Consider the following 116,788-nt stretch of genomic DNA (forward strand, 5'->3'; position numbering starts at 1 on the left):
CCCGGTCTCCCCCTGTCCTGTCCCATATCCCCGGTACCGATCCCGCTGTCCCCCTGTCCCGTTCTGTTTTCCCCGGTACCAATCCCGGTCTCCCCCAGTTCCTTCCCATATCCCCGGTACCAATCCCGATCTCTCCCGGCCCTGCTCCGTTTTCCCCGGTACCGATCCTGGTCTCCCCTGGTCCCATCCCATACCCCCAGCCCCGTTCCATATCCCAGTACCAATCCTGGTCTCCCCCAGCCCTGTTCTGTTTTCCCTGGTACCGATCGCAGTCTCCCCCTGTCCCGTTCCATTTTCCTTGGTACTGATCCCGGTCTCCCCCTGTCCTGTCCCATATCCCTGGTACTGATCCTGGTCTCCCCTGGTCCCATCCCATACCCCCAGACCCGTTCCATATCCCAGTACCGATCCCAGTCTCCCCCTGTCCTGTCCCATATCCCTGGTACTGATCCCCTGGGGTGGCCGAGGCACAGAGACACAGCCCTGTCCCCTTGCAGTGGCCCTGCCTGGGGCATTCCAGCCTGGGAATGCTGCAGGAGGATCTGGCTCACCCTGTGCTGCTCCTACAAACCCATCCCTCTCCTCTCACAGCACTCCCAGACTTGCATGAACTTTGTTTTTTAGGATTTTAAGTGTTTCCTGTGCCTGATGACCTCCACAGGGACACACTGGGTGACACCAGCATCCAGGTTCTGCTCCTTCCCTGCCTACCAAGCCCCCAAATCCCCTTTCTCTTCACTTTCAGGGATCTCCTGCATCCAGGGCCTGGCTCATTCCCCCAGGAATGGCAGAGTCTCCTTCACCCCTCATCTCTGTGTCGCTTTCCTCCCCCATCAGGATCATCCCAGGATGTTTTCCTCCTTCTCCCTTATTGCAAAACCCACATGCAGCAATTCTTTCCTCCTCAAAGCAGATAAATAAACCCTGGAAAAGCAGGCTGGCTGTGTCCCCACTCTGCCCCTCAGGTCAGTCAGCTCATCCCAGGGACGGGAATTTGGGGAGCAACCTCTGGATTGCACTCCAGCCTGGATCCCATCTCCCAAGAAAACAAACAAACTTTTGGAATCCTTTTTGTTTTCATCCTGTGCTGGGGCTGGGGAGGATGTTTGGAGTCCCTGGATGATGTCAATCCATGATGTCAGGATCCAGCCGTGGCTGTCCAGCCTGAGATCTCCCCTTTCTCACGGAGCGCTCCGGGGAGCCCGGCCTGGCCCAGGAGCTTTTCCCACGCCAAAACATTCCCCCAAAATCCAGCTGCAGGCTGGGCTCATGGCACCCTGCAGGACACTGGCCACCAGCACTGCAAGCTGGAGCCCTACCTGGAACAGGAGCCTGGGCATCAGGATGGCAATGTCCCCATGCCAGGATCCTTGGGGATGTCACCTGAGGATCAGGATGGGAATGTCCCCATCACAAGAGCCCTGGGGATGTCACCTGAGGATCAGGATGGGAATGTCCCTATCACAGGAGCCCTGGTGGAGGATGTCACCTGGAAGGACCTGAGCATCAGGATGGGAATGTCCTCATGCCAGGAACCCTGAGGGAATGTCACCTGGCATCAGGATGGGAATGTCCCCATGCCAGGGGCCCTGGTTGAGGATGTCACCTGGCATCAGGATGGGAATGTCCCCATGCCAGGAGCCCTGGGGAGATGTCACCTGGAAGGACCTGAGCGTCAGGATGGGAATGTCTTCATCCCAGAAGCCCTGAGGGAATGTCATCTGGAATCAGGATGGGAATATCCCCATCCCAGGAGCCCCAGGGATGTCACCTGGCACAAATGTCACCATCCCAGGAGCCCTGGGGGGATGTTGGGCCTGAGGATCAGGACAGGAATGTCCCCATCACAAGAGCCCTGGGGATGTCACCTGGCATCAGGATGGGAATGTCCCCATGCCAGGAGCCCTGGGGAGATGTCACCTGGAAGGACTTGAGCATCAGGATGGGAATGTCCCCATCCCAGAATCCTTGGGGGAATGTCACCTGGCACAAATGTCCCCATCCCAGGATCCTTGGGGGGATGTCACCTGGCACAAATGTCCTCATCTCAGGAGCTGTGGGGAGGATGGGGACTGACCATCAGGATGGGAATGTCCCCATCCCAGGAACCCTGGGGAGATGTCACCTGAGGATCAGGATGGGAATGTCCTCATCCCAGGAACCCTGGGGAGATGTCACCTGAGGATCAGGATAGGAATGTCCCCATCCCAGGATCCTTGGGGGGATGTCACCTGGCACAAATGTCCTCATCTCAGGAGCTCTGGGGATGTCACCTGGCACAAATGTCCTCATCTCAGGAGCTCTGGGGATGTCACCTGGCACAAATGTCCTCATCTCAGGAGCTATGGGGGCCTGAGCATCAGGATGGGAATGTCCTCACCCCAGGAGCCCTGGGGAGATGTCACCTGGCACAGACACACGGATTCCAGAGCTCCTACCTCACCCTGCCCACCCTGCAGGGCTTCCTTGGCACCCTGGAACGTCAGGTGGGCGATGCCGAGGCCTGGCACCGGCGCAGCCGTGAGGGTGGGGGACGCCAGGAGCTGCCAGGAGCATTCCTGGATCCCATCCTCAGCTCGTCCATGCCCACAACCTGCACACAAGGAGCAGCCCGGGGTGTTCCCAGCACCTTTTCCCCACAGAACCAGGACTGGTGACCCCGGGAGGTGCCCGTGCAGTGAGAGCCTGGCACTGGGTTGTGCCCTGTGGCCACTGTCACACAGCCCAGGGGGGCTGCAGGGTGGCAGCTCCTCCTCCCAGGGATGGGACCCCTCACTCCCATCATCTGCAGGGGGGTTTTACTCTGATTTCCCCTGCCAGGACCCCCGAGGTCCCCGCTGTGCCGCAAACCTCCGGAAATGGGAATTATTGCACAAGGACCTGGCCCTGCCAACTTTCTGTCACCTCCTCCATCTGCTCCAGCCTTGGGGGGGTCTGGGGGTCAGGGAGGGTTTGGGAGGGGACGCCCTGGAGCTGCAGGAGGCCCTGGATGGGTGCCCCAGGTCCCAGCTGGCTGCAGGAGCAGCTGCCCTGGTGCCAGGGGGGGAAAGGGGCTGGGGGCAGTGTGGGGCAGTGGGGGCTGGTGGTCCTCACTTGGGGCTGGTGGGCTCCCATTGCTGGGATGGGATGGGCTGCTCTGTGTTCCTCATCTCAGCCGCCAGTTCAGTGTCCTGATCCCAATAACTCCTGGTCCTATTAATGCCAGAATCCCATCCTAATAAAGCCTGATCCTAATAAAATTGTGGTCCTGATCCTTATTATAAAATTATAACTCCTGATCCTTGTAGAACCAGCATCTCAGTCCTGATAGTGTCTGATCCCAATACACCTGATCCCAATGGCACCAATATCCCAGTCCCAACAACTCCCGATCCTAACAACACCAACATCCTGATCCCAATAATTCCTGATCCTAACAGCATTCCTGTCCTAATAACACCTGAGCTGAATATTGCCTGATCCCAACACCAGCTCTGTCATCCTAAAACCCCAATAATTCCCAATTCTTATAGTGCCTGATCCTAATAACACCAACATCCTTGGTGTTGAATTATTGATCCCAATAATTCCTGATCCTAACCGTACCAGCATTCCTGTCCTAACAACACCTGAGCTGAATAATGATCCCAGCACCAGCTCCCTCATCTTAAAAACCCCAATAATTCCCAATTCTTCCAACGCCTGATCCTGACGGCTCCTGATCCCAGCGGCCTGTCCTAAATCACCCGGTGCTAACGATCCCTGTCCTCGGGCAGCGTCTGGTGGCCGCTGCTTTCGGCACAGGCTGTCTCCAGGAATAGCTCCCAGACCTGATTCTGGTTCCTTTATTCCAGCCCGGCACAGCACAAACCCATTTTTCCCCCCGGGTCAGCTCAGGTCAGGCAGCCACGCCCGGGGGGGAGCCCTCAGTGAGCCCCCAGGCTGTGGCAGCGACAGAAATTCCCCCAAAATCCAAGCCCGGAGCCCCTCAAGGCGTTTTTGAGGCAGGGGGAAGGCGGGAGCTGGCGGGGAGCGAAGAACTGGAACGGAGAATTGTGTTTTTCTTTAAATGTCATGTTGTTTTAAGCTCATTTTTGCACTTGGGTTTGGCGAAGCGGAGAAGACTTAAGTGACAAACCAGCTGTCCCCCGGCCCAGCGCAGACACCCCCGCCCCGCCCCCGGCCCAGCGCCGACCCCCGGCCCCCTCCTCACCCCCCGCACCCCAAAATTCGGGTGGGCACGGCGGCGGCGGCCCCGATGCTCCCAGCGGGGCTGTGCCCGTCGGGGGCGCTGCCAGGCAAAGCTGGCGCTGTGGGGGCGCTGCAGGGTGGGCGGGGGTCCCGCAGCCCCCCCTGCTAAGCCCAGTACACCGGGAGGAGGCTGCACAGGATGCCCGCCGTGGTGCCCAGCAGGGAGCGGTCAGCCAGGGGCACCGAGATCTTGTCTTCAGCCTGGGTAGGGGGGGAACAAGGCACATCCTTCATCATCATCTTCATCATTCCTCCCCTCAGGGAGGGGCTGCACAAGGCACTGAGCCCCCCAGCTCCCCCAGACCCAGCCAGGTCCTCACCTGCCGGCGCTGGAAGGTCTCGACCACGCTGTCCAGCCCCGGGATGTTGTCCTTGTCCACTCGGGTCACGTAGCAGGCGCGGTGCAGCCGGGCTCTGTAGCTCACCAGCAGCTGTTGGAAGCCAAAGCGGGCTCAGCCTCATCCCATTTCCCCCTGCCCGTGTCCCCAGAGCCCCCCACTCACATTCCTGTAGTCATAGATGACCGTGGCCGCGTTGCCGTCCCCGCTGTCCAGGTAGAAAGTGGCCGCGTCCTCTTCCCACAAAGGGCCCCGCAGCACCTGGAGGGGACCCAGGGGCATCTCAGAGCCTGCAGCAGCCCCTTCCCCTGGCATGGGGGTGCTGCTGATGGCACTGGGGGTGGCACTCACGGTGTCGGCGTGGCGCTGCTCCACGCTCAGCCACATCAGCAGCGCGCCGGCGATGATGACCACGAGCAGGACCAGCAGCACCACCACGATGAGCAGGCAGCGCAGGCGGCCGCAGCTCAGCAGCTTGCGGGGCAGGTAGCACAGCAGCCGAGGGACGAAGCACAGCGACTTCTTGAGGCAGCCGGAGCAGCTGGCGCAGCCGGGACACTTGGGACACTTGGGACACTTGGGGCACTGGCAGCACTTGGGCAGGCAGCAGCATTTGGCGCAGCACCAGCTGCATTTGGTGCAGCATTTGGCGCAGCACCAGCTGCATTTGGTGCAGCATTTGGCGCAGCACGTGGCGCAGGGCAAGCAGCAGCCTGGGCAGCAGCAGCCGTTCCCCGAGTCCTGGGGTGCAGGAAAATGGGGGGATTTGGGGTCAGCTGGGGGATGCAGGAGGTTGAGGGTGGGATTGCAGCTCTGATCCCGCTGCCCCTGGGCGCTGGGAATGCAGCATCCCACGGTCCAACACCTCACCCTGGGCACTGGTGCCTTGCTGGGATAACCTGGGCAAAGCCCTGTGCCCAGCTGGCTGCAGGGACACCCCGGGGTGGCAGTGCCACCCTGCAGGGACTCACCTCCTCTTCAAGCACCACTTGCTTCATGCTGCTCTCCATGGCTGCTGCCTCCTCCTCCTCCTCCTCCTCCTCCTCTTCCTCCCATTCCCAGCCCAGTCTGACTGCAGGGACTGGGAACTTTATACTGGGGCACTGGGGTGGGGACCCTGTGGAGGGTTTGGTGGCCCTGGGGTGCAGCCAGGCCCTGGCATGTGACCACTCCACCGGTGTTTGCTGAGCGCCCACTCCCAGCTGCATCCCCCTGGGAACCTGCAGCTCAAGAGGCTCCGAGGGCACTGGGTCAAGGACCCTTGTCCCCAGGCACGGGGACTTCTCTGCTGCCCAGGAGTGAGGTGGCAGGGCCAAAACAAACCCTCCAGGGTGGAGCATCCGGCTGTGGCTGTGCCCAGGGTGGGAGCTGGCTCGTGTCCCTTTGCCAGCTCGGGCACCTGCAGCTGCTTGATGTGGCAAGGAGCAAACAGGACGTGAAATATTTCCTGTAATCCACAGGGATGGGGTGGGAGCAGGGTCACTGTGGCGTGGGGAGTGTCCCTGACCCTCATTCCTGCTCCTGAGGCTGCTCAGGCACTGCTGGTGGCTGTTGGGGCTGCCAGAGGCGCCCACAGTGGGGATTTTTTGGGGTTAGGGGGTCCCAGCTCCGCCATGTCCCCCTCAGGTGGCAGGGGGACACTGCTGGACCTTGGTTCTGCCCATCCACGAGCTCCTCCTGCAACTGGGACCCCTCCAGCCCTCCCTGAGACCCCCAACACCCCCAATACTGATGAGGGAGTGAACACTGCCTCTTTTCCCAGGGTGTCAAGGGCCACGAGAGTCCCTTGAGTGGCTCCTGGCTGTTTGTTCTGTCCCCATGGGAGCCCTTATCACCTTTCCTGGCCCATGGCACCCCCTTGACCCAGCTCCTTATCACGGTCAGGGTTTTTTGGGAAGCAGAGCTGCTGGCTCTGAGTCAGCACATGCAGTGTCCCTCCTGTTCCCTGTCACCCCCCAGAGCTCTGACCCTGCTCTCTGCCTGTGCTGATGATTTTGGGGACAACACCGAGTTTGCAGCTCTGGAAAGACCAAATCAACTTCCAGGGGTCTCTTTTTCCCCTCCCAGCCTTGCTGCTCCTCTGTTTTTCAGTGCAGCACTTGGGAGTGGCCCCAAAGGCTGCTCCCAGCTGATGAAGGGGCAAGAGGAGCTGGAATGGGTGGGAAAAGGGAGAGGAGGAGCAGGAGCTGGAGCTGGAGCAAGTGGATCGTGGTGTCTGTGGGTAACGCTTGGTTCCCACTGGGGACATGGCACTGTCCCTCTGTCCCCAGCTGCACCAGGAGGGGACGGGGTTGGGAGCTGTTCCTGAAGGGCTGGAAGGGCAGGGGCTGCTCCTCTGTCCTCACCCTCCATCCCCCAGACTGAGGGGGCACAGCTGGGGACAATGGGAGGGCACAGGAGGGGACAATGAGAGGGAACAGGAGGGGACACTGGGAGGACACAGTTGGGGACAATGGGAGGGCACAGCTGGGGACAATGAGAGGGCACAGGTGGGGCAATGAGAGGACACAGGAGGGGACCCGGGGGGAACACAGGTGGGGACAATGGGAGGGCACAGGTGGGGACACTGGGGGGACACAGTTGGGAACAGTGGGAGGACACAGGTGGGGACAATGGGAGGGCACAGTTGGGGACATTGGGGGGACACAGTTGGGGACAATGGGAGGGCACAGCTGGGGACAATGAGAGGATGGAGTTGGGGACAATGAGAGGACACAGTTGGGGACATTGCAGGGACACAGTTGGGGACACTTGGAGGCCCCAGGTGGGGACATTGGGAGGACACAGTTGGGGACATTGCGGGGACATAGTTGGGGACACTGGGAGGGCACAGCTGGGGGACACTGAGAGGGCATAGATGGGGACATTGGGAGGGCACAGCTGGGGACATTGGGAGGGCCCAGCTGGGGACATTGGGACCGTCGTGTGCCGTTGTGCTGCTGCCCCCCGGTGTTTGCTCCCTCCCAACACGAGGGATTCCCTTCCCCACCCTGCACCCCACAAGGGGACACCCCTGGGACGCCTTGTCCCTGTCCCCAGCACCCAGGAAGGGCAAGAGCACACTTGGAGGTGGGAACACAGGCTTTACTTTGTAGACAGAAGCAAATCCCGAAGCAAATCCCGCTTTTTTTTATGGCGAGAGCAGCGGGAAAGCCGCGGTGCCGAGCGACAGTGGGCGGGGTGGCTGTCCCCGGGGTGGGGATGAGGAGGAGGAGGAGGAGGAGAGATTCCCGCCTGGAAGGGGACAGTGGGGGACAGTGCCACTCCCATGTCGCTGTCCCATCCCGCTGGGAGCTGCTGCTACGCCCAGAACACGGGGACGGCGCTGCAGAGGATGTTGATGGTGGTGCCCAGGATGGAGCGGTCAGCCAGGGGCACGGCCTTGTCCCCAGCGTCCTCATCCTGCAGGACACAGAATGGAGCAGAGCAGCCACAGAGGGACAAAGCCCAGCCCCACATTCCCCAGGCTGTGCTCCACCCTCGTGGCAGCGGGGTTGTGAGACAGAGGAGAAATTCTCCAGAGTAGAAATTCTCCAGAGCAGAAATCCATTTTGATTTAGGTGAAATCCATTTAGTAGAAATCCATTGATTTAGTAGTTGATTTAGTAGAAATCCATTTTGATTTAGGTGAAATGTACATCTTTGAGTCTGTGGTTGGAAAACATGGCTATGTAGCCTGACTGCAGAACCTAGGCTCAGAGAAACTGCTTCAGTGAAGGACAGAGATAAGGGGGAGGAGACAAAAAGTGATAAAGAGAGACAGAGACTGCTGTGAGAGCAGGTCAACCTGACCCAGGAATTTTTTCAGATAAAGAAGAACTAGCGGCAGATATCACGCGAAATTCATAAAAATGAATATGTATGAACCTATTGTGACGTTGTGTGCATATGTATTTGAGAGGGGGATAAAAAGAGACCTGAAGTTCCCAGAGGTCCCCTTGTCTTTTAAGGAGAGTAATCTCCACATGCTGTAATAAACATACCGGCTTTACAACTTTCACGAAGTTGTAGAGTTTTTAGTTATCTCCACAAAACAGTTGTCACCTCACCTGCCGGCGCTGGAAGGTCTCGGTGACAGCGTCCAGCCCCGGGAAGTTGTCCTTGTCCACCCGGGTGATGTAGCAGGCTCGGTGACGCCAGGACCTGTAGCCGACCAGCAGCTGGTGGCAGACAGAGCCGGCTCAGCCGCACGGTGCTGCGGTGCCACGCAGGTCCCCATGTCCCCGTGTCCCCACGCACCTTGCTGTAGTCGTAGACCACCGCGGCCGAGCCGTTGAGCCCATCCCGCACCGCGAACGTGCCGCTCCTCTCCCTCCTGCTCACGGCGAGCTTCTGGGGGCTCCCCTCGCCATCCAGCCCCTGGATGCTCATCCGCAGCACCTGCCGGGGGGAGAGGGCTCAGAGGGATCTGCGGGGGCTGAACCTGTCCCTACAAACGGCGGTGCCACCCCAGAGCCCCTCCCGGAGCCGGTGGCACCGCGGGCAGCGCCGCCCTCACCGTCTCGGCGTGGGACTCGCTGAGGTGCAGCCCCAGCAGCAGGAAGGTGACGTTGACCACCACGAGGGCCACCAGCACCAGCGCCACCATCAGCAGGAGGCTCTTGAGCTCGTGGGGGATGCAGGGCAGGCGCGGGGACTCCGTGTACCTCTGCGTTGGGGACACACGGGAGCACCCGGCTGAGCCAGCGCCGGGGGTGGCAGCGGGGGCTCGGCCCCTCGGCCAGGGCGGGTGCTGGGTGCTCCTTACCGGAGGTGCCTCCTCCATCAGCGCCTCTTTAGAGCTGTCCTCCATCTCTCCGTGCGCTCCTGTCCCTTTGCCAGCCCGGGCCCGGGGGCATTTATAGGATCCCGGGTGGGCCGGGGAGGGCTGGGACCATTCCAGCTGCCGAGTGCCACTTGTGCTGTTTGCTGAGCCCGCAAAGAGCCAGGGAGGGGACAGAAAACCACCGAGGGCCCTTCCGCGGCGTTTGTCCGGCAGCGGTGCCAAGGCAAACAGCGGGCAGTGCCCACCCTCCCCACCCGGCCCGGGGCTGTGGCAGGAGGGGCCCAGCACGTCCCGGGGGGGCTGCACCCCTGGTTCTGCACGGGCAGCTGTGCGAGCCCCCCCCGGGGCGGGCAAGGAGCTGGCTGCACTCATTGTTCCCGAGGGCACCGTGCCAGGGACGGCGCAGATGGACGCCTGGCATGGGAGAGATGGGTGCCAGGGACGGACGGGTGCCCGGCGCGGCGTGGGTGGGTGCCCGGTGTGCCCAGGGCGAGGAGCTGGGGGGGCAGCGCTGCAGCGCCGAGCTGGGGGAGCCGCTCCGGGGGGCCTCACCCCTGGCGTGTCCCCCCAAGTTCTGCGCACCCCAAGAGCAGCCGGGGCCGCCACCCCGGCGGGGAACCCCGAGTTTGGGACACGCGCGCACGGACACGCGTGCCCGGGGATGCTGGCGCTGTCACTCAGCCGCATCCTTCATCCCTCCCTCCTTCCCTCCCTCCTTCTCTCCGTCCCTCCCTCCCGCAGCAGCTCCCGGGCATGGTGTGCTGCAGAGCCGCGGGTCAGGCGCCCGCAGCCTCCGCCGCTTCTCCTCCACCCTGAGATCCCCGGGGGAATAAAAAAAAAACAAGAGAGAGAAAAAATTAAAAGGTTTTTCCACAGCTGCCGGGCACAGCGGCGTTGGGAGCAGCTGCAGGGATCAAGCAGGGATCGGGCCAGGGCGTGATGGAGCTGCGGCGCGGCAGGAGGATGCCGAGGGAGCAGCTCCCCGCTCGCCTCCTCCTCCTCCTCCTCCTCGCCGTGGCCTGGCTCTGGCTGCCGGCGGAGGGGCGGCGGCCCCCCCGGCCTCCCCCTTGCCCCCCGAGCTGCTCCTGCACCCGGGACACGGCTTTTTGCGTGGACTCCAAGGCCGTGCCCAAAAACCTGCCCCCCGAGGTCATCTCGCTGTGAGTACCGGGGTTGGGGACGGCGATGGGGACAGCGTCACATCCCAGGAGAGCAGGGCTGGCAGGGGCTGCTGGCGGTCCTGGAGGGGCAGGGACACCCCTGCTGTGCTGCACAGGGGGACAAAGGGGTGACAGGGCGGGGTCCGGGGGAACGAGGAGGCTGGGGACAGCCCGGGACACGTCCCTGAGTCCTGCGGTGCTGGCACGCACAGCCATCCATCGGTGCCAAGCAGGGCAGGGCTGCAGCCTGTCCCCGCCGCGACCTTGGGGACAGGAACCCGAGGGGACACGGCGGTGACCTTGGGGTGCAGAACCCCCAGGGGACACGGCGGTGACCTTGGGGAGCACAGCCCCGGGGGGACACGGCTGGGGAGGGGGGGTGATGATGGAGGGTCCCTGGGGACAGGGCTGTGCCCCGCAGCCTGGCACGGGGAGATGCGGCACTGGGGGTGTTTACAGCTGGTGAGTGTGGTTACACACCCGTTGGTGTATATTTACACGTGTGTGTGCTACACGTCTGTGTGTGTGTGCTTACACACCTGTTTGTGTGTGTTACACCTGGCTGTCAGTGTGTTTACACACCCGTTTTTGTCTTACACCTGTCTCTGTGTGTTTACAGGTGTTGTTACACACCTGTGTGTGTGTTACACCTGTCTGTGTGTGCTTGCACAGCCGTTTACATGTGTTACACGTGTGTGTGCTTACACACCTGTTTGTGTGTGTTACACCTGTGTGTGTGCTTACACACCCATTCATGTGTGTTTACACATGTATATATGCTTACATACCCATTTGTGTGTGGTTACACACCTGTTTGTGTGTTACACCTGTGTGTGTGCTTACACACCCATTCGTGTGTGTTTACACATGTATATGTGCTTACATACCCATTTGTGTGTGGTTACACACCTGTTTGTGTGTGTTACACCTGTGTGTGTGTTTACACACCCATTCATGTGTGTTTACACATGTATATGTGCTTACATATCCATTTGTGTGTGCTTACACACCTGTTCGTTTGTGTTACCCCTGTGTGTGTGCTTGCACACTTGTTTGTGTGTGTTACACCTGTTTGTGTGTGTTAAACCTGTGTCTGTGTGTGTGTTACACACCTATTTGTGTGTGTTTACACACTTGTTTGTGTGTGTTACACCTGTGTGTGTTACACACCTGTTTGTGTTACACCTCTGTGTGTGTTACACACCTGTTTGTGTGTGTTACACCTGTGTGTGTTACACACGCATTTGTGTGTGTTTACACACCTGTCTGTGTGTGTTACACCAGTCTGTGTGTGCTTGCACACCCATTTCTCTGTGTTCACACACATGTGCAAGCACGTGGCCCCAGGCCAGGGGCTGCCGCAGGCCGTGGGCAGCCTGGGGTTGGTGCCAGCCCTGTCCCCTCCGTGTCCCCACACCGGGCAGGGTGGCTGCAGGGGTCCCTGTGCCCATGCCAGCAGCCCTCATGGGCTGCCCTGGCAGGCAGCAGGTGACACCGAGCCCATGCTGGGGGACACGGGGGTGGCAGTGCCAGGCTGCTGCCATCCCCTGCCCTGCAGCTCCGTCTCTCTCCCGCAGGACCATGGTGAACGCGGCTTTCACGGAGATCCGGGAGGCGGCTTTCGCCCACATCCCCTCCCTGCAGTTCCTGTAGGTGCCCCCCTGGTGCCCCCCTCGGTGCCCACCTGGTGCCCACCCTGCCCAGCCCGGCGCTGACGCCTCCCCCCTCTCTTTGCAGCCTCCTCAACTCCAACAAGTTCACGCTGATCGGGGACAACGCCTTTGCCGGGCTCTCGCACCTGCAGTACCTGTGTGTGACACTGGGACAGGGAGGGGACAGGGAGGGGACACGGGGGAGCCTCGGGATGGCCCCGTCACTGTCTGCTCCCGTTCCAGGTTCATTGAGAACAACGACATCCAGGCGCTCTCAAAGGCCACTTTCCGCGGGCTCAAGTCCCTGACACACCTGTGAGCACCTGGGGGACACTGTGGGGGTGGCCCTGTCCCTTCATCACTGTCAGGGATGTGTCACCCCCACAACCCTTCTTGTCCCCAGCTCCTTGGCCAACAACAACCTGCAGACGCTGCCACGGGACCTCTTCAAGCCGCTGGACATCCTGAGTGACCTGTGAGGCTGCCACAGCACCGGGGACCCCGGGCTGGGAGGGGGTGACAGCTCAGGGGCTGGCACTGGGGCAGGGTGTGGTGTGCTGGGGGTGACTCGGGGCCATCCCTGGCAGGGACCTCCAGGACACTGAGCTGGGGAGAGGGTGACACACCAGTGGGTGCTGGGGGTGATGGTGCCATCCTTGGCAGGGATACCCAGCACACTGAGCTGGGGAGAGGTGACATCCTGGTGGGTGTTGGGGGTGGCTTGGGGCCATCCCTGGCATGAGGCCTGGGACACTGAGTAGGAAGAGGGTGACACAGCAGTGAGTTCTGGGCGTGACTCGGTGCCATGCCTGGCAGGGACCTCCAGCACACTGAGCTGGGGAGAGGTGACATCCTGGTGGGTACTGGTGCCATCCTTGGGATGGGACATTGAGCTGGGGTGAGGTGACATCCTGGTGGGTACTGGTGCCATCCCTGGCAGGGACCCTAGGGACACTGAGCTGGGGTGAGGTGACATCCTGGTGGGTGCTGGGTGTGACTCGGTGCCATCCCTGGCAGGGACCTCCGTGGCAACTCGCTGGCCTGTGACTGCAAGATCAAGTGGCTGGTGGAGTGGCTGGAGAGCACCAACACCACGGTCCCCGCCGTCTTCTGCAGCAGCCCCGGGCAGTTCGAGGGACAGCGGATCCGGGACCTGGCGCTCGGTGACTTCCAGTGCATCACCACGGGTGAGGCACCACCGCTGTGAGGGTGCTCGCTGTGAGGGGGTCCGAGGATGAGGGAAGAGATGAGGGTCTGACTCTATGTTTCAGGAGGTAGATTTATTATTTTATGATATATATTACATGAAAACTATACTAAAAGAAGAGAAGAAAGGATTTCATCAGAAGGATAGCTAAGAATAGAAAAAGAAGGAATTGTGGCTTGTGGCTTGGATAGAGAGTCTGAGCCAGCTGGGCTGTGATTGGCCATTGATTAGAAACAACCACATGAGCCCAATCCCAGATGCACCTGTTGCATTCCACTGCAGCAGATAACCATTGGTTACATTTTGTTCCTGAGGCCTCTCAGCTTCTCAGGAGGAAAAATCCTAAGGAAAGGATTTTTCATAAAACATGTCTGTGACACACCGCCACCTGCCACCTGCCACCTGTCACTTGTCACCTCACTCTGGGTGTTCAGACCTTCACTGCCACCTCTCCCTGCTCCAGATTTCGTGATGCACCAGGTCCTGCCCTTCCAGGCGGTGTCGGCCGAGCCCTTCACCTACGCCAGTGACCTGTACGTGGCCCTGGCACAGCCCAGCGCCAGCAGCTGCTCCATCCTCAAGTGGGACTACGTGGAGCGCAAACTCCGCGACTTCGACCGCATCCCCGGTGAGGAATCGGGCTGGGGGTCCCCTCCTGGGCCAGGACCCTCTTTGGGGTGCCCTGGCACGGTGTGACTCTGTGTTCTGTCACCAGCTCACTCGGCGGTGCACTGCAAGCCCATCGTGGCGCAGGAGCAGCTCTACGTGGTGGTGGCGCAGCTCTTTGGCGGCTCCTACATCTACCGCTGGGACACGGCCGTGGACAAGTTCATCAAGATCCAGGACATCGACAGCCAGAAGATCCGCAAGCCCAACGACATCGAGGCCTTCCAGATCGAGGGCGACTGGTACTTCGTCATCGCCGACAGCTCCAAGGCGGGCTCCACCAGCCTCTACCGCCTCAACCAGAACGGCTTCTACTCCCACCAAGCCCTGCACGCCTGGCACCGCGACACCGACGTGGAGTACGTGGAGAACGACGGCAAACCCCGGCTGATCATCTCCAGCAGCTCCCAGGCGCCCGTCATCTACCAGTGGAGCCGGGCTCAGAAGCAGTTCGTGCCTCAGGGCGAGGTGGGCGAGATGCTGGACGTGCAGATGGTCAAACACTTCAGGGCCAAGCGGGAGCAGTTCCTGTGCCTCAGCCGCTACATCGGCGACTCCAAGGTGGTGCGCTGGGAAGGGCAGCGCTTCGTGGAGGTGCAGACGCTGCCGTCCCGCGGCTCCATGGTGATGCAGCCCTTCGCCGTGGGCCAGCGGCAGTACCTGGCGCTGGGCAGCGACTTCTCCTTCACCCACGTCTACCTGTGGGAAGAGGAGAAGCAGAAATTCGCCAAGTTCCAGGAGCTGTCGGTGCAGGCGCCGCGGGCGTTCCGGGCCGTGCCGGCGGCCGACGTGCAGCTGCTGCTGGCGCCCAGCTTCAAGGCCAACACGCTGGTGTACCGGCACGTGGTGGTGGACCTCAGCCTGTAGCTGGCACCCGGAGAGCCACCGGACATGCATGAGCCCACCACCCTTTGTCCCACCCCCTGTGATGGCCCTCCACCTTCACCCAGACCCACGGTGCCTCAGTTTCCCCACGGTGCTCCCGGGTTCACGCTGTGGGACACCCCTTGTGCTGCAGAGCTGCACCCCTGGGGGGGTGGACAGGGTTTGGGGGGGGTCTTGGGTTTGGGAGCTGGGGGTAGGAAAGGAGGGGGGACAGCAAGCAGGGATGTGGCAGGAGGGGTGGGGGGTTCCCAGGACGCTGAGGGGCTTTGGGATGGTCCAAAGTGGGTGGGATGGGCAAGGTGGATGTGGTGGGATGGCCTAGGGAGGATGGGGTGCTCTGAGATGGATGCAGATGGGATGCTGGGGATGATGATGGGATGCTGGGGATGATGATGGGTTGCTCCAAGGCCAGCGGGATGCCCTGAGGATGATGATGGGATGCTCCAGGATGCTCTGAGGATGATGCTGGGATGCCCCGAGGATGATGATGGGATGCTCCAGGATGCTCTGAGGTGGATGAAGCAGTGGACAGAGGAATGCTCCAGGCCAGCAGCTCCTGTCCCTCTCCATGCATGCCCAGCAGCTCCCCGTGCCCACGGCCCAGCTGCCAGGCAGGACCCAGCGTGCCAGCGGCGTGTCCGTGCCCACCAACCCCCCAATAAATGCACTGCGCCCCCCAGCCCTGCCCGTGTGTCCTTCGGGTGGTGCCACCACCTCCACCCGACATTCTGTTCCCTCAGGGAGAGGAAATTCCTCCTTTTAGGGTGCACATGGGGTTTTTTTCCAGCAGAAACCTCAGCTCACCTCGGTGCCCACTCCATCCCACAGTCTGCTGTCCCAGGGAGAGGAAATTCCTCATTTTTGGATGCCCCTGGCCCTGCACTTGGTGTTTCTTCCGGCAGAAACCTCATCCCACCTTGGTTCCTGCTCCATCTGACATTCTGCTCCCCCAGGGAGAAGGAATTCCTTATCTTGTGTGCTCCTGGCCCCACATGTGGGGTTTTTTCTGGCAGAAACCTCGTCCTACCTTAGTGCCACATTCTGCTCCCCAGGGAGAGGGAATTCCACATTTTTAGGGCGCCCATGGGGTTTTTACCAGCAGAAACCTCATCCCACCTCATTGCTTGCTCCACCCAACATTCTGCTATCCCAGGGAGAGGGAATTCCTCATTTTTGGGTGCTCCTGACCCATATATGGGGTTTTTTCCAGCAGAAACCTCAGCCCACCTCAGTGCTTGCTCCATCCAACATTCTGCTCCACCAGGGAGAGGGAATTCCTCATTTTGGGGTTCTCCTGACCCTACAGATGGGTTTTTTTCCAACAAAAAACCTTGGCCCACCTTGGTGCGTGACATTCTGCTTCCCCAGAGAGAAGGAATTCCTCATTTTAGGGTGCACATGGGGTTTTTTCCAGCAGAAACCTCCTCCCACCTCAGTGCCTGACATTCTACTGCCCCAGGGAGAGGGGATTCCTCCTTTTAGGGTGAACATGGGGTTTTTTCCAGCAGAAACCCCATCCCACCTTGGTACCTGCTTCATCCCACATTCTGCTCCCCCAGGGAGAGGGAATTCCTCATTTTTGGGTGCTTCTGACCCCACATGTGGAGTTTTTTCCTGAGCCCACCGCAGTGCCCGCTCCATCTGATATTCTGCTCTCCCAGGGGGAGGGAATTCCTCATTTTTGGGTGCTCCAGGCCCTGCACTTGGTGTTTTATTCCAGCAGAAACCCTGGCCCGCCTCAGTGCCCACTCTATCCAACATTCTGCAACCCCAGGGAGAGGGAATTTCCTCATTTTTGGGTGCCTGTGGGGTTTTTTCCAGCAGAAACCTCCTCCCACCTCGGTGCCGGCTCAGTCCAACATTCTGCTGCCCCAAGGAGAGGGAAATCCTCATTTTGGGATGCTCCAGGCCCTCCACGTGGGTTTTGGGGTTTTTCTCAGCAGAAACCTCGGCCCAGGGCACGGGTGGGAAGCAGGAGGTGCTTCCCCAGGGAGGGGAGTTCCTGCTGGACTGGTTTTCCAGGGGAGCCTTTCCCTGGCTGCCGGGTGGATAAATATGCATGTGAAAAACCAGCAATTAAGAGCACAAATAAAGATCCTCTGCAGGTAACCTGCAGCCCCGGGGGCACGGATGGGTTTGGGCAGCGGGGATGGCTTCTCCAGGGCATTGCCACCTGGCCCTGCCTCAGTTTCCCTGGCAGGAAAAAGCAGATTTGAACGCACGGGGAGCAGTGCAGGAGGGTTCTGGCACTTCCATGGTGGTGGCTGTGACTGGGATGGGGAATTTGGGGAACCCTGGGTCAGTCTTGGGGCTGCAGGGCTCGGAGAGGTGAATCAAGCAGATTTTAGTTTTTTGGGAGCATCTTTCAGGGCTCCACTCTTACACTCATCGTCCTTTAGGGCACCAAAAAGCATCACATCCCCTCCAGACCCAAAAAAACCCCTTAAACACCAATCAGAGTGGCTCTGCCCTCCTTTCCCTACCAGTTTCTTGATTTAAAAATGGTGTGTTTTAATATATAAAAATATAGGTATTAGGGAATTAATTTTTATGCTTTAAAGAGCATTTAATGTAGTGATATTCAATATATATGGGGAATTTTAAACACGACATTTTTATGTATGTTTAGCATATTTATTGAAATGTAATATGTACATATATAATTAAAATATTGATATAAAATATCAATATATATTATATATATTGATAAACCATATATGAGACATAATCAAGGTATACTATATTGATATTATATATAAAATATAATATACTATATAATTATTATAATATATATGTGAATGATTACAATATTGTTATATTAATATATTATATAAATTATATATTATGTTATATATTACATATTACATATTATAGTATATATTATACATATTATGTATGTATAATATAAATATATAGATATATCGATATATATTGATATAATACATATTTATATAATATGTATTATATAAATAGGTTGATATTTAATATATTTAGGCAATTTATAAAATGTTTTTATTTTATAAAGCTGCGGCTCACCGCTTCACCCGTGGGTCACTTTTAAGGGGCCCTGTTGCCCTTTTAAAAGGCTTTGTTGCCCTTTTAAGGGCATTGCCCTTTTAAGAAGCTCTGTTGCCCTTTTAAGTCCATTGCCCTTTTAAGAGCGGCCGGTGGGGCCCGGACCGCGCCTGCGCGGCTCGGTTGCTGCAACTTTCAACTTTTGGGATTCGCTCCCTCGGGGTTCGGGGGAAATTTGGGGGGATTTGGGAGCTCCCGGGGGCCGCAGCACCGCCCCTCCCGCCCAGCACCCCCCGGCCCTTCAGCCCCGGCCGCGCCATGGTGTCCTGGATCCTCAGCCGGGTGATTGAGTGAGTGGGGTCCGGGCGGTGTAACGGGAGGGCGGAGGGGGGCGGGGGGGGGGTCAAAGGGATCCCCCATTCCCGGCCCCCCATTCCCGGTCCCTCATTCCCCCCGTTCATTAACGGGGATCCCCGTGCTGGGCCCGCAGCGGGGACTCCTCGGAGAGGCCCCCGGCGGGGTGACCCCAAATTTCCCTATGGGGGTAACCAACACCGCCCCCCCAACCATGCCACCCCCCAAAATGGGTCCCTGAGCTGCTGCTGGGCCTCCCTGCCCGGCCTGGGCAGGGTGGGCACGGCTGGGGTGCCCTGCACCGTCCATGGGTGGGGGTCCCCTGAAGAGGCCCTGCCCCAACCGGGGGGGTCCCTGCTCTGAGTGTGCCCCCATTTCCTGACGGGGTCTCTGCTCTGAGGGTTCTCCTGTTTCCTGGCCGGGTCTCTGTTGTGAGACTCCCCCCATTCCCTGGCGGGGTCTCTGCTCAGGGGGTCCCCCCATTTCCTGGCGAGGTCTGCTCAGAGGGTCCCTGCCCAGAGACCCCCCCCGCCATTTCCTGTCGGAGTCTCTGCTCTGAGGGTTCCTCCGTTTCCTAGCGGGGTCTTTGCCCACAGGGTTCCCCCATTTCCTGGCAGGGTCCCTGCTCTGAGGATGCCCCCATTCCCTGGCAGGATCCCTGCCCAGAGGGTGCCCCCCATTTCCCCATTCCCTGGCGGGGTCCCTGCTGAGAGGATCCCCCCATTTCTTGGTGGGGTCCCTGCTCAGAGGGTCCCTGCCCACAGGGTTCCCCCATTTCCTGACGGGGTCCCTGCTCTGAGGATGCCCCATTCCCTGGCAGGATCCCTGCCCAGAGGGTCCCCCCATTTCCCAATTCCCTGGCAGGAATTCCCCAGAGCAGGGCCACCAGGTGGGTGTTTGGGCTGCTGGCACCTCCCTCAGCCCCGGCACCGAGCCTGACACCGGGGACGGAGCCCGCGGGGCGCAGCCCGGGCCCTGCCCTGCCCGGACAGGTCGGGCCGGTCCCGGGGCCCTGGGAGCTGCACGGTGCTCATGGCCGAGCCTCCCCGGAGCCTCCCGGGCCGCTGTCCCGGGCTCGGCTCGGTGCTGGAGGGGCTCCAGGCCGGGCTGCAGCGCCGGGCCCGGCGGCTCTGCTGGGCCGGGCTGCTGCTGCTCTATGCGGGCTGGCCGAGCTGCCTCACCCCCGCCCTGCGCTACAGGCTGCTCTTCGGGATGCTCTACCCGGCCTACGCCTCCTACAAGGCTGTGAAGGCAAAAAACATCCGGGAATACGTGAGTCAAGTGCTTGGGGAGCCCTTTTCCTTGGGCTCCTGTCCCCCCTTTTCTTGGGGCTCCTGTTCCCTCTTTTCCTGGGGTTCCAGGGCTCCAATCCCCCTGCCTTTTCCTTGGGGCTCTCATCACCCCCCTTTTCCTTGGGGCTCCTGTTCCCTCTTTTCCTGGGGTTCCAGGGCTCCAATCCCCCTGCCTTTTCCTTGGGGCTCTCATCACCCCCCTTTTCCTTGGGGCTCCTGTCCCCACTTTTCCTGGGGTTCCAGGGCTCCAATCCCCCTGCCTTTTCCTTGGGGCTCTCATCACCCCCCTTTTCCTTGGGGCTCCAGTCCCCCCCTTTCTGGGGCTCCAATCCCCCTTTCCAGTCCCCAGTTACCATTTCTGGGGTTCACCCCTCCTTTTCCCAGGCTCCAAGTCCCCCCTTTTCCCCAGACTCCAGTGTCCCATTTCCAGAGTTCAGCCACCCTTTCCCAGGGCTCCAGTACCCTCTCCTTTTCTGGGCCTCCATTCCCCCCCTTTCCAGTCCCCCCTTTCCAGGCTCCAGTCCCCCCTTTCCAGGCTCCAGTCCCCCCCTTTTCCCTGAGCTCCAGTCTCCTTTTCCCAGGCTCCAGTGGCCCTTTCTGGGGTTCAGCCCCTTTTCCCAGTCTCCAGTCCCTCTTTCCAGTCTCCAGTTCCTCTTTCTGGGCCCCAGCCCCTCTTTCTCAGTCTCCAGTGCCCCTTTCTGGGCTCCAGCCCCCCCTTTTCCCAGCCCCCAGTGTCCCTGATGTGCTCCCTGTGGCTCCCCAGGTCCGATGGATGATGTACTGGATCGTCTTCGCTCTCTTCATGACCACAGAGACCTTCACCGACCTCCTCATCTCCTGGTGAGCCTGGGGAGGGACTCTGCCTGTCCCCAAACCCCCCCAGATGTTGGAGGGGACCATGAGGTGCCTTTGGACCCCCCCATCACCTGCCTTTTTGCCCAGGCTCCCCTTCTACTACGAGGTGAAGATGGCTTTTGTCATCTGGCTGCTGTCCCCGTACACGCGCGGGGCCAGCCTGCTCTACCGCCGCTTCGTGCACCCCACGCTGGCCCGCAGGGAGAAGGTAAAACCCCAAAATCCGGGGGTTCTGGGGGTCCCCCTGCCCAGCCTGGGGGGGGTCAGCCCCTCCTCGAGTTGGGGTGGTGGCAGCCCGGGGATGTGGCATTGCTCCAGGTCGTGGGAGGTGATAATGCACAGGGATGTGGCGTGCACTGGGGGGTGACAATGCTCAGGGAACGCTCCAGGTGATGGCATTGCCCTGAGAGGTGACCATGCTCAGGGACATGGTGATGAACTGGGGGGTGACAATGCTCAGGGAACTCAGGGAACGCTCCAGGTGATGGCATTGCCCTGAGAGGTGACAATGCCCTGGGAGGTGACAGTGCTCAGAGACATGGCATTGCCCTGGGAGTGGACAATGCCCTGGGACATGGTGATGCCCTGGAAGGTGGCAGTGCCCTGGGACATGGGGATGCACTGGGAGGTGGCAGTGCCTAGGGACATGGGGATGCCCTGGAAGTGACAGTGTCCTGGGAGGTGACAATGCTCAGGGGCATGGTGATGCCCTGGGAGGTGACAATGCTCAGGGACATGGGGATGCCCTGGGGGATGACAATGCTCAGAGAATGCTTCAGGACATGGCATTGCCCTGGGAGGGGACAGTGCCCTGGGACACGGGGATGCACTGGGGAGTGACAGTGCCTAGGGAGGTGACAATACCCAGTGACACGGGGATGCCCTGGGAAGTGACAATGCCCAGGGACCTGACCATGCCCCAGAGGTGGCAGTGCCCAGGCCACCACCCTGCCCTGCCAGCACGTCCCCGTTTGTCTCTCAGGACATCGACGCGTTCCTGGTGCGCGCCCGTGAGCGCGGCTACGAGACCGCGCTGAGCTTTGGCAAGAGGGGCCTCAACCTGGCGGCCACTGCCGCTGTCCAGGCAGCCACCAAGGTACCCAGCAGGGTGACAGGGAGGGTGACATGCCCTGGGCTGGGGTCTGATCTGTCCTCTCCATGTCCCCCGTGCAGAGCCAGGGCGCGCTGGCCGGGCGGCTCCGCAGCTTCAGCATGCACGACCTGCGCTCCCTGCCCGAGCAGGCCCCCGTGCACTTCCAGGACCCGCTGTACCTGGAGGAGCAGGGGAGCCTCCAGCAGCCCTTGGGTGAGCAGCTGAGGGGTCACAGAGAGGGGGGACCCAGCAAAGCCCACGGTGGCCGTGCTGGAGGTGGCATGTCCCCTCTGTCCCCAGGCCTCCGCTATGAGAGCGAGTCGGACGAGGAGGAGCTGTGGTCGGACTCGCAGGTGTCCCCCTCGGTGTCCCCATGCCGGGGTGCCAGACCCCTGTCCCGCTGGCAGAGCCTGAGAACCCTGAGGAAGAACCCAGGAAAAGAGGTGACCTGGGAGGGGGACACACACTGGGGATGTGGGGCTGTGTCAGGGGGTCCTGACTGTCCTTGTCCCTGTCCCTTTCCCTGCCCAGGGCTCTTGCCGGCTCCTGCGCAGCCGGACCAGGAGGAGAGCGGCTCTGTCAGAGCAGGAGAGCTGAAAATGCCAGGAAACTGCCAGGAGGCTGGAGAGGAATTTGCTGCTGCGGCATCAGGAGGGACCTGTGGCTCCTGGCACCCCCTGGGGATGCTCATTGTGTTCCCTAGGGAGGCTCCTTGTGTTCCCTAGGGAGGCTCCTGCACCCCTGGGGAGGCTCCTTGTGTTCCCTAGGGAGGCTCCTGCACCCCTGGGGAGGCTCCTTGTGTTCCCTAGGGAGGCTCCTGCACCCCTAGGGAGGCTCCTTGTGTCCCCAGGGTGGCTCCTGGCACCCCCTGGGGAGGCTCCTGCACCCCTGAGGAGGCTCCTTGTGTTCCCCAGGGTGGCTCCTGCACCCCTAGGGACGCTCCTGGTGTTCCCAGGGTGGCTCCTGGCACCCCCTGGGGAGGCTCCTGCACCCCTGGGGAGGCTCCTGCACCCCTGGGGAGGCTCCTGCACCCCTGGGGAGGCTCCTTGTTTCCCCAGGGTGGCTCCTGCACCCCTGGGATCCTCACACTGTAAATCCCTTCCCCGTGGCCCCTGGAGGAGGGGGGAGCAGCTCATCCCCAGACCCCCCAGCTCGGTGCTGGCGCCTCTCCTGTGGGGTCTGGCCCTCCTTTTCCCCCATGCCATGAACACTACGGGCTCCCCCCTCCCTCCTCCTGCCATGGTGCCTTATTCACCACATTCCCGTTCCCCTGGGAGCCAGGAGTGGATGTGCCTTTTCCCTCTGAAGCCAAAGCCCTGCCTGGGGCCCCCCCCAGACACAGACTGACACCCCCATACTTGAGCCCAGAGCGCTGGGCAGCGCACAGCTTTTAACATTCCCCTCTCCCAAAAAGAGGGTTTTGTACCTGGAAAAATAAATGCTTGTTTCAGACTTTGGGGAGCAGGAGTTGTCCCCAGTGCTGTCCCCTTCCGCAGGAAGCATCCTGAGATTGGTTTTTCTCTTTGAGGAAGCTCTGGAATCCATCTGAGACTCCTCCAGGGCCTCTCCCTGAGTGTTTCCATCCATGTTCCAGAATCCCAGCTACAGTCCCAGACTCTTCCAGGGAAGTTTCCTGAGATTTTTTTTCCTTTGGATGAAGCCGTACCCTCAGGATCCTCCAGGCATGTCCCAGAGCCTTTCCCCCACATTTCAGCTTCCAGAATCCCTGATAGCATCCCATGTCTCCTCCAGGGAAGTTTCCTGAGATTTTTTCCTTTGGAGGAAGCTGTACCCTCAGGGATCCATCCAAGATCCCTCCAGGCATCTCCCAGAGCCTTTCCCCACATTTCATATTCCAGAATCCCCCATAGCACCCCCCAACTCCTCCAAGAAAGTTTCCTGAGATTTTTTTTCCTTTGGAGGAAGCTGTACCCTCAGGGATCCATCCAAGACTCTTTCCAGGCATCTCCCTGAGCCTTTCCCCACATTTCAGGTTCCAGAATCCCCAATAGCATCCCCTGAATCCTCCAGGGAAGCTGCCTGAGATTTTTTTTCCTTTTGAGGAACTGTACTCTCAGGTATCCATCCAAGATCCCTCCAGGCATCTCCCAGAGCCTTTCTCCATATTTCAGGTTCCAGAATCCCTGACAGCATCCCCTGAATCCTCCAGGGAAGCTTCCTTCTTTTTCCTTTGGATGAAGCTGTACCCTCAGGGATTCTCCAGGCATCTCCCAGAGCCTTTCCCTCACATTTCATGTTCCAGAATCCCCCATAGCACCCCCCAACTCCTCCAAGAAAGTTTCCTGAGATTTTTTTCCTTTGGAGGAAGCTGTACCCTCAGGGATCCATCCAAGACTCCCTCCAGGCATCTCCCTGAGCCTTTCCTCACATTTCATATTCCAGAGTCCCCCATAGCACCCCCAAGCACTCCTCCAAGAAAATTTCCTGAGATTTTTTTCCCTTGGAGGAACTGTACTCTTAAGGATCCATCCAAGACTCTTTCCAGACATCTCCCAGAGCCTTTCCCCATATTTCAGGTTCCAGAATCCCTGACAGCATCCCCTGACTCCTCCAGGGAATCTTCCTGTGGAAGTCCTCCAGGGAAGCTTCCTTCTTTTTCCTTTGGAGGAAGCTGTACCCTCAGGGATCCCCCCAGCCATCTCCCAGAGCTTTTCCCCCACATTTCAGCTTCCAGAAGCATCCCCCAGCTCCTCCAGGGATGCTTCCCGAGATCATTTTCTCATTTGGAAGGAACTCTCCCTCCTCGGGACTCCCACCCCCGAGTCTTTTGTGTCCCTGCGGCCGCCGCCGGTGACATTCCCGAATTCCCGGGGCTCCCTGCAGTAGCCGCGTCCCCCACGGCGTGGCAGCAGCAGCGGGGACACCGGCACTGTCCCGGCCGTCCCCGGATTGTCCCCGCTCCCTGCCCCGTCCTCGGCGGGGAGGGAGGGGGTGGCACAAGGTGACTCTGCGGCTGTCCCGCGGTGCCCCTGCTCGCTGGCATCAATCCCCTCGCTCCCAATCCCGCCTGCCCTCACCCCGGGGCCAGCTGTATTTTGTATTTTTAGCCTTTGGCTGCTGCCCGATTTCGGGGGTCTCCCCAGGGCTCTGGGGGGTGTTGGAGCAGATTAGGTGGAGGTGGCTGGATTAGCTCTGTCCAACTGATTACTGAGAGCAGCCGAGGAGCAAGGCTGGGTGGGGACAGCGAGGGCCAGGGGCTGCCTGTAATCCCCTAAAGCCGCTTAGGGAGCGCGGTTCCTCCAAGGATACGGCCCGGGGAGGCCGCCCGGGGGTCAAACGGGGGGTTCCTGCATGGCGGGGGCCTCCCAGGTGGGCTCACAGCAGCGTTGGAGCCTCGGTGTTGCATCCCCGGGGTGTGGGGTCGGGGATTCCCAGCTTGGGGAAACTGAGGCACGAAACTGAGCAGCGCCTTCCCAGGAGGGACAAGGGAATGGACACGACACCAGCGCCTTCCTGGCAAGGGACAGGGAGTTTTGGTGTCCTGCTTTGCTAAACCCGCGTGTCCCCCGGGGGCTGAAACCCAAGGAGGGCATAGGAGGCGGGCGGGGTGGCACTGCCCGTCCCCCCGGGGCTCGGCAGCTGCGGCGGTGCCAGCGCTGATCGCAGCTGTGTCAGCGCCCGGGCCAGTGCCAGGCTGCATCAGCAGAGCCCTAATCCCCCGCGGCTCGCCTGGCACCGCCCCAGCACAGCAGGTTAAGCGCCTGACCTGAGCTCGCCCGCTGCCACTGTCCCCTCCGGGGAGGGGCTGCCAGGCTGAGCCCGGCTGGCACCGCTGTGGGGACCCCCTGTGCCAACCTGTGCCACCCCAAACCCCTGGGCAGGAGTGGGGGGACAGCGGGGCTGGGGGCGTGTGGGAGGTGACACAACCGAGGGGGCTCAGGGAAGGGATTGTCCCCCTCTGCTCCGCTCAGGTGAGACCCCACCTGCAGCTCGGGGGTCCCCGATATCAGAGGGAGGTGGAGCTGCTGGAGCCAGTCCAGAGGAGGCCACGGAGATGCTCCAGAACTGGAGCCCCTCTGGAGCCAGGTTAGGAGAGCTGGGGGTGCTCACCTGGAGAGGAGAAGGCTCCAGGGACACCTCAGAGCCCCTTGCAGGTCCTGAAGAGCTGGAGAGGGGCTGGGGCTGAGGCAGGGAGGGACAGGACACAGGGAATGGCTCCCTGCCTGCATCCCTGGGAGCTGGCAGGGGACCCGGTGACGCAGGGCTGCTCTGTGCCAGCTGACAGGGACACGGCTGATGCTGCGCTGCCAACCCCGGGCCGTGGTTGCTGCAGGGCCGGGCACTGCGGGGGTGTCACCCACCCCTGTCTCTCTCAGGCTCAGGGAAATTTGGGGTCATGGCTCCCAAATGGGATTTACCTCCCCAGGGAGCTGCTGGGTGCTTGGGGTGCCACCCCCAGCTTCCTCCTCGGCCTCCCATCCCCGGGAGCGGCCTGAGCCCCCCCAAACCCACCCTGGTGACACCGAGTGACATCACACTCCTCATCCATCCCCCCCTCCTTCCCTGCCCCATGCCCAGCTCATTTCACCCCTTTGCTCTGGGGTGCTCCTGCCATCCCCGGGCTGCCCTTCTCCCCCCAGCCCGGCCGTTTGGGGGTCCCAGGTGAGGGTGGGACCCCCCGAATCCCCACGGGGGTCCCCCCGCGCTGTCCCCTGCCGGTGGCCGCTGTCTGAGTCAGCTGTTGGGGCCGCAGCCATGTGAGGCCGCGCACACATGGCTCCCCGCGCGGCACCGCGCTGTATTTTTAGCAGACGGTATCAAAAGCATAATTATGTCTGTTGTTTAAACGCAGCCTCTTTTCTGGCAGCCCCGGGAGCTCTCAGCTGCCTCCCGCCGCAGAGGGCAGCGAGGGCGGGCTGAGGAGCCGCGGGAGAGGCGGGGGGGATGATGAGACCCCCCCCTCCATCCCTCCCTCCATCCCTCCCCAGCGCTGCCGCGCAGGTAAAACCTCCCCTCCTCATTCTGGGGGGGCTCCCACTGCGCCCCCACACCGTGTCTGAAGCGCGCTCATGCCCCCAAGGCTGCCGGTGAGCCGCTGGTGAGGATGAGGAGGAGGAGGATGAGGATGGCGAGGAAGAGGATGACGGGTGGGAAGCGCGGCGGTGGCGGGAGGGGTCGGGAAAAGGGCGTTCGAGGTGACGGGAGTGTGGGAGGACACGGCTGAAGGAGCTGCTGCATCCCCCCCGCCTCCCCGCAGCCGCCTGTGCCCCCGGGGACGCGTCTGTCCCCAGCCAGCCCGCGCTGGCACCGAGCGCCGCTCCGGCTCCGCGTCCCCGCCGTGACACCGCGGGCGCTGGGCTGAGCGCGTTTTGGGAACCGTAATCTCCAGGGCATCACCTCCAGGGCGAGCTGGGCACCCCAGGTGGAGCGGGGAAACTGAGGCAGAACATTTCCGGCCGCCAAGGGAAACTGAGGCAGCGAGCTCGGGCTGCCCATCGCTCTGTCCCGTGTCCCCGGGAGCACCGTGGGGACGCCGGAGGGGCCCGCACTGAGGGCAGGAGCCCCCGGGCACTGCCAGGTAGGTGCTGCCAGGGCCGCCGGGGTGGCACGCAGGTGGCAGCGGGCTGCCCGTGTCCCTGGCTGCCGTCCTAAGCCCTTGGCCCCGGGGTGAGCTTTTAATTACATCAAGGTATTTGAAGCGGGTTCCTGGCGCTGGGTAAACAGGAGTCCCGGGCACGTGGAGGGGGGCACGGGGTGGCACAGGACGGGCACGGTGCCCCCGCACCGGCGCTTGCCCGGGGAGGGAAGGAGCGATGCGGGGACGGCAGCATCGGGCAGCGCCCATCACCTGCGGCCGCTCCGGCACCCCCGGGCTGGCACAGCGGCATGGGGGGCACCCCTGGCACAGGTGGGTCGGCTGCCACATCCCGCCGTGCCCTCTGACGCTGCTTCTCCTCTCTCCGTCCATCTCAAGCTTCGCCTTGAGGGAAGCGGCGCCGGGGAAGGGGCGAGCGGGGCCGGGCCGGGCCGGGCCGGTGTCGGGAGCGGCCCCAGCCCGGGGGGAGCGGCTCGTCCGTCCCCGGCAGCGCAGCGAGCTGCGGGATTAGCGATGCTTACTCACCTCCCCGGGGAAAAGCGGCAGATTAGGGCCGGGAGAAGTGTCCGACCCTGCGGCGGCGGGGCCGGACGGGGCCGCTGGGGCTGTCCGGAACCGGCACCGGCACCGGGGAGGTGCCCGGGCCCCGCCGTACCGGCAGCCAGGGCTGGAGGGGAGCGCAGGCTGCCAGAGCAGTTGGGCTGCGGCCCTAATTCCCAGAAAGCTGCTCGTGTGGGAGTGAGTGTCCTCCCGTGCCCTCCGCTCCGCCGCAGCCTCCAGACTCCTGAAGGTTTGACGTGGGGTTTTTTTCTTTTTTTTTTTTTTCCCTTTTTCTTTTTTTTTTTTTTTTGCTTTTTTTTTTAATTTAAGCGCCGGGTGCAGATTAACAAAAGCTCTCGCGGCCACAGCGCCCGGTGCTGGGCACGGGGAGGGATCGGGGCTGCTTCCTCTGCCTGCGCCCTCAGCTTCCTCACCTGCGCCGCGCTGCAGGCAGGTAGGTGCGTGCCGGGCTCTGTGCCGGGGCTGCGAGGAGGAGGAGGAGGAAGGAGGAGGAGGAAGAGGAAGGGCTGGGGTTCTGTGTGCGCACTCCGGGCAAGCAGGAACGGGGATCCATTTTGCATGAGGAAAAAGCTGGATTTTGGGGTCTTCCCCGGTGGATTTTGGGGTCTTCCCCGGTGGATTTTGGGGTCTTCCCCGCTGGATTTTGGGTTCTTCCCCGCTGGATTTTGGGTTCTTCCCGGGGCAGAAGCGGTTTGTGGGGCTGGAGGTGCCCTGCTCCAGTCGGGGGCTGTGGGCACCGGGCTGGGGCTGGCAGGACCCTGCTGGGACATCAGGAGAGGGGTTTGGGGGACCAGGACCCTCATCCATCCCTCCCCCGGCGCTGGATCGTTCTGGGGATCCCCTGTCCCGCACACATCCCCCATGGGGACACCGTGGGGACAGTGTCCCCTCCGTCCCCCCATGATCCCAGGGGCCACCATGGGGGCAGCGTCCCACATGATCCCAGGGGACACCGTGGGGACAGTGCACCTCCATCCCATGTCCCCACTGTGTCCTCCATGATCCCAGGGGACATTGTGGGGACGATGTCCCGCTGCCCCATGTCCCCACAGTGTCCCCCCATGATCCCAAGGGACACCATGGGGACAGTGTCCCTCTGCCTCACCCCCTCACAGGATCCTCCATGATCCCAGGGATTGCCATGGGGACAGTGTCCCTCTGCCCCATGTCCCCACAGCGTCCTCCATGATCCCAGGGGACACCATGGGGACAGTGTCCCTCCACCCCGATGTCCCCACAATGTCCCCCCGATGCCGGAGCAGGGCAGGGGTGCCGAGGTCTCTCATTCGGGAGTTTCCAGCCTCCTGTGGTGGCGCTCTGGCCGGCACTCGGCTCCTGGGTGTTGCCGTCCCTCTGTTTTGGGGGAAAACCAAGGATTTTGGAGCTCTGTGCCAAGCCACCAAGGCAGAACCCCCTCGGGCGCTATTCCCAGCTGGCAGAACTCAAACCCAGCCTGGACCCCCCCGCTTCACCCTGGGGACCCTCTGGGGGTCGTGCTGGGCCGGGCAGGGCGCGGAGGGACCCGGGCAGGGGCTGGGGCTGTGAGAGCAGGCACGGAGCCGTTCCTGGGCTTGGGGAGCGGTGGCTGAGCCCCAGCAGAGCCTCCCACAGCGTGGCCGCCCCGTGGGGACTGCACCGGCCCTGGGAAGGCTCCACCAGGCTCCCTGGCACGCCGAGGGCAGCGTGGCGTGGGGAGGGGACAGTGCCCAGCGATGCTGCCCCAGTGCATGGTGGGAAATTCCCCGCTGTCCCTCCATCATCGCCCTGCTCCCGCTCCTTGCCCCATCGACCCTCCTTGGTGTTTCCAGCGTGGTGCGTCCATCCCTGTCCCCACCTGTCCCCTCCTTGGGGACATTCCCGGCACCCCGGGCAGGCCGGGACGCTGCAGAGCCTTCCCGGGGTCCCTCCCGCTGCCAGCTCCGTCCCAGCCCTTCCGGATCCATCATTCCTGAGCGAGGGAGGGAGGCAACGGCAAGAGTTCGTCTTTCAGCACCTTCTCATCGCAGGCAGGCGCGGGCTCTCCCTCGCCCCGAGCCCTGTCTGGGTCCCCTCCCTGTTCCCTGGCACCCACTGGGTGCAGCCAGCAGCGCCCCAAACCCCCTGGGCGAGCAGGGCTGGGGGGTCCCGCTATGCCCGGCCATGGGATGGGACAGCCTGGAGCCCGGCCCAGCAAGGGTTAACCCCCGCTGCCCGCTCCCAGCGGGACCAAACCGCGAGGGAGCCGCTGAGCTGGAGCTGCCCTGGCACTGCTGGGCTCCTGAGAGCCCTGACCCCTTCTCCCGTGCCCCCAGCCCCGTGCCGGGCCGCCGTGCCCAGGTTTATGTAAGGCGGGCACAGCCTGGGCACACGCGGGTTACATAAACCCGCACGGCGCTGCTGGCAGCGGTGCCAGCCCCCCCTGGCAGCCCAGGAACGGGGGGTCCGCCTGGGAGACCCCCCCAGGTGCGCCCCACAGTGGCTGGGGTGGGGTGGGGGTCGGGGTGTCCTCGTGCTGGGGGTCCTGGGGCTTGGGGACAGTGGGGGGGCACCCACAAGGTGCCAACTTTGGCTGGTGGGACGCAGAGCATGGCAGGGATGGGTGTGAGCCTGGTGGGCATGGGAGGGGTCGGTGAGATCCTGGTGGGCACAGCTGGGATGGGATCTGTGAGACCCTGGTGGGCACAGCTGGGATAGGATCTGTGTGACCCTGGTGGGCACAGCTGGGATGGGTGTGATCTTGGTGGGCATTGGTGGGATCTGTGAGACCCTGGTGGGCACAGCTGGATGGGATCTGTGTGACCCTGGTGGGCACAGCTGGGATGGGTGTGAGCCTGATGGGCATTGGTGGGATCTGTGTGACCCTGGTGGGCACAGGTGGGGTCTGTGTGAGCCTGGTGGGCATTGGTGGGGTCTGTGTGACCCTGGTGGGCACAGCTGGCATGGGTGTGATCCCAGTGGGCACGGCTTAGATTTGTGTGACCCTGCTGGGCTGCAGAGCAGGGATGAGAGGCCCCAGGCTCTCCCTCTTCATCCCTGGTGAGGGTGGCACTGCCAGGATGCTGTCACAGCACCCCTGTGCTGCCCAGGGCCCTCTGCACCCCTCGGAGCACGCCCTGCTCTGCTCAGCCGGCTGCTGGGGGGTCTGCAGGGGGTGCAGGAGCTCTGTCTGTCCCCCAGGATCTCTGTCTGTCCCCCAGGAGCTCTCTCTGTCCCTCAGGAGCACTGTCTGTCCCCCAGGAGCTCTGTCTGCCCCCCAGGAGCTCTGTCTGTCCCCCAGGAGTTCTGTCTGTCCCCCCAGGAGCTCTCTCTGCCCCCCAGGAGCTCTCTCTGCCCCCCCCAGGAGCTCTGTCTGTCCCCCCAGGAGCTCTCTCTGTCCCTCAGGTGCTCTGCCTGTCCCCCAGGAGCTCTCTCTGCCCCCCAGGATCTCTGTCTGTCCCCCAGGATCTCTGTCTGTCCCCCAGGAGCTCTCTCTGCCCCCCCCAGGAGCTCTGTCTGTCCCCCAGGAGCTCTGTCTGCTCCCCAGGCAGGGGCAGCAGGGATGGACCCGGCTCTGGAGCACACTCGAGGCCACATCTGTGACCTTTGGCCAAAGCCGAAGGGGTTTGGGGTCCTGGGGACTCCCGTGCCGTGGTCTGGCCACCTGCTCCGTGCTGGCCACGTCCCCAGCACCAGTTCAGGGACTCGTGGCCCATCCCGGTGTTTGTCCCGTTCCAGTCTGGCCCGGAGCGGGCGGCTGGAGCCTTTCCTTGGTGCCGGGGCGGCCTTGGCGAACAAAGGGCGCTTTCTTCAGCCGCACGGGGCAGAGCACACCTGCCCGCCTTGGCACCGCCGCCGGTGCCCCCGGGGCTGGGCGGCACCGCCGGCACCGCGCCGGTTCCCGGTTCCCGGGCGTCAGCAGCCCCAGCATCCATCCCTCCCTCCCTCCCTCCCTCCCTCCTCCTGCCCAGTCCTGCCGGAGCCGGCGGAGGCTGCACGCTCGTGGGGAGCAGAGCCGCTGCCACCTCCTTGTCAGCGCTCAGGATGCTCAGGGCTGCCTAGAGCCGGGGGAAGGTCCCGCTCGTGCTGCCGCTGCTCCCTGGGTACCCCAACCCCCGAATCCCAGCCCGCCGCGACCCCCAGCTCGTAGGAGCACAGACAGGAGGAGCACGGAGCCTCCCAAGCCAATGGATCGAAAACTTCAGCTCCAGCACGAGGAGAAGAACATCCCCAGGGCCGCCCGGGCGGCTTTCTGCCTCCTCCAGATCCCGGAGCCGGACCCCTTCAGCCTGTGGGTTTAGGTGCTCCCGCCCGCCCGGTTTCGCCTCTCCCGGACCCGGTGGCACCGGCGGAGACCCCGCTCGTCCTCGGCGCTGGGGTCCCTGATGGACCCTCCAGGTAGCTGCGGGCCACAGGGGGTGCTCGCCCGCCGAGCAGAGGGAGCGGCTTCCTGTGCTGGCATGAGGGACAGGGGACAGTGTGACCCTGCGGCAATGCCACCCCCGGGGTGACCGCGAGGATGGGGCAGCCTCGGGCCACTGGGGGCTGCGCTGGGAGAGCTCCCTGAGGTGCGGCTGGGTGGGACAGCCCGGCCCCGGAGGGATGGCGTGGCTGTCCCCAGGGTGTCCCTGTGCCCCAGGGTGCCCCGGGACGCTTCCCGAGCACCGTGGGAATGGCGGCTTTGCCCTCTCTGCGGGGAGGATGTGACAGGAACAAGCGGCTCTGGGGACACACGGTGCTGTCCCCACCCCGCTCCTGTCCCCATGCCGGCCCTCGGGGCGGCTCTGTCCCCCCCCGCAGCAGGGCTGGGAGCTGGCTGAGCTCGGCTCTGTCCCCCTCGGCCTCTCCGGGCACAGGGACACGGGGACACGGGGACACGGGGACACGGGGACGGGATGCGGGGTCCGGCTCGGCAGCCGCGCCTGCGTGTGGCCCGGGTCCCGGCGGAGCGTTAATCCTACAAATCCCCCCCGGCATTTCTCCCAGGAGGGGCCCCTGCGAGCGTGGAGCTCCCCCCTGGCTGGGAGCCCTCTTGGGAAGCGCACCCAGCCCTGGCCGGGGGCGAATACCTGCGCGGGGCACGGCCTCCCCACGCTGGGTGCCAGCGGCCGGGCGCGGGGCCAGCCTGGGTGCGGAGGGACTGGGGGTGGGCGCGAGGTGCCGCCAGCCCCGCCGGGATGGGCGCAGGAGGGACGCGATGCGACGGCGACACCCGGCCCGGACACGTGTCCGCCCTCACCGTGCGGGAGGGGAGCCGGGATCGCCGCGCCGTGCCGGGCTCTGCAATGCCCGGTGCTCAATGCCCGGTGCCCAATGCCCGGTGCCCAATGCCCGGTGCCTGGTGCCCAATGCCCGGTGCCCAATGCCTGGTGCTCAATGCCTGGTGCCCAGTGCCTGCTGCCCAATGCCTGGTGCTCAATGCCCGGTGCCCAATGCCCGGTGCCCAATGCCTGGTGCTCGATGCCTGGTGCCCAATTCCTGATGCTCAATGCCCGGTGCTCAATGCCCGGTGCTCAATGCCTGGTGCCCAATGCCCGGTGCTCAATGCCCGGTGCCCAATGCCTGGTGCCCAATGCCCGGTGCCCAATGCCCGGTGCTCAATGCCTGGTGCCCAATGCCTGGTGCCCAATGCCTGGTGCTCAATGCCCGGTGCCCAATGCCCGGTGCCCAATGCCCGGTGCCCAATTCCTGGTGCTCAATGCCCAGTGCTCAGTGCCCGGTGCCCAATGCCCGGTGCCCAATGCCCGGTGCCCAATGCCTGGTGCCCAGTGCCTGGTGCTCAGTGCCTGGTGCCCAATGCCTGGTGCTCAGTGCCCGGTGCTCAATGCCCGGTGCTCAATGCCTGGTGCTCAATGCCCGGTGCCCAATGCCTGGTGCTCAATGCCCGGTGCTCAATGCCTGGTGCCCGATGCCTGGTGCCCAATTCCTGGTGCCCAATGCCTGGTGCCCAATTCCTGGTGCTCAATGCCCGGTGCCCAATGCCTGGTGCTCAATGCCTGGTGCCCAATGCCTGGTGCTCAATTCCTGGTGCTCAATGCCCGGTGCCCAATGCCTGGTGCCCAATGCCTGATGCCCAATGCCCGGTGCTCAATGCCCGGTGCCCAATGCCTGGTGCTCAATTCCTGGTGCTCAATGCCTGGTGCCCAATGCCTGGTGCTCAATGCCTGGTGCCCAATGCCTGGTGCCCAATTCCTGGTGCCCAATTCCTGGTGCCCAGTGCCTGGTGCTCAATGCCTGGTGGGCCAAGGACAGGACGCTGTTGTTCCCCCTCTGATTTCCCCTTGCAGCTTCTGATTAAACTGGTGCTGAGCTCTGTTTGCAGAGCCAATAGCCCTGGGCAGGACTTCTGGTCATGAAGCACCTACTGGAAATGGAGACAATCTCAGTGTTTGAGAGCATCTCTGCTTCTGGCATCTGTTACATAGAAAACAAAACTGATTTTCTCCTCACTTTGCATAGATCTGGGGTAGATCCAAGCTGTGGCAGCCTTATGAAATGGGAGTGCTCCGTCCACCCGTGCCCCAAACGCGGGAGGATGGAGCTGGGGGGTTGAAGGCAGAGCCCCAGCAACACCCCCAAGCATCCCCGTGCCTCAGTTTCCCCGCTGATGTCGCTCTCCCTGCCCGCAGGGACGGCGCTGAGCACCACATGAGCGTGGGAGCAGCATGGCCAGCGACGCGAGGATGGGGGAGAGCCCGGCGCGGTGGAGAAGAGCCCCGGAGGCGGCGCAGGACTCCCGGGGCACGGAGAGCAGCGCGATGCTTTTATCCCGGAGCGCCGCTGCCGAGCTGGGACTCCCGAGCTACCCGGAGCCCGGCAAGCTGAGCTACCCCGTGGAGAAAGGATGTCCCTGTCCCTGGAGGGGCTCCGAGGGATGTTTGGGACCCGGCCGGGAGCTCGCCGGGGGCCGCCTGGGCTGCCCCTACCCCAGGGGCCCCAAGGACGGAGCGGAGCTGCCCCCGCTGCTGCCGCCCCGGAACGGGCAGCCCAAGGGGGGCTGGGGGGAGCCCTGCAAGGAGCCCCCGGGGCCGCGCTGGGCCGAGGCCGTGCTGGCCCCGCTGGCCCTTTACAGCCACGCGTACCAGCGCTACCCCCTGGCCGTGCCCGGCGCCGCCGGCAAGCCCCGGGACGCGGCCGGAGAGTGCCCGGCCTCCTTCCAGCACTGCCCCTTCCTCCTGGAGGCCAAGCACAGCCCCTTCCTCCTGTCCTCGCTGCTGCCCAGCGCGCCCCCGGCCGAGCCCCCGTTCGGGGCCGCGGGGCCCGAGGGGCCGGGGCCGGTGCGGGACGGGCGCTTCGCCGGCCCCGAGTGGAGTTTGGGCTCCTACGGGCCCGCCTGGGGCCAGCCCCTCTACCTGGGGGTCCCGCCGAGGTGCAAGGCGGCTCTGCCCCCCTTCGACGGCTGCTCCAGCTCAGGGAACAAGGTAGGACCCCTCGGAGAGGCTGCGGAGCGAGGATGCTCGGCTGTGACAGCGGCTCCAGCCCCGCCTGCACCCCGGGCAGGGCCTGGCAGCGCCCCCGAGGGTGGTGGGCAGGGGGCTCGCAGCCCCCCGAGGGTGACGCTGCGCTATCCCCGCGGGTGCTGCCACCCCCGGGCTGAGTCACGGCGGCGGAGCCGCGGCACGGGGGCGGCGGGAGGCAGCGCTGCCAGCCCTGGGCGCGCCCCGTGCCGCTGCTGCGGCTCCCCATTCCTTTCCCACGCTGGCAGCGGGGCACACGGGCACCCCGGGAGCCGGCCCCGGGCACCGGGAAGCACCGGGCGGCTGCCCAGCCTGGCAGGGGTGTGGGGAAACTGAGGCACGGGAACGGAATGCTCCCCATCGCCCCCTCGCAGGGATGCGGGTGACAGAAGCGGGACGAGGACCCCCCCCACATGTGGGGTGACACCGCCCCTCTGCTCCCTTCCAGGAGTTTTACGCCAAGAAAGGCCCCGGGTTCCTCCCCTCGAGCAAGAACCACGCGGCGCCGCAGCTGCTGGGCAGGAGCCAAGCAGGGCAGGACCGAGCCGGGCAGGGGGAGCCGGCGGTGCCGGAGCTGCCGGGAGCCCCGTGGAGGGATGGCCGGGCGGGGGGCAGCTCGGCGGTGCCCGCTCCCCATCCCCGCACGCCTCCCCCCGGCTGCAGCCGCCCCCTGTTCCTCCTGCAGCCCGGCCCGGGGGGCTCCGGGGGGCCCTGGGTGGGCTCACGGCCCCACGGCGCCGATTTTTCCATGGACGCGGGGCCGGGACGACCCTCGGAGCCCAAAGATGAGCGCCTGGGCTACCGGAGCGCCCAGCCCCGCTCGCCCCCTCCATGCGGGGACCCCAATCCGTCCCCTCTGCTGGCGGACGGGCACTACCCAGCGGCTGTGGCCAAGCCGGAGCCCCCCCCGGGCTGTCTGTGCCCCAGCCCGGGCTGCGATGGGTGCTCGGGGGTGTCCAACCCCTTCGAGCCCACCGTGGCCGTGGCCGGGGGGCGTTTTCCGTGCCCCCCCAGCAACCACACCAAGCTGAAGAAGACGTGGCTGACGCGGCACTCGGAGCAGTCGCTGCCTCGCTCCAAAGCTCCTCGGTGGGACGGGGGTCCCGAGCCCCCCGGGGAGGGCAAGCGCTCGGCCAAACGCCCCCACGGCACCGCCGAGGGTCCCCGCCCTGCTGGCGAGGGCGCCGGGGCGGCCAAAAGGGGCACCAAGGCCACGGAGAGCGCGGGGGACGCCGAGGAGAGGAGGATGGAGCTGGGAGAGGAAGGTGAGGATGCGCGGGATGCGCAGCGGGGCCGCGGAGAGGGCGGGGGCAGCGCCCGATCCCGAGGGAATTTTGCATCCCTGGCGCCCGGAACACGAGCTGGGAACACGTGTGGGCCGCGGAGCTGCTGCGCTGGGGCTTTTCCCGGCTCTGGCAGCGATTGCCGGGGTGGCCACGGACAGAAATGTCCCTCTGGGGCAGCGTGACACCCTCGGGTGGGATTCCCGGGGCTTGGGAGCGCTGCGGCTGGGGCAGGGACTCCTCGGGGAGGTGTTGGCATCCCAGGCCTGACCTCTGAGCAGCTCCAGCCCTAATTTCCAGCCCTACTTTCTGGCCCAGTTTCCAGCCCCCGCCACAGCGTGCCTGTCATAGGATCCCAGCATCCCGGAATGCTTTGGGTTGGAAGAAACCCTAAAAGAGACCTAAAAACCCCATCCAGTCCCAACCCCTTGCCATGCCCAGGGACACCTTGCACCCTCCCAGGTTGCTCCAAGCCCCGTCCAAGCTGCCCTCGGGCACTTCCAGTCCCTCGCAGCTGGTGCGGACGGGGCCCCACGGTGTCCCCAAGCGCTGCCCGTGTCCCCAGAGCCGCCGAGCCGGTGGTGCCTGCAGAGCCTGCCCTGCACGGCGCTGCCCCCCAGCATCCCCCGCTGCTGTGCCTGCGCCCCCCGCGCCGGCCGCGACCCCGAGGCCGAGGAGGAGGAGGAGGAGGAGGAGGAGGAGCCCCCCGAGAGCAGCTGCAGGCTGCTGCACTTCCGCAGGTGAGCCCGGGGGGAGCCCGCAGGGCCGGGCAGGGGGCAGGGGAGCCGCCCCTTCTTTGGAATTGCCCTTTTGGTCAGCCCGCTTTGGAATGTCCCCTTCTGTCACCCCGGTTCAGAGGATTTCCTTCCTGTCACCCCACTCTCAGAGCGTCCCCTCCTGAAGGAGCATCCCTTCCTGTCACCCCTCTTTGGGACATCCCTTCCTGTCACCCCTCTTTGGGACATCCTCTCTGTCACTCCTCTTTGGGACACCCTTTCCTGTCACCCTGCTTCACAACAGCATCTCCTGTCACTCCTCTTTGGGACACTCTCTGTCACCCCACTTTGGAGCATCCTCTCTGTCACCCTGCTTCACAACACCCTCTCCTGTCACTCCTCTTTGGGACACCCTCTCTGTCACCCCCCTTTAGAGAATCCCCCCCTCTCCCCCCACTTTTCCAGCATCCTCTCCTTGTCCTGCCCTTTTCCAGCATCCTCTCCTTGTCCTGCCCTTTTCCCTCTCCCACCACCCCAAATTTTCCCCTCTGGTCTCCTCCCCCCATTTCGAGCCCCCCCAACTCTGTCCCCTCTCCCTGCAGGTTGGCCCTTGGGGACACCGGCGAGCTGAGCGTCGATGGCCTCTGCAGCCTGGGGGAGGCCCAGGGGGACGTGGCCAACCCTGATCTGGGTCTCAGGAATGTGGGGAGCAGGAGCGTGGGGAGCGGCCTCTGCCTGGCCAAGTACCTGCTGGGGGTCCTGGGGGACCCTTTCTGTGCCGCCGTGCGCAGGGACAGGGACACGTGGCCAGGAGGGCCCGAGGGTGAGCGGGGAGCAGGGAGGGGGTGGCACTGGGGACACGGGGACACGGGGAGCAGGGAGGAGGTGGCACTGAGGACATGAGGACATGGGGAGCAGGGAGGAGGTGGCACTGGGGACACGGGGACATGGGGAGCAGGGAGGGGGTGGCACTGGGGACACGGGGACACGGGGAGCAGAGAGGGGGTGGCACTGGGGACAAAGGGAACAGGGAGGGGGTGGCACTGGGGACACGGGGAGCAGGGTGGAGGTGACACTGGGGAAACGGGGACATGGGGAGCAGGGAGGAGGTGGCACTGGGGACATGGGGACACGGGGAGCAGGGAGGGGGTGGCACTGGGGATATTGGGAGCAGGGAGGGGGTGGCACTGGGGACAATGGGAGCAGGGTGGGGATGGCACTGAGGATATTGGGAGCAGGGTGGGGGTGGCACTGGGGACACGGGGAGCAGGGTGGGGATGGCACTGGGGACATGGGGAGCAGGGTGGGGATGGTACTGGGGACACGGGGAGCAGGGTGGGGGTGGCACTGAGGATATTGGGAGCAGGGTGGGGATGGCACTGGGGACACGGGGAGCAGGGAGGGGGTGGCACTGGGGACACGGGGACAAAGGGAGGCTGAGGATGTGTTTCCCGCAGGGGTGACGGGCTGGAGGCGGGGGGAAGGAGCCCCCCAGCTCTGTGACTCCTGCCAGCGTGGCTTCTTCAACTCCCACTGGAGCTGCGCCAGATGTGGCTTCCAGCTGTGCCCCGAGTGCCACCGCAGCAGGCGGGAGGAGAGTGGCGCTGGTATGGGGATGGGGAGGGGTGGGAAAGGGGGTGACAGCCCCGTGGGGGCTCGCTGGGGACAAACAAAGCCTCTCTCTGTCACAGAGGGTCCGGCGCTGCCACCCCCGTGCACCCCCGGGCGGGGCCACCACGTGTCATCCCTGGTCCCCACACAGTTCGTCCCCACCTGTGGTGAGTGTGTCCCCCAAAAACCCCAAAAATCCCTGCTGGTCATTGCTGGGGGGTTGACACCCCTGTCCCCATCATCCCCCAGTCCTGACCCGGCTCTGGAAGCTCCTGCACGAGGTCAGGGCCAAGTTTGGCATCGAGTCCCGCTGTCCCTGCGGGGAGGGGGCCGCGGAGCAGAGCCTGGCGGAGCCCCCGGGCAGGCAGGTACGGGGAGGGGGGCTCTGGGTGCTGGGGTGCAGGGCGCAGGGCAGCAGCGTGCAGGGTGCAGGGGTGCAGGGTGCTGGGGTGCAGGGCACAGGGGTGCAGGGTGCTGGGGTTCAGGGGTGCTGGGGTGCAGGGGTGCTGGGGTGCAGGGTGCAGGGGTGCAGGGGCACAGGGGCGCAGGGGTGCAGGGGTGCAGGGTGCTGTAGTGCAGGGGTGCAGGGGTGCAGGGGTGCGGGGGTGCAGGCTGCAGGGGTGCAGGGGTGCAGGGGTGCAGGGGTGCAGGGTAGCAGGGTGCAGGGTTCAGGGGTGCAGGGGTGCTGGGGCACAGGGGTGCAGGGCGCAGGGGTGCAGGGGTGCAGGGCGCAGGGGTGCAGGGGTGCAGGGGTTCAGGGGTGCAGGGTGCAGGGCGCAGGGGCGCAGGGTGCAGGGGTGCAGGGGTGCAGGGGCACAGGGGTGCAGGGTGCTGGGGTGCAGGGGTGCTGGGGTGCAGGGCGCAGGGGTGCAGGGGTGCAGGGGCACAGGGGTGCAGGGGTGCAGGGGTGCAGGGGCACAGGGGTGCAGGGGTGCAGGGGTGCAGGGGTGCTGGGGCACAGGGGTGCAGGGCGCAGGGGTGCAGGGGTGCTGGGGCACAGGGGTGCTGGGGTGCAGGGGTGCAGGGTGCAGGGATGCAGGGGCGCAGGGTGCAGGGGTGCAGGGCGCGGGATGCGGCTCCCAGCCGCACCCCCACAGCCCCGCGGTGTTCCAGGAGCCGCCGGTGCCCACCCTGCCCCCCCGCAGCAGCCACGGCCCCGCAGAGCCCGCCCGGCCCATCAAGGAAGGTAGGGCCGGCTGCGACCCCCCCGCGCTCCGGGGGGGTCAGGGATGCCGCACCCCGTCCCCTTTGTGGGGTGCCGGCTATGGGGGGACGTGCGGAGGACGGCGTGGGACACCCTGACCGTGTTGTCCCCCGAGCAGAGAGCCCCGAGGAGGGGGCGCCGTCCCCGGGGCAGCCCCCGGTGCGGGGGGGGACCGTGCAGAGCGCGACCCTCTGCGACCTCCTGGCCTCCACCGCCGTCAAACTGTGCCTGGGGCAGGACGGGGTGCGCATGGCCTTCGCTCCCGTGGCACCGGCACTGCCCAGCGTGAGTCCCGCGGCCCCCGGGCCACCCTCTGCCCACCCTGTGGCCCTGATGCCCACCCTGTGCCCCTCTGCCCACCCCGTGCCCCCCTGCCCACCCTGCGCCCATCTGCCCACCCCTGCCCCTCTGCCCACCCCGTGCCCTGCTCCCCACCCCCGTGCCCTCCTGCCCACCCCGTGCCCATCTGCCCACCCTCTGTCCCTCTGCCCCTCTGCCCACCCCTGCCACCCACCCCATACCCTGCTGCCCACCCCTGCCCTGCTCCCCACCCCGTGCCCCTCTGCCCACCCTTGTCCCGCTGCCCACCCCGTGCCCTCCTGCCCACCCTAGGCCCCTGATGCCCACCCTGTGCCCCTCTGCCCACCCCCCTCTGCTGGGGCTGGGGGGGTCCCCGTGCCCTTAGGGGCTCCCCAATCTTTTCCCCCGCCCTTTCCCCAGGACAATCGCCTGACCAGCATCCTGGACAGCATCATCGCCCGCGTGGTGGAGAGGAAGATCCAGGAGAGGCAGGCGGGGGTCGAGCTGAGCCCCCCCGGCTCCCCGGAGCCCCCCGTGTCCCCCTGCGTGCTGACCCCCAGCGGGCTGCTCTGGCTGCACGAGCCCGGCCACGGCAGCGCCTACGAACTGTTCCAGGAGCACTGGAGGCACGGCCAGGTCAGTGGGGGACACCTGCAGCCCCCCTGTCCCTCCGTGTGGGATGACACCCCGAGCCCCCCATCCCTGTAAGCTGGGTGACACCGGAGCCCCCCGTCCGTGAGTGTGGGGTGACACCGGGTGGGTGACAGCACTGGGCGGCATCACCCCGGGAGCCCCACGTCCCCGAGTGTGGGGTGGCACCCGGAGCCCCCATCCCTGCCTGTGGGGGGACACCCAGAGCCCCCCGTCCTTGAGTGTGAGGGGACACCCGGAGCCCCCCATCCCTGCCTCTGGGGTGACAACCGGACCCCCCCGTCCTTGAGTGTGAAGTGACACCCAGAGCCCCCCGTCCTTGACTGTGGGGTGACACTCGGAACCCTCGTCCCTGAGTGTGAGGGGACACCCAGAGCCCTCATCCCTGTGTATGGGGGGACACCTGGAGCCCCCATCACTGTGTGTGGGGTGACACCCGGAGCCCCCCGTCCTTGCCTGTGGGATGACACCCAGAGCCCCCCAGTTTCCCCACTGACCCCCAGCTCCCCCCGCAGCCCGTACTGGTGTCAGGGCTGCAGAAGCGGCTGGAGCCGCGGCTGTGGGCGCCCGAATCCTTCCAGCCCTCGGGGCAGGAGGAGCAGGAGGAGGAGGTGGAGGCCGTGAACCTGCGGGCACCGCGGAGCCGAGTCCGGATGAGCAGCCGGAGGTTTTGGGATGGATTTGCCGCCAGCACAGGTTGGGGGACGAGGAGTCTGTGGGGTCCCCGGTGTGATTTTGGGGCGAGGTGTGAGGGGAGCCAGGCTCCATCCCTGATGTGGCACCGGGGTCCCTCCACAGCATCCCCCGAGCAGGAGCAGAGCAGCGGGGACCTGCTGAAGCTGGAGCGTGGCTTTGGGGACACGGAGCTGAGCCGGTGGGTGACAGCACAGGGTGGCATCACCCCGATGTCCCCTCCCCAGGCCAGCGGGGCTCAGTGGGGCTGGGGGGGGGTTCCTGAGTGTCACCGCGCCCCCCCCTGTGTCACAGGGCCACCAACCTGCGGGCCAGCCTGCCCCTGCCCGAGTACTGCGGGGCCAGCGGCCGCCTCAACCTGGCCTCCGACCGGCGGGGCCAGCGGGGCCGGCGCTGGCTGCGCCCGCGACTCTGCGTGTCCTACGGTGAGAGCGGCACCGGGCATTCGGGGGCACCGGGGTTTGGGGGGCACCAGGGCTTTGGGGGGCAGCCAGGCTTTGAGAGGCACTCGGGCTTTGGGGGTTCCGGGCCTTTGGGTGGTCCCCGGGCTTTGCAGGGCACTGGGGCTTTGGGGGACACCGGGATTTGGGAGGCACTGGGGTTTGGGGGGCTCTGGGGATTTGGAGGGCACCAGGGCTTTGTGGGGCAGCTGGGCTTTGGGGGGCAGCCAGGCTTTGGGGGTTCCCGGGCTTTAGGGGCTCCAGAGCTCTGGGAGGCACCGGGGCTTTGGGGGCAGCCGGGCTTTGAGGAGCTCTGGGGCTTTTTGGAGCATCGGGGCTTTGGGGGACACCCCGGCTTTGGGGGACACCGGAGCTTTGGGGGGCTCCAGGACTTTGGGTGGTACCCGGGACTCTGGGGGGGGCAGCCGGGCTTTGGAGGTCACTGGGGTTTGGGGGGCATCGTGGCTTTGGGGGACACCAGGGCTTTGGGTGGTACCCGGGCTTTGGGGGGCTCTGGGGCTTTGGGGGGGACCGGGACTTTGGGGGTTCCGGGGTTTTGTGGGGCACCAGGGCTTTTTGGAGCTCCGGGGTTTTGGGGGGAACTCGGGCTTTGGGGGCCTCCTGGGCTTTGGGGGACGCCGGGGCTTTGGAGGGCACTGGGGCTTTGGGGGGCATTGGGGTTTTGGGGAGCTCCAGGACTCTGGGAGCCACTCGGGCTTTGGGGGGCAGCCGTGCTTTGATGGTTCCTGGGCTTTGAGGGTTCCCAGTGATTGTGGGGCAGCCGGGCTCGCCCCGCCCGCTCCAATCCCAAATCCCTTCCAGCTGTGCCTGCTCAGGAGCGGAACTTTGGGACCAAACCCCTGACGGTGGAAGCGGCCGATTCCATCAGCGTCCTGGCACACGCAGCACGGGCACCGCGGGGTAGGGGCAAAGTGCGGGACCCCCCCATACCCACCCTGACCCCTGGCAGCCCCCTGAGGGTCCCCCCACGCCCACCCTGAGCCCCCTGTGCCCGCAGAGCCGCTCCTGCCCGCCGAGCTGGACGAGCTGGAGGCGCCGCTGCGGGAGCGGCTCGGGGCCGGCGCGGTGCCCGGTGCCCTGTGGCACATCTTCCGTGCCGAGGATGCCCCGCGGATCCGGGATTTCCTGCGCAAGGTGGGTGCCTGATAAGACCCAGATCTTTAGATTGGGCTTAACCCCGAGCGAGGCAGAACCACCCAGATAACTCAGTCCCAAGCAAGCTTAGTGGATTTCAGCTCTTCAGTGATTCTCAGCTCTCTTAGGATTCCAGCTCTTTGCTTGCTTGCTAGGGCACCATAGGGCCAGGGGTAGAGGCAGACGAGAGAGAGGAGGAGAGTCCTGGAGTTCCACAGCAATGGTTTTATTGTGGGGTCTGTGAAGGGTTCCAGTGTTGGCTCTTCTTCTCCCGAATGGGCTAAACCAGCCCCTTTTTATAGGGTAAAGGGGGATCCAAACTTGTCCAATAGCAGGGGTTAGGGGAAAGGGAGCTATGGGGTTACAGAGATAAGCTATGGGGCGAGAGGCAGAAGACAGGAGCTTATTTTGTGTCTCATCATGACTCAGCAGCTCCTGCTGTTAAGTCTCAATCCTCCATGGAGCTCTGGCCAGCTCCAGGTGCCACCACCCCCGGCCCCTTCCAGCGCCCCGGCCCCGCTCACCCCTGGCACCAGAGCCGGGGCAGGACGGGGCTAAGGTGTCTGCTAATACCAGATGGTCTCGGTGCCAAACTCTAGCCCAATCAACCTGGAATAACAAAGCTACTCCTCACACCCAACTAAAGCATTTACTGGTCCCAGTACAGGCAATAGAAAAGACACCAAAAGATGAAATAATAATGAACAAACGCAGCTAGAAACAGCAAAGATCAACCCTTGTACCTTTTGCATCATGATCTAGCAAGAAAAACCAAAATGAATTTAGGTTTGCCAATCCCTAAACCCAAGTGAGCTACTTAGGAGCAGCTGTTACTGAGCAAACCCGGCCCCGCTCACCCCTGGCATCCCACAGGCGGCGCAGGAGCCGGGGCAGGACGCAGTGGAGCCCCCCGGGTTCTCCCTGGAGCCCCCCGGGTTCTCCCTGGACCCCCCCGGGTTGTACCTGGACCCCACCTTGCGGCGGCGGCTGCGGGACGAGTGCGGGGTGAGCGGCTGGAGCCTCCTGCAGCTCCCCGGGGACGCCGTGCTGGTCCCCGCCGGGGCTCCCCACCAGGTAGGCGCCCCCCATCCCCTCCCTGAGAGGCCGTGCCGAGCCTCAGGGGAAACTGAGGCACGGCAAACACGGGCAGGTGCGGAGCCTGAGCGGCACCATCAGCGTGGAGCAGCAATTCCTGTCCCCAGAGAGCGCCGTGCGCCTCCGGAACCTCGGCACCGGGACCCCGCGCCGCCTCCGCGCCCAGGTGAGGGCTCGGGAGGGGAAATCTGGGGGTGTGGGGTAGGGTGAGCGGGGCTGAGCCCCCTCTTTGCGCCCTCGCAGCTGGACGGGATGATCATCGCCGCCGTGCGGGAGGCGCTGGGCGTCCTGCGGGGCTGCCAGTGAGGGCACGGAGCGACGGGAGGACACCGGGAGCCTCGGGCATGGCCGGGACACCGGGAGCCTCGGGCACAGCCATGGCCGAGACACCGGGAGCCTCGGGCAAAACCATGGCTGGGACACCGGGAGCCTTGGGCACAACCACGGCCGGGACACCGGGAACCTCGGGCACAGCCATGGCTGAGACACCGGGAGCCTCGGTCATGGGCACGGCCGGGACACCGCGGGGAGCCGGGACCGGGCGCCTTTTGCTCGGTGCTTTGCTCCCAGAGCTGCCCGCGGGGCTCGGGGCGGGAGGAATAAAGTGTCCAGAGTGTGCCAGGGCCGCTGGCAGCACCAGCACCCACCTCGGTGTGTCCCTTTGTGCCCCTCCAGCGGTGCCATCGGGGCCAGGGGGCTCTGGTGGCGGTAGCAGCGCACACCTCGGTGTGTCCCTTCATCACAGCAGCGCCAGGGGGCTCTCCCTTCATCCCCTCTTCATCCCATTTGGGTCAGGAGTGCTTTCCCTCCATCCCATCATGGTCAGAGCTGCTCTCCCTTCACCCCCCTCGATCCCAGTGGGGTCAGGGATGGTCTCCCTCCATCCCATTGGGGTCAGAACTGCTCTCCCTCCATCCCATTGGGGTCAGGAATGCTCTCCCTTCATCCCCCTCCACCACATTAGGGTGAGGGCTGCTCTCCCTACACCCTCTTTTCATCCCATTGGGGTCAGGGATGCTCCAGTGGCACCACCAGCATCTGGCTGAGGGTCTCACTTCACCCACCCTCCATCCCACTGGGATCAGGGCTGCTCACCCTACACCCTCCCCACCATCCCATTGGGGTCAGGGCTGCTCTCCCTTCATCCACCCCAATCCCCTCAGCTCCGAGGATGCTCCACCATCCCCACCCCCCCATCCCACGGGGGTCAGGGACGCTCAGGTGTCCCGGGATGTGGGGAGGTGCCAGAGCCGGGGCTGGCAGAGGGCATCGCTGCCATGAGTTTTGCCTGGGCTCAGCCCCACACACAGCTGGGAACAGCTGGATGGCGCTGCCCAGAGGCTGCGGGACCCAGGGCGCTGCTCCGTCCTGTCCGATGGAGGAAAATGACTGAACACCGGCGAGCAATTAGCACGGGACAATTAATTAACATCGGGCAATGTGCACGGGGCAATTAATTAACGCCCGGCAATAGGCACTGGGTAATTAATTTACACCGGGAATTGGGCACGGGGCAATTAATTAACATCGGGAAATGAGCACGGGGTAATTAATTAACACCAGGCAATGGGCACAGGACAATTAATTAACACCGGGCATTGGGCACGGGACAATTAATTAACACCAGCAACGGGCACTGGGCAATTAATTAACACCGGGCACTGGGCAATTAATTGACACCGGGCAATGGGCACAGAGTAATTAATTAACACCAGCCAACGAGCACTGGGCAAAGGGCACTGGGCCATGAACAAGAGGCGATGGGCACCAAGGGATGACCCTCGCGGGATCAGCCCCGCCTAATTAACTCTGCGCCACGCTCCCACGCGGCCCCTTTAAGGCCAAGTCCCGCCTGATCTGAGTGGCAGCAGGCTCAACCAATGAGCGGCGAGCTGCGCCGGCGCGCTGCCCAATAGGCGTTGAGCAGGGGGGCGGTGCCGGCGCGGCGGAGCCCCGGCGCGGTGAGTGCGCGGCGCATGCGCGATGCGGGGGGGGCGGGGGTCCCGGACCCCGCCCGCGACCCCCGGAGCCGCCGCTGCCCCCCCCCAAGCTCCGCCGCGGGCCCCCCGGGCTCACCGCAGCCCCCCGGCCCCCATCGCACCCTCCCGGCAGCCCCTCCGTCCTCCCTGCATCCTCCCGATGCTGCTCGCAGCCCGCCGCCCGCCCCTTCCCGCAGCCCCCCGACTCTTCCTGCATCCCACCCATCCTTGGGGCAGCCCCCCGAGCCCTGCTGCACCCGCCGAGCCTTGCTGGAACAGCCCCAAAACCGTGCCCGCATTGCAGAGCCCCGAATCTTTATTGCAGCCTCCTTAGAGCACCCCAAATCCTCCCCTGTAGCTCCCCCAAACGCTTCCTTTACTGCACCCTGTAACCCCCCCAAATCCTTCCTTATAGGCACCAAACCCTTCCTTTACTGCAGCCCCCAAATCCTGATTGCAGCGCCCCCAAGCCCTTCCTTGTAGCCCCCCCAACCCATTCCCTCCCTGCACCCTGCAGCCCCCCAAACCTTTATTGAACCCCCCCACCCATTCCCTTCCTGCACCCTGCAGCCCCCCAAACCTTTACTGCAGCCCCCAAACCTTTATTGAACCCCCCACCCATTCCCTTCCTGCACCCTGTAGCCCCCCAAACTCTGCCCTTACCGCACCCCCAAACCCTCACTGAGGGCCCCCAAACCTTCCCTTAATTGCACCCAATAGCCCCCCCAAACCCTCCCCTGTAGCCCCCCGAAACCCTTCCTTTACTGCAGCCCCCAAACCCTCATTGCAGACCTCCTACCCATTTTCTTCCTGCACCCTGTAGCCCCCCAAACCCTCCCATAATTGCACCCCAGAGCTCCCCCAAATCCTCCCTTGTAGCCCCCCAAACCCTCCCATAACTGCACCCCATAGCTCCCCCAAATCCTCCCCTGTAGTCCCCCAAATCCTCCCTTAACTGCACACTGTAGCCCCCCCAAACCTTTCCTTGTTGCCCCCCCAAACCCTCTCTTAATTGCACCCAATAGCTTCCCCCTAAATCCTCCCCTATAGCCCCCAAATCCTGCAGCCCCCCCAAATCCTCCCCTATAGACCCCAAACCCTCATTGCAGCCCCCCAACCCCTCCCCGTACCCCCCAAGCCCTGGTGCGCCCCCAGCCCCCCCTGCACCCTGCAGCCCAGCTCGCCCCCGTGCCCCCCAGGCTGGGAGCAGCCCCTCCCCCAGCTCGCCCTGCAGCCCTTCCCCCCCTGGGACCCCCGGGACCCCCCCAGCTCCAGCTCCAGCTCCAGCCCCCCCGGCACCCCCCAGCCCAGCGAGCTCTTCTACCCCAGCGCGGGCATCGCCCAGTCCAGCCGCCCGTACCCTCCCAGTGCCGCCCAGTCCGGCCATCCCATTCCTCCCAGTACCGCCCAGTCCGGCCAGCTCATTCCTCCCAGTGCCGGCTATCCCATTCCTCCCAGTACCGCCCAGTCCCGCCAGCCTTTCCCTTCCAGTATCCCCCAGTCCAGCCATCCCATTCCTCCCAGTACGCCCCAGTCTGGCCTCCCCTTTTCCCGCTACCTCTTCCAGTCCAGCCAGCCTTTCCCTCCCAGTATCTTCCAGTCCAGCCAGCCTTTCCCTCCCAGTATCCTCCAGTCCGGTCAGCCTTTCCCTCCCAGTATCTTCCAGTCCGGCCAGCCTTTCCCTCCCAGTAACCACCAGTCCAGCTACCCCTTTCCTCCCAGTATCCTCCAGTCCGGCCATCCTTTCCCTCCCAGTACCCTCCAGTCCAGCCAGCCCTTCACCTCCTTCATCTTCCCGTGCATCCTTCAGTCCAGCCAGCCCTTCTCGTACCGCAGCCCCCCCCGGCTCCCCAAATCCTGCCAGCTCTTCCCGTGCCCCCCACCCCAGTCCAGCCAGCCCTTCCCGTCCTGCGCCCCCCCGGGGGTCCCCCAGTCCAGCCAGCCCCTGTCCTACCGCAGCCCCCCCCGCCTGCCCCCCAAACCCCTCCCCGACCCCTTCCCCGCTTACCCCCCCCCGGGGGTCCCCCAATCCAGCCGCCCCTTCCCCTTCTGCGCCCCCCCCTGCATCGCCAAACCCACCGAGCTCTTCCCGTGCTCCGCCCCCCCCCAGCCCAGCCGCCCCCTCCCCATTTACCCCCCCCTGCCCATCCCCCAGTCCAGCAGACCCTTCCCCCCCTCCCCCCAATCTCCGGAGCCCCTCCCTGCCCCCCCCCGCCGCCGCGGCTCTTTGTCCCCCCGCCTGCACGTCTGGGGGGTCCCCTCGCCCCCCCAGGACCCCGCCACGCCCTGAGCGGCCCCGCCACGCCCGCAGGGACCCCCGCCCCCATGGGGGACGCGCCGGTGCCGGAGCTGGAGGCGGTGCTGGATGGAGGCGCCTGGGAACTGGGGGAGACTCTCGAGGGGTGCCCCGGGCCCGTCCGCCTGGGCAGGAACGTTTGCTACGTCGTGCTGGCCGTGCTCTTCAACCAGGAGGTGAGGCAGCCCTGCTCCCAGTGCCCCCCAGTCCATTCCCCCAGCGCTCCCAGTGCAGCCTGGCCATCGCCCAGTGCCCCCCAGTGCCCCTAGTCCATTTTCCCAGTGCTCCCAGTGCAGTCAGGACATCCCCCAGTGCTCCCAGTGCAGTCAGAACATCCCCAGTGCCCCCAGTCCAGCTCCCCTTTCCCCCCAGTACTCCCATTCCAGCCCCCAGTATCCCCAGTACCCCATTCCAGCCCCCTTTCCCCCCGTACCCCGCTCCATCCCCGCTGTCCCCTGTCCCCAGGACTCGCTGCTGCTGGTGCAGGAGGCCAAGCCCGAGTGCCGCGGTCTCTGGTACCTGCCCGCGGGCCGGGTGGAGCGGGGCGAGCCCATCGTGGCCGCGCTGCGCCGGGAGGTGCGCGAGGAGTCGGGGCTGCACTGCGAGCCCGTAACGCTGCTGGCGCTGGAGGAGCGCGGCCCGGCCTGGATCCGCTTCTCCTTCCTGGCACGGGCCACAGGTTTGTGCTGGCACGGGGGGCACGGGGGGAGCGTCCCCAGGTGGTCCTGTGGTGGGTGTCAGGGTCCTCAGCTGGCTCCATGATGGAAAGTGGCGCTCCCATGGTGGGTATCCCTGTCCTTTGGCACCCCCCATGATGGATATCTGTGTGTCCTTGTCCCCTGCCAGCCCTGTGATGCCAAGTGCCACCCCCATGGTGGGTATCCGTGTCCCTTGCCAGCCCCATGATGGCAAGTGGCACCCCTGTGATGGGTAGCAGTGTCCCCTGCCACCCTCATGATGGGTGCCCCAGTGCCCTGTGAGCCCCAGGATGGCAAGTGGCACCCCAGTGATGTTTATCCCTGTCCCCTGCCAGCCCTATGATGGGTATGCCAGTCCCCTGCCAGTGCCCTAATGGCAAGTGGCATCCCTGTGATGGGTATCCCTGTCCCCTGCCAGCCCAGTGATGGGTGCCCCTGTCCCCTGCCAGCCCCATGGTGGCTATCAGTGTCCCCTGCCAGCCCAGTGATGTTTATCCCTGTCCCCCTGCCAGTGTCATGATGGCAAGTGGCACCCCCATGGTGTGTATCCCTGTCCTCTGGCACCCCCATGATGGGTATCCCTGTCCCCTGACAGTTCCATGGTGGGTGTCCCCGTCACCAGCTGGCATCCCTGTGATGGGTGTCCCTGTCCCCTGCCAGCCCCATTATGGGTGTCCCTGTCCCCTGCCAGTGTCATGATGGCAAGTGGCATCCCTGTGATGGGTATCTGTGTCCCCTGCCAGCCCCACAGTGGGTATCAGTGTCCCCACCCCTCCTGTGCCCAAGCATCAGTGTCCCCTGCCACCTTTGTGCCAGCTCACTGGTGTCCCCTGCAAACCCCATGATGGATTTTAGCACCTTTGTGCCAGGCCACTGCAGTCCCCTGCCACCACCCCCAAACCCCCACACAGGGCCAGCAGTGTCCCCTCTGAGGCCACCTCGGGGGTCTCAATGTCCCACCAGTGTCCCCTCTGAACCATGGAAATGGGGAGTGGGTTTGGGGGTGTTTGGGGGAAATGGGGAGTGGGGTGTTTGGGGGAAAATAGGGGAAATGGCGAGTAGGTTTGGGAGTGTTTGGGGGAAAATGCAGAATGGGGTTTGGGGGTGTTTGGGGAAAAATGCAGAATGGGGTTTGGGAGTGTTTGGGAAAATTAGGGAGTGGGGTTAGGGGGAAAATAGGGAGTGGGGTTTGGGGGTGATTGAGGGAAAATAGGGAGTGGGGTTTGGGGGTGATTGAGGGAAAATAGGGAGTGGGGTTTGGGGGTGTTAGGGGGAAAATAGGGAGTGAGGTTTGGGGGTGATTGAGGGAAAATAGGGAGTGGGGTTTGGGGGTGATTGAGGGAAAATAGGGAGTGGGGTTTGGGGGTGTTAGGGGGAAAATAGGGAGTGGGGTTTGGGGGTGATTGAGGGAAAATAGGGAGTGGGGTTTGGGGGTGTTTGGGGAAAGTAGGGAGTGGGGTTTGGGGGTGTTTGAGGGAAAATAGGGAGTGGGGTTTGGGGGTGTTTGAGACCCTCGGGGATCTCAGTGTCCCCCCCAGCCCCTTCCCGCTGTCCCCCCATTCCGTGCCCCCCCTGTGCGCTCAGGTGGGACCCTGAAGACCCTGGAGGAGGCTGACTCCGAGTCCCTCCAAGCCACCTGGTGGCCCGGGGACCCCCGTTCGCTGCCGCTGCGCTCTCCGGACATCCTGCCCGTGCTGGAGCTCGCCGCCCGCTACCGCCGCAGCCCCGCGCACCCCCCGACGCTGCCGCGGGAGCTGCCCTGCTCCCCGCTCTGCCTGCGCCTCCTGCTGCCCTTCTCCAACGCCTCGGGCGAGCTGTGGCTGCTGCTGGCCACCGCTGCCACCCCGCAGCTGCCCGTGGTGGCCTGCGGGACATCCCCGGCCGAGCTGCGTGCGGGGCTGCGCCCGCCGCTGCTGCGGCTGCTGCGGGAGCGCCTGGGCTGGGAGGCGCAGCCCGAGGCTCTGGGGCTGCTGGGGCTGCAGCACAGCCCCGGCGACTCTGGGGACACCGATGGCATCTGCTTCAATGTGCTGCTGAGCGTGGCCCCGGGCGGGCAGCGGGAGCGGCCCCCCGAGCCCCGCGACCCCGCGCTGCGCTGGTGGCCGGTGCGGGAGGAGCTGCGGGGCCGCGTCCTGCAGAGGATCCGGGCAACCGTGCCCGTGCGGAGTTAGGGATGGAGAGAGCGGGGTTGGGACTGGGGGGGCCCAGGGATGTGCTGGCTGGGGGTGCTGGGAGCAGAAATAAAATAAAATAAAATATAAAATAAAATAAAATAAAATAAAATAAAATAAAATAAAATAAAATATAAAATAAAATAAAAAATAAAATAAACCTGGCTGCTTCTGCTGCTGATTCTGTGTCCGGGCTGTGGTGGGGAGAGTGGGATTTGGGGGGGAAATGGGGTTTCGGGGTGTTTGGGGGGAAATGGGGAGTGGGGTTTTAGGGGTGTTTGGGGGGAAATGAAGATGGTGTTTGGGGTTGTTTGGGGGGAAATGGGGATGGGGTTTGGGGGTGTTTGGGGGAAAATGCAGAGTGGGGGTTTTGGGGATGTTTGGGGGAAAACAGGGAGTGGGTTTGGGGTGTTTGGGGGAAATAGGGAGTGGGTTTGGGGTATTTGAGACCCTCGGGGGGCTCAGTGTCCCCCCCAGCCCCTTCCCGCTGGTGGCCGGTGCGGGAGGAGCTGCAGGGCCGCGTCCTGCAGAGGATCTGGGCAACCGTGCCCGTGCGGAGTTAGGGATGGAGAGAGCGGGGTTGGGACTGGGGGGGCTCGGAGGGGCAAAGGGGGGGGCCCAGGGATGTGCTGGCTGGGGGTGCTGGGAGCAGAAATAAAATATAAAATAAAATAAAATAAAATAAAATTAAATGAAATAAAATAAAATAAATAAAATAAAACAAAATAAAATAAAATAAAAATAAAATAAAATAAAATAAAATAAAATAAAATAAAATAAAATAAAATAAAATAAACCTGGCTGTTGCTGCTGCTGATTCTGTGTCCGGGCTGTGGTGGGGAGTTGGGTTTGGGGGGAAATGGGGATGGGTTTGGGGGTGTTTTTGGGAATATGCAGAGTGGGGGTTTTGGGGGTGTTTGGGGGAAAATGCAAAGTGGTTTTGGGGAAAATAGGGAATGGGTTTGGGGGCAAAATGCAGAGTGGGTTTGGGGGTGTTTGGGGGAAAATGCAAAGTGGTTTTGGGGTGTTTAGGGGAAAATGGGGAGCAGGGTTTTTGGGACATGGGGAGTGGGGCTTTGGGGGTGTTTGGGGGAAATGGGGAGTGGGTTTGGGGATGTTTGGGGGAAAATAGGGGTTGGGATTTTGGGGTGTTTGGGGGGAAATGGGGAGCGGGTTTGCGGAAATGGACAGTGGGGTTTGGGGATGTTTGGGGGAAAATAGGGGGTGGGATTTTGGGGTGTTTGGGGGGAAATGCAGAGTGGGGTTTGGGGGTGTTTGTTTGGGAAGGGGCACAGGAGGTGGTGCTGAGTCACAGCTTTATTGGAGCAGAGTCCCATCACCCTGGGGAGGGGCTTTGCGGGGTCTGGGGGCACAGACCCCCACCAGAGCACACACACGTGTCACACACACCCACAGACATGTCACACATGTCACACTCCCCCTGCCACAGAGCCAGGGCAGGGGACAATCGAGTCCTTGCAGCTGAGTTGGGGGGTGCTCTGTCCCACACATCCCATTATTGCCTAAAAATTCCCTGCTGGAGCCTTGGGGGGAGCAGGAACCACCACCCAGGAGGAGCCACGGCAGCCAGCACCCCGCACCCAGCACGGGGACGTGGCGACACCTCGGGGCTGGCCAAGGTGACAGCGAAGGACTCGGCGCCTCCTCATCCTCCCGCCAGCTCCTTCCCGCGGAGCCACGGCCATTCCTGGCTCCTGCAGGGCCACCGGGGCGTGGGCAGGGCCATCCCCAAGAGGGGCAGCTCGGGGAGGGGCTCAGGGTGGCCCCTCGGGTGGGCCCTTGACCAGGGCGATGGCAGCCAGCTCCTTGCAGAACTCCTCCAGCACCACCACGCCCTTGAACAGCACCGTGTGATCCATCCTGCGGGGACACCAGCGACTGAGGGCGTCCGTGGGGCACAACCCCTCCCCAAAAGGGCGTTGTTGGGGGACTCACTGCTCTCCTGGCACCAGCCCCAGGAGCTGCCGGCGCACCAGGAGCAGCTTGGCCCTGGCGTGGGGCACGCGCTGGAGCCGCTGCATCAGCTCCCCGATCACCTGGGGAGGGAGCAGAGGGTCACCCCCTGGGAGAGCCTGTCTGAAACATCCCTCATGTGCCTCACCACCGTCACTGGGGAGACCACAGACAAAACAAAACCCCCAATGTCTGCTGATCCTGTAGGGGGAAAGTCGTGCCCGAGACCTGAGGGCGTTGCTAAGCCATTGTTTCCACAGGTGTTGTTTGCTGTGTGCTGCACTGAGCCCAATGAGGAGAAGAAGAAGGGGGCACCGTGCCCTGTGTGCAACAACAGCCCTGGGAGCTGTCCCAGCTCTCGGCCTGGCTGGGCTTCACCTGAGTTCAGGTGGTCCCCCCCCAGCAGACCCTCACCTGTTTTACAACCACCATGACAGACAGACTGAGATGTGAGGAGCCTCCTTATCAAGGACTGAGACACGGAACCCCCGTGTGAAAAGGCCCCTCTGCTCCTCCCAAGGACTGAGACATGGAACCCCCGATGAAAAGGCCCCTCTGCTCCTCCCAAGGACTGAGACTGAAACCCCCATGTGAAAAGGCCCCTCTGCTCCTCCCAAGGACTGAGACATGGAACCCCCATGTGAAAAGGCCCCTCTGCTCCTCCCAAGGACTGGGACTGAAACCCCCAGCCCGGGGCAGGTGTGTGGGGGACCAAAGCTGACCAGAGCGAGATGTTTGCCTGCAGGTTGTGACCACTGGACCACAACAACAATGGCTCTCATTTACTGCTGAGAGCATGGACTACCTGTCACATCTATTCCTTATTGTATCTGTTTCCCCCCCCTCACAATTTTCAACAGAATTATCATAATAAAAACCTCTGAGTTAGCGAGAGACTTCGAGATCTCCCCAGTGTAACAGGCGGATCCTCGACTGGACTGGACCAAAGGACTTTGTCTCTACGTTTGGTAGCTCTATCCCCCTCTTTCTCTCTCTTTTTTCTCTCTCTTTCTCTCTCCCTCAATCCCTCTGTCTCATTTTGCTGTGATCACTCAATAAAGGTGCATTTGTTTTGATTATCCCTGCAAACCCCCTGTGCCGTGTCGGTTTTTGCACCCTCAGATCACCCCATGAACCCTCACAAACCCCGTTTGTAAGAACAGATCGTGACACCCGCCCGGCCAGGGGGTGTCCCCGTGTCCCCAGAGCCCCGAGGGTGACGTTACCCTGACGAGGACGGAGAAGAGCGAGCGGCAGCCGGGGGCCAGGTTGAGGTAGGGGTCCAGCAGGTACTCGTGCAGGTGAGGGTGGGGGAAGGCGGCCAGCTGGGACAGCACCGAGGTCACCTGCAGGTTCAGGCTGTAGGGCTGGCATGGGGGAGGACGCTCAGGACCTTGGGTGACCCCCCCAACGTTCCCTCATCCTCACCAAGGCAATGCTTTAGGGCACTTTGTTCCCATGATGGGGGTCCTGGGGGGAACAGGGGGGTGTAGGGCTGGGATGGGGAGAGACACTCAGGACCTTGGGTGACTCCTCCATCTCCTTGTTCTGAACCCATCCCCACCACGCTGATGGTTTTGGGCACTTTGGCCATGATGGGGGTCCTGGGGGGGCACAGGGGGGTGTAGGGCTGGGATGGGGGGGATGCTCAGAACCTTGGGTGACTCCTCCATCCCCTCATTCTGAGCCTGTCCCCACCAAGGGGATGGCTTTGGCCACTTTGTCCATGATGAGGGTCCTGGGGGGCACAGGGGGGCTCAGGGGGCACCCAGTACCTGATCCAGGATCCTGCTCATCCGGTCAAACAGCACCTTGAGGAAGTGTCCCTCGTAAAAAGCCACTCCAGGGTGACAGGAGTGACAGGAGTCCAGGGGCCGAGGGGATGAGGGCCACCCCCACGGGGCAGCGCTGGCACGGCACGCCTGGACCTGCCCAGGGGGGACAGCAGGTGAGAGCCAGGGTGGGCACAGCCGCCAACAGGCTGGGGACACCCTCAGGCACCCACCATGGCCAGGGCATCGTGCACGTAGGTGTCGTATCCGCCCTCCTCCATGCACGACGAGGTCTTGGCCTCCTCAGGGACCAGGCACAGGAAGCTGGAAGAGAGGGAGGAGAGGATGGGTGCTGGGGAAGATGGAACAGGAAAGCCTTATCAATGTGATTGTCTGGCAAAAGATTTGGAGAATATGGAAACTGTAAGTGAGATTGAAATGAAAGCAAGCTTTGAGATCCCTCAGTTACTGAACAACTGGAAAACAATGGTGTGGCTGGCTGAAGGTGATCCCCTTTTGATGGAACAACACCCTCTGCTTGCAGACAGGCCCAAGGGTCAGAGCAGACCCTGCCAGCTTGGCAGAAGGGGCCCAAAGAGGAGTTTGTAGGGTTTAAAATGGAACACAGTGTGGTGATGTAGTGATTCTTATAGGCTGCATGTAAATGCTGTAGGATTTGTATCTTGTACTGGATTGGTTAGTGGGAATCAGAATATTCAACACAGAAGAAGATTTATGGTGCTGTAACGGGAACCTCGCTCTCTTACCCCTTTTACTCTCTCACCCTCTCATCCTCTCTCCCCCTCTCTTCCCTCAGTCCTGCTCTGAGCTGTGCCTGGCAGCTCCCAGCAGGGCCCTGCCCTTGGCCCTTTGCAATAAACCCCAAATTCCCCACCTGGCTGCAGAGATCTCTTGTGTCCGTCTGTCCCCACCATCCTACCCCCCCATGCTCCAACAGATGGGGAGGGGGATGCAGCCCCCCCACTCCAGCCCAGCCCCTCCAAAAAGCTGATCCACTCTAACATCATCCTTATCATTAAGAAGCTAGGAACCAGCATTAGCCTTTAAAGCTAAAGAAAGAGGGTTTCCCCCCTGCCTTAATGATATTCCTCAACCAAACCCCAGCCCCTACCTGCTCACCACCTCGCTCACTCGCCCCTTCCCCGACGGGGCTGATGCTGGGGAAGGATTTTTTGTCACCCCAAAGCTGTCTGGGAATCCATCGGTGAAATAGGGATCCTCCTCCAGGTCCCTGTGTGGGGTCAGCATTAGGGGGGCGGGCAGTGAGTGGGGGGCACCCCCCTGGCCCTGCCCCAGCCCCTCTTGCTCACAGCCCGTCCTCCTCGGGGTCCGTCTCGGGGGGCCCGCGCTCCTCGGGGCCGCGCTGCAGGTACGCCCTGGCCTCCAGGTTCCTCAGCACCAGGTTGTGAGCCACGTGCTCGTGGGGCTTCCTCAGCAGCTCCTCGAAGAGCCGGAGGCTGGCCAGGCTGATCTGGGTACAGGCAGCAGGGTCAGACTCTGGCCAGGCTGATTTGGGCACAGCCAGCAGGGTCAGACCCCGCCAGGCTGATTTGGGCACAGCCAGCAGGGTCAGACTCTGGCCAGGCTGATTTGGGCACGGCCAGCAGGGTCAGACCCTGGCCAGGCTGATTTGGGCACGGCCAGCAGGGTCAGACCCTGGCCTGGCTGATTTGGGCACGGCCACCAGGGTCAGACCCTGGCAGGGTGGCCAGGCTGATTTGGGCACGGCCAGCAGGGTCAGACCCTGGCCTGGCTGATTTGGGCACAGCCAGCAGGGTCAGACCCTGGCAGGCTGATTTGGGCACGGCCAGCAGGGTCAGACCCTGGCCTGGCTGATTTGGGCACGGCCAGCAGGGACAGACCCTGGCCAGGCTGATTTGGGCACGGCCAGCAGGGTCAGAGCCTGGCACTGCCAGCGCTGGCAGCCCAGCCCAGGTGAGCTCACCTCGTCGCTCAGGTGGTCACAGCGCTCGATGAGCTGCGCCCGCAGGGGATGGGGGGCGTCCCCGGGGGTCTCGGGGTGCCGGTGGGGCCCCAGAAGGAAGAGCACGAGGCGGTGGAGCAGGGTGGGAGAGCGGAGCTGCCTCACTGTGCCCGTCAGCACGGCCGTGGTGCCCAGCACGGCCAGCTCCGACCTGTGGCGTGGGAGGGGGGGTTTGTCCAGGGAAAAGGGGGAACCCCCCCTGCTCCTGGCTCTGAGGGGGTCCTGAAGGGCAGAACCCCCCAGCTGGGGTTGGGGTGGTTGTCCAGGGATAAAGGGCAACCCCCTGCCCCTGGCTTCCAGGGGATCCTGAGGAGCAGAAAGCCCCAGATGGGGTTGGGGTGTTTGTCCAGGGATAAAGGGGAACCCTCCCCACTCCTGGCTCTGAGGGGGTCCCCATTCCAGCTGGGGTCAGGGTGTTTGTCCAGGGAAAAAGGGAATCCCCCCTTCCTGGCTCTGAGGGGGTCCTGAGGAGCAGACACCCCCCAGCTGGGGTCGAGATGGTTGTGCAGGGAAAAGGGGGAACCCCTCCACTCCTGAGGGGGTCCTGAGGAGTAGAACAAGGGGTCACTCACATCTGCAGGAGCTGGGGCTGCAGGATGCCCTGGAAGAATTTCTCCTCCACGGCCTCGCTGATGCCACCGGCCACGAGCTGGGGGGACAAAGGGGCTGAGAGTGGGGACCCCCCAGGACGAGACACAGCCTTAAATGGCACCCCAGGAGGTTTAGGGTGGATTAGGCAGAATTTCTCCACGGAAAGGGTGATTGGGTGTTGGAATGGGGCTGCCCAGGGAAGTGGTGGAGTCGCCATCCCTGGAGGTGGCACTCAGTGACAAGGATCAGGCACCAATTAACTCCCAGATTAACGAATCCCGTGCTTCTCACCGGGTGGGCGCCCATCACCAGCTCATCCAGGAAATCCAGCCAGCCCAGGAACTCAACCAGGCTCTCCTTGCCCGGGAAACCGCCGTCCCCAGCGCCATCCCCCTGCGACCTGCGTGGCACAGAGAACGTGTGGCTGTGACACCGCCTGGGTGGCGCCTGCCACCCCCAGCCTGGCACCCCCTCACCTCCAGCTGGCCCTGTCCATGCTGAGGACATCAGCAGGGTCGGTGCCAGCGGGCACAGCGCTGTAGAGGTCGCAGAGGTGCCCCACGAGCAGCTGGCACAGGGCAGTGCCCCGTGCCAGGCAGGTGGCAGCCGCCTCCTGGGCCAGCCCCGCCAGCAGCAGCACGTTCTCCCGAGCCTTCAGCGCCACCCGGCTCTTCTGCGAGGAAGAGGAGGAGGGCATGGGGGTGGCCAAATGCCTGGCAGTGCCCTCTGTCCCCGAGGTGCCACCCCTGAGGCCGTACCTTGCTCCTGCACAGTGCCACCAGGCAGGTGACGAGGTTGCTGTCCCTGCGTGGCGGGGAGGGCTGGGCTGGAGGGCAGCTGGCACCGGTGCCTGGGGGATGCCCCAAATGCTCTTCCTTGGGCATGGAGCTGGCAGAGGTGCCCAGGGCATGCTCCAAATGCTCTTCCCTGGGGGTAGAAATTGCAGCAGTGCCCGAGGGATGCCCCAAAGGCTCTGCCCTGGGCATGGAGCTGGCAGAGGTGCCCAGGGGATGCTCCAAATGCTCTTCCCTGGGGGTAGAAATTGCAGCAGTGCCCGAGGGATGCCCCAAAGGCTCTGCCCTGGGCATGGAGCTGGCAGTGGTGCCTGGGGGATGCTCCAAATGCTCTTCCTTGGGAGTAGAAATTGTAGCAGTGCCCGAGGGATGCTCCAAACCCTCTGCCCTGGGCATGGAGCTGGCAGTGGTGCCCGGGGGATGCTCCAAATGCTCTGCTCTGGGGGTAGACATGGCAGTGGTGCCCAAGGGATGCTCCAAACCCTCTGTCCTGGGCATGGAGCTGGCAGCAGTGCCCAAGGGATGCTCCAAGCCCTCTGTCCTGGGGCTCTCTGGGGCTCTCCTCCCGTTCAGGACGCTCTTTCCCTGGAGAGGAAGAGGAGCAGCAAAGCATTGCAGCCATCACCTTCCTCCTCCTCACCCTGAGGAGCTTTATGGCAGGGAGGAGGCTGCAAAGGGGGTCCCAAACCTCAACTGGGGGAATCCCAAATCCCACTGGGGACCCCACAGTGTCCCACCTGCAGGATGTAGGGCTGGGATCCTGCTGGGTCCCAAATCCCACTGGGGATCCCACAGTGTCCCACCTGCAGGATGTAGTGCAGCAGGCTGGGATCCTGCTGGGTCCCAAATCCCACTGGGGATCCCACAGTGTCCCAGCTGCAGGATGTAGGGCAGCAGGCTGGGGTCCTGCTGGAGCCTAAATCCCACAGTGTCCCACCTGCAGGATGTAGGGCAGCAGGCTGGGATCCTGCTGGAGCCTAAATCCCACAGTGTCCCACCTGCAGGATGTAGGGCAGCAGGCTGGGATCCTGCTGGGTCCCAAATCCCACTGGGGATCCCAGAGTGTCCCACCTGCAGGATGTAGGGCAGCAGGCTGGGGTCCTGCTGGGTCCCAAATCCCACTGGGGATCCCACAGTCCCACCTGCAGGATGTAGGGCAGCAGGCTGGGGTCCTGCTGGATCTTGGAGCAGAGCACGGCGGTGAACTGCACCTCCTCCCTCTCCGTGCCAGAGCCCAGGCGGTCCCCGCTGAGCTGGAGCAGCTTCTGGGGGGCAGAGCAGGGCATGTGGGGGTGCTGGGGGTGTCACCCGTGGGTGTCACCCCCTGAGGACAGGGGCAGCTCACCTGCACGGGCCGGTGCACGTTGAGGTAGTGCAGGAGCGGGTGCTGCAGCTGCCCCAGCAGGCGGCTGAAGAAGAGCAGGACCTGCTGCCTCATCCCGGGGGGATACTGGGACAGGGACAGGGACAGCAATCAGCCACATCCCTGATTTCCCTGGAAATCACCCCAAACAATCCCCCGGATCCCTTCAAATGTGGCATTCGTATTGTCTGGAAAAATCCCTTCACACAGGATCCTTCTCCTGGGAAGCTGAGAAGCCTCAGAGAAAAGGAAAACAATTCTGATCTCATTTGCTTCTCCTCTGTCTTGCTCGTCTGGATGTGTTTGGAGATTGTTTCATTGGATTCTGCTGTGAATTATTTTTCGCTCATTTGCCAATCAAGGCCAAGCTGTTTTGGGACTCTGGAAAGAGTCTGGTACATAGATATTTTAAAAATAAAAATAAAAATAAATTTTAAAAAAAGGAAAAAGAGTCTGGCACACTGATATTTTTAAAATAAATAAAAATAAAAATAAAAATAAAAATAAAAATAAAAATAGAAATAGAAATAAAAATAAAAATAAAAATAAAAGAAAAAGAAAAAGAATCTGGCACACAGATATTTTTTAAATAAAAATAAATAAAAATAAAAATTAAAATTTAAAATAAAAAAATAAAAAGAAAAATAGTCTGGCACACAGATATTTTTTAAATAAATAAAAATTAAAATAAAAATTAAAATAAAAAAAAGAAAAATAAAAATACAGATAAAAGTAAAAACATCTGCTACTTGGCTTTGCAGGATGAGGTGCCAGCTATTTCCCATTTCCCAGCACCCCAAAACCCCAAATCCTCCTGGGTGTGAAAGGACCAGCGAGTTTCCACCTCCATTTGAATAAAAATCAATTTCTGTTGCTATTATTAGCAGCAAAGGGGCAGCAGAGCCATTATATTTGTTATAGATTTGGTCAATATTTACTTTTTTTCCACACCTGGCACTTCATCCTGCAAAGCCATGTGCCAGATGTTTTTATTTTTACTTTTTAAATGTCTATTTTAATTTTAATTTTAATTTCAATTTTATTTTTAATTCCTGCAAAGCCAAGTGCCAGATATTTTTAGTTTTACTTTTTAAATGTCTGTTTTAATTTTATTTTTAATTCCTGCAAAGCCAAGTACCAGATGATTTATTTTTACTTTTTAAATGCCTGTTTTAATTTTAATTTTAATATATCTGTGTGCCACATATTTTTATAAAAACCCTTCCTGTGCAAGCAGGGATGCGCTGAGGTGCAAGCTCCCGGAAAGGATCCCAGTGGGGAACTTGAGACCCCCAAGACCCTCCCAAAAAAGCGCCAAGTTTTCCCTCACAAAAACCCAATTTTCCCCCAAAAAAAGCCAATTTTTCCAAAAAAACCCCAAGCCCTGTGACCACCTCCCACTTCACAAACTCCAATTCTCTGTAAAAATGCTCCAAAATTCAAATTATCGAGGGCCACCAGGTAAAGCAGCTGGAAAAGGCCGCGGCTTCGGCCTCTCCCGAGGGATTTTCCCGATTCCCCGCCTCACCTCTGCCTTTCCCAGCGTTCCCAGGGTTTCCAGGAGTTTGTGCTGGAGCAGGAACTCGAGGCACGGCCCCGTGTCCCCCGGCGGGCGCTGCCGCTCCTCGTGCACCAGGATGTCCAACATCTGCCGCAGGCGCCACGGGATGTCCGTCTGTCGCGCCGGAACGCTCTCGTCTGCGGGGTTTGGGGATTTGGGATCGGGCATTTGGGAATTCAGGGGTTCAGGGATCTGGGAATGGGGGATTGGGGGATTTGGGGGTGCAACATCTGCTGCAGGCGCCACGGGATATCTGTCTGTCGCGCCGGAACGCTCTTGTCTGCGGGGTTTGGGGATCAGGGATTTGGGGATTCAGGGATCAGGGATTCGTGAGTTCAGGGATTCAGGGATTTGGGGATCCAGGGATTTGGGGATTCAGAGGTTCAGGGATCTGGGAATGGGGGATTGGGGGATGTGGGGGTGCAACATCTGCCACAGGCGCCACGGGATGTCCGTCTGTCGCGCCGGAACGCTCTCGTCTGCGGGGTTTGGGGATTTGGGATCGGGCGTTTGGGAATTCAGGGGTTCAGGGATCTGGGAATGGGGGATTGGGGGATTTGGGGGTGCAACATGTGCCGCAGGCGCCACAGGATATCGCGCCGGAACGCTCTTGTCTGTGGGATTTGGGGATCAGGGATTCATGAGTTCAGGGATTCAGGGATTTGGGGATCCAGGGATTTGGGGATTCAGAGGTTCAGGGATCTGGGAATGGGGGATTGGAGGATTTGGGGGTGCAACATCTGCCACAGGCGCCACGGGATGTCTGTCTGTCGCGCCGGAACGCTCTTGTCTGCGGGGTTTGGGGATCAGGGATTTGGGGATTCAGGGATCAGGGATTCGTGAGTTCAGGGATTCAGGGATTTGGGGATCCAGGGATTTGGGGATTCAGAGGTTCAGGGATCTGGGAATGGGGGATTGGGGGATTTGGGGGTGCAACATCTGCCACAGGCGCCACGGGATGTCCGTCTGTCGCGCCGGAATGCTCTTGTCTGTGGGGTTTGGGGATTTGGGATTGGGGATTTGGGGTTCGGGGATCAGGGATTGGGGATTTGGGGATCAGGGATCCAGGGCTTCAGGGATCTGGGAATTCAGAGATTCAGGGGTTCAGGGATTTGGGATTGAGGGATCAGGCATTTGGGAATTCAGGGATACTGGGATTCAGAGATTTGGGGATTCAGGGATTGGGGATTCAGAGGTTCAGGGATTTGGGGATCTGGGGATTCAGGGATTTGGGGATCCAGGGATTTGGGGATTCAGAGGTTCAGGGATCTGGGAATGGGGGATTGGGGGATTTGGGGGTGGAACATCTGCCGCAGGCATCACGGGATGTCCGTCTGTCGTGCCAGAACGCTCTCGTCTGTGGGGTTTGGGGATCAGGGATTCAGGGATTTGGGGATTCTGGGATCAGGGATTTGGGGATCAGGTATCCAGGGCTTCAGGGATCTGGGAATTCAGGGATCTGGGAATTCAGGGATTCAGGGGTTCAGGGGTTCGGGATTGAGGGATCAGGCATTTGGGAATTCAGGGATTCAGGGATACCGGGATTCAGAGATTTGGGGAATCAGGGATTGGGGATTCAGGGGTTCAGGGATTTGGGGACCTGGGGATTCAGGGATTTGGGAAATCAGGGGTTCAGGGATCGGGGATTTGGGGATTGAGGGGTTCAGGGATCTGGGACTGGAGGATTCAGAGATCCATGGATTTGAGGATTGGGGGATTCAGGGGTTCAGGGCTTCAGAGATCAGGGATTCAGGGATTTGGGCATTCAGGGATCAGGGACTGGGGGATTGAGGGATCCAGGGACTGAGGAATCCAGGGATTCAGGGATCCAGGGATTTGGGGATTCAGAGGTTCAGGGATCCAGTGATCAGGGGATTCAATGGCAGTTGGGGATTTGGGGATTCAGGGGTTCAAGGATTTGGCGATCTGGGGATCCAGGGATTCGGGGATTCAGGGACTCAGAGACCTGGGGATTTGGGGAATCAGGGATTTGGGGATTCAAGGATTCAGGGATCTGGGGATCCAGGGATTTGGAGATTCATGGATCCAGGTAATCATGGATTCAGGGATTCAAGGATGGGGGGTTGTGGCGGGGTCCCCCCCGGGCACAGCAGCGGGAGGGATGCCCCGTGAGGTACCAGCCGTGCCAGCGGGGCTCTGCCAGGGGTTTCCCCTGATCCGTGCCATCCCTAAATCCTGCTCCTCCGGAGCGGGAACAACGCTAGATGGCAATGTGAGGATGGAACCGCTGCTTCCGCTCCGGCCTAGGACGCTGCCGGACGTCCCGCTCCTCCCGCCGCCGTTCCGTTCCTCCGGTGGGCACCGGGGACCCCCGGGCAGAGCGGGCACCGGGATCCGCCGGGCAACCGAGGCCGGAGCTCTCCCGGGGCTTCCAAAGGGACGTGTCCCAGCCTGTGCCGGGAGTGTCCCAGCCTGTGCCGGGAGTGTCCCCAGCCTGTGCCGGGAGTGTCCCCAGCCACCCCAAACCTTCCGTGCCGACCCCACCGCGCTGCCCGGGGGGCTCAGGGGCTGCGCAGGGCAGAGAACCCCGCGGGGGTAAAACCTGCCGGGGATTGGGAAGGGGCTCCCGTCCCCGTCCCCACGTGCCAGGGCAGCCACAGCGCACCGGGGCCCTGCCCCAGGCACGGGGTCCCATGGCAGGGGGCAGGGATTTGTCCCGGGACACGGGGTCCTGTCCCGGGACATGTCCCCTGCCCCAGGGCACAGTATCATTCCTAGGCCGGGGACCCCGTTTTAGGGCACAGGGACCCTCTCCAAAGACACACGGTCCCTTCCCAGGACATGGGATCGTGTCCCAGGGATTGGGGTCCCGTCCTAGAGCACTGCGACCCCCCCTCCTTGGGCACAGAGCCCTCATCCCCGTTTTCAGGACACCCTATTTTAGGATACAAGGAACCTCTCCTAGGACACGACAACTCTGTTCCCACACCACAAGGACTTTATTCCCACCTGAGACCCCATCCCGGGGAAAAACGACTCCAGCCCGGGAAACGCGGAGCCCATCCCGGGACAAAAGCGCCCCAAGCCCGGGGCACCGGGACCCTCTCCACGCACCCCACTCACCTGTGGCCTCCAGGTAGTAGCCGGTGATGCCCGTCCAGTGCTCGGTGAAGGCTTCCAGCAGGTCCACGCTGGGCTCCCGCTGCTCACACCGGGATCGGGGTCAGGCGGGCACGGAATCCCCCGGTCCCGGTCCCGGTCCCATTCCCGGTCCCGTTCCTCCCGCGTGCCCCCGGTCCCGCTCACCGTCTCCACCGCCTGCTGCAGCAGCGCTCCCAGCCGGCTGAGCATGGCTGGGACCCCCGGACCGGCCCCGGTCCCGGTCCCAACCCCGCTCCGGCCCCGGCCCCGCCCGCGCCGCCGGCCCCGCCCGGTCCCGCCCCCGGCGGCTCCGCTGCCGCTCCCGGCGGGATGGGCCGGGCTGGCAGCGAGAAGGGCGGGGGACGGAGGGGTTGGGAAGGAGTCTCAGCCCTAAAATTGCTCCGCGGGCGGTTCTGGATGGGGATGGACCCAGGGCACCGGGTTGGGAACAAACCCCACACACCGTGGGGGGCATCAACTCACCTCGGATGGACCCCACAAATCCCTTCACCGGGATCAGGATAACCCCCGCAAACTCCTTCACCCAGGATCAGGATATCCCCCACAAACCCCTTCACTGGGATTGGGATTGACCCCACAAACCCCTTCACCGGGATCAGGATAACCCCCGCAAACTCCTTCACCAAGATGGGGATGGACCCCAAAAACTCCTCGCTCCAGGAACAGGATACCCTCAAAAACTCCTTCCTTGGGATCAGGACTGATCCCACAAACCCCTTCAACTGGATGGAGCCCATAAACCCCTTTAACAGGATGGGGATTGACCCCACAAATTCCCTCCCTGGGATCAGGCATAACCCCACAAACCCCTTCACTGGGATGGGGATGGACCCCACAAACCCCTTTAGCAGGACGGAGCCGCACTCACCAGGATAAGGACAAGGACACCCCCCTCACCCCACTTCCCAGCTCACCCTTTCCCATAAAACCCAAGTATTATTCATTTTTTTTAATTCTCTAAAAAAAAAAAAAAATCAAAATAAACATTTCTCCAATCAAACCAAGCTCTGACAAGCACAGCTGTTGGAAAAGCACCCAGGGCCCAGCCCGGGTCCCGCTGGCTCCAGGGAATGGAATCGGATCCCTCCCAAATAAATCTGTGTCCCCCGGGGTTTGTCCACACCCATCCCTGGAAATTCGGGGTGGGCCCACACTGGGGACAGAGCCAGCAGCTCCTGGAGGTGTGCACCCCAAAAAGGAGGTGGGGATGCAGCAGGGAGAGGCAGGAGACCCCCGGCTGGGGAGCTGATATGTGTGCATCGATATATCTGGATATAAAAATAGATGTGCGTAGTGGTAGCGTTGATACTGGTGGGTAAAAGTCAAATTCCAGGCTGGTCCCAGGCTGGTCCTGCACGATCCACGCGCGGCCCGACGCTCTCTGGGAGACTCCGTGGTGCTCACATCGCAGATTTCATCTCCCACTCCTGGATAAATTAAATTGTGGGGGGTCAATCCCTCATTTCCCTGTTGTGTAGGATCCCCTAAACCCTTCTGTCCTGGATTGCCAAGCAAATTGTGTTCAATTCCCCATCTGCATGGCAGCTGTCTCCTGTTCATGGGCAGTTTTCCTGATCTCTTCCACACCCACTCCTCCCTCTGGGGAGACATCTGCTGATAAGAGGCCATTGAATGTCCCTGCATGGCTGATAAGAACTGCAGCATCCCATTGGGAGATGTGAGCCCAGAGGGAGGAGCCAAGCATTCCTACCTGGATATAATCTGGAGATTCTGGAACACCAGCCAAGCATTCCTACCTGGATATAATCTGGAGATTCTGGGACACCAGCCAAGCATTCCTACCTGGATATAATCTGGAGTTTCTGGAATAACAGCATGGCTTTTCTCCACGGGATTCCCCAGAGGAGCAGCAGCTGCCTCTCCTTCCCCTGGATCTTCAGAGGAAGAGACTCCACCCTTCTCCAGGATCCCTGCTCCAGCAGAACCAGCCCTGGCACTGCAGGAGGGCTGAGCCACAATTCCAATGGTTCTGCTGCCCACACCCTGACCCACAGGGTGTCAGGCTGGGTTCTGACTCTGGCAGTGTTGGTTTAGTTCACTGCATTGTTTATTTTATCTTTTTATTTTCTTCCCTGTTAAAGAACTGTTATTCCTGCTCCCATATTTTTTGTCTGAGAGCCCCTTAATTTAAAATTTATAGCAATTTGGAGGGAGGGGGTGTCGCAGACATCTTTGATGGAAAATCCTTTCCTTAGGATTTTTTCTCCTAAGAAGCTGAGAGGCCTCAGGAACAAAATGTAACCAATGGTTATCTGCTGCTGTGGAATGCAACAGGTGCATCTGTGATTGGTTTCATGTGGTTGTTTCTAATTAATGGCCAATCACAGTCAGCTGGCTTGGACTCTCTCTCCAAGCCACAAGCCTTTGTGATCATTCCTTCTTTTCTATTCTTAGCTGGCCTTCTGATGAAATCCTTTCTTCTATTCTTTTAGTATAGTTTTAATGTAATATATATCATAAAATAATAAATCAGCCTTCTGAAACATGGAGTCAGATCCTCGTCTCTTCCCTCATCCTCAGACCCCTGTGAACACGGTCACAAAGGGGGTTTTACATTTTTTACATTTCAGGGGAGGCTCCTGCCTTCCTCAGCAGACACCTGGCTTTCCAAACCGAGACACCTAATCCAGAATTACCTTTGTCTTCCTCATCACATTTCCCTTCCCTGCCACGACTGGGGATGGCGGCGGCCTCAGGGCGCTCCTGGCTGACGTGGTGCGCTTCAGCAGCGGCCTGAGGAACGACCCCTGAGGGAAAAACAGCACAAAAAGGGTGAGAGGTTCCCTCCAAACCTCGCTATCTCTGTAATTCAGGGGATCCTTTAATTCAAACCTCGGTGTTCCCCACCTCGGAGCCAGCTGAGCTGGCGGTGGCAGCGATGTGACCCTTGAGGGACTTCCCGAGGCTCAGCAGGTTCATCTCGGAGCCGGCTCTCAGCCTGCCCTGCACGGCCCTCTCCAGCGGCCCCACCTGCTGCTCCAGCTTGGGAAAGGCCCTGTGCCCTGCAAGGACAGAATGGGCAGTGCCTGGCCAGGAGTGGGCAGTGCCCAACCCAGAGTGGCCACAGAGTGGGCATTGCCCGGCCGGGAGTGGGCACAGAGTGGGCAGTGCTCAACACCAGAGTGAGCAGTGCCCTGCCAAGAGTGGGCAGTGCCCAGCCCAGAATGGGCAGTGCCTGACCCAGAGTGACCCCAGAGTGGGCAGTGCCTGACCCCAGAGTGGGCAGTGCCTAGCCAGGAGTAGGCAGTGCCCACCAGGAGTGGGCAGTGCCCGGCCAGGAGTGGGCAGTGCCCGGCCCAGAGTGACCCCAGAGTGGGCAGTTCCCAACCCCAGAGTAGGCAGTGCCCATCCAGGAGTGGTCACAGAGTGGGCAGTGCCTGACCCCAGAGTGGGCAGTGCCCAGCCAGGAGTGGACAGTGCCTGGCCCAGAGTGCAGGAAAAGAATTTTGTATTTGCTGAGAAATGCCCCAATGAAGGCAGGAGTGATGCATCTGACTCCATGTTCTCACTATTTTATGATACTATATTATGTTAAAGAATACTATTCTAAACTATACTAAAGAATACAGAAAAGATACTCAATGCTCAAAAGATAATAATGAAAACTCCTGACTCTTTCCAGAGCCCTGACACAGCTTGGCCCTGATTGGCCAAAAGAGTGAAAACAACTCCCAGCAGAATCCAATGAAACAATCACCTGTGGGTAAACAATCTCCAAACACATTCCAAAGCAGCAAAACACAGGAGAAGCAAATAAGATCAGAATTGTTTTCCTTTTTCTCTGAGGCTTCTCAGCTTCCCAGGAGAAAAATCCTGGGCAAAGGGATTTTTTCAGAGAATGTGAATGCCACAACAGAGTGACTAAATTATCTTTTGTCTTTTTAAAAAGGAAAAGAAGCTCTGAAGTTTCTCTCTTTAATTAGAAAAAAAGACACTTCATAGGACTTTGGGGACTTTACTTCAAACTGAAGGACAGCCAGTGAGACAGAAGCTAAAAAGTCTCACTCAAGCAATTTACTAGAAAAAGAAGAGAACAAAAGAACAAATGTTTTTTGTAGGGTGTTTTACTAGGAGCGAGAGATTTTTGCCCTCAGCTCAGGTTTTCTCTGTAAAGAGCTTTGTCATTTTGCCTTCTCTTAAAACTTTTCTGCTTCTAACACTACTACAGAAGCCATCTTGCTGATTTTATGCTATTTTAGGTGTGAAATATTTCTCTGAGAGCTCACAAGACCTGTCTGGAAGAGACCATAACATCCCCAGAGCCCCTGCGTGCTCCTACCGACGAGGACCTCGAGCCCTTCCCGCGTGCCCCTCGTCTGGGGCAGGGTCAGGGTGTGCTGGGACAGGCACAGATCCCGGCTCTGCAGGCTGGGGCTGTCCTGGGGCAGCTGGGCACTGGCAGGCCTGGCCTGGAGAGCTGGGGAGGGAGGGAAGAGGAGGCACGGTCAGGAGGAAGGGCAGGGAGATGGTGGGAAGGGAAGGGAAGGGAAGGGAAGGGAAGGGAAGGGAAGGGAAGGGAAGGGAAGGGAAGGGAAGGGAAGGGAAGGGAAGGGAAGGGAAGGGAAGGGAAGGGAAGGGAAGGGAAGGGAAGGGAAGGGAAGATCAGGAGGAAGGGAAGAAGAGGGAGGGTCCAGAGGAAGAGAAACGATGGTGGGAAGGAGGGGAATAGAAAGAATGATCAGGATGAAGGGAAGAGAAAGGCTGATGAGGAAGGGAAGAGGAGGGAGGATCAGGAGGAAGGGCAGGGGAAGGAAGGGAGAGTAAGGGTGATGGGGAAGGGAAGGGAAGGGAAGGGAAGGGAAGGGAAGGGAAGGGAAGAGAAGAGAAGAGAAGAGAAGAGAAGAGAAGAGAAGAGAAGAGAAGAGAAGAGAAGAGAAGAGAAGAGAAGAGAAGAGAAGAGAAGAGAAGAGAAGAGAAGAGAAGAGAAGAGAAGAGATGGTGGGAAGGAAGGGAAGAGGAGGGAGGGTGAGGAGGAAGGAAAGAACAGGGAGGGTCTGGAGAAAGAGAAGAGAAAGGATAATCAGGAGGGAGGGTGAGGAGGAAGGGCAGGAAGGAGGGTGAGGAGGAAAGGCAGGGGAAGGATGCTCAGGGGACAGAGCAGAGGAGGGACACTGGGGAGAAAGGGAAGAGAAAGGGTGATCAGGAGGAAGGGAAGAGGAGGAACGCTGGGGAGGAAGAACAGGGGAAGGACACAGAAATCCCAGCTCTGGGGAAGGTGGGCACACCCCGCCCCTCTCACCTGCGTGCGCGGGCCGGGCACCGCCCGGGGCGGCGCTGCTGGCACCGCTGGGCACGGCAGACGCGGGTCTCGGGCGCTGCCCCTGCGCTGCCCGGTCCAGGCTCTGCTGCTGCCAAAGGAAGGCCGAGAGAAGCCCGTGGGCAAGGGGATGGTGGAGTGGGAGTGGGAGTGGATCCCCCCGCGCTGAGGGGCACGAGTGGGGGGCACAGACCCCCGGCAGACGTTACCAGCTGCTGCAGCCGCTCCGCGTTGGAGTAGAGACGTTTGGGGGTCTCAGCTGGTCCCTGCCCGAAGGGATCGTCCATGTAGGCGTTGGGGGTGGGCACCCGGCGCAGCAGGAGCCCCCTGAGGGCAGAGGGGTCGCGTTACCCCCGCACCCCACCCGGAGCGGGAGGGCCGGGGGGTCCCCAAGGTCCTTACCCGGCAGCGGGGCGGCTGCTCGGCCTGGGGGGTCTCGGGGGGGGCCCGTCGCCCTTCTTTGGCTCCGCTCCTCCCCTGGCCTGCAGGGTCTTCAGCCATGCTTCCCTTTCCTCGTCCGAACGGGCCTGGGGGGGGCAGGGGCTGGGCTCAGGGGGTGCCCCCGAGGCAGGGCCTGGGTTCAAGGGGTGCCCCTGGGGCAGGGCCTGGGTTCAAGGGGTGCCCCTGGGGCAGGGCCTGGGTTCAAGGGGTGCCCCTGGGGCAGGGCCTGGGCTCAGGGAATGCCCCTGGGGCAGGGCCTGGGCTCAGGGGGTGCCCCTGGCCAGAGTCTGGGATCAAGGGGTGCGTCTCAGGGTAGGGTCTGGGCTCAGGGAGTGCCCCCCTAGACATGGTCTGGGCTCAGGGGGTGCCCCTGCAGCAGGGTTCAGACTGAGGGGGTGTTTACCAGGGCAGGGTCTGAGCTCAGTGGTGCCCCAGGGCAGGGTCTGGGCTCAGGGGGTGCCCCAGGGGCAGGGTCTGGGCTCAGGGAGTGTCCCCAGGGCAGAGTCTGTGCTCAAGGGGTGCCCCTGGGGCAGGGTCCAGGCTCAGCGAGTGCCCCCTAAACATGGTCTGGGCTCAGGGGGTGCCCCCAGAAAGGGTCTGGGCTCAGGGGGTGTGTGACGGGACAGGATCTGGGCTCAGGGGTGCCCCCAGGAAGGGTCTGGGCTCGGGGGTGTGTGACAGGACAGGATCTGGGCTCAGGGGTGCCCCCAGGAAGGGTCTGGGCTCGGGGGTGTGTGACGGGACAGGATCTGGGCTCAGGGGTGCCCCCTTAGACAGGGTCCAGGTGCCCCCCAGGAGTGACTCGGGGGTACCCTGCCGGTCCCTCACCTGCAGCAGGGCGAGCTCCCGGCCGCGCTGGGCGATTCGGATCCGGAGGTTTTGGGGGGATCCGGCGGCCGCCCCGGGGGTCACCTCGCAGCCGTCCAGGCGCAGGGCGCACACGGGGCGCTGGGCAGCGCCGGGCTCCGGGAACATGCGCAGGGCTCCGTGCCGGACCGCGCACCACAGGCGCTGCCAGCGGCCCCGCAGCCGCACGGCCAGGAACCCTGCGGGCACCCGGTCAGCGGCACCCCCAAATCCCGGCCCCTCGCAGCCCCCCACTGGGGCGGCACCCCCAAAACCCCGGCCCGGCACCCCCGACCCCTCGCAGCCCCCCCAAACCCCGGCCCTTTGCAGCCCCCCCAAACCCCGGCCCTTTGCAGCCTTGCCCGGGAACAGCACCCCCCGAACCCCGGCCCCTCGCAGGTACCCCCCAAACCCCGGCCCTTTGCAGCCCCCCACGAGGGTGGCACTCCCCAAAACCTCGGCCCTTTGCAGCCCCCCCAAACCCCGGCCCTTTGCAGCCTCGCTCGGGGACAGCACCCCCGAACCCCGGCCCCTCGCAGCCCCCACGGGGGGCGGCAACCCCGGAACCCCGGCCCAGCACCCCCCCCCCGAACCCCGGCCCTTTGCTGCCCCCCCCGAGGGTGGCACCCCCAAAACCCCGGCCCGGCACCCCCGGCCCCTCGCAGGTACCCCCCAAACCCCGGCCCTTTGCAGCCCCCCGACCCCCAGCCCCTGCCAGCCCCCACCTCCTTTGGCGTCCTCTCCGGGCCGCGGGCTGCGGGCCGGGCTCTGCCGGCAGCGATTCTCATCCTCCTCTTCCTCCTTGCCGAGCTGGGGTGCGGCAGGCTCAGAACCCAGTTGGGTGGGGTCTCAGCCCCCTGCACCCTGACCCCCTCCCCAAAAGGAGTGCGGGATTTGGGGTTGGGGTGTATTCCTGAGCCCGACCCCCTCCCCAAAAGGAGTGCGGGATTTCGGGTTGGGGTGTATTCCCGACCCCCTCCCCAAAGGAGTGTGGGATTTGGGGTTGGGGTGTATTCCTGACCCCCTCCCCAAAAGGAGCCCAGGATAAGGGGTCGGGGTGTATTCCTGACCCCCTCCCCAAAAGGAGCCCAGGATTTGGGGTTGGGGTGCACTCCTGACCCCCTCCCCAAAAGGAGTACAGGATAAGGGGTTGGGGTGTATTCCTGAGCCACTCCTGAGTTTCCCAGGGGACAAACTCACCCTGCTGAGCCTCGAGGAAGGCGGTGCGGGGACACTGAGCGCTGCCAGCCCGCTCGGGGCATCGCTGCTCACCTCCTCGATCACCTGCAGAGCCAAATGGGCAGCGCTGCACCCCTCACTCCCGCTCCTCACAACCCCAAAAAGGGAATGGGGAGACACCCCGGGAGCACCTGAGCAGGGCTGCGCCCCCATTTCCCCTGTGGGAATCTACAGAATCAGAGGGGTTTGGGAAAGCTGCAAAAGGCCCCAGAGGCAGCAGAACTGTGAGTGGAGTGAGCAGCAGCCATGAGATTGGGCAGCAGAAAAATTATTTAAACTGTAGAAAAGCAAAGACAACTAGAACAATGGTCTGTGTATTAACACTTGTCTAGAATAATTCTCTAAACTACAGAAAAGTTTATCTAGAGAGATATTAGGAAGTTCTAAGCTTAATAATGGAGCTCTGTGCATTGTGTTTGAAGGCTCACAAGCAGGGATTGTATTTGAAATAAGCAGGCATTGTTTAACCAAAGGTACCTGTGCTTACAGTGGTTGGATAGAACTACTGTCAATGTGCTTTTGCTTTGTGGGATTGGTCAAAACACTTATAAAGTGAGCTGTAACATTAAGTTCTTTGATCTACTGCCTGGGATGTGAGCTGGTGGCATCTTCCCATTGTCATAACCATGGAATGAGGCTGATGCTGGAAAATCAAACAGCTCAAGGCACGTTCCCAGCAGCCCTGTCCTGTTTGTGATTTGTACACAGCCCCCAGCTGGCGATAAAACTCTTAACCCTGGTGACCCTCTCCACCCCCATCCTATTTCCACTTCTGTCAGAACTCAGTGCATCCCTCTGGGTGTCCAGAGTTGCTCAGGACCCCCCCAGGCACGCAGCCCAGAACACCTGTGGGTTTGATTTTGACCCCTGGAGCGAGTTGCCAGCTTTGTATGAGGACCGGAAAGTCACAGAAGTTTGAATAGTGTAATAATAAAATGATCACAGGGTGAAAATGTTGATTTTAGGATTTTTGGTATGGGGGTTGTGGAGACAAAGATGGAGGAACTTGGTGATTTATACAGAGCCCCCGGCCAGCGGCATCCCCCTGCCCACCCCGCTCCTGCCCGGCGGCAACACCTCCAAACCTTCCTCCAGTCCTCGGCCTGCTGCCGGCTCTGGAAGCCGATGACCAGCACCTCTCCTGCTGTCCCTGTCACCTTCAGGGCGTGCGGCATCTTCTTGCCCCGCTTGTCCTTGGCGGTGACGCGGCAGCCGCGCAGGTCCAGCTCCAGCACGGGCTGCAGGTCAGCGGCGCACCTGAAACCCTGAGGGGGGCACAGCGGGGTCAGGGGGGCTCTGAGGGGCCAGGGGAGCCCCTCCATGCCTGTAGGAGTGAGGGGGGTGGGATGGTGGGGATGGATGGAGAGCAGAGATCTCTGCAGCCAGGTGGGGAATTTGGGGTTTATTGCAAAGGGCCAAGGGCAGGGCCCTGCTGGGAGCTGCCAGGCACAGCTCAGAGGACTGAGAGAAGAGAGGGGGAGAGAGGATGAGAGGGTGAGAGAGTAAAAGGGGTAAGAGAGCGAGGTTCCTGTTACAGCACCATAAATCTTCCTCTGTGTTGAATATTCTGATTCCCACTAACCAATCCAGTACAAGATACAAATCCTACAGCATTTACATACAGCCTATAGAATCAGTACATCACCACACTGTGTTCCATTTTAAACCCTACAAACTCCTCTTTGGGCCCCTTCTGCCAAGCTGGCAGGGTCTGCTCTGACCCTTGGAGCTGCCTGCAAGCAGAGGGTGTTGTTCCATCAAAAGGGGATCACCTTCAGCCAGCCACACCATTGTTTTCCAGTTGTTCAGTAACTGAAGGATCTCAAAGCTGCTTTCATTTCAATCTCACTTACAGTTTCCATATTCTCCAAATCTTTTGCCAGACAATCATATTGATAAGGCTTTCCTGTTTCATCTTCCCCAACACTCCGCCTGTCTGTCTGTGTGTCTGTCCCCCCTGGATCACTTAAACTTGCTTTCATTTCAATCTCGCTTATATTCTCGACATCTTTTGCCAGACAATCATATTTATGAGGCTTTCCTGTCTCACCTTCCCCCTCCATGCCTCCATGCACCCTCCTCACCAGCAGCACGTGCTCCCTGACGATGAAGAGCTGCTTTGCCCACTGCCCGAGCCAGCGCTTCCTCCACAGGAATCCGCAGAGCTGCGCCTCGGGGCGCCCGGGGGGCTCGGCCTCGGCGCTGCAGCGCAGGTAATGAGCCCGGTCCTTCACCGCCTCCTCCTCCTCCTCCTCTTCCTCCTCTCCGTACGACTCGTAGTGGCTGCTGTCGCTGTCGCCGCCGCCTGGGAGCGGGGATGGGGTCAGGGCTGGGGAGGGCGGGGGGCGCTGGGGAGGGGGCGCGGGGGGTCCTCACCGGTTCTGCCGTGCCCGGGGGGTTCCGTGTCCTCGTAGGAGTCATCGGCCGGGGGGGCCGGGGGGGGCGGGGGTCTCGGGGGGGCGCCCGGCTCCTTGTTCTGGGGGTACAGGGGGGGTTCCAGATGTGGGGAAACCTCGCAGGGTCCGGGGGCGGGTGGGCACCAAAAAACCTCCCGGGCTGGTTGGAGCCTCGCTGCCAGCAAGGCTGGCCAGCGGTGCCATCGTGGGCATGGGATGGGCCCCCCTCTGCCACCCCCTGAGCCCCCTCTCTGCGCCCTCTCCCACCCCCTGAGCCCCCTCAGCCCCTCGGTGCCTCCTCTGCCACCCCCTGAGCTCCCTCGGTGCCCCCCTGAGCCCCCCCAGCCCCTGCTGTTCCCTTGAGCCCCCAGCCCCTCTCTGCCCCCTCTCCCACCCTCCTGAGCCCCCCAGCCCCTCTCTGTCCTCTCTCTCACCCTCCTGAGCCCCCCAGCCCCTCTCTGCCCCCTCTCCCACCCTCCTGAGCCCCCCAGCCCCTCTCTGCCCCCTCTCCCACCCCCTGAGCCCCCCAGCCCCTCTCTGCCCCCTCTCCCACCCTCCTGAGCCCCCCAGCCCCTCGTTTCCCCTCTCACCGCTCCGGGCGGGCTCGGCCGGGCTCTGCCTCCCGCTGCATCCGCGCTCCCGGAGCCTGCGGGGAAAAGCAGCAGTGGCAGCTCCGTGCCGGGGAGCTGAGGGGTCGGGGACCTCCCCAAAACACGCGTGGAGGAGGAGATGGGGAGGGGGGGGACACTCACCCGGGCTGGTCCGGCCCTGCGGGGGCCCCGGGGAGGGCGAGAGGCAGCGCATGATCATGTACTCGGCATCCTCTGCTGCGAGGGGGCAAGGCCCAGGGAGGGTCATGGACTCTCACTGGCCCAAATCACGTTCATACTCCTAACCCTGGTGACCCTGTGCAGCCCCATCCCTGTAGGAGTGTCAGGGATGGTGGGGACGGAGGAAGATGAGAGATCTCTGCAGCCAGGTGGGGAATTTGGGGTTCATTGCAAAGGGCCAAGGGCAGGGCCCTGCTGGGAGCTGCCAGGCACAGCTCGGAGCAGGCCCAAAGAGGGAGAGAGGCAAAGGGAGTGGTGGTAAAGAGGATGAGAGTGAGGTTCCCATTACAGTACAAGAAATCTTCTTCTGGTCATGGAATTTGGGGTTTATTGCAAAGGGCCAAGTGCAGGGGCCTGCTGGGAGCTGCCAGGCACAGCTCAGAGCAGGCCTGAGAGAAGAGAGGGGGAGAGAGGATGAGAGAGAGACTAAAAGAGGATAAGAGAGTAAGAGGGTAAGAGAGCAAAAACATAAGAGAGTAAAAGGGGCACCAGGGCGAAGTTCCCATTCCGATACCATAAATCTTCTTCTGCGTTGAATATTCTGATTCTCGCTAACCAATCCAGTACAAGACACAGCCCCAGCCCCGCACTCACCCGGGCCCTGCAGCCGCCCCAGCAGCTCCCACACCGAGCTCTTCTTGGCCCGAGCGGCGGCGCTGAGGCTCTCACGGTCCAGGAGGAGCAGGAAGGAGCGCAGGTCCGACAGCAGCTTGTCCAGGTCTGCAGGGGACAGCGACAGCAGCGTGACACCGCACACGCAGAGCACCGCGGGGGCTGCGCCGGCCCTGCCTCCTGCACTGGGCACGGCCGGGGGGTCCCTGATGCTGCGGGGTGTCCCCGATGCCGTGGGGGTGTCCCTGATGCTGTGGGGTGTCCCCGATGCCGTGGGGGTGTCCCTGATGCTGTGGGGTGTCCCCAATGCCATAGGGGGATCCCTGATGCTGTGGGGTGTCCCCGATGCCATGGGGTGTCCCCGATGCCTTGGGTTGTGCCTGATGCCATGGAGGGCCCCAATGCTATAGAGGTGTCCCCGATGCCATAGGAGGATCCCAATTCCATGGGGTGTCCCCAATGCCATGGGGTGTCCCCGATGCCAGGAGGTGTCCCTGATGCCATAGGGTGTCCCCAATGCCATGGGGTGTCCCCAATGCCATGGGGTGTCCCCGATGCCATAGGAGGATCCCAATTCCATGGGGTGTCCCCAATTCCAGGGGGTGTCCCCAGTGCCAGGAGGTGTCCCCCATGCCATAGGGTGTCCCCGATGCCATAGGGTGTCCCCGATGCCATGGCAGGTACGTGCCCGGTCCCACCAGCCCTGCCCTGCTGCGGCACCTGCCCCAGGCGGGCACAATGCGGCCATTGACGGGCGCGGGGGCACCGGGGGAGGATGAGGAGGGGGCCCTGCGGGGATGAAGGCTCCTCTGTTGTGCTCACAGAGCCGGTTTGTTCCCGGGTGCACCGGGGCAGCCGTGGGCGGGGGCTGCTGCTGCTGCTGCACGTGCGGAGGAGGAGGAGGATGATGAGGAAGATGAGGAGGAGGAAGAGGAGCCCCGGCAGGCTGGAGCGGCTGATGAAGGCTGAAATGCCGAGGGTAGGGACAGGGGTCGGGGCTCAGCGCCAGGCGGGGAAGGACAGAGGGACAAGGAGCTGCTTTGTGCCCGCAGCAGGGACAGCGGGAGGGCCGGGCCAGCACCGCCGCCACCCCGCGGTGTCGCGAGGGACTCCGGGCAGGTCCCTCTGTCCCTCTGTCCCCGGTGGGGACAGTTTGGGGTCCGTGCAGGTGCTGCAGGGCAGGACCAGGAGTGCCCTCGGTCTGTCCCCGCTCCTGCAGGGCCCTCCCGCCCTGGGCGCCTCCGGGTGCCACCACCGCAGTGGGCAGATGTCCCTCGGTGCCCCGGGGTCGCTGCCCGGCTCCCCCCGGGCTCTGGGAACAAACACCCACGGCCTGGCACCGGTGCCAGCTGTCCCCAGAGCACCCCGGGCCCTGCTGGAGCCCCTGTGCCACCGCACAGCTGGAAAGGGACAGTGCCAGTGAGGCCACCACCGGCCGATGCTGCACCTGCAGCGCCACAGGTGACCCCGACACCCCCAGATCCCCGAACCCCAAATTTCTCTGCGTTAACAGGGATGAATCCCAAATTTCTTCCAGTTAATGGGGATTCATCCCAAATTTCTTCAGGTTAATGGGGATTCATCCCAAATTTCTCCAGGATAACATGGATGAATCCCAAATTTCTCCAGGTTAACGGGGATGAATCCCAAATTTCTCCAGGATAACAGGGATGAATCCCAAATTTCTCCAGGTTAACAGAGATGAATCCCAACTTTCTCCGGGTTAACATGGATGAATCCCAAATTTCTTCCAGTTAACAGGGATGAATCCCAAATTTCTCCGGGTTAATGGGGATGAATCCCAAATTTTTCCAGGTTTGCAGGGATGAATCCCAAATTTCTCTGTGTTAACGGGGATGTGGTGCACCCCAAAAAGGCGCTGGCACCCCAAATAGGCGGTGGCACTCCCTGGGTGAGGCAGAGGAAGGAGCCCCCCGGTCACACGGTCCCAGGGCCGGGTGACGCCCCCTCCCCTGCCCGGAGCTGCTGGCACCGGGGTCCCCCCGTCCCCTCCGCGCGTCCCCGGACGCGGAGCCCACACCCAGCCCGGGGGGAGAGGAAACATCTGGCAGCGCTGAGTCCGGGCCGAGCAACGCCGGAGCTGGGCCCAAACATCTGGATTTCCCTGGAAACCGGGGCAGGGAAGGGGGGGAAGAGCTCCCAGCGGGAAAAGCGGCGGGGGCTGGGGCAGGGGAGCGCTGGAGGGACCTGCGGGCGGCGTGGGGCACACGGGACTGTCCCCCCCTGGCCAGCGGGCCTGGCTCGTCCCCTCCCTCCCTTTCTGCTCTCCTCCGCCCAGGCTGAATTCCTCGGCAATGACATCTCCGTCCTCTCTCTCACCCTTTTGCCCTCGCTGCGCCCCCCCCGCGCCCTCCCCCGGCCGCTGGGGCAGCGATCCGTGCCCAGCCGTGCCCAGCCGTGCCCGCAGCCGCTGCAGGGGCTGCCCTGAGCCCTGGCCCGGTGCCCGCTGCCGTGCCAAGGGAAAGCGGCCGGGATGGAAAACATCAGCCTCGGTCTGCGGGGCGGGAGGAAAACGCCCCCCAAACACACACAGAGCGTCTCCTAGCAAAGCTCCCGCCCGCGGCACGGTGGCATCATCATCATCATCATCCTCGTGCCGTCTTCCTCATCCTCGCGGCCCCGGGGATGCCATGGGAACGGCAGCACCCGGGTGATGCCAGCGCGGGCGGTGATTCGGGGCAGCCTTTTGGGGTTTTATCCGAGCCACGAGGCGCCCGGGGGGTGCGGGGGTGTGGAGGTGACCCGGGGGACCCCGGGGGTGGCTCGGGCCCAGCGCGGGATGACTCAGAGGAGGCTGCGGGGAGCTGCTCGCGGCCACAGCGTGACTCGTCATGTGCGGAGGCTCCAGGCCACGGCTGCAGGGTGGGGACGCTCCCCCCGCGGCTGCTGCACCCCCAAATTGCCCCTGGGAGGGGGCTGGAAGGGGCGCTGGGCCCCCCCAGCCTGACATGGCACCCCAATGTCGGGGGGACACCCCAATGTCGGGGGGACACCCCAATGTCGGGGGGACACCCCGTCCCTCCTTCCCCTCCAGCTCTGACCCCCCAGCCCCCGCGCCTCCCACTCCCCCCTTTTCACCCCCTCCTCTTTTCCCGAACCCCCTTTTCCCTTCCCCGCCCCCACGGGCTCCCCCAGGGCTGAACCCCCCTTTTCCCCCCGGTTTGGGGTTGGTGCCCCCCGGCCTCGCATCCCTTCGGAGCCCCCCCCCCCCCCCCGTACCTCGCTGCCGGGACATGGTGCGGGAGCGATCACATCGCGCCGGGACCGGGACCGGGATCCGGACCGGGATTGGGATGGGGACCAGGAGCAGGATTGGGATCGGGACTGGAATCGGGATCAGGACAGGGACCGGGATCGGGATCGGGATCGGGATCCTGACGGGGATCGGGATTGGGATCTGGACTGGGATCGGGATGGGGACCAGGAGCAGGATTGGGATCGGGACCGGAATTGGGATCAGGACAGGGACCGGGATCAGGATTAGGACAGGGACAGGGATCGGGATCCTGACGGGGATCGGGATCGGGATCTGGACTGGGATCGGGATCAGGACAGGGACCGGGGACCGAGATCGGGATCCAGACGGGGAACGGGATCGGGATGGGGAACAGAATTAGGACAGGGATCGGGATCGGGACCGGGATCGGGACCGGTACCGGAGCCGGGATCGGGATCCAGACGGGGAACGGGATCGGGATCAGGACAAGGACTGGGATGGGGATCGGGAGTGGGATGGGGATCGGTACCGGGATGGGGACCGGGCCCGGGCCCGCGCTGTCCCGGCCCGGCTCGGCTCGCACACGCCCTGCGGGCCCCCAGCGCAGCCCGGCCGGGGCGGGAGGAAGGCGGGGAAGGCTCCGCGTCCTCCTCGGAGCAGCACCGCCATCTGCAGGGACCCGGCCGCGGGCCCGGGGGGAGTTTTGGACGAGAGGGGGAAGCAAAGCTGCGGAGCCGGGCTGGATAAAGCCATTTCACCTTTAATTGTAAGCAAAAAATCACTCTCACGCGGATTCTCCGACACCAGCAAATAAAATAAACTCTAACAAAAACAGAGAAAGTGAATCACTGTAGTCCAGTCCGAAAACAACCCATATTTATATATATATTTATAGATATGTCGTTTGTAGCAGTGAAAGGCAAGTATGGGCCAGTGAATTCCCGATAAATTACATTCTTTACATCCCAACAAGGTCTAGCGGCTGGAAAGTGGCTGGAAACAAAAAACCGGGGAGCGTGGAGGGGTCGGGGGGTGCAGGGAGAGAGGGGTCCTGCCCAAAACGTGTGCCTGGAGAGGGGGGGGCGGGGAAGGGAAGGTGCTGCCCGGTGCCGAGCCCTGTCCGGGAGGGGACAGGGACAGTGGCCAGCCTCGGTGAGCGCCCATCGAGCCGTGCCCTGCTCCAATCCATCCGTGCCGGCTGAGTGCTCAAATCATCACTCCAGCGCCCTCCTGTGCCCTCCGGATCATCGCCCCAGTGCCCTCCAAATCATCGCCCCAGTGCCCTCCAAATCATCGCCCCAGTGCCCTCCAAATCATTGCCCCAGTGCCCTCCAAATCATCGCCCCAGTGCCCTCCAAATCATCACCTCAGTGCCCTCCTGTGCTCCCGAAATCACCGCTCCTGTGCCCCTCAAATCATCACCCGAGTGCCCCCCAAATCATCACCCGAGTGCCCCCCAAATCATCACCCGGTGCCCCCCAAATCATCACCCCCTGCATCCCCCCCATCCACAGCTGGAGATGCTCCAGGGACCCCCCCCACCCCAACCCTGCCACCCCCGGGGTGCTCCCCCTGCCCCTCAGGGCTGGCAGTGTCCTTGGGGTGCCCCCTGCAGCTCCTGGCACAGGAGGGACCGGGGGGGACAGAGCCGGGGGGGCTGCAGGGCTGGGGGGGGGTTAAGCTGGGATTTGGGCCCGGCTTTGCTGGGAGAAGGTCGGTCTGGCAGTGTGGGCTCTTCCCAAGCCTCGGGGTGGGGCACGGGGGCACCTCGGGGGACACCTCGGGGTGGCGGGTGGGGGCTGCAGACCCTCGGGGAGGAGGGGACCCCCCCATCGCCCCCTCAGTGCCGCCAGGGGGCTGAAAGCAGAGCCAGGCACATTCCCGGGGGGGGCACAAAGCCCAGAGACCCCCGTGGCCGAACCGTGCCCACCGCGGGGCAGGGGCTGCCCCAGCCCCACCCCCCGTGCCAGGCGGGTTCGAGCCACCCCAGCCCACCAGGATTGAGGCGGGGGGCGCAGATCTGGGGGGGCTGGAGGAGCTGGGGCGGGGGGACCCCAATAAAAACCGGCGGGGAGCCCTGAAGCGGTTCCACGGCGCGACACGGACGGAGCTGGCCCGAGGAGGAGGAGGAGGAGCAGGAGGAGCAGGAGGAGGAGGACTCAGAAGAGGAAGGCTTTCTTCTTCAGCTCGTTGCGCTTCCACAGCGCCAGCTTGCCGAACTCCTCCGGCGACATCTCGAACACCTTCAGGAAATCCTCGGGGGACAGGTGGCGCTGCGGGAGGGGACAGGGGATGGTGACACGCACAGGGGACGGTGACACCCACAGGGGACGGTGACATGGACAGGGGATGGTGACACCCACAGGGGATGGTGACACCCACTGGGGATGGTGACAACACAGGGGACGGTGACATGGACAGGGGATGGTGACATGGACAGGGGATGGTGACACCCACTGGGGATGGTGACACGGACAGGGGACGGTGACACCCACTGGGGATGGTGACACCCACTGGGGATGGTGACATGGACAGGGGATGGTGACACCCACAGGGGATGGTGACACGGACAGGGGATGGTGACATGGACAGGGGATGGTGACACCCACTGGGGATGGTGACATGGACAGGGGATGGTGACACCCACAGGGGACGGTGACACGGACAGGGGATGGTGACACCCACAGGGGACGGTGACACCCACTGGGGATGGTGACACCCACTGGGGATGGTGACAAGCACAGGGGATGGTGACACGGACAGGGGACGGTGACACCCACTGGGGATGGTGACACCCACTGGGGATGGTGACATGGACAGGGGATGGTGACACCCACAGGGGATGGTGACACGGACAGGGGATGGTGACACGGACAGGGGATGGTGACACCCACTGGGGATGGTGACACAGACAGGGGATGGTGACACGGACAGGGGATGGTGACACAGACAGGGGATGGTGACACGGACAGGGGATGGTGACACGGACAGGGGATGGTGACACCCACTGGGGATGGTGACACGGACAGGGGATGGTGACACCCACTGGGGATGGTGACACCCACAGGGGATGGTGACACCAACCGGGGATGGTGACATGGACAGGGGATGGTGACATGGACAGGGGATGGTGACACCCACAGGGGATGGTGACATAGGGGACGGTGACACGGACAGGGGATGGTGACACCCACAGGGGGTGGTGACACGGACAGGGGATGGTGACATGGACAGGGGATGGGTGACACCCACTGGGGATGGTGACACGGACAGGGGATGGTGACACCCACAGGGGACAGTGACACCCACAGGGGATGGTGACACCCACAGGGGATGGTGACAGGGACAGGGGATGGTGACATGGACAGGGGATGGTGACATGGGCAGGGGATGGTGACACCCACAGGGGATGGTGACACCCACAGGGGATGGTGACACCCACTGGGGATGGTGACATGGACAGGGGATGGTGACACGGACAGGGGATGGTGACACCGACCGGGGATGGTGACACCCACAGGGGATGGTGACACCCACTGGGGATGGTGACACCCACAGGGGATGGTGACACGGACAGGGGATGGTGACACCCACTGGGGATGGTGACACCCACAGGGGATGGTGACACCCACTGGGGATGGTGACATGGACAGGGGATGGTGACACCCACAGGGGACGGTGACAACCATTGGGGATGGTGACATGGACAGGGGATGGTGACACCCACTGGGGATGGTGACATGGACAGGGGATGGTGACACCCACTGGGGATGGTGACATGGACAGGGGATGGTGACACCCACTGGGGATGGTGACACACCCGAGCCCCCCCCGAGGGTGGCACAGCCCCCACCTCCAGCCTGGTCCTGTCCACGCCGGGCGGGAGCTTCACTCGGCCTCGGTTCGTCACCATCAGCATCTCGTAGGGGTAGATCTGCAAAAAGGGGGGCAGAGGAATGGGGGATTTGTGGTTATAAACAGGGTTTGGGTCTGATAAAACCAGCACTGGGAGGTAAAAGAAACCATGGGAAGGATTCCACTGACTGATGAATGGAAAAAGAGATTTGCTTTTAGAAATAAACTTTAGGTTTGCTGAAAAATGAAATTGGATATTGAAAGAGGAAAGAAACAATGGGGGAGAAAAACCTCTAAATTCAGTAAGAATTAAAAATTAAAAGCATGGTTTTACACATTAGAGGGAAATCTTCGAGATCAGGTGTTCTGGGGAGTCTGAACCTCTCAAGTACCTCAGAAATGGGGAAAAACCCCAAAATTCCATAAGAATTTAAAACTAAAAGGGAGGGTTATACATTAGAGGGGAATCTTTGGTATCAGGGAGTCTGAACCTCTCAAGTACTTCAGAAATGGGGGAAACCCCCTAAATTCCATAAGAATTAAAAATTAAAAGGAGAGTTTTATACATTATAGGGGAATCTTTAGGATCAGGTGTTCTGGGGAGTCTGAACCTCTCAAGCACCTCAGAAATGGGGAAAGAGAGAAGGGAAATGTGGCTGGAAATTGGGATAAAAAGGGAGCTGCATCCTCCCTTTTTAGGACACAGAGCAGTCCTTTTTGGACAGAAACCTCTGATGCTTGTGGATTAATTTTTCTAACGGGGGGGGCACGGGGCTGTGAGAGCCTCCCCTGACCCCACCCAAGCCCCCCAGCCCCATCCAAGCCCCATCCAAACCCCACCCAAGCCCCCCTTGACCCCACCCAAGCCCCCCCAGCCCCATCCAAGCCCCCCCAGCCCCACCCAAGCCCCCCCTGACCCCATCCAAGCCCCCCCTGACGCCATCCAAGCCCTCCCTGACCCCATCCCAGCCCCCAGCCCCTCTCACCTTCTGCTCCAGCATGCTGGGCAGGGAGTTCCCTCTGTCCATCCGCCCGCGCTGGCCGTTCTGGGGGGGCAAAGCCTGAGGTCAGCCCGGCCCCCACCCCAATTCCCCCCTCCTGAAGCCCGGGTGAGGGGGGGCTCCAGGTCCCTCCCCCCTCCAGGGACCGTCCCCGAGGTGGCCCCGGTGTCCCCTCCCCCCGTCACCGTCTCCTGGCTCTCGGTGTCCGTGTCCAGGTGAGCTCTTACCTGCAGGGCTGTGGAAGAGGGGAGGGGGCTCAGCCCGGGGACCCCGCTGTGCCCCCACATTCTGCTGGGCCCGGGCTTGTGCCGCCCATCCCAGACCCTGGGGACACCCCCACATCCCCCAGGACATTGCAGCGTCCCTCCAGGACACCCCCACATACCCGGGAACACCCCCTGGGACACCTCCAGGACACCCCCACATTCCCAGGGAAACACCCACAGCTCTCAGGACACCCCCACATTCCTGGGAACACCCCCAGGACACCCCCAGGACACCCCCACACTCCCACGGCAGCCCCACACTCCCACGGCAGCCCCGCACTCCCAGGACACCCCCACAACTCCAGGGACACCCCCACATTCCCAGGGACATCCCCAGGACATCCCCAGATACCCAGGACACCCCCACATTCTCAGGGACACCCCCACGTCCCCAAAACTCTCCCACATCTCTGCAGGATATTCCAGCATCCCCAGGACACCCCCACATTCCCAGAGCACCCCCACATCACCAGGACACCCTCAGGACACCCCCACATCCCCAGGACACCCCCACATCTCCCAGAACACCCCCAAATTCCTGGGGACATCCCCAGGACACCCCCACACTCCCAGGGACACCCCCTTATCCCCAAGGGTGGGGATCCCCCCAGATCCCCAGGACACCCCCAGCCCCTGCCCTGCCCCTCACCAGGGCTCCCCTTCTCGCTCCCGGCCGAGCCGAACTCTGCTGACTGCAGCTGTGCGGGACAGACACGGGGACAGGGACAGACACGGGGACAGGGTCACAGGGGTGACCCCAAACCCCTGAGCAGGGTGACCCCGGGCTGGGGTGACCCCGGCAGCGTGGGAGGGGGGCGCAGCTGACGGACCCTTACCCGGGTGAGGGTGCTCCGGCCGGAGGCGGGGAGGGAGGAGCTCTTGGAGCTCGTGTGGAGGGCTGAGAGAGAGGCAGAGAGCGTCAGGGACATTTGGGGACATTTAGGGATGGGCAGGGAGTGTCAGGGACATTTGGGGACAGGCAGGGACGGGCAGGGACCTTTGGGGACATTTAAGGATGGGCAGGGAGTGTCAGAGACATTTGGGGACAGGCAGGGACGGGCAGGGACCTTTGGGGACATTTAGGGACGGGCAGGGAGTGTCAGGGATATTTGGGGACAGGCAGGGATGGGCAGGAACCTTTGGGGACATTTAGGAACAGGCAGGGACCTTTAGGGACAGGCAGGAATGGGCAGAGACCATCAGGGACATTTAGGGACAGGCAGGGACCATCATGGACCCTTGGGGACATTTGGGGACAGGCAGGGACGGGCAGGGACCTTTAGGGACATTTAGGGACCTTCAGGGATGGACAGGAACAGGCAGGGACCATCAGGGATAGGCAGGGACCTTTAGGGACATTTAAGGACAGGCAGGGAAGGACAGGGACCTTTAGGAATTAGCAGGGACAGGCAGGGATCTTTAGGGACCTTTAGGGATGGGCAGGGACAGGCAGAAACCTGTAGGGACAGGCAGAGACCATCAGGGACCATCAGGGATGGGGAGGGACCACCAGGGACAGGCAGGGAGCTTTAGGGACATTGAGGGCCAGGCAGGGATGGACACGGATGGGCAGGGACCATCAGGGATGGGCTGGGACTTTTAGGGACCTTTAGGGACATTTGGGGACAGGCAGGGACCATCAGAGATGGGCAGGGATGAGCAGGGGTGCAGGTGGGATTTAGGGGGTACAGGTGGGGTTTGGGAGGTGTAGGCAGGATTTGGGATGTACAGGCGGGATTTGGGATGTACAGGCAGGATTTGGGATGTACAGGCGGGATTTGGGGTGTGCAGGAAGGATTTGAGAGGTGCAGGTGGGGTTTGAGATGTACAGGCGGGATTTGGGATGTACAGGTGGGATTTGGGATGTACAGGCGGGATTTGGGATTTACAGGCAGGATTTGGAATGTACAGGCGGGATTTGGGATGTACAGGTGGGATTTGGGATGTACAGGCGGGATTTGGGATTTACAGGCAGGATTTGGGATGTACAGGTGGGATTTGGGATGTACAGGCGGGATTTGGGATGTACAGGTGGGATTTGGGATGTACAGGCGGGATTTGGGATGTACAGGCGGGATTTGGGGTGTACAGGTGGGATTTGGGATGTACAGGCGGGATTTGAGAGGTGCGGGTGGGGTTTGAGATGTACAGGCGGGATTTGGGGTGTGCAGGAAGGATTTGGGATTTACAGGCAGGATTTGGGGTGCAGAATGGGGGTGCAGGCTCCCAGAGGTGAGGAGGGAAAGGGCAGGATTCAGGAGAACCATCCCACTCACACGTGTGGAAAGGCGTCCGGTCCGGCAGCGAGCGAGTTTTCCTCCGGATCGGGAGCGACTTCTCCATCTCCTCCTTCAGGATCAGCTTCCCGAGGTTGGAGGTGACCTGGGAACCCAGGAACCTCCTTTGGGATCAGTGCCATCACCCCCAGCCCCCCAAAACTGCCACCAAGGGACCCCCATTGGGATCAGTGCCAGTGTCCCCTCAGCCCCTCAGAGGTGCCATCAAGGGACCCCTGTTGGGATTGGTGTCATCACCCCCAGCCCCTCAGAGCTGCCACTGAGGATTGAATTAATTTGAATTTATTTTAAATTAAATTAAATTAAATTTATTTTTATTTTATTTTTATCCCAACCCCTTTTGGGATTGGTGCCATCACACCCCCAGCCCTCCAAAGCTGCCACCAAGGGACCCCCGTTGGGATCGGTGCCAGTGTCACCTCAGAGGTGCCACCAAGGGACCCCCGTTGTGATCAATGCCAGCCCCCCCAGCCCTCCAAAGCTGCCGCCAAGGGACCCCCGTTGGGATCGGTGCCAGTGTCACCTCAGAGGTGCCACCAAGGGACCCCCGTTGGGATCGGTGCCAGTGTCACCTCAGAAGTGCCACCAAGGGACCCCCGTTGGGATCGGTGCCAGCCCCCCCAGCCCCTCAGAGCTCCCACCCCGCCCCTGACCTTGCTCAGCTCCTGCCTCTGGAGCTCCCGCAGGTTCTTCATCTCCTCCGTCAGATCCTCATCCTCCTCCTCACCTCTCTTGGACGCCATCCGCCTCCTCCACTCCGTCTCTGCGGGAAAAGGGACAAAGGGACATTCCAGCCATCCCCAGCCCCCCCTGGGGTGTCTAGGAGGGAAGACCCCCCTGGTCCCACCTACCCACGACGGCCAGCGAGGGCGGGCAGGGCCAGTAGTCGGTCTCGATCTTGGCGGGCTGGTTGGGATCCGGGGGCTGCGCCGCCGGGAATTTGGAGGATTCGATGATCAGGTCCTCGATGAGATGCTTCCCGTGGTGGGCACTGGAATGGTGGTCTGGGGGCACAGGGTGGGGTGAGGGGGCATCCCGGGGTGCCCCATCCCGTGGGATGGACCCCTCCCCTCCCCACACTCACCTTTCTGCCGGTAGATCGGGGGCTTCTTGTAAATGTTGAGCTCTGTGGTGTCGGTCTCTGGAGAAAAGGGGGATTTGGGGTTGGGAATGGGAACTCGTGGGATTGGGAGCTCGTGGGGTTGGGAATGGGAGCTCATGGGGTTGGGAATGAGATGGGAATGGGAGTGGGAGCTCATGGAGCTGGAGGCTCATGGGATTGGGAGTGGGAACTCATGGGATTGGGAGTGGAAATTTATGGGGCTGGGAGCTCATGGGGTTGGGAATGGGAATTTATGGGGTTGGGAATGGGAACTCATGGGATTGGGAACTCACGGGTGTTGGGAATGGGAGTTGATGAAATTGGGAATGGGAACTCATGGGGTTGGGAGTGGGAATTTATGGGCCTGGGAATGGAAGCTCATGGAATTGGGAATGGGAGCTCATGGGGTAAAGAGTGGGAGTTTATGGGTTTGGGAATGAGAGCTCATGCGATTGGGAATGGGAATTTATGGGGTTGGGAATGGGAATTTGTGGGGTTGGAAGGCTCATGGGATTGGGAATGGGAACTCATGGGATTGGGAGCTGACGGGATTAGGAACGGGAGTTTATGGGGATGGGAATGGAAGCTCATGGGGTTGGGAACCCAAGGGAACGGGAGCTGATGGAGCTGGGAGGAGGCTCCAGGCGGGCCCGGCTGCCTCGGGCAGTGCTGGGGTCCCGTTTTGGGGGGCCGGGGCGGTACCGGGGCGGTGGAAGTGCTGGACGCTGCTGCGCGTGGGAGCAGGGCCCTGGCGCGAGGGGGGCAGCGCGGTGCTGCTGGGGGGGCGGCTCTCCAGCCACTCCCGGATCACCTGCGGGAAAACGGGATCGGGGTCAGCGAGAGCCCCCCCAGTTCAGCACCACCCCCTCCCCACACAGCCCAGCAGGGCCAGGACTCACCTCTGGAGACGGAGGAGGAGACATGGATTTGGGAGACAGGGAGCGCTGCAGAAGGCAAGGATTGAAGTCATTTTGATTTATTTTTAATTTCTTTTAATTTGATTTATATAATTATAAAATATTATAATATTATAAAATAATAGTAAAAATGTAAATATAATATAATTAGTATAATGTAATGTAATATAATATGTTATATAACATCATATAATGTAATGTAATGTAATGTAATATAATGTAATATAATGTAATATAATGTAATATAATGTAATACATTCAATTATATTAAATTATATTACATTACATTATAATGTAATATAATATAACATAATAAAATGTAATGCAATAAAACATAATGTAATGTAATATAATATGATAAAATATAAATTATATAATGACTTAATATAGTATTAAACATATTAAAATATTATCATTACAAAATGTTATTTTCTTTATAATAAAACTTTATTAATTTATTTCCAATTTATTTTTTATTTTATTTTTTAAAATTATTTTTATTTTAATCAATTTAAATTTAATTTCAAATTAATTTTACTGAATTTTAATTAATTTAATGGTTTTTACTGAATCTTAAAAATTTTAATAACCTTCAGGAACTGTTACGAATTATAAAGAATTTTAATAAATTTTAGCTATTTTTCTGCTGGAATTTTTTCCTATTATTCTAGAATTCTATTCCAGCTTGGTAATCCTTCTAGTTTTTAATTTTTAAAAATCTATTATTTTATTTATAATAAAATTCTATTAATTTCTTTATGATTTATTATATTTTATTTTTATTCACTTTATTTTAATACATTTAAATTTAATTTTCAACTAATTTTACTGAATTTTAATTAATTTAATGGTTTTTTACTGAATCCTAGCAATTTTAATAACCCTCAGGAACTATTACAAATTATAATGAATTTAAATCAATTTTAGCTATTTTTCTGCTGGAATTTTTTCCTATTATTCTAGAATTCTATTCCTTCTATTTTTTTAATGTTTTAAAATTTATTATTTTATTTATAATAAAATTCTATTAATTTCTTTATGATTAATTATATTTCGTTTTTATTCATTTTACTTTAATTAATTTTAACTCAATTTTGAATTAATTTGAATTGATTTTAATTAATTCAATATTTTTTACTGAATTCTAACAACTTGAAAAACCTTCATGCGCTGTCACGAATTACAACGAATTTTCATGAATTTTTGCTATTTTTCTGCTGGAATTTTTTCCCTATTTTTTGAGAATTCTGCTCCACCACGGCGATCCCACCTCTCCAGGTGGGATTGTCCCAAAACCCCCGGGGAATTCCCGCTCACCTCGCGGCTCCGGGGCAGCTCCACGTGCTCCATCAGCGAGTAGGTGAAGTGGGGCTCGTAGATCATCAGGTCGGGGCGTTCGATGTCCAGGATGGCTTTGTCCTTGGGGATGGCAGCCAGGTCCTTGTAGCCCAGGACCTCGTTGTCCATTTTGGCCTGGAACAAAGGGAAAACAACTTCATTTGGGGTGCAGATGGGAATTTTTGGGAAATTTAGGGAATTTTTTCCAAGGTCCATGGGAGTTTGTGTGGTTGGGAATGGGAGATCATGGGATTGGGATTGGGAGCTCATGGGATGGGGAACCATGGGATTGTAGCCCAGGACCTCGTTGTCCATTTTGGCCTGGAATGAAAGGAAAACGCCTTCATCTGGGGTGCAGAAGGGAATTTTTGGGAAATTTAGGGAATTTTTTCCAAGGTCTTTGGGAGCTCATTCGGTTTGGAAGCTCGTGGGACTGTAGCCCAGAACCTCGTTGTCCATTTTGGCCTGGAATGAAGGGAAAATGCCTTCATTTTGGGGTGCAGAAGAGAATTTTTGGGAAATTTAGGGAATTTTTGGTAAATTTAGGGAATTTTTTACAAGGTTCTTGTAGCCCAGGACCTCGTTGTCCGTTTTGGCCTGGAATGAAGGGAAAACGCCTTCATGTGGGGTGCAGATGGGAATTTTTGGGAAATTTAGGGAATTTTTTCCAAGATCCTTGGGGGTTTGTGTGGTTGGGAATGGGAGATCATGGGATTGGGATTGGGAATCATGGGATTGTAGCCCAGGACCTCGCTGTCCATTTTGGCCTGGAACGAAGGGGAAAACGCCTTCATGTGGGGTGCAGAAGGGAATTTTTGGGAAATTTAGGGAATTTTTTCCAAGGTCCATGGGAGCTCATTCGGTTTGGGAGCTTGTGGGATGGTAGCCCAGAACCTTGTTGTCCATTTTGGCCTGGGAAGAAGGGAAAACAACTTCATTTGGGGTGCAGAAGGGAATTTTTTGGGATATTTAGGGAATTTTTACAAGGTTCTTGTAGCCCAGAACCTCGTTGTCCGTTTTGGCCTGGAATGAAGGGAAAACGCCTTCATTTGGGATGCAGAAGGGAATTTTTGGGAAACTTAGGGAATTTTTTCCAAGGTCCTTGGGAGTTTGTGTGGTTGGGAATGGGAGCTCATGGGATTGGGAGCTCATGGGATTGGGAGCTCATGGGATTGGGAATCATGGGATTGTAGCCCAGGACCTCGTTGTCCATTTTGGCCTGGAAGGAAGGGAAAATGCCTTCATTTTGGGGTGCAGAAGGGAATTTTTTGGGAAATTTAGGGAATTTTTCACAAGGTCCTTGGGAGTTTATGGGGTTGGGAATGGGAGCTCATGGGATTGTAGCCCAGGACCTCGTTGTCCATTTTGGCCTGGGAAGAAGGGAAAACAACTTCATTTGGGGTGCAGAACGGAATTTTTTGGGAAATTTAGGGAATTTTTTCCAAGGTCCTTGGGAGTTTATAGGGTTGGAGCTCATGGGATTGTAGCCCAGGACCTCGTTGTCCATTTTGGCCTGCAAGGAAGAGAAAACAATTTCATTTGGGGTGCAGAAGGGAAATTTTTGGGAAATTTAGGGAATTTTTCACAAGGTCCTTGGGAGTTTATGGGGTTGGGAATGGGAGCTCATGGGATTGGGATTGGGAGCTCAAGGGATTGTAGCCCAGGACCTCGCTGTCCATTTTGGCCTGGGAAGAAGGGAAAACGCCTTCATTTGGGGTGCAGAAGGGAATTTTTGGGAAATTTAGGGAATTTTTCACAAGATCCTTGTAGCCCAGAACCTCATTGTCCACTTTGGCCTGCAAGGGAAGAAAACTCCTTCATTTGGGGTTCAGAAGGGAATTTTTGGGAATTTTTTACAAGGTCCTTGTAGCCCAGGACCTCCTTGTCCATTTTGGGAATTTTTGGGAAATTGAGGGAATTTTTGGCAAATTTAGGGAGTTTTTTATAAGGTCCTTGTAGCCCAGGACCTCATTGTCCATTTTGGCCTGGAATGAAAGGAAAACGCCTTCATTTGGGGTGTAGATGGGAATTTTTGGGAAATTTAGGGAAATTTTTACAAAGTCCTTCTACCCCAAAACCTCATTGTCCACTTTGGCCTGCAAGGGAAGAAAACTCCTTCATTTGGGGTTCAGAAGGGAATTTTTGGGAATTTTTACAAGGTCCTTGTAGCCCAGGACCTCCTTGTCCATTTTGGCCTGGAATGAAAGGAAAACGCCTTCATTTGGGGTGCAGAAGGGAATTGTTGGGATTTTTTTTGGGAATGGGGGGGTTCACACCCTCCAAGGCCATGCAGGGGGGCTGGGGGTGGTTTTGGGGGGCACATCCCGGCCGCAGGGATTTAGGGACGAGGTGGGAAGGTGGGAATGGCTCCTTACCACGATGCTGGAGGGAGAGCCGGGAACGCTGGATCCGCGGGAAGAGCAGACGCTCCCAGGGGAGGTCAGAGGCTGCTGGATGGAAAAAAGGGGGGCAGGTTCAGCCCAGGAAGGGGCTCAAGGGGTTTGGGGACACCCCTGTGTCAGAATTCAGGACATCTGTCTGTCTGTCCCTGCCCAAACCCCTGCCAAGGAGCTCCAAGACCCGGGCACAGAGCTCAAGACCCCTGTGCCTTTGATTCAGCCCTTGGAAAAAACAATTATCGAGGATTACAAGTCAAAAGAGTCAAAAGAAAAAAACTATTACAAAGAATTACGAGTGAAAAGAGTTTAAGTAGAATAATAGTTAGTTTGTCAGGGGGTGGAAAATAGATTTTTTGGGGTTTTTAGAATGGGGGCACAGAACCCAAGACACCTCTGTGGCTTTGATTTTAACCCATGGAAAAAAATTATCAACCTTATATGAAGACCTGTAAGCCAGGACAGGTTAAGTAGAATGAGAGTGAATTTATCATGGGGTGAAAAATAGATTTTTTGGGGTTTTTAGAATGGGGGCTCAGAGACCCTGGAACAGAGCTCAAGACCCCTGTGCCTTTGATTCAGCCCTTGGAAAAAATAATTCCCAACCTTAGATGAAGAATTACAAGTCAAAAGAGTTTAAGTAGAATAATGGTTTGTCATGGGGTGGAAAATAGATTTTTTTGGGGGGTTTTAGAATGGGGGCTCAGAGACCTTGGCACAGAGACCAAGACCCCTGTGATTTTGATTTTAACCCATGGAAAAAAATTACCAAACTTATATGAAGACCTGCAAGCCACGAAATTCAAAGTAGAATAATAGTTAGTTTGTCATGGGGTGGAAAATAGATTTTTTGGGGGTTTAAGAATGGGGGCTCAGAGCCCAAGACACCTCTGTGGCTTTGATTCTAACCCATGGAAAAAAATTATCAACTTTATATGAAGACCTGCAAGCCACGACAGTTTAGGTAGAATGAGAGTGAATTTATCATGGGGTGAAAAATAGAATTTTGGGGTTTTTAGAATGGGGGCTCAGGGGGCAAGATGGAGGGATCTGGGTGTGTCCAGCCTTTCTCCTTCTTCTTCTTGGCCTCCATCTTGTGCTGTGATGGTGACACTTACAGATTGGTTTAGAGTAGAAGCTCACTGTCTAACACAGGTGATGGGCATTGGGAAGGAATTGTAAATATTGTGCACGTAGTTTTTAGTATAAAAAGATAACTGAGGGTGTCAGTGTGCCTCTGTCTGTCCTGCTGGATGGACCTCGGCAGGGCAGAGAAAGAATTTTATGGACAAGGAACAATAAACAACCTTGGGAATGAGAACTGAAGAGCCCTGACTCCTTCTTTGACTGCCGGGCTGGGAAAAGAGACTTGAACACATCCCGGGGTCCCTGTGAGCAGCAGAGACCCCGACCCCCCGTGCCCACGTGTCACAGACATCTTTGATGGAAAATCCTTTCCTTGGGATTTCTCCTCCTGAGAAGCTGAGAGGCCTCAGGAACAAAATGTAACCAATGGTTATCTGCTGCTGTGGAATGCAACAGGTGCATCTGGGATTGGGCTCATGTGGTTGTTTCTAATTAATGGCCAATCACAGCCCAGCTGGCTCGGACTCTCTGTCCGAGCCACAAACCTTTGTTATCATTCTTTGCTATTCTATTCTTAGCCAGCCTTCTGATGAAATCCTTTCTTCTATTCTTTTAGTAGAGTTTTAATGTAATATATATCATAAAATAATAAATCAGCCTTCGGAAACATGGAGTCAGATCCTCGTCTCCTCCCTCATCCTCGGACCCCTGCGAGCACCCTCACACCCACGGATCCCAAATTCCTTGGGACGGGCGTTTCTGGTGGGCACGGGCAGGCAGGGGACAGCTGGGACAGCCGGGAGGTGACAGCGGCGCGGCCAGGACGCGCTGCCGCCAGATGGTGCTGCCAGGCTGGGCAGGAGGACGAGGAGGAGGAGGAGGAGGAGGAGGACGAGGAGGAGGAGGAGGAAGGCAGGGCCGGGCTAACAGCGGCCCACGACTGCCCCTGCCTTTGGCACCAGCCCCGTGTGCGTGCGGGGCTCCCCATTCTCCAGCACCCTGCCAGGACCCCCAGCACCCCCCGCACCCTGCCAGGACCCCCAGAACCTGCCCACACCCCCAGAACCTTCTCTGGACACCCCAGCACCCTGCCAGGACCCCCAGCACCCTGCCAGGACCCCCAACACCCTTCCCTGGACCCCCAAAATCTTCTCTGTACCCCCAACACCCTGCCTTGATCCCCAGCACCCTGCCCACACCCCCAGAACCTTCTCTGGACCCCCAGCACCCTTTATTGGATCCCCAGAACCTTCTCTGGACCCCCAGCACCCTGTTCTGTACTGCCAGCACTTTCCCTGTACCCGCAACACCCTTCCTTGAACTTCCAGAACCATCTCTGGACCCCCAGCACCCTGCCAGGACCCCCAGCACCTTTCCCGGACCCCCAAAACCCTTTATTGGATGCCCAGAACCTTCTCTGTACCCCCAGAACCGGGCCTAAACCCCCAGCACCTTTCCAGACCCCCGACACCCTTCCCTGGACCCCCAACACCTTCTCTGGACCCCCAGTTCCCTGTTCTGTACCCCCAGCACTTTTCCTGGACCCCCCAACACCCCGTCCAGACCCCCAGCACCCCGTTCTGTACCCCCAGCACTTTCTCTGTACCCCCAATATCCTTTCTTGGACCCCCAGCACCTTCTCTGGACCTCCAGAACCTTCCCTGGACCCCCAGCACGCTGTTCTCTATCCCCAGACCCCCAGCACCTTGTCTGGCAGCCCAGGACCTTTCCTGAAGCCCAGAACCTTCACTGGACCCCCAGAACCCCGTTCTGGACCTCCAACAGCCTCCTTGGACCCCCGAGAACTTCCTGAACCCCTGTTTTGGACCCTCAACACCCTCCCTGCACCCCCAACAGCCTCCTTGGACCCCAGAACCCTGTTCTGGACCGTCAATGCCCTCCTTGGACCCCCAAGACCTTCCCTGGCCCCCCAGAACCCTCTTCTGGACCCCCAACACCCTTCCTGGACCCCCAAACCCTTCCCAGTCCCCCAACACCCTTCCCAGTCCCCCAACACCCTCCCTGGACCCCAAAAACCCTGTTCCGGACCCCAAACACCCTTTCTGGACCTCCTTTACCCTCCCTGCACCCCCAAGACCTTCCCTGGACCCCCAGAATCCTGTTCTGGACCCTCAAACCCTCCCTGGACCCCCAAACCCGTCCCCACCCCCCTGTACCTTCTGCAGTCTTTCCATTCAGCCGCGGGCTGGGGCTGTGTCAGTCACAGGGTCCTGTGGGCACAGAGGGGTTTGGGCACTGCCAGGGTGGGCACAGGGCCCCCCTGGGTGGGGGTCCCACATCCCACCGCCCTCCTGGCACGGGCTGGGCCCACAGCGGGCACGGGGGTGGCACGGCCCCAGTGCCAAATGAGGGTGGCACAGCCCCAGACAAGGGTGGCACAGCCCCAGTGCCAAACGAGGGGGGCACGGCCCCAGTGCCAGACAGGGGTGGCACAGCCCCAGTGCCAAACGAGGGGGACACAGCCCCAGTGCCAGACAGGGGTGGCACGGCCCCAGTGCTGGCAGCAGAACAGGCCTGCCAGGAGGTGCCACTGTCCCCCAGGAAGGGGAGAGGCAGAGCACAGGTGAGGGACAGTGAGGGGACGGGGACAGGCAGGGCACAGGCACAGGCAGGGGACAGGGATGGGACAGGGGCAGGCAGGAGACAGTGAGGGGGACAGAGACAGGGAGGGACAGGTGGAGGGACAGGCGAGGGCACAGGAGGGGGACAGGGACAGGCAGGGCACAGGTGAGGGGACAGGTATAGGCAGGGGACAGGTATAGGCAGGGGACAGGCCTTCCCAGTCCCCCAAGGGGACAGGCAGGGGACAGGTGAGGGACAAGGAGGGGAAGGAGAAGGACAGGCAGGGCACAGGTGAGGGACAGGGACAGGCAGGGCACAGGGATGGGACAAGCAGGGGACAGTGACAGGCAGGGGACACCGCACTCACCGCTGCCTCTGTGGCTCCACATCCCCCTGGGCGCTGGGGCTCGGCTGTTCCCTCTGCAGGGAGAGCACAGCGGTGGCCGTGAGTGGGTGACAAACCTGCCCTTGTCCCCACGCTGTCCCCACGCTGTCCCCGTGCCCGCCGCGCGTCCCTGCCCGCCGGTGCTGACGGTGCTGGCGGCGGTGTCGCCCTTTTGTCCCTTGTGCGGCCTCCAGAAGGCTCCACGGGCAGCGGGACGGGCTCGGCCCCCCGGAGCCCCCGGGGCTCGGGCCCGGCCGCGCTCTGAGGCCACAATGGAGCGCACAAAGGGGAAAATTCCCCATTCTCCTCCAACCTTCTCCTTTCAGAAGGGACGGAGTTGGGAAAAGCTCGTGCGGTGACAGCGACAGCGGCGCGGGCAGCTCCAGCCCTGCAGGCTGGGCACGGGGGTGGCACCGCCTTGGGGACACCGAGCCCGCTGTCCCCGCCGATGTCGCTCCCGTGGGACGCGGGGATGGGTCCGAGAGACCCGGGAGCATCCTCGGGCTGCGGGGGGAGGCGGCTCTGCCCTCCCTGGGGACCCCCCCGCCACAAAGACCCCCCCCAGATCCGTCCCTGGCGCGGGGTTCAAGGCGCTGAGCCCATCCCCAGCCCCTCCCGGGACCCGGGACCGGTGCGATGGGCAGCGCCAGAGCGGCACAAGGGCGGCATTGTCCGCTTGGGCACAGCCCTGAGCTCACACTTTCCAGCGCCGGACGGAGCCAGCCTCGCCCCCCGCCCCCGGTCGCGCTGGGGACACCGGAGGGACGCGGTGACAGCGAGCAGATGGAGGCGATGGCGGAGAACGGGAGCGGAGGGGAAGGAAAACGAACCCGAACCGGGGCTGCGGAGCGACGCCACAAAATTGGCCGGAGGTGCCAGGCCCGCGCAGCCACCTCGGCCACCACGGGGCCCCCCCCGCGTCCCCAGAGCGCGGGGACAGCTTATCAGGAGCAGGCAGGAGCCACCGCCCCGATGGCAGCCGCGGTCCCCGTGGCAACCCCCGATCAAACCGCGGAGCCGCGGCCAGGTCCGCGCCTGGCCCGAGATAAGCGCGGCTGTTTTGGGATTTTCCCGGCCAGGAGGGCTCGGGGGAGCGGGGACAGGAGGGGGGGACACGCAGCGCGTCCCCCTCCCAGGGAGATGCTGAGGGGACCGAAAAGAGCCGGGCAGGGAGCGTGGGAAGAGGGAGCGAGATGGAGGAAGGAAGGAAGGAGGGATGGATGGGCGGACAGACGGACAGGACACGTGCGGGCGGGGCTCACCGGCATGCAGGGGTGCCGGTGCCCCCCCCGTGAGGGGAGCCAGGGCTGCGCTGCCGCGGGAAGAGCTCGGTTCCCTCCTCCCCACCCCGAGGAAATCCGGATTTGACTTTTCGCAGCCGCCAAAGCGATCAGCGCCCGGCCCCGCGCCAGGGGCCAGGCCCTGAGAACCCCCCCACGGCCGGGGGGGAGCGACAGGGGACCCCCAGCCTTCCTCCATCCCCTCCTCCTCCTCCTCCTCACTCTCCCTTCCCGCCCGTGCCACCAGTGCCCGAATCGTGGCGCGGCTGTCGCGGCTCGCAGCCAGCAGCGGCACGGGGGGGACAGCCGGGGTCACAAGTTCCCTGAACAGACGGTTCCCGCCAGCCCTGGGAACGGTGTCCGGTGCTTCCCAGCCCGGCCCAGCCCTCCTCCTCCTCCTCCTCCTGCTGCTGCTGCTGCTCCTCCTCCCACCACAAGCTCCAAACAAACAGCGCAGGCGAGGCCCGGAGCATCCTCCCCGCTCACCGGGGAAACCGAGGCACCGCCACACGCGGGGCCCCACGGGCAACCTGAGCGCGACAGCGACAGCGGCTCCGCGACCCGCGCCCCGCCGGTGTCCGGTTCCTCCTTTGTCCTGTTTCTGTCCCCGCAGGGCCGGCGTGGCTGTCGCCAGCCATCGCTCCCGTGTCGCTGCCCCGCCACCTCGGTGGCCTCCAAAGCCACCAGCTGCCAGCCCCGGGCGTTTTTCCATGGCTGGGATGGACCAGCCGCGCGCACGGGGATGCTCCGTGCCTCAGTTTCCCCACATGGAAGGTGGATGGGGAGGGGAGGGGAAGGGGGGGAGGGTATCAACAACCCGCCCACCCCATCCCGGAGCGGATGGAGATGAAGGAGGCATTTCCACCTCCTCGCTTCCTCCCACCCGCGGAATCTGGGCCAACGCAGCTTTCCCCCGGCCCTGCCCTGCAGGTTTAGACGGGGGAGACGTGGCCTGAACCCCAAAACTCCCGGGGATGAGCGGGGGGCTCCTTGCCCGGCCCCCCTGCCCCGCTGGCCACCCCACAGCCCCGCTCTGGGCCGCGCCTCACGTGGCTCGTAATCCGGGATTAAAGTGGGATTAGCCTGCTCATCCCGCACGCGGAGGGACCCGCTGGGGATGTGTGAGGAGGCCGCGCCCTCCGCGCCTCCCCCGGGGGTTTGGGGGAGCCCCCGCACCCCAAAAACCCCCCCGGTTCTGCCAGCCCTGGGCTCGGCACGCCCAGCGTTGGGTACCCCGGGATGGGGGCCTGGGCACCCCAACACCGCACCTGGGGTGACCCGGGGGGGTCACACCTGACAGGACACCCGGGGGTCCCGAGGTGGGCGAGGAATGAGCCCAGCCTGGCACCCACAGCCAGCAGCTGAACCCCCCTCCCCCTTGGCTGCATGCACAGCAAAGAGATTGGGGGGGACGCCCCGAATTTGCGCCCCGAATTCTGCCCTTAAATCACCCCTCGATGCTCCCTGGCGGTGGGGAAATGGGAATTTCTTCTGCCCCTAAATCCCCCCTCGATGCTCGGGGCAGTGGGGAAATGGGAATTTGCCGCCTCCGGGCTTTGCCAGGGGGGTTGGGGCACCCCAAAATTCCGTGTCCACCACGGCCAGGGAGCATCCAACCCTTCACGGAGGGGATGGGATTGGGGGGTTCCCCCCCAGCAGCAGCAGCAGCGCTGAGACCCCACAAATTCCCCCCTCAGGTGGGGCTGGGCAGGGCTGGGCGGTCCCGGCCTCGTCCCCCGGCGATGTCCCCGGGGAGGGGACACGGGGGTGGTCCCGGGGGGGCTCTGAGGGCGCTGTGGTGCCGCAGGGGGGGCTCGGGGAGGGGTCCCCGCGTTCCTCCCCCAGCGCTGGCAGCAGTGGGGACAAGGTGGGGACAAAACGTGGGGGGGGAAAAAGCGACGGGAAAACGGAGAGCGGCCACCACGACCCGGCCCCCCCGCACCTTCCGTGTCCCCAGCCGTGTCCCCGTGCCTGCCGAGCCGCTCACTCACCTACGGCCGGGCTCACCGCATCCCTCCGGCCGCGGGGCGATGCTCCCACCCAGCCCCCGATCACGCGTGGGCTCCCGGGGGGGCTGCGGCGCATCCAGAGCCGTGAGAGCGGGGACGCGGGCGGGAGGACGGCAGCAGGAGCCTATCACCCCCCGGCAGCCCGGCCCCGCCGCCCGATAACCGCGCTGGGCGTGCGGGGGAGGCTGCGTGGAGCTGGGCTGGGAGGGTGCGGGAGTGCGTGGCTGCCCGGGAGGGGGGCGGCGGTGGCCGCGTGGGTGCCGCTCGCCTCTCCCCGGCTCGCTGCTGGCTCAGTCCCTTTCCCAACAAGAGGAGAATTAACCGGCATCATGACGAAGCAGTATTGGCTGCCGCTCCTCCCGCTTCCCCGGCACAAAGAGGGAGGAAAACAGGAATAACCCGGCCTGGCCCCGCTGCCAGGGGCAGCCCTGGCACCCCCCGGCCCCCGCTGGGTACCGGGCGCGGCTGCCCCCGCTCCCCCCGGAGGGGTTTTGGAGGGATTTTGGCACCCCCAGCACCTCACGGGGCTGCGGCAGCGTGGGGCGAGGGGTGGTGGGGGGGGGGGGTCGGCACCTCCCGCCCGATCCCACCCCCAGGATGGGGCTGGGGGCGCTGCGCCCACCCCTCGCTGCCCCGGGAGGGGAAATCCAGCGGGAATTTCCATCCGCGGCACCGGCGCAGCTCAGGGAGGGTTGGGAGGTGCTGGGAATCTGCCACAAGCGAGCGCTGGGCTCTGGCGGGGAGAGCTGAGCCCCAAAACCCCAATGCCCCCCAAACCCTGGGGGTCGCGGTTCTGCGCAGGGCAGGGCAGGGGGGGCTGCGGTCACCTCCATCCCTCCGGGGCCGCTCGGAACGCGATCCCGGCACCCCGGGCTCGGGCACGGGAGCGGAGCCGCGGCCGGACCCGCCGGGGGCGGCGGGGCTGCGTTGGTGCCGCAGCGCCGGGATCCGGAGTCTATTCCCGGCTCTGTGTGGGAGCGCTGCCTGGTGACAGCAGCAGCTCCCGTTCGGGGGCTCCTCCTCGCTGCTTCTGCTCCTCGCTGCCTCAGTTTCCCCCCACCCCGCTCAGGAAAAGGCTGCTGGACCCCTCCGGGTGGACGCGCAGGGCCTGGGGTGTGTCCGGGCTGCACATCTGGGAGGAAACGCACCCAGGGCTGCACATCTGGGCGGCATCCAGGCCCAGAGGTGAACATCTGGCAGGGATACAGCCCCAGGGGGATCCACACGCGTGTCCTTCAGCGCCGGGGCCGGCCTGGCTGGCCGGAGCATCCCGGTCCTGGCTCCGCCATCCCGGGGGGCACCTCCGGGCCCCGCCGCTGCCCGGGGCCGTGCCCGTGAATCATCGAGGCTGCGGCCGCCTCTCCGCCGCCACTAACCCAGTTTCTCAAGCATGAAGACGATCGCAGCGGCTGCTCGGCGGCCGCCACCTGCGCCCGGGGGCTGCTCGGCCGCCTGACCCGGCCGTGGCACCGACACGCCTGGGGGGGCCCGCGGGAGGAGTTTGGGGGCGCCCCGATCCCGCTCCAACCCACAACGCGCGGTGTTTCATGCACCCACTCAAAGCGAGCCCGGAGCCCGCTGGGTCACGCCGGTCCCGGCCGTGCCCGGTGCAGGAGGGTGCCCGAGGGGTGCGGGATGGGGTGCGGGGGTCAGGCCCTACCTTCAGGGGAGCCCATGGCCCGCAGGCAGCGCTGCCCGTCCGCCGGGAGCCATCCCCGCGCCGAGCATCCCTCCCGCCCCTGCGCCGCACGCGCGTTACCACAGCGACCGCCCCCCGCCCGCCGCCGCACCGGGAACGGCACCGGGAGCGGCACCGGGAGATGCGGGAGCGGCATCTGGGATCGCCCGGAGCTGCAGCGGGGGCAGGAGAGGCCCCGGGGCTCGGCCAGGGAGGGAGGAGGTGCAGGAGAGTCCCATGGATGCAGAGAGGGATGAGGGAGGGCAGGACAATCCTGGGGAGACACAGAGGGGTGGAGGGGGTGCAGGAGCAGCGTTCGGCCTCACTGAGGGATGAGGGAGGGCAGGACAGTCCTGGACACACAGAGGGATGGAAGGAGTGCAGGACAATCCTGTGGGTTCAGAGAGGGATGAGGGAGTGCAGGACAGTCCTGGACACACAGAGGGATGGAAGGAGTGCAGGACAATCCTGTGGGTTCAGAGAGGGATGGAGGGGGTGCAGGACAATCCTGTGGATGCAGAGAGGGGTGAGGGAGTGCAGGACAATCCTGTGGCTTTGCCAAGTGATGGAGGAGGTGCAGAAACATCCTTTGGCCTCTGAGGGATGGTGGAGGTGCAGAACAAACCCCTGGACAGACACAGGGATGGAGGAGGTGCAGGAGCAACCTTTGGCTTCACTGAGGTGTGGAGGAGGTGCAGGACAATTCTCTGGACATACACAGGGATGGAGGAGGTGCAGGAGCAGCCTTCGGCCTCACTGAGGGATGGAGGGAGTGCAGGACAACGCTGTGGACAGACAGAGGGCTGGAAGGAGTGCAGGACAATCCTCTGGCCTTGCCAAGCGATGGAAGAGGTGCAGGAGCATCCTTCAGCCTCAGTGAGGGATGGAGAATGTTCAGGACAGTCCTGTGGTCACTCAGAGAGATAAAAGGAGTGCAGGACAATCCTGTGGATTTAGCGAGGGATGGAGAATGTGCAGGACACTGCCCTGGCTCTGCCAAGTGATGGAAGAAGTGCAGGAGCATCCTTCAGCCTCACTGAGGGATGGAAGAGGTGCAGGACAGTCCCCTGGACACACACAGGGATGGAGGAGGTGCAGGAGCATCCTTCGGCCTCACTGAGGGATGGAGGGAGTGCAGGACAATCCTGGGAACACACAGAGGGATGGAAGGAGTGCAGGACAATCCCCTGGACACACACAGGGATGGAAGAGGTGCAGGAGCATCCTTCAGCCTCACTGAGGGATGAGGGAGTGAAGGACAATGCTGTGGATTTAGTGAGGGATGGAAGGAGTGCAGGACAATCCCCTGGACACACAGAGGGATGGAAGGAGTGCAGGACAATCCTGTGGATTCAGAGAGGGATGAGGGAGTGCAGGACAATCCTGGGAACACACAGAGGGATGGAGGGAGTGCAGGACAATCCTCTGGATTTAGTGAGGGATGAAGGGAGTGCAGGACAGTCCCCTGGACACACAGAGGGATGGAGGAGGTGCAGGAGCATCCTTCAGCCTCACTGAGGGATGAGGGATGGAAGGAGAGTCCTGTGGACACACAGAGGGATGGAAGGAGTGCAGGACAATGCTGTGGATTCAGAGAGGGATGAGTGGCAGGTGTGGAGCTGTTGTCACCCCCAGGATGTGACCTGGGATGTGCCAGGAGCTGCCAGCACCTCCCAAGGGTGCCACAGCCCCCATGGAGTGGGGACAGCGCTGCTGTCACAGCTGTGACCCTGCTCCCTCTGTCCCCAGCCCCATCCCGGGGGTGCAGAGCAGGATTAACCCCCTCTCACTGCCCCAAGCAGGGGTTCAGGTCCCCTCTGGGACACCCAGCTGCCCCCCCCAAATGCCAGCCAGGTCAGTGGGATCCCATCCTGTCCCCCTAATTCCCCTATGTCCCCTTCTCACATCCCCCAAATCCAGGGTTGGGGGTGCCCCCCCAGCAGCACGGGGATCCAGGAGTGCAAAATGTGCTTTATTTAATAGGGAACGACACCACCACCACCACCAGCTGCTGCTGCTGCTGCTTCCAGGCACCTGGAGGGGAAGGAGGAAAAGGATTTTTAGTGGGGTGACCCCGTTGTGGGGTCGGAGCCGCCCCAGGGACCCCCCTCAATCCTCACCTGGATGGAATTCCCAGAATTCCCCAATTCCCGTCATTTCTTGGCTGCTCCTTTCCTGCCCCGGCCGGCTCCGCGTCCCTGCCAGAACGGGGAGGGGGCTGAATATGGGGGTGGGGGGGGAGCCCCCAAATCTGCTCTTCCCCCCCATTTTTGGGTCCAGCGGTGCTGCCCATCACACCCCGACCCCCCCAGAACCCCCGGCCCGGTATCCCCAGGGAAAAGGGGGGGACAGGGGATGCCCCCTTTGGAGCTGCTCCTACCTTGGCTGGGGGGGGGTGCGCGGGGGCGAGGCTGTTCCTGCTGGGACACAAGGGGGGGTTGGGGTGGGGGGTCCCGGCCGTAGGGACCCCCCCCCAAAATCCCAGGGTTTCATACTCACGGCTCCTCCTCCTTTTCCCGCTTCCTTTTCTACGGGAGAGAGAAAGAGACGGAGGATGGGGAGTCTTCCTCCCTCCGGGGATGAAGGCCACGGCTCATCCCCAGAGCAGAGAGGAATTTGGGGTCCCCGCCCCCCCCTTCCCCGTGCCGCAGGGACCCCAAAACCCCTCGCCCCCCCCCTCAGGTGCTGACCTTGGCCGTGCCGCCCTTCTGGGCACCTGAGCCCTTGGGGGGCTTCTTGGGGGCTTCCTCTGCTGCTTCCTCTTCCTCCTCCTCATCTTCATCCTCATCCGAGCTCAGGTCCATGACTGCAGGAGAGGCTGGCTGAGCCCGGGGACCCCAATACTCACGGGACAGCGGGGGGGGGGGGGGGGATGAAGGGGACCCCGATACGCACTGAACACGTGGAGGGGACCCCAACACTCACTGAACATGTTGTGGGGGGTTCAGGAAGTGGGGGACACCCCAATACTCACTGAACACATAGAAGGGACCCCAATACTCACTGGAAACGTGTGGGGGGTTCAGGGGGTACCCCAATACTCACTGGACACCATGGGGGGGTTCAGGGGGTGGGGGACACCCCGATACTCACTGGACATGCAGTGGGGGGGTCAGGGAATGGGGGGGACTCCCCGATACTCACTGGACACGTGAGGGACCCCCCAATACTCACTGGACACGCAGTGGGGGGTTCAGGGGTTGGAGGACACCCCAATACTCACTGGACACCATGGGGGGGTGCAGGGGTTGGGGGACCCCCCAATACTCACTGGACACGTGCTGGCCGCTGACAAAGAGGGGCCCGGAGCCAGCTCGAAGGCGGAAGGTCACCGGGGGGCTCAGCTCCACTCCGGCCAGCGAGGCCTGGAAAATGGGGGTGGGAACAATTCCTGGCAGCCCCCCGGGACAGGAGCAGCCTCCAGAACCCTCCCCGGGACAAGGAGGGGACAACGAGGGGACGCCTGTGGCAGGGGGACACGGGAGGGACAGAGAACAGCACGGGGAGCACAGGACACGAGGGGACACGCAGGACAGGGGGAGAGAGGAGAGAGATGGAGGACAGGGGGCAGCCCCCAGGACCCCCAGACCCCTCCCTGGGACAGGAGCAGCCCCCAGACCCTTCCTCGGGACAGGAGCAGCCCCCAGACCCCCGGAGCACCCCCGGGACAGTCCCCAGAGTCCCAAGCCCTCCTCAGGACAGGAGCAGCCCCCAGGCCCTGCCTCGGGACAGGGGCAGCCCCCAGGCCCTGCCTCGGGACGGGGGCAGCCCCCAGGCCCTTCCTCGGGACAGGGGCAGCCCTGGGACAGCCCCCAGGCCCCGGACCCTCCCCGGGACAGGAGCAGCTCCCCGAGCCCCGGACCCTCCCCGGGAGAGCCCCCGGAGCAGCCCCCAGCTCCCCAAGCCCTCCCCAGGACAGGAGCGGTGTCCCCAAGGAGCCCCCAATCCCCCAATCTCTCCACGGGACAGACTCTGGACCCCCCGGGACAGCCCCCAGCCCCCCGAGCCCTCTCCGGGACAATCCCCGGAGGTCTCCCGGGACAGCCCCGAGCCCCCCGGGCCTCACCATGGGCAGCACCGAGGGTTTCAGCGTGGCCAGCGGCACCGGGGCGCAGCTGTCGCCGTCCTCGGCCACCACCTCGAGCACGTGGAACTCATCCCGGGCCGCCTCCCCCAGGCACACCTGGGCAAGGGGAAATGAGAAAACCCCCTCAGGGCAGCCCCAAAACGCGGCCTGAACCCCGAAATTGGGGTTTTGGGGGTGAGGGGAGCCCCTGGCCAGGCAGAACACGGAGTTCATCCCTGCAGGAGCCCGAGCAGCAGCTGGAATTTGGGGTATGAGGGACACCAGCACCCCCTTCCCTGCCCCGCCACCACCGCTCCCACATCCCAATTAATTCCTTAATTAAACACAGAATTAATCCCAGGCTGTGGGAAGAACAAATCCACCTGTTTGGGGGGTTTTGGGTTTTTTTTTTAGGGTATTTTTTTGGGGTTTTTTGAGGTATTTTTGGGGGGTTTGGGTGTTTTGAGGTATTTATTGGGGGTTTTTTCAGGGGAGTATTTTTTGGTTTTGGATTTTTTTGGGGGGTATTTTTTGAGAATTTGAGATTTTTTTGGGGAAGGGGTTAGGGTTGTTTTGGGGGGTATTTTTTGGGTCATAGAGTTTTTTTTTGAGGGTCATTTGTTTGGGTTTTGGGGTCTCGGTTTTTTGGGGGGTGAGTATTTTTGGAGGAGTTTTGGGGGCTTAGGGTTTTTTTTGGGGGGTATTTTTTTAGGTCTTAGGGAGGTATTTTGGGGGTATTTTTTGAGATTTTGAGGGCTTTTGAAGGGATTTTAGGTTTTTTTAGGGGGTATTTTTTAGGTCTTAGGGGGTTTTTTTGGTTCCTTTTGGGGGTGTATTTCTTTGGGTTTTGGGGTCTCAGGATTTTATGGGGGTATTTTTTTGAGGGGTTTTAGCAGGTATTTTTTCGGGGTGGTTCTAGGGTTTTTTTTGGGGTATTTTTGGGGTCACTCACCGTGCGCAGCACCAGCTGCTGCTCGCAGCTCCAATCCTCGGTCACCCGGAAGGTGCAGGAGCTCCTGGCGCTGCTCAGCTCGCACCCTGCGGGGACAGCGGGGGACAGAGCCACACCCGGGTCCCCCCGGGCAGGGGGGGACGCTCTGAGGGGGGGTTTGGGGTGGGGAGGGGGTGGCACTCACCCCAAAGGACGGACACGGGTCTGTCGGAGCCGCTGTCGGTGCTGTCCGTGAAGGACATGGCGGGGGTGGCACAGCCTGGGGAGGGGACACGGCTCGGGGGTGGCACAGCCTGGGGAGGGGACACACACACACACAGAGAGCTGTAGGAAAATTCAAACTTTGGGAAAATCCCCAAAACTCAGCGCCCCCCCGGTCCCAAACACTCACCCAAAGCAGCGCCGCGGTTCGGGACCCCACAAACAGCGGGGCCACCCCAAAGCGGCATTTATGGGGTCACAGGGACGCCGCCCACCGCCCTCCCCGAGGCAATTAGGAGCAGCCGCGCTGGTAATTAATTAATTACCTACTCAGGTGTGGGGGTTAATGAGCGTGGGAGCCCCCCGCATGCTGTGTGACAGGTCACCGTGTGGTGACACCGCTGGTGGTGGCCCCATCCTGAGCGTTCCCGTGCCCTGGGTGTCCCTCGATGTCATCTGTGTCCCCTCCATGTCCCCCCGTGTCCCCCGATGTTCTCCCGTGTCCCCTCGCATCACCCGTGTCCCCTTGCCTCGCTTGTCCCCCCCGTGTTGTCCCCTCCATGTCACCTCGTGTCCCTATGCTCCGTGTGTCTCCACATGTCCCCCACCCCGCATGTCCCCTCCAAGTCCCCCCGTGTCCCCCTATGTCACCCGTGTCCCCTCTATGTCCCCCCGTGTCCCCCGATGTCCCCTCGTGTTCTCCCGTGTCCCCTCACATCACCCGTGTCCCCTTGCCTCACGTGTCCCCCTATATCCCTCGTGTCCCTCCGTGACCCCCTCGTGCCCCCACCATGTCACCCCGTGTCCCCCGCATGTCCTGTCTGTCCCTCAATGTCCCCCCGTGTCACTCTCATGTCCCCCGTCCTGCATGTCCCCTCGTGTCCTGCGCTCCCCGTGTCCCCCTCGTGTTGTCCCGTGTCCCTCCATGTCCCCACGTGTTGTCCAGTGTCCCTCGATGTCACCCCGTGTCCCTCCGTGTCCCCCTGTCCCTCGGTCCCGCATGTCCCTCCCGTGTCCCCCGATCCCCCCGTGCCCCCCAGGCGTCCACCCGTTGTCCCCTCTGTCCCCCCGTGTCCCTCCCAGTCCCTCTGTCCCCCCCTTGTCCCTCCCCCGCTCCACGTGTCCCCCCTGACCCCCCAGTGTCCCCCCGTATCCCCCCTGTCTCTCGGTCCTGCGTGTCCCTCTCGTGTCCCCCGTGTCTCCTCTGCCCCCCCCCCCGCGTCCACCTTGTCCCTCCCCCGACCCCTCATGTCCCCCTCTCTCCCCACTCTGTCCCCCCCCGTGTCCCTCCGTGTCCCCCCCATCTCCCCCTGTCCCCCCGTATCCTCTCTCTCCCCGCCGTGTCCCCTCTGTCCCCCTTTCTCCCCCCGTGTCCCCGCTGTCCCTCCCATCGCCCCCGTGTGCCCCTCTCTCCCCTCTGTCCCCCCCATCCTCTCGTGTCCTCCCCCCGTGTCCCCCCCGTCCCCTCCCCTGTCCCCTCCCGTCCCCTCCCCTGTCCCCTCCCGTCCCGGTGCCCCTCCCCTTCCGGCAGCGATGGCGGCGGCGGGGCTGGCGGGGCTGGTGAGACTGGGGGGAACTGGGGGGAACTGGGGGGGACTGGGTGGCCCTGGGGGCGCTGGGGGCTCTGTCCCCGTGTCCCTTGTCCCGTGTCCCCGCGGTGTCGCAATCCCGTGTCCCCGCAGGGTCCCGGCGAGGCCGCGGCGGCCGCTCAGGCGCTGTCGCTGCCCGCGGAGAGCTTCGGTAACGACGTGAGTGACACTGGGGGGACACTGGGGAGACTGGGAATGGGGACACTGGGGGAACTGTGGGGACTGTGGGGGACTGGGGGGACTGGGAATGGGGGCACTGGGGGAACTGGGGGGATTGGGAAAGTGAGTGACACTGGGGGGACTGGGGACACTGTGGGGGACTGGGGGGACTGGGAATGGGGACACTGGGGGGAACTATGGGGACTGGGGGGATTGGGGGGACTGGGAATGGGGACACTGGGGGGACACTGGTACACTGCTGGGGCTGGGAATAGGGGCACTGGGGGGACACTGGGAATGGGGGGATTGGGGGCACTGGCTGGACTGGGGGCACTGGGGGGACTGGGACTGGGAAAGTGAGTGACACTGGAGACACTGGGGATACTGGGGGGATTGGGGGGACTGGGAATGGGGACAGTGGGGGGACACTGGGGGGACACTGCGGGGGCTGGGAATAGGGGCACTGGGGGGACTGGGGACACTGAAGGGACACGGAGGGGGACTGGGGGGACTCGCAGGACTGGGAATGGGCACACTGGGGGGACACTGGGGGGACTGGGGACAGTGGTGGGGCCGGGGGACTGGGACTGGGGACACGAGCTACTGGGGGGACTGGGGACACTGAGAATGGGGACACTGGTGGGACTGGGAATGGGGGCAGTGGGGAGGACTGGGGGCCCTTACTGGGAGGGGGTCCCAGATTTGGGGGTCCCTGTCCTGGGGGGTGCCCTGGGTGTCCCTGTCCTGGGGGGGGTCCCTGTCCTGGGAGGGGGGTCCCGGCTTTGGGGTCCCTGTCCTTGAGGGGCGTTTCAGATTTGGGGATTCCAAATTTGGGGTTCCCTGTCCTGGAGGGTCACAGAGCTGAGGGGTCCCAGCTTTGGGGGATCCCAGTGTTGGGGGATCCCAGTCCTCAGGGGGGGTCCCAGTTTGGGGGGGGTTCCCTCAATCCAGAAGGATCCCAATCATGGGAGGGGGTCCCAGTTTTGGGGGGTCCCATTTTGGGGGTCCCAGTCCACAGAGGAAGGTCCCTGTCCTTATAGGGGGGGGCAGATTTGGGGGTTCCAACTTTTGGGGTTCCTGTCCTGGGAGGGGATCCCAGTCTTGGGAGGGGGTCCCAGTTTTGGGAGGGTCTCAGTTTTGGGGAGTCCCAGTTTTGGGACGGGTTCCCCTAATCCAGGAGGGTCCCAGTCTTGGGAGGGGGTCCCCAGTTTTGGGGGGTCCCAGTTTTAGGGGCTCCCCCAATCCGGGGAGAGGTCCCAGTTTGGGGGTGTCCCACTTTTGGGGCCCTCAGTCCCAGCAGGGGGGGTCCCACCCTTGTCCCCTGGGAGAAGGAGAACCCCGAAAAGAAAAGAAAAACCCAGAACGGGAAGAGAGGAACCCCAAAGGCAGGAAAAACCTCACAAAAGCAGGGAGAACACCCCAAAAAGGGGGAGGGGGACCCCAAAATGGGACAGGGGACCCCCCCCAGGGGACATTTGTCCCCAAGAGGTGACCCAGGTGTCCCTGGTGCTGCGCAGCCCCGCGTGGAGCTGGCCTGGGCCATGAAGGCGCATCAGCACGCCCAGGTCTACTTCAACGTGAGTTTGGGGTTTTGGGCTGGGATTTGCTGGTTTTGGGGTTTTGGGGTGGGATTTTGGGGTTTTGGGGTTTTGGAGCGGGCTTTTGGCATTTTGAGGTTTTGGCGTTTTGGGTTTTTGGGGCTTTGGTGTTTTGACAGTTTGGGTTTTTGGGGTGGGATTTTGGGGGTTTTGGGGCGGGGTTTTTGCATTTTGGGGTTTTGAGATGGGGTTTTAGGGCATTTTGGGGCTTGGGGGTTTTGGGGCGGGGTTTTTGCATTTTGGGATTTTGAGATGGGGTTTTAGGGCATTTTGGGGCTTTGGGGTTTTGGGGCTTGGGGGTTTTGGGGCAGGGGTTTTTGCATTTTGGGGTTTTGAGATGGGGTTTTAGGGCATTTTGGGGTTTTGGCATTTTGGGGCTTTGGGGTTTTGATATTTTGGGTTTTTGGGGTGGGATTTTGGGGGTTTTGGGGCAGAGTTTTGGCATTTTGGGGTTTTGGCATTTTGGGGGTTTTGAGGTGGGGATTTGGGGCTTTGGGGTGGGGTTTTGTGGTTTTGGGGTGTCCCAGCTGATGCTCCCCCTGCAGCTGATCTCCTCCGTGGAGCCCAAGTTCCTGAAGCTCACCCAGGTGGACGAGCGGATCTATGAGGAATTCCGCAGAACCTTCCGGAACCTGCGCGTGGACGTGCTGGACCCCGAGGAGCTGAAATCGGAGGCGGCCAAGGAGGTGTGGTGGGGTTTGGGGGGGATTTTACTGGGGTTTCCCTCCTTCTTAGTGGGGTTTCCTCCAAAAATACCTCAAAAAAACCCCAAAATACCTCAAAAAACCCCAAACCCCAAAAAGACCTCAAAAAACCCCAAACCCCAAACAATACCTCAAAAAAACCCCAAAACCCCCCAAAAAATAAAACCCCTCAAAACAAACAAAAAAACCCTCAAAAAATACCTCAAAAATATCTCAAACTTCCCAAACCCCCAAAAATACCTCAGGAAAACCCAAAAAAATACCTCAGAAAACCCCAAACACCAAAAATACCTCAAAAATCCCCAAAACTGAAAAAAATTCCTCAAAAAAGCCAAAACCACAAAGAAACTCTCAAAAAGCCCAAAACCCCCAAAAATACCCTGGAAAACCCAAAAACCAGGGGTGTTTTGAGGGGTTTTAGTGGGGTTTCCCCCTTTTTTGTAGGATTTTGGGGTGTTGAGGGTGTTCTTAACCCCCTAAAAGTGGTGCCTCTGCTTTGACGGGGTGCTGGAGGATTTCAGCTATGGGGCCGGGGCTTGGGTGGGGTTTTAGTGGGATTTCCCCCCTTTTTAGTGGAATTTCCTCCCTTTTTAGTAGGTTTTCCCCTCTTTTTTAGTGGGATTTTGGGGTGCTGAGGGTGTTTTTAACTCCTCCATCCCCTAGAAGTGGTTCTGCCTCCACTTTGAGGGGATCGTGAAGGATTTGTGAAGGCCCCTTGGTATGGGGCCAAGGCTTGGGTGGGGTTTGGGGGATTTTAGTGGGATTTGGGAGGTTTTAGTGGGGTTTGGGGGGGGTTTAGTGGGGTTTTGAGGGGGTTTTAGCTGGGTTTTGGGGTGCTGAGGGTGTTTTTAACCGCTCAGAAATGGCACCTCCTCTTTGAGGGGATGGTGAGGGATTTCAGCTACAGGGCCAAGACTTGGGGGGGTTTTAGTGGGATTTCCCCCCAAGGCAGTGGATGGGGTTTTGTGAGGGGGTTTTAGTGGGGTTTGGGGGGGGGTTTAATGGGGTTTTGGGGTGCTGAGGGTGTTTTTAACCCCTCAGAAATGGGGCCTCTGCCTTGAGGGGGTGGTGGAGGATTTCAACTAGGCCAGGCCAAGTTGGGTGGGGTTTGGGGGGGTTTTATCGGGATTTCCCCCCAAGGCAGTGTGTGGGGTTTTGTGAGGGGGTTTTATTGGGGTTTGGTGGGGTTTTATTGGGGTTTTGGGGTGCTGAGGGTGTTTTTACCCCCCCAGAAGTGGTGCCCGTTCTGCCTCAGCTTCGAGGGCGTGGTGGAGGATTTGAACTAGGCCAGGCCAAGGCTTGGGTGGGGTTTGGGGGATCTTAGTAGGGTTTGGGGCGGGTTTAGTGGGGTTTCCCCTCTTTTTAGTGCAATTTCTCCCCTTTTTAGTGGGATTTCCCCCCTTTTTTGTAGGATTTTGGGGTTCTGAGGGTGTTTTTATCCCCCCAGAAGTGGCACCAGTTCTGCCTGGGCCTCGAGGGCGTGGTGGAGGATTTCAGCTACGGGGCCAAGACTTGGGAAGGGTTTGGGGGGTTTTAGTGGGGCTTGGAGGGTTTTAGTGTGGTTTGAGGGGTTTTATTGGGATTTTGGGGGGTTTTATTGGGGTTTTGGTGTGCTGAGGGTGTTTTTACCCCCCCAGAAGTGGCGTCAGTTCTGCCTCATCTTTGAGCATGGTGGAGAATTTCAGCTTCAAGGCCAAGGCTTGGGTGGATGGGGATTGGGGAGTTTTATTGGGGTTTGGGAGCGTTTTAGTGGGGTTTCCCCTCTTTTTTGTAGGATTTTGGGGTGCTGAGGGTGTTTTTAACCCCAGAAATAGCACCTCTGCTTTGAGGGGATGGTGAAGGATTTCAGTTACAGGGCCAAGGAGGTGGGTGAGGTTTTATTGGGATTTCCCCCCAAGGCCGTGGATGGGGTTTTGTGAGGGGGTTTTAGTGGGGTTTGGGGGGGTTTTATTGGGATTTTGGGATGCTGAGGGTGTTTTTAACCCCCCAGCAGTGGCACCTCCACTTTGAGGGGATGGTGAAGGATTTCAACTAGGCCAGGCCAAGGCTTGGGTGGGGTTTGGGGGGTTTTAATAGAGTTTGGAAAGTTTTAGCGTGGTTTGAGGGGTTTTATTGGGATTTTGGGGTCTTTATTGGGGTTTTGGGGTGCTGAGGGTGTTTTAACCCCCCAGAAGTGGCGCCCGTTCTGCCTCAGCTTCGAGGGCGTGGTGGAGGATTTGAACTAGGCCAGGCCAAGACTTGGGTGGGGTTTGGGGGGTTTTAATGAGGTTTGGGGGGTTTTAGTGTGGTTTGGGGGTATTATTGGGGTTTTGGGGTGCTGAGGGTGTTTTTACCCCCCCCCCAGAAGTGGCGCCCGTTCTGCCTCAGCTTCGAGGGCGTGGTGGAGGATTTCAACTTCGGGACTCTGCTGCGCCTGGACTCGCGTGGGGAATACTCGGAGGAAAATTCCATCCTGGGTGGGTTTGGGGTCTGGGGGGGCTTGGGGGACCCCAAACCCCCCCCCGCACTGACCCCTGTCCCCCTCTGCAGCCACCAGGATCCAGTTCCTGGCCATTGAGATCGCCCGGAACAGGGAGGGCTGCAATGAACACGTGCACAGCAGGGCCAGGGCGGGAGAGACGGGGGAGAGGAACCACGGCGTGGAACCCTGAAATAAATCCTGAAAAACTGCAAGGAATCCTGAAATAAATCCTGAAAAACTGCAAGGAATCCTGAAAGGACTTTTATAAATCCTGAAAAACTGTAATGAATCCTGAAAAACTGCAATAAATCCCGAAAGGACTTTTATAAATCCTGAAAGAGTTCAATAAATCCTGAAAGGACTTCAGTAAATCCTGAAAGAATTCAGTAAATCTTGAAAAACTTCTATAAATCCTGAAAAAACGGCAATAAATCCTGAAATAACTTCAATAAATCCTGAAAGAATTCAGTAAATCCTGAAATGACTTCAGTAAATCCTGAAAGGACTTCAGTAAATCCTGAAAGAATTCAGTAAATCCTGAAAGAATTCAATAAATCCTGAAAGAATTCAGTAAATCCTGAAAGAATTCAGTAAATCCTGAAATAACTTCAATAAATCCTGAAAGAATTCAGTAAATCCTGAAAGAATTCAGTAAATCCTGAAATAACTTCAATAAATCCTGAAAGAATTCAGTAAATCCTGAAATTACTTCAATAAATCCTGAAAGAACTTTAATGAATCCTAAAATGACTTTAATAAATCCTAAAATGATTTTAATGAATCCTAAAAGGACTTCTCTAAATCTTAAAAAATTAAATAAATCCTTAAAGAACTTCAATATATACTAAAATGATTTTTATAAATCCTAAAATTACTTTTATGAATCCTAAAAGAACTTTTATAAATCCTAAGATTATTTCAATGAATCCTAAAATGACTTTAATGAATCCTAAAAGGACTTTAAGAAATCCTAAAAGGACTTTAATAAATCCTAAAAGAATTTGAATAAATGATAAAGTAACTTTAATAAATCCTGAAAGAATTCAGTTATCCTGAAAGGACTTCAATAAATCCTAAAATGATTTCAATAAATCCTAAAATGATTTCAAGAAATCCCAAAAGGACTTTAACAGATCCTGAAAGAACTGGAATGAATCCCAAAAGAACTTCAATAAATCCTAAAATGACTTTTATAAATCTGGAAATGATTTTTATAAATCCTAAAAGGACTTTAATAAATCCTAAACTTATTTTAATAAATCCTAAAAGTTCCCTAAGCTGTAGATTTTTTTCCCTTTTTCTTTTTAAACCTATTTAAATCTAAACACCCCAAAAACCCCCAAACCTCCCACCTGTGACCCCCCAAAACCTCAACCACATTTCCAGTATTTTTTTAATAAAATAAAATAAACTGCAAGCCACAAGAAGAGACTGTCTGAGTTTCTCTTTTAAAACAGTAAAAGTTTTTATTGTTTAATATTGTTCATTTAATTTAATTTAGGTTTATTTTGCTTTGTTTTATTTTATATTTTATTTTATATTTTATTTTACTTTATTTTTAAATGTAATTTAATTTAATTTTGTTTTATTTTAATTTATTTTAAAATTAAATTAAATTCAATTAGATTTAATTTTATTTTACCTGTTAAAAAACAGGTAAAAGTTTTTCCCACTTTTCTCCAAGGAAATCTTTTTCCCAAACCACTTCAGCAGAGGGGCTGCTTGAATTTGCTTTTTTAAGAAACCCCTTTAGGAATTTTTCTCCCCAATGACCCCAAACCAAGACAAACGGGGCCATTCCCAGGCTCTGGAAGGTTCCGGAAGGTCAGAGCTGCCTCTGCCCCCTCCAGCTGCAAATAAAGATTGGAAAATCCCAATCCCAGTTTGGGGTCCCTGTTTGAAAATCCCAATCCCAATCCCAGTTTGGGGTCCCAGTTTGAAAATCCCAATCCCAGTTTGGGGTCCCAGTTTGAAAATCCCAATCCCAATTTGGGGTCCCCAATTGAAAATCCCAAAATCCCAATCCCAGTTTGGGGTCCCAGTTTGAAAATCCCAAAATCCCAATCCCAGTTTGGGGTCCCTGTTTGAAAATCCCAATCCCAGTTTGGGGTCCCCAATTGAAAATCCCAAAATCCCAATCCCTCTTTGGGGTCCCCATTTGAAAATCCCAATCCCTGGTTGGGGACCAAAATCCCAAAATCCCAATCCCAGTTTAAAAATCCCAGTCCATGTTTGGGGTCCCCATTTGAAAATCCCCAAATCCCAATCCCAGTTTGGGGTCCCCATTTGAAAATCCCAATTCCTGCTTGGGGTCCCTGTTAGAAAATCCCAATCCCTGTTTAAAATCCCAATTCCAGTCTGGGGTCCCTGTTCAAAAATCCCAAAATCCCAATCCCTGTTTGGGGGTTCCTGTTTGAAAACCCCAATCCCGGTGTTGGCGTCTCTGTTATCCCAAAATCCCAATCTCTGTTTGGGGTCCCTGTTTGAAAACCCCAGTCCCTGTTTGGGGTCTGTGTTTGAAATCCCAAAATCCCAATCCCATCTTGGGGTCCCCATCCCCTTTCAGGTTTTTCCCTAAAATGGGCTCAAACTTCCAGGATTTGGGGTCAATCCAGGTGGGTTTTGGGGTTCGGCTCGGGGTCCAAGGGTCTCCCCCCGAATTCAGTGGGATTTGGGGGATTTTGGGGTTTGATTGGGAAAATCACCCTGAGGGAAAGGACTGGGGGGATCTTGGGGTTCTGAGAAGGAGCTGAGAGTTCTGGGGTGAATCTCTGGGTTCTGGGGTCACTCTCAGGACTCTGGGGGGGACTCGTAGTGTTTTGGGGACACTCTCAGGGTTTTGGGGTGACTCTGGGGGGATTCTTGGGGCTCTGGGTCCCTCAGGAGTCCCTCGGGCTCAGGCCACTCTCAGGGTCACTCTTGGGGTCCCTGTGGGGTCCCTCAGGGTCACTGTGGGGTCCCTTGGGGCTCAGGCCCCTCTCAGGGTCCCTCAGGGGTCCCTCTGGTGTCCCTCAGGGGTCCCTGTGGGGTCACCATGGGGGTCACTCTGGGTCCCTCAGGGGGCTCAGCCACTCTTGGGGTCACTCACAGTCACTGTGGGGTCCCTCGGGGCTCCCCCTCAGGGTCACTCTTGGGGTCACTCAGGGTCCCTCAGGGGTCTCTGTGGGGTCCCTCCGGGTCCCTCCAGGGGCTCAGGCCACTCTCGGGGTCACTCTGGGGTCCCTGCGAGGTCACTCTTGGGGTCACTCTGGGTCCCTCAGGGGGCTCAGGCCAATCTTGGGGTCCCTGTGGGGTCCCTGTGGGGTCACTCTGGGGTCCCTCCAGGGTCCCTGGGGGCTCAGGCCACTCTTGGGGTCCCTCAGGGGTCCTTGTGGGGTTACACTGGGGTCCCTCAGGGGTCACTCTGGGGATCACTGTGGGGTCCCTCAGGGTCACTCTGGGATCACTGTGGGGTCCCTCAGGGGTCCC

General features: G+C 60.9%; 12 protein-coding genes across 23 annotated transcripts; 6 read left to right on the forward strand and 6 right to left on the reverse strand.

Moving 5' to 3' along the window:
- Positions 1-4,335: 4,335 nt before the first annotated feature.
- LOC118695135 (pulmonary surfactant-associated protein C-like) lies at positions 4,336-5,578 on the reverse strand. Its single transcript, XM_036396543.1, has 5 exons — positions 5,540-5,578; positions 4,920-5,309; positions 4,734-4,829; positions 4,551-4,661; positions 4,336-4,431 (listed from the first exon to the last, which is right to left on the reverse strand). The coding sequence occupies exons 1-5, from the start codon at positions 5,576-5,578 to the stop codon at positions 4,336-4,338; spliced, it is 732 nt and encodes a 243-aa protein (XP_036252436.1).
- Positions 5,579-7,631: 2,053 nt separating this feature from the next.
- LOC118695267 (pulmonary surfactant-associated protein C-like) lies at positions 7,632-9,580 on the reverse strand. 3 transcript variants are annotated; one of them, XM_036396738.1, is made up of 5 exons: positions 9,316-9,580; positions 9,067-9,216; positions 8,808-8,948; positions 8,618-8,728; positions 7,632-7,970 (listed from the first exon to the last, which is right to left on the reverse strand). In XM_036396738.1, exons 1-5 carry the CDS (start codon positions 9,358-9,360, stop codon positions 7,869-7,871), a joined length of 549 nt encoding a protein of 182 aa, XP_036252631.1. In that variant the 5' UTR covers positions 9,361-9,580; the 3' UTR covers positions 7,632-7,868. The 3 variants fall into 3 exon arrangements, with proteins under 3 accessions (XP_036252631.1, XP_054373498.1, XP_036252632.1); XM_054517523.1 differs by having other exon boundaries at positions 9,067-9,245; positions 9,316-9,365; XM_036396739.2 differs by lacking the exon at positions 7,632-7,970 and adding an exon at positions 8,008-8,272.
- Positions 9,581-10,061: 481 nt separating this feature from the next.
- Positions 10,062-15,081, forward strand: LOC118695259 (leucine-rich repeat LGI family member 3-like). The gene is made up of 8 exons (XM_036396721.2): positions 10,062-10,493; positions 12,071-12,142; positions 12,231-12,302; positions 12,389-12,460; positions 12,549-12,620; positions 13,163-13,332; positions 13,816-13,980; positions 14,068-15,081. Exons 1-8 carry the CDS (start codon positions 10,273-10,275, stop codon positions 14,883-14,885), a joined length of 1,662 nt encoding a protein of 553 aa, XP_036252614.1. The 5' UTR covers positions 10,062-10,272; the 3' UTR covers positions 14,886-15,081.
- A 4,208-nt stretch (positions 15,082-19,289) lies between these two features.
- LOC118695230 (receptor expression-enhancing protein 4-like) lies at positions 19,290-22,186 on the forward strand. Its single transcript, XM_036396684.2, has 7 exons — positions 19,290-19,544; positions 20,328-20,404; positions 20,507-20,627; positions 21,402-21,515; positions 21,593-21,725; positions 21,768-21,955; positions 22,044-22,186. Exons 1-7 carry the CDS (start codon positions 19,305-19,307, stop codon positions 22,107-22,109), a joined length of 939 nt encoding a protein of 312 aa, XP_036252577.1. The 5' UTR covers positions 19,290-19,304; the 3' UTR covers positions 22,110-22,186.
- Positions 22,187-27,012: 4,826 nt separating this feature from the next.
- On the forward strand, positions 27,013-44,588 carry LOC118695134 (lysine-specific demethylase hairless-like). Its single transcript, XM_054517515.1, has 20 exons — positions 27,013-27,051; positions 27,940-28,063; positions 34,215-35,006; positions 35,491-36,307; positions 36,891-37,065; positions 37,644-37,864; positions 38,499-38,648; positions 38,733-38,819; positions 38,902-39,020; positions 39,766-39,838; positions 39,975-40,141; positions 40,577-40,792; positions 41,323-41,503; positions 41,606-41,681; positions 41,795-41,925; positions 42,763-42,861; positions 42,959-43,095; positions 43,969-44,169; positions 44,246-44,356; positions 44,434-44,588. The coding sequence occupies exons 3-20, from the start codon at positions 34,251-34,253 to the stop codon at positions 44,494-44,496; spliced, it is 3,780 nt and encodes a 1,259-aa protein (XP_054373490.1). The 5' UTR covers positions 27,013-27,051; positions 27,940-28,063; positions 34,215-34,250; the 3' UTR covers positions 44,497-44,588.
- A 1,519-nt stretch (positions 44,589-46,107) lies between these two features.
- On the forward strand, positions 46,108-51,396 carry LOC118695350 (8-oxo-dGDP phosphatase NUDT18-like). The gene is made up of 4 exons (XM_036396855.2): positions 46,108-46,151; positions 48,481-48,641; positions 48,931-49,144; positions 50,748-51,396. Exons 2-4 carry the CDS (start codon positions 48,495-48,497, stop codon positions 51,332-51,334), a joined length of 948 nt encoding a protein of 315 aa, XP_036252748.1. The 5' UTR covers positions 46,108-46,151; positions 48,481-48,494; the 3' UTR covers positions 51,335-51,396.
- LOC129046956 (uncharacterized) lies at positions 46,167-48,486 on the forward strand. Its single transcript, XM_054517469.1, has 3 exons — positions 46,167-46,309; positions 47,220-47,746; positions 47,780-48,486. The coding sequence occupies exons 1-3, from the start codon at positions 46,167-46,169 to the stop codon at positions 48,457-48,459; spliced, it is 1,350 nt and encodes a 449-aa protein (XP_054373444.1). The 3' UTR covers positions 48,460-48,486.
- A 1,242-nt stretch (positions 51,397-52,638) lies between the features above and the next one.
- Positions 52,639-64,715, reverse strand: LOC118695344 (FHF complex subunit HOOK interacting protein 2B-like). Of its 2 annotated transcripts, XM_036396846.2 has the most exons (17): positions 64,662-64,715; positions 64,479-64,557; positions 61,362-61,531; positions 59,816-59,920; positions 59,613-59,735; positions 58,435-59,055; positions 58,153-58,349; positions 57,968-58,076; positions 57,658-57,734; positions 57,047-57,236; positions 56,412-56,572; positions 56,213-56,332; positions 55,314-55,404; positions 55,084-55,236; positions 54,535-54,675; positions 53,291-53,391; positions 52,639-53,215 (listed from the first exon to the last, which is right to left on the reverse strand). In XM_036396846.2, exons 1-17 carry the CDS (start codon positions 64,704-64,706, stop codon positions 53,110-53,112), a joined length of 2,589 nt encoding a protein of 862 aa, XP_036252739.1. In that variant the 5' UTR covers positions 64,707-64,715; the 3' UTR covers positions 52,639-53,109. The 2 variants fall into 2 exon arrangements, with proteins under 2 accessions (XP_036252739.1, XP_054373516.1); XM_054517541.1 differs by lacking the exon at positions 64,662-64,715 and having other exon boundaries at positions 61,362-61,873; positions 64,479-64,558.
- A 776-nt stretch (positions 64,716-65,491) lies between these two features.
- Positions 65,492-80,000, reverse strand: LOC118695133 (actin filament-associated protein 1-like 2). The gene is made up of 17 exons (XM_036396541.2): positions 79,400-80,000; positions 76,142-76,267; positions 75,470-75,544; positions 75,308-75,363; positions 74,698-74,797; positions 74,406-74,626; positions 73,407-73,586; positions 72,283-72,366; positions 71,808-71,892; positions 71,065-71,282; positions 70,198-70,322; positions 70,005-70,122; positions 69,778-69,886; positions 68,818-68,955; positions 67,386-67,540; positions 67,175-67,285; positions 65,492-65,944 (listed from the first exon to the last, which is right to left on the reverse strand). The coding sequence occupies exons 1-17, from the start codon at positions 79,413-79,415 to the stop codon at positions 65,918-65,920; spliced, it is 1,944 nt and encodes a 647-aa protein (XP_036252434.1). The 5' UTR covers positions 79,416-80,000; the 3' UTR covers positions 65,492-65,917.
- Positions 80,001-80,141: 141 nt separating this feature from the next.
- Positions 80,142-101,662, reverse strand: LOC118695277 (dematin-like). 5 transcript variants are annotated; one of them, XM_036396747.2, is made up of 17 exons: positions 101,573-101,662; positions 96,606-96,658; positions 95,833-95,886; positions 92,549-92,623; positions 90,153-90,308; positions 88,818-88,862; positions 88,621-88,729; positions 87,901-87,957; positions 87,668-87,820; positions 87,470-87,579; positions 86,796-86,901; positions 85,356-85,417; positions 85,169-85,217; positions 84,481-84,488; positions 84,239-84,298; positions 83,251-83,331; positions 80,142-81,670 (listed from the first exon to the last, which is right to left on the reverse strand). In XM_036396747.2, exons 3-17 carry the CDS (start codon positions 95,848-95,850, stop codon positions 81,557-81,559), a joined length of 1,203 nt encoding a protein of 400 aa, XP_036252640.1. In that variant the 5' UTR covers positions 95,851-95,886; positions 96,606-96,658; positions 101,573-101,662; the 3' UTR covers positions 80,142-81,556. The 5 variants fall into 5 exon arrangements, 1 of the variants encoding a protein (XP_036252640.1); XR_008508868.1 differs by having other exon boundaries at positions 81,558-81,670; positions 84,239-84,488; positions 92,549-92,620; XR_008508865.1 differs by having other exon boundaries at positions 81,558-81,670; positions 84,239-84,488.
- Positions 101,663-103,549: 1,887 nt separating this feature from the next.
- Positions 103,550-107,272, reverse strand: LOC118695278 (nucleoplasmin-like). 5 transcript variants are annotated; one of them, XM_036396752.2, is made up of 10 exons: positions 107,136-107,272; positions 106,793-106,867; positions 106,609-106,694; positions 105,657-105,773; positions 104,862-104,955; positions 104,281-104,396; positions 104,090-104,118; positions 103,971-104,010; positions 103,711-103,788; positions 103,550-103,624 (listed from the first exon to the last, which is right to left on the reverse strand). In XM_036396752.2, the coding sequence occupies exons 2-9, from the start codon at positions 106,848-106,850 to the stop codon at positions 103,744-103,746; spliced, it is 585 nt and encodes a 194-aa protein (XP_036252645.1). In that variant the 5' UTR covers positions 106,851-106,867; positions 107,136-107,272; the 3' UTR covers positions 103,550-103,624; positions 103,711-103,743. The 5 variants fall into 5 exon arrangements, with proteins under 5 accessions (XP_036252645.1, XP_036252643.1, XP_036252644.1 ...); XM_036396750.2 differs by having other exon boundaries at positions 106,793-106,901; XM_036396751.2 differs by lacking the exon at positions 107,136-107,272 and adding an exon at positions 107,000-107,088 and having other exon boundaries at positions 106,793-106,901.
- A 1,056-nt stretch (positions 107,273-108,328) lies between these two features.
- LOC118695187 (protein PBDC1-like) lies at positions 108,329-114,747 on the forward strand. The gene is made up of 6 exons (XM_036396619.2): positions 108,329-108,369; positions 108,492-108,557; positions 110,075-110,134; positions 110,701-110,841; positions 113,204-113,315; positions 113,389-114,747. The coding sequence occupies exons 1-6, from the start codon at positions 108,343-108,345 to the stop codon at positions 113,508-113,510; spliced, it is 528 nt and encodes a 175-aa protein (XP_036252512.1). The 5' UTR covers positions 108,329-108,342; the 3' UTR covers positions 113,511-114,747.
- Positions 114,748-116,788: the final 2,041 nt, after the last annotated feature.

The sequence above is a fragment of the Molothrus ater genome, chromosome 28 (genome assembly GCF_012460135.2).
Source record: "Molothrus ater isolate BHLD 08-10-18 breed brown headed cowbird chromosome 28, BPBGC_Mater_1.1, whole genome shotgun sequence".
In the NCBI taxonomy this organism is placed as follows: Eukaryota; Metazoa; Chordata; class Aves; order Passeriformes; family Icteridae; genus Molothrus; species Molothrus ater.

What these genes read in the sequence shown, in the direction of transcription:
- LOC118695259 (XM_036396721.2), top strand. Translation starts at nt 10,273, where the DNA reads ATGGAGCTGCGGCGCGGCAGGAGGATGCCGAGGGAGCAGCTCCCCGCT. An exon ending in CCCCCCGAGGTCATCTCGCT is followed by an intron (nt 10,494 to 12,070) that starts GTGAGTACCGGG and finishes TCTCTCCCGCAG; the next exon opens with GACCATGGTGAACGCGGCTT. An exon ending in CTCAAGTCCCTGACACACCT is followed by an intron (nt 12,461 to 12,548) that starts GTGAGCACCTGG and finishes TCTTGTCCCCAG; the next exon opens with CTCCTTGGCCAACAACAACC.
- LOC129046956 (XM_054517469.1), top strand. Translation starts at nt 46,167, where the DNA reads ATGCGCGATGCGGGGGGGGCGGGGGTCCCGGACCCCGCCCGCGACCCC. An exon ending in ACCCTCCCGGCAGCCCCTCC is followed by an intron (nt 46,310 to 47,219) that starts GTCCTCCCTGCA and finishes CCTCCCCTATAG; the next exon opens with CCCCCAAATCCTGCAGCCCC. An exon ending in CCTCTTCCAGTCCAGCCAGC is followed by an intron (nt 47,747 to 47,779) that starts CTTTCCCTCCCA and finishes AGTCCAGCCAGC; the next exon opens with CTTTCCCTCCCAGTATCCTC.
- LOC118695344 (XM_036396846.2), bottom strand. Translation starts at nt 64,706, where the DNA reads ATGCTCAGCCGGCTGGGAGCGCTGCTGCAGCAGGCGGTGGAGACG. An exon ending in TGGTGATGGGCGCCCACCCG is followed by an intron (nt 57,735 to 57,967) that starts GTGAGAAGCACG and finishes TTGTCCCCCCAG; the next exon opens with CTCGTGGCCGGTGGCATCAG. An exon ending in GACCCCGAGGAGGACGGGCT is followed by an intron (nt 56,333 to 56,411) that starts GTGAGCAAGAGG and finishes GACCCCACACAG; the next exon opens with GGACCTGGAGGAGGATCCCT.
- LOC118695267 (XM_036396738.1), bottom strand. Translation starts at nt 9,360, where the DNA reads ATGGAGGACAGCTCTAAAGAGGCGCTGATGGAGGAGGCACCTCCG. An exon ending in GCGAGTCCCACGCCGAGACG is followed by an intron (nt 8,949 to 9,066) that starts GTGAGGGCGGCG and finishes TCCCCCCGGCAG; the next exon opens with GTGCTGCGGATGAGCATCCA. An exon ending in TGGTCTACGACTACAGCAAG is followed by an intron (nt 8,729 to 8,807) that starts GTGCGTGGGGAC and finishes GTCTGCCACCAG; the next exon opens with CTGCTGGTCGGCTACAGGTC.
- LOC118695135 (XM_036396543.1), bottom strand. Translation starts at nt 5,578, where the DNA reads ATGGAGAGCAGCATGAAGCAAGTGGTGCTTGAAGAGGAG. An exon ending in TCATCTATGACTACAGGAAT is followed by an intron (nt 4,662 to 4,733) that starts GTGAGTGGGGGG and finishes GGCTTCCAACAG; the next exon opens with CTGCTGGTGAGCTACAGAGC. An exon ending in AGACCTTCCAGCGCCGGCAG is followed by an intron (nt 4,432 to 4,550) that starts GTGAGGACCTGG and finishes CCCCCTACCCAG; the next exon opens with GCTGAAGACAAGATCTCGGT.
- LOC118695278 (XM_054517496.1), bottom strand. Translation starts at nt 107,057, where the DNA reads ATGCCGCTTTGGGGTGGCCCCGCTGTTTGTGGGGTCCCGAACCGCGGC. An exon ending in AACCCTCGGTGCTGCCCATG is followed by an intron (nt 104,956 to 105,656) that starts GTGAGGCCCGGG and finishes CCCATTTTCCAG; the next exon opens with GCCTCGCTGGCCGGAGTGGA. An exon ending in CAGCGGCCAGCACGTGTCCA is followed by an intron (nt 104,397 to 104,861) that starts GTGAGTATTGGG and finishes CCTCTCCTGCAG; the next exon opens with TCATGGACCTGAGCTCGGAT.
- LOC118695133 (XM_036396541.2), bottom strand. An exon ending in TCAGGGAGCACGTGCTGCTG is followed by an intron (nt 73,587 to 74,405) that starts GTGAGGAGGGTG and finishes TGCCCCCCTCAG; the next exon opens with GGTTTCAGGTGCGCCGCTGA. An exon ending in AGGGCTCGAGGTCCTCGTCG is followed by an intron (nt 67,541 to 68,817) that starts GTAGGAGCACGC and finishes CTGTCCTTGCAG; the next exon opens with GGCACAGGGCCTTTCCCAAG.
- LOC118695350 (XM_036396855.2), top strand. Translation starts at nt 48,495, where the DNA reads ATGGGGGACGCGCCGGTGCCGGAGCTGGAGGCGGTGCTGGATGGAGGC. An exon ending in CCGTGCTCTTCAACCAGGAG is followed by an intron (nt 48,642 to 48,930) that starts GTGAGGCAGCCC and finishes CCCTGTCCCCAG; the next exon opens with GACTCGCTGCTGCTGGTGCA. An exon ending in CTTCCTGGCACGGGCCACAG is followed by an intron (nt 49,145 to 50,747) that starts GTTTGTGCTGGC and finishes CTGTGCGCTCAG; the next exon opens with GTGGGACCCTGAAGACCCTG.
- LOC118695277 (XM_036396747.2), bottom strand. An exon ending in CCCGATCTACCGGCAGAAAG is followed by an intron (nt 87,821 to 87,900) that starts GTGAGTGTGGGG and finishes CTGTGCCCCCAG; the next exon opens with ACCACCATTCCAGTGCCCAC. An exon ending in TGGACAGGACCAGGCTGGAG is followed by an intron (nt 81,671 to 83,250) that starts GTGGGGGCTGTG and finishes CCCCTCCCGCAG; the next exon opens with CGCCACCTGTCCCCCGAGGA.
- LOC118695187 (XM_036396619.2), top strand. Translation starts at nt 108,343, where the DNA reads ATGGCGGCGGCGGGGCTGGCGGGGCTG. An exon ending in CGGAGAGCTTCGGTAACGAC is followed by an intron (nt 108,558 to 110,074) that starts GTGAGTGACACT and finishes GGTGCTGCGCAG; the next exon opens with CCCCGCGTGGAGCTGGCCTG. An exon ending in ACGCCCAGGTCTACTTCAAC is followed by an intron (nt 110,135 to 110,700) that starts GTGAGTTTGGGG and finishes CTCCCCCTGCAG; the next exon opens with CTGATCTCCTCCGTGGAGCC.
- LOC118695230 (XM_036396684.2), top strand. Translation starts at nt 19,305, where the DNA reads ATGGCCGAGCCTCCCCGGAGCCTCCCGGGCCGCTGTCCCGGGCTCGGC. An exon ending in CAAAAAACATCCGGGAATAC is followed by an intron (nt 19,545 to 20,327) that starts GTGAGTCAAGTG and finishes GTGGCTCCCCAG; the next exon opens with GTCCGATGGATGATGTACTG. An exon ending in CTGTCCAGGCAGCCACCAAG is followed by an intron (nt 21,516 to 21,592) that starts GTACCCAGCAGG and finishes TCCCCCGTGCAG; the next exon opens with AGCCAGGGCGCGCTGGCCGG.
- LOC118695134 (XM_054517515.1), top strand. Translation starts at nt 34,251, where the DNA reads ATGGCCAGCGACGCGAGGATGGGGGAGAGCCCGGCGCGGTGGAGAAGA. An exon ending in GATGGAGCTGGGAGAGGAAG is followed by an intron (nt 36,308 to 36,890) that starts GTGAGGATGCGC and finishes CCGTGTCCCCAG; the next exon opens with AGCCGCCGAGCCGGTGGTGC. An exon ending in AGGCTGCTGCACTTCCGCAG is followed by an intron (nt 37,066 to 37,643) that starts GTGAGCCCGGGG and finishes CTCTCCCTGCAG; the next exon opens with GTTGGCCCTTGGGGACACCG.